We start from the raw sequence: 144179 nt of genomic DNA, 5'->3' as shown, positions 1-144179 counted from the left end.
TTTTTTCCATTAAACTGTTATATTTCCAGTCTTGTTGACCCCATTATGTTCTTTTTCTTTTTCTTTTAGTTTCTTTAATCCTACAAGTACCAAAAGAAAACACAGCAATACCAAGAAAGCAAAGTACTCACACCAAGAACACAATCTTTCCGAAATATATTCAAATATATTAACAGACACAACACATATATTTCATCAAAATATATTAAGAAGCACGAAAGCCAAACACATCTCAAGATATACACAAACAACCGAATATAAATGGAAAAGAAACAAAAATAGGTCACAAGATCACAGATCGAAAAAATCTTTTGTGGCTCTGATACCACTTATTATAGATTTATATTACCGAACCCCAAGATAATCTGATCCGAACAATATAAACGTGAAAAATAAGAAAAAAATATAACAACACGATATACTTGGTTCGGATCTCGTAAACGAAATCCTACATCCAAGGCAGAGGTGTTTCTTTAGTCAAATCCACTAATATCAAGTTCAATTACAATATACACACACACGAATCTCAATCTTTGTACATCAAAACAATATACAAAGCAAGTACACGACAATACAAAGTCAAAGAGAACCTGACTTCACCGTAGAGACACTGCCAACTGAACTCAGAGAGCAAACTCAGCCACACAGCAGCCATAAGACACACAAAACAGAGAAAGAAATATACAGCAGTCTCACGCCTCCCTTTCTCTCTTCTCTTCTAGTAGTCGGCCAAAAATAATGCTTATTTACTTAGGTCAACACAAGTGAACACCCAGCAAAATTACCACACTGCCCTCACTTACTAAATGAAAAGACCCATGCATCCTTAGCTCTAATTACACTACTGCCCTTATAGTTTTTAAACAAATATTACACAGTCACAATACCATAAGAGGATGAAGTGCTTGGTCAAGAAGGAAAAGGATTTGGGTAAGAAAAAATAGTAATGTTCTCAAGGGAGTTAAATGATGTCGTTTTAGGCCTTCTTGGAGGATCAAAGGGATTGGTAGTGGTGGAGGGTGATTGTTGATAGTAACCTTAGCTTGAAAAGCAAGGGTTATGATAAGGGCCTGTTTTGGTTGTTCCATATACAAGTAAATCCTCAAACTAGTAATGACAAAGTTGTTGGAGCAGTGATTTGTACATTGTTTTCTTTGTTGATGTCACCTGAACTAGAAAACACTCGGAAATTAGAGAAACATGAAGAAAAAAAGACACAAATGTTTAAGAGTTGGAGAGAGGAAAGAGAAGAATAACAAATGAAATTGTTCAATTCATAACATTGTCATTGGATTTTTAGGTGTTTTTTGTATTGTATTGTATTGTGTTTGTGTGATTATATCTCACAATTTTCAATCGAGAGAGACTTAACCAAAGTGGCCAAAACTAGGTGCAATCATTTCAACCGTTGTCAATTTCTAACAAGTCTTTTCTTCATGGAGGCAACTGCCATTTAACTTAATTCATTAATAAGGTGACTTTAAAATGTGTCAACGTAAGGTTGGTTTTGCAAGTAATGACATAGTTGTTCTATTTTTATAGGGAAGTGGTTTTGTCGTACTATTAATGGGCAGGTTTGGATGGATTTAAAGGGGTACACTACAACAAATATTCAACTTAGGGATGATTTTAATTTCGTCCCTAAATATTACATTTAAGGCTGAAATCTTAATTTCATCTCAAAATTATACTTTTAGAAGACAAAATCTTAATTTTGTCTCAAAATTTTAGGAACGATTTTATTTATTTCCCCATAATGATAACTTTAGGGAACGAAATCTTAATTTTGTCCTAATAAACGTAAGATTTATTTTTAGGGACAATTTTAATTTTTATCCCAAAATGTCACTTTTAAGGATGATAGCATCTCTGCACCAAAATGATAATTTTAGGAGGTTGAAGTTTTAATTTCGTCCCTAAAAACATAGGATTATTTTTAGAGACGATTTTATTTTCGTCCTAAAATATTACTTCTAAGAATGAAATCTTAATTTTATCTTTAAAAATATAAAATTCATTTGTAAGGACGATTTTCATTTCTTCTTATAATATTACTTTTAAGAGTCTAAGTCAAAATAATAACATTAAAAATCTAGTGACCACACTTGATGCTCTAATTCGGTCTCTCTCCACTCAGTCTCACTATCCATCTCTTCTTCCTTTCTAGTCTCACTCAGTCCTCTCTAGTCTCATCAGTCTTACTCAGTCAACCAGCTTGAATGCACTTATTTCAGTAATTATTATTTTTTTCTTTATATAATATCTTAGTTATTATTTATTTTCTATTTTATTATTCTCGCCTGTTGATTCAATTTCCATTATTAACTTTCTCGTATTTTCATTTCACTTTACGTTTTCTTTTGTGTTGTTTTTATGTTTAATTTTCTGGTATCTTCTCTCTTCAGATCCTAATCGGTAAGTTTTTTTAACCTTTGTTGTTACTGTCTTAGGAATTTATTAATGTTTTAGAAATAATAAGCTTGATGAATCTCCTTTGCTCTATACTTAATTTGTGGACTAAGTCAACTACTTTATGGACTTGAAACAACCCATATTGTGTACTACTTAATTTGTGGAGCAGTGTGTCTTAAAGAACTTATCGATTGCCTACTTTTTGCTTTGCTCTCTTGTTTTTGCTTCTTGCTAACCTTGGACTTACTTTCTTTGCTCTTATCTTTCTTTCTTTTACTTTTCTACTATCGCTTGATGTAGAATGGGATGTGCATGTTTGAATCGAAACTGAAGTTCATATCATTGATTTTTCAAATCTCAGTTACTTTAACTTTTGTTGAATTCATAATTATGATTATGATTATTTATTTTTAGTAACAACCTTACGTACATATTTCAAGTCCAATGGGTAGTCGACTACCTTATGGTCTACCTTAACCACATTCATTATTGGAAACCTATTTGGGTCCTTAGTCTACACCATGAATGAATATATCTTCTGTCAAGGAGCCATTAAGAAAATAAACCTATTTGCACCATGTGCCTGTCAAGTCTATAAGGAATATCTAATACTGGAAGGTTGGGACAAGTTAAGGTTGATGCTGCTTGAAGTAGTAAATTTTCTTAACTAATCTTGTTTACTTCTTCTATTCATTTGACTGTCTTGTGACATGAAGGGCATTATTACTGTTATTTCCTGATGTATTTATGATGTCTTTCTGTAGTTCAATCAGAAATCTTATTTTTATCCCCTGACAAATTTAAAACAGTTTTTGATGCAACCATTGACTCTGAAGGATGTTATAATTCATGCAGAAAAGGGTCACTATTCTTGTTTCGCTAATGTTTTGGACAACTTTTCTTATTTTCGATCAAGGATGGACAGATTCATTCAGAGGCCAAAACTCAGTGAAGTTTTATTCATTTTTGCAGAAAGTTCAAGCTAACCTTCTTTTAATTTACAAGCTGAAAGGAAATAGTGTTATTGTTTTCCACAAAAAGAATAAAATTTGATAAAAAATGTTTTATATGAATGGTTGGATTTCGAGAATCAATATAACTATCAATTTTAATTTATGATCGAAATTTTCATATCAAATTCACCATATAAACAAGAACAAAAATTTGTGTTCCTAATCACCATATAATCAAAGACAAAATTTTGTGCAACTGATTCACAACACTATCAAACACATAAAAAATTGTCTCTAATTCACTAAATAATTAAGGACAAAAAATTTTGTCTCCAATTTATACAATTAGGGGTGTTTGGTTTTAGTTTTTTAAGATTACCTTAGTAATTTATATTTTATTTCTTGTTTGGTTTGTTAGTAATAAAAAATTACATAATCCTCTATTACCAATACCGATGTGATAGGTAATATAGATGGTAATCTGATTACCACGTTCACCTTAGGTATTTAAAGATTAACAAAGTAATTTTGATTTTATTATAATTATATTATTATTTATTAATTTTTTGAAACAAAAATAAATTTATTTTTAATTAATATGAGAAATAATATAAAAAATATTTAAAAATAATTATATTCAACGATATTTAAGTAAAATAATTTACTAGTAATGTTTTATTGTTTTTAACCAAACACAATAATTATTTATACCTACCAAATTTTATCAAACATAATAATCATTTATACCCAGTAATGTTCTAAGTAATTTATCTTCAAGGTAGTCTTTTTATTTTGATAATAAAATATTACTCAAACTAAATATCTCCTTAAAGTATCCTTAATTTATCACATAATTAAGGACAAACAATTTTGTCCCAAATTTATTATACAATCAAAGAGGAAATTTTTTTTTGTAATTTATTGCATAATCAAGGACAAAAAAATTTGTCTCCAATTTAATATACAATTTTGCCCTATATTCACTACAGTATTAAGGACGAAAATTTTTATCCTTTATTCACTACACAATTAAAGGTGAAAAAAATTGTTCCTAATTCATTAAACGATTGAGGATAAAAAAATTTGCCTTTAATTCACTATACAATTAATGATGAAAAATTGTCCTTAAATATGCTTTTTTTGTGACGAAATATAGTTATTTGGGATGAAATCTAATTTATTTATGAATAAATATTTTATCCCAAAATATGTATTATTTTATGACAAAACACTATTTTGTCCATAATAACCAATTGCTAACGTGCCTTTTTTGATGATTTGATCTTTCATGCCTATTGACTTTTTAAGGCGAAATTTTGACTTTATGGGATGAAAATTTTCGTCTCTAAATTAAATATTTGTTGTAGTGGTAGGCTATGTGTAATTAACACACTCAACACAATTTAGATTATTAGGTTTTTGGTATCAATAAAACTATGTATACTCACTTTGAATATATAAATGGGTGTATTTTTTATATATATCATCATGTGATTGTGTGATTTTGAATTAAAAATAAAATAACAGAACTAAACCTTAGGTGGGAAGTAGTTTTTTGGCCTGTGGACAAATATACCAATTTAAGAGATACAAAATAGTTAAGTATTAAAGTGGTGGGGGCATTTCAAATTTGCTTTCAAACTAAAGGGACATTTGATTTGAATAATATTTTATTACCAAAATAGAGAAATTATCTTGAAGATGATTACTTAAAAAATTACTAGATATAAAAAATTACTATATTTAATAAAATTTGACATGTATAAATAATTATTGTGTTTAGTTAAAAGTAATAAAAGAATACTAATAAATTATTTTATTTAAATGTCTTTAAATATAATTATTTTAAAATATTTTTATATTATGTATTATATTAATTAAAAATAAATTTATTTTTATCTCAAAAAATTAATAAATAATAATATAATTATAATAAAATCAAGATTACTTTGGTAATTTTTTAATACCTAAAGTGAAAGTGGTAATCAGATTATCAACTATATTACCTGTCACATCAGTATTGATAATATAATATTACTATAATATTTTATTAATGATAAATCAAATAAGATAATAAAAAATAAATTACCAAGATAATCTTTAAATCCTGAAACCAAATGGCCTCTATCAGAAGATGTTAACAGAATTACATAATGGGCGGGTTCTTAACTTTTCCAAAGTTGATTGTGGGATGTTATTTCACTAAACCTTGGATGGGAAACAATCTTTTGGCCTGTGAACAAATTTGCCAATTAAGGGACACCAAATCGTAGATCTTAAAGTAGTGGGGCCACTTCAACATTTGTACGATGAAAATGATGATATCACGGTGCTGTAAACGCCTAACCAAGTAAACTAACTTGAGCTCATCTTTAGACCAGCCGCAAAGTCCAAAAATGGCTGCTTCATCGTTTCTGCTCTCGAATCACCTTTTGACCAACAGAATTCCATCGACAGAGCCCTGAAATTCGGGCAATTCGGTCCCCCAGGAGGAGTAATGAGGTTGAAGAAGGAGAATTATGGGAGGGTTGGTTACCGAAGCTTTGGATGCGGAGGTTCTAGCTCTGTTGTTTGCAAGGCGGTGTCTGTGCAGCCGAAGACAGAGATTGAAGGGCTCAACATTGCTGAGGATGTTACTCAGGTGAGTAAAGTTTTGATTTTTTTTTTTTTGGAATCGGGAAGTGGGTGTGGTTGTTCTTGTTGAAGAGTTTCGAGTTTTTTTTTTTTTGGATATGATTGTTGGAGTTCGAATAACTTTGATTATTAATCTCAGAGTTCTTAGGAAAATTGTGAATTGGGGTGTTTTGTTATTTTTGAAAAGTTTGGAGTTTTGGTGACTGGTGGGCATTTTAATGTTGATGAGATTGTTTGGTTACGTGTTTCAAGGTGGGAACTGGAATTTGATTTATAGAGTTAGTGAGAAAATTATAGATTGGGCTGTTTTGTTTTGTAAAATATATGATTTAGGAGAAAATCTTTGAGGATGTTTCTTTGATGACAAAGTTGAATGATGTTTAGGTTGTTTCATGGGAAATTAAGTTTTTCAGTTTAAGCATAGAGAAATTTTGACTTTCTTGGTTTATAGAAGGGTTGTTTGTATTTGTAAGAATGTGGTTTCGGTGAGTAAATTGATTAATGTTTTAATTATCGGTCTGGGCCTTTACCTAGCAGTCAAACTGAGAAAACAATGTCGTTTAAATATATAAATATTTATAATATATCACAAATGAAACTTGTGGGCTGATGGTGCTGCCCATGCCCAACAAATTCTGGGACTTAGTTTAAGTCCAAGCATTTGCAAAATATTTTGGTTGAACCGCGGTTACCAGCTGGTCTGGTCTGGTTTTCATTATCATGGAATTGAGTTTATTTTTGACAACGTGAAGGGATTCTAGAGGTGGTTGCTTATGTTAATGGGAAATGGGTTTCTAATAATTTTGTGCCATGCTATTGTAAGTTTTGATCCACTGTACTGATGCTTAGGTATACGTAACTTTCAAAGTCATTTATTTGTTTTTTTCATACCATGGATCAATGAGTTTCTGATATAGTATGCCTTTGATCACTGATCTGTTGTATTGATTGTTTTGTGTCATAGCTTATTGGGAAGACACCAATGGTGTACCTTAATAAAATTGTAAAGGGTTGTGTTGCAAACATTGCAGCCAAGCTTGAAATCATGGAACCGTGTTGTAGTGTCAAGGACAGGTGAGGAAGGTAAAATTGTTGTGGGTAGTTAAAACTTTCATTATCATCTTGTGGTTTTTACACATTGGTCGCTAGATTAGTGATTGGACTAATAATTCAATGTTTCACAAATATCATATTAATGGGAAAATTTGGCTTTTGGTTCTTTTGGATGACATTGAACCTTCAGATTATTGTCATGCATATCCCAAAGTGAGTTGTTGCCTAAAATTCATGCCTTTGGTGGTTTGTGTCTTAACTGTGAGTCCTAAAAACAGTGTTAGTCTGATATCATTTCTTTTTGAGTCCTAAAGCTATTTAGTATTTTAACAACCCAAAAATTTCACCTTCTTCTAGTAGATGGAAAAGAACTTTCCTAGTTCTAGAAAATCTCCTTATAATTGAACTAAATAGCTAAACATTATTTCAAGTAAGCATTTAGAATTAACAAGCTTGTTTGGCCACTCCAAATGCCATTCCAAGTGGGCAGTTGGAATCTCTTACATTTACACTAAACAATTACAATTTGTATCCTCTAAATGTCTTCTATTTTTGAATTCAGGATAGGTTATAGTATGATAAATGATGCTGAGCAAAGAGGAGTTATCACGCCAGGAAAGGTACGAGATTGTAGCTACAACTCTTCTAGCTGCATGAATATGTTTTAAGAACTGCATATTGTCATTTTTTGTTTCTGCTTCCTGGCAATTGGCTAAAATAATAACCTTTTCTGGCATTAGTTAGACCTTCTCTTAATTGGCCACTTCCACTAAAATTACACTTAAAAGTTCATTTAACCACTACTATTGAAGTAAATTTTTATTTAAGAACATTTCAACCAATGTAGTTACTAATGGTTCTGTGACCTAGAAGCACATTGGTTATGTTTCTGTTTTTGATCATGTATACATATATTCATTAAGGAGCGCTTGAGACGGATGGCAAAAGAATATGTGTTTAGTTTGTGCCTTGCTTTTGATTATTTCAACATTGGATGTGTTCTTTCATATTTATGCTTTTTATTTATTTATTTTTGTCCAGAGCATTCTTGTTGAACCCACCAGTGGAAACACTGGCATTGGCCTTGCTTTCATAGCTGCTTCAAGAGGATATAGGCTCATTCTGACTATGCCAGCTTCAATGAGCATGGAAAGAAGGGTTCTTCTAAAGGCATTTGGAGCTGAGGTTGTATTAACAGATCCAGCAAAGGGCATGAAGGGGGCAGTTCAGAAAGCTGAAGAAATTTTGAACAGCACAGCCAATGCTTACATGCTTCAACAATTTGACAATCCCGCAAATCCTAAGGTTTGTGTTCATCTGTTCATGGCTCCCTACTGTATGTTGTTGGCTTATAGTTTAACTTAGGAGATAGTTCTATGTTTGTAAATTTTGTTTCTGTTGCTATAAAATGCTTACATGCTTCAACAATTCTTTGTTTATTTCTCTTTTAGATGTTCATAATAATTTTTTTCTCATAAGATCTTCTGCTAGGTTATAAAACTATGGCATTAGGTGTACTGACATTTACCAGTTCTGGATTTGAACTTGTACATCTATATTCAGATACACTATGAGACAACTGGTCCCGAAATTTGGGAGGATACTAGAGGCAAAGTGGATATGTTTGTTGCAGGGATTGGAACTGGCGGAACTATATCTGGTGTTGGTCGATATCTTAAAGAGAAAAATCCTAAGATAAAGGTAATCTTTTTGCATCATCTGTTTTTAAATCATGTATGGGAATATGCTGACAACAGTTGCTAACTCACTTGCTATAATACTTATTACTCATTTTCACTTGTAGTGAATTGATGTCATACATTGAGTGTTCTTTTAATAAGCGTTCTAAAGAGTGAATTAACAATTTTTGCTAGCAATTCTCATCATGTATGACGTTTATCCCTCCATGCACAAGTCCTTTTTGTGATCTGCCAATCTGAAAGAGGTCCTTTAGTATTGGTAGCATGGGGGAAAAACGAATATCAAGTGACAAGACTTATCCCAATCCGCTAATCTTTTAACATCCTAATACTCTTATAGGACTTAGAAGGGTTGAGACGCATCCTGTTAAACTTTTCTTTAAAAAATATTCTACAACACATATTTAACACTTATTACAATATCCTGTATAGGCTTCCAGCTTTACCATATTTACACACCAAAAATAACATTTTGATTTCATTTCAAAAAATCTTAAGAATAAGTTTCTAATTAGGCCTCTGACCTTTCATCATTTACATAAAGTTTCTTAAAAAGAAAATCCATATAGACATATGCAAAATGAAACACCTACTAGGGATGCTACTTCGTCGTAAAACTTTGAGTAGAACACTATTTGACATGGTCTTAAAGGGGAAAATTTTATAAAGGTGAGCTGAACAGGTTCAATGAGTGGACAAATTTACAAATCCTTTTGAAAGTATTGAATACATGTCAATATAGAATTAATGTAATATTCCATAACATATTAATTATGCAAAGATGTTAAATTCTAAAGAAAGATTGAAGGCATTCAGATTGTAAGCTATACTCAACCAGCAAAAGTTAATTATGTTTAAAACCACAAACCCCGTCATATTAATGTGAATGTGCTCTAAAAAAATTCTCTTATTCAAGTTCAAACATTTAACAAGAAAAAAAAAAAAAACAAATTAGAAGCATTAACGCCCCTTTCTCAATTGTGCTGGACAAGAAACTTTCGCATCCATCATATTGCACTACTTGAGTAAAATTCAACAATACTAACCTTATCTTATATATATTTCTCATTCATTCATAAAAATTTCACATTTAAATCAGTAGTCGTTGTGATATGTAATAAATCAATTGATATAGTCTCTATGAATACCAAAATTTTGAAAAAATTAATGAGACCGGTGTCACATGGCTACAAATATACGTAGGAAATATCATATTAAGCAAAAGATTTGATGTTCATAAACTTATAATTTATTTATTTTTATTTTTTATATATATATTTTTAAACATCTCACCAAACAATTACTTGAACTATCCACCACTTCTAATATTCTCAAGAGAAATCTGTCATACCTAGTGGGCATCCCCACTAAGGCAAAGTAAGGGAGAATTGTCATACTTGACATCCTATAGTCTCACTTGGATAGAACACTTAAATTTATCATACCTAACATAAAATACCTCGTAGGTAGAATACTTAAATTTGTCATACCTGATATGAGATATTTTACAAGTAGAACACCTAAATCTGTCATACTTGACATACAATATTATTCAGACAGAGCACTAATCACATGATAGACATTAGCGAATAATATCTGAATGATCGCATCTCTTAATGCCATATTCATAATACAATAACTCAATATCATCATTTTGGAAAATGATCATCAAGCAACTACCATAGCTACACCATACTAAATTAATTACATGTAACTTTACAATCACCTACAACACCAAACTAGACAATAATCGGCACTATACTCGTACCTATCACTGAATTTAGATTTCTTTTAGCTTTACAGTTACACACCACGTCAATTAAATTTATATTAAGCAATTTCAATCATACACAGAATTAAATTGAACAATCTCCAACTTTACTGCAACACAGAACATCAATTAAATTAATTTCCACAGCTTTCAATTAGTTATCAAACTGAATTAAACAATTGCAATTCATAGCTACATACAACATAAATTTAATTAAACATTCCGAATTAACTATAATACACATTATTGAAAGTGATTTTTACTTTACAGCTACTCACAATTAAAATCTAGAACATGCATAAAAAAACTATTGATTTTCTTTGTGAGGGATTTCCACCAAAAATCTATATTATCATTTTCAAAGATTCAAAATAAATACTATAAAATTTGCATAAATAAACTATAGGTAAAAATTTTGTTCCCACTCACTGATTTGAGTAGACCCAAAGTTGGTGTTGGAATCCTATACTAATCTTCCTCCTTTCTCACTTAATCAAACCAATTTGAAGCAACATAGTTAGAATTTTGTTGACTTAAATAATATGAGAATTTTAGCACAATCTTTGTTAACCGTTCTGTTTTGTCAGTAACAGTTCGTCTTCACCAATCTTTGTCCAACAAAATAATATGAGTCACATTATGTAATCACCAACCACCACAAATTGGTTTATATTCATGTTTCTTTTTCAATTTAAATGCTGAATAAATTTTGTGATGTTAATTTAAATTTTATTCATATAGATGTAGCTTTGTAAATTATTATTGAAAGAAGTGGAAAAAGTATGCAGTTGTTATTGTTTTTTTTAAATACATGTATTTTTTATTAAAAAAGTTGGTATTTATTTAAAAAAAAACCCTATATTTTTAATATTTATACGTTTCCCTACGTTTCCGTTTCTTATATTTTTAAGAAAATGCGTTTCAACATTTCCGTGTTACCGAGGTCATGACTAATGAGCAAATGTTTCTTATTGCTAATTGTGTCACAACACTTATTGATTTTGTTATCCATCAGGTTATTGGTATAGAGCCTGTAGAAAGCCATGTACTTTCAGGTGGAAAGCCTGGTAAGATGAGAATTCAGTTTCCCTAGTCAGAAGCCATTTTTGCTTGACTTTTCTATGAAGCTCTTGTAATATGTAATAGTCTGTGTGGCATGTAACTTCTGCCAGTAAAAATGCAGGTCCTCACAAGATTCAAGGGATCGGAGCAGGTTTTGTACCTGGGATTTTGGATGAGGGTGTGATTGATGAAATCATACAGGTTCAAATCATTTTTTCCCTCTCTATATTCTGTTTATTTTTTTTTTTTAACCAGATATTTGGAATCTTATTTTATTTCTGACCTTCCTGGTCCTCTTGACAATCTCATGTGGCTTGGTTATAGCAACTCAGAATTTTTCAGAGCATCTATGTGCAATTATCACAGTGAATCCTTGTGGACTTTTGTTAGTAAAAGTAGTTTTATTAGATTCAGATTTTGACTACAGGATTTGTATTTTGCTGGTCGAAAGCTGGGTGTAGTGAGGGGTTTGGTTGGAATACATTTTGTGATGTCTTAGGCAAATATTGTTTCTGATCCTAGAAATGCCCTGAGTTCACCTGTTTTGTGAATCTTGTTTGATGCTGGAAACTACCCCGTGATTCTTTTGCACCCTTAAAACTTATCTATTTTGTTGCAAGAGTTAGATCTTTAGGCTTTACTTTCAAAATAGGTTGGAATTTTCTCAAGATGTATACAACCAACTTCAATATTGTTTGACATATTGAACCTGTGGCAACATAAGTGATTCTTATTCTAATTTCTCTTTGTGCCATCCTTGTTGTTTTTTGTTGTATGCTTAAGTTTCATGTACAGCTGTTAAATGTAACATTTATGATATCTTACTTCTCGTTCATTGTGTATTTGCAGATATCCAGCGATGAAGCTGTTGAAACTGCAAAGCAAGTGGCACTCCAGGAAGGCTTGTTGGTTAGTGCTTATCATTAGTTTACTTTCAAACCTTTATTTCTTGAAATCAAAGAAAATTGAATCTGGATCATAGAGTAGTTCCCAGATGGACAAAATTAAGAGAAATATGTTTGTTTCTTTGATTATGGGTTTGTCAAATGATACTCCTTCACACCCATAAGGGGTTAGTCAAGCAGTCAGTCTTGTGGTTTGTGTATGGAAGGTCTTGGATTCAAGTTTTTCATAGGCACCCACTCAGCCAAGGATCATTGTTTCTTACTTCCGAAAGATTGTATGGTTTGACGAGCGTTGAACCATGCCAGAAGTTTGTGTCCATAATTTGGCAGCTAGGCTTTTGAAGGGTGATAAACATCAATACTCAAATCAATACCTAGAAAGATAAATAAACATTATTGTTTGTTTTGATTGATTTTTTCTAACTAGGCGGGGTTACGATTGTAAACATACTGTGAACCACGTGCTCCGTCTGCTTCGATTGAAAATAAATAATAATGATTCGTTCTGAGTCAACTGTGTACTAAATATCAGGTTGGCATATCTTCTGGTGCGGCTGCAGCTGCTGCAATGAAGGTTGGAAAGAGACCTGAAAATGCTGGGAAGCTCATTGCAGTAAGTCATTTTTGTAAAATCTATCTTCTAATGATTTCCCTGCCTGCTTTCTTATCTATCTTACGAGTCCTAACATCGTTCTGGTGTCAAAATTTATCTTTATTTCTACTTTCTCGTATTCCCAGATACGAAAATCATAATTCATTATCCATGAATGCTGAGAAAAAAAAACTTTGTATAGCAGTGAAGATTTTAATCAAAATATGAAATTGTATTCTATTTTTTTCAAGTAATTAGATCTTGCATCAATAAGAAACTAAGTCGGTTGCTCGATTTCAGGTTGTGTTTCCTAGCTTTGGAGAACGATATCTCTCAACTGTGCTTTTCCAGTCAATCCGAGAAGAATGCGAGAAAATGCAGCCTGAAGCATAAAATTTGTCTATCTTGTTATATCATGTTGAGGATTTTTTATTCAAAACTCCATTCACGACTGGCTTTGCCTTGTCTAATAAGGAAAAATCCTGTAACTGTAATCCTGCTTTACGGAGTCTGTGGTTGCATTATTGAGAATGAATAGTGTCGTAGCCTTTGGCCAAGTACACTCAATCATTTTCAGAAAACATTTGATTGAGTTTGAAACTATTCATCAAAACCCACCTTTTTCAGTTTTCAGAAATCATCTATAAACAGTTAATTTTCTAGCAAATAGCTTTCCTTCCCAGATTACCCCTCTTGTAGAAGGGTTTAAACATGTTAGTAAGGTGGATTCCAACTGAACTAAACCTCAAAAAGGGTTAATTAACTCATTTCAAATCTAGAATGGTAAGTTTAAGTTTGGCTTAAATCCTTGAAACAGTGTGCTAAGCCAATTTGAATGGTGAACAATAACACTAGAGAAAACTATAGTTGATGGAGAAAGTGAAAAAAAGAATCATTGGAGAAAGAAGAATCATAAGAGAAGAACCACTAAAAGAGGAGCTTTGGTAAAGAATTGTCGGTGAGCCTTCAAACTCGAGTACAGCTAAGGCTTTAGCTTATTGAAATCCGATATGGATTTGACTCAAGTAGGTTTAATTTGAATTCACCCTTATGCATTGGTGTAAGTTCATTGCTCAAGTTTGCGATTTAAATTTATAGATTGAGTTTACGATTTATTGATCAAATAATGTTATTTTACTCAATAATGGGTAAAATGATGTCATTTGACAATTATTTTATGTGACTCAAATGAAGTTGTGAACCAAATTCAAATTAAATCATATCATCTACCTGACTTTTGAACAAATCAAACCAAATTCTTTTTAACTTAAGTTTGATTCAGTTTCAAAAATAAATCAATTCTCCTGACTCGAATTTGATCTAAACAAATTCAAATCAAATTGAGCTAATTTTTTAGGCTGAATTAACTCTATTCAAGTTTGACCCTAGATTAGCATATGATATGATGGAATTCGTAACCTCTTTATTTATATGGATTACAAGTCATAACATGCACGGTCTACAACCTAATCAATGGATAGGGCCTCCACTCCCCGGTGGGCCTAGGTAGTGTTTCTTGTAAATGTTATCAAAAGATCTATTATAAATTATACGCTTATTTTTCAGTATACTTATTTCTGTGAGGTTGAAACTATTTATTATCAGGTCAAAACACTTGTTACCACCTAAGGTTTGGTGCAAACCCAACTCACACCCTCTAACTTTTAAAAACCCAAAATCTCACTTATAAGCAAAAATTTATTAAAATTCTCAATTAAATTTTTATCACATTTTCCTTTCTCAATTTGAAAATCTAACAATTTTCCCTACCTAAATTTTGAAAAATAGTCATTTCCCCTCTAAAGTTTCCATTTTTTTCAATTCCTTTGGCCATTAGAGTTGGTCTTCCCACCTATCTTCCATTAGTAGCCAAATAAGAAGGAAGGTCGACAAATTCATAGATCTTGTTAGCGACCCATCATCATCCACATATCTCGACGACCAAATCGAATAAGGAGAGTCGTGCAACGATCTTCCATTAATCTCATCATCCCATTGCACAACAAAATGTCTCCCAAGAGTTGTCTGAGTCCCGAGTGCCTCTCGTCATTATCCGAGCATGACAAAGTGAAACGTTGATGGAAGCGAGTGCGACAAAGCTTTGTCATTTTCATCAATGCTTCCTCTTCTTCAAGTGAAAACCTAGGGGAACAGACTAAACGGTAGTTGATCTTCCCATCTAGGGGAATGCTTCATCATCTTCTAATCTTCGACGATGAGAATGGTGGTTGTCGAAGAAAAGGATGAAAACCCTAGGGTAAAAACTGTCACTTTTCAAACTTTGAAAAATTTAGATGGGGAAATTTATTAAATTTGTAAACTTATGGGGGAAATGTGATAAATTTTTAATTTTTTAAATATTTTAAACTAAATGACATTTTTATTCTTAACTATAACAATTAATTTTAACAGAATAGTAGATATTTAAGTTTTTAAAAGTTAATGGGTATAAGTTTAGAATTTTACCAAATCTAGGGTAAGAATAAGTCTTTTGGCCTTGATTACCATATCTATTTGATGCTAATTAGGAATTTCAGTAGTATCACGTGACCTCCATTGAGTATACTTTGGCCAGGTACCTAGTGGTGACCAAATAATTGTCAATGGTATCCTTATGTTAAGTTTATGTCATAGATGGTGTATTTTCATCGCTATATTTTGTAAGATGATAAGAAAATGTATTTAATTCGTCGAATTAGACTTGAAATTGATTGATGAATTTTTTTCTTCAATGATTTTTCATCTACTTTTAACAATCCCTTTCATTCTCTAATGTTATTATTCACCATCTTAATTATGTTGGAGTTAGAGTTAATTATTTTAAATTCAAATATAATTTTAACTAATTTTTATTTAAATTTGACTTAAATCAAATCTAATTTAATAGCCAAAAAGACAGAGGGTTGATATTTTCACAGAAAAGCCGAATTAGCTTAACCAGACTTGGCCCAATCCAGCCCATATTCAAAGTTGAAACCCAAGTATTCAATTTCTCTTTCTCTGTACTTCCGGTTCCGGGTTTTGAGAGTTCTAAGAAACTTATTCTCTTCTTCGCTTCCACAGCACGAGGTTCTTTTCTACTCTCTTTTATTGATTTTAATTTATAATACCTTGTATGTATGTGTTTGCATATTTTTGGTTCATTATTTTTGTTTTTATTCAGTTTTATAGTTAATTATTTCAATTTTTTTTCTTTTCTTGGGTTCCGTTTTTCACTGTTATTTCATCTTTTCTAGATACCGTTTTGGGATGTTTTTTGGTTTTGGTTAAGACTTCATAAGGGATTTAAAGGTTCCATTTTTGTATATATGTACTTTTATATATTATGGGTTAGAATAAATTATGATGTGTGTCTTATTATGTAATCCAAAAGATTTACTTGTTAGATTCTTGTGTTGGAATTGGCTACCACTCCATCTATAAGTGGTTATTTTGATGCATACATGTTTTGCTGCCCAGTCAATCCACGGAGGCCCCGCTCCTTGTGGGTGGGCGGGGGTGCAAGTGGCAGCACCACGGAGCCTGTAAATGGTTTGAGAATAGGAATCCTAATAGAGGTTCTCTTACTAATAAGAATGAGTTTGTCTTAGGGATAAAAATCTAGGTTATAAACACGTTATTCTCTTGTATATTAATTCCACATGCCGCTAATTTGGTCATCTTGAACTTACTTGCTGAATCTCCATTTATATGCAGTATATATCTTTGTTATAGAAAAAGGATGAATTTAATGGACTAAAACATTAGCTTTTTGAGATAGTTTCTAGTAACAGTTGCGGGAAAGGAATTTTCTGTGCACACCCTTGTTGAGGAGTAGATTTTTTTGCAGTACAATTTAAGATTGAAAGTTAGAAAGTGGAAACTGTTTCATTTTTTTCACTTTGGAGTCAATCTGCAGTCATGAGGAAGGATATGATTGTAATGTTAGAGATATTGTTCTAGGTATAGGCAATAATAAGCAGCAGATAGTTATATAAGCTTGCATCAAGCATTGCTGTTGGAGGAGAGCTTTTTCATGATTTTTTTTTTTCTGGTAACTGTTTGAAGAAAACAGTTTTTATGGCTGTACTTGAGAGACATTCAAAATGCTTGAGAAACACTATAGAGTAACAGATTTTATGGCTGACATTGTTCAGTACATTCTTTGCTGTTTTTCTTATTGAATGATGGCAGATATTTATGCCTTTATCATTGATGCTATGAATAAGGGGAAGCATTCAAACTGGTTGATCTGTCGATGATTTCGAATTTTATTCACCATTAATTAATATGTTTCCGACTGATGCTGTAGCTGGAAATCATGATTTTTTTGTTTTGTTTTGCATATGTTGAAGAGAAACATTTCTCTGACTCATTCTTATTTGCAGAACTATTGGTGGTGTTATAATCGTTTTGCAGTGAAGTATTTATTTTGGTATGGCTGGGTTTTTGGGATACAGCAGCCTTGCGCCTAAGACCAAGAATGTGCTTGTTGCTGGAGGCTTGACTGCTTTTGTATTTGGGGTGTATTTCTACACCATGAGAGCTGTTGGAGGTACAGATGAACTTCAGACTGCCATCGATAAGTTTGAAGCGCAGAAAAACAAGCAAGAGGCTTGAATTAGTCAAGCCATCAGAGGCTTTTTCTTATTCCCTTGCTTGAAAATGTAATAAGTTGATCATGTTGAAGATAAGCCACTAAGGGGCTCATACCCCCACTCTACATATTAGTTTCCTGTAAAATTTTCACATTTTTTCTCCAATTCTGAACTTTGGGAATCTTATGACCTATAAATAACTTTAGCTTGGAAAATTCATAATTTCGAAGGATTTGTTCATCTATATTAGGGCTACATTCAATATGAGTTGCTCGATATCGAATTCGAGTAAAGGGTTGGACTTGTTTTCATATAACTAATCAAGTTTGAGCAATTCGAGTTCGAGCCCTCAGTATGTCGATCTCGAGTCAAACTCATATTGACTCTATTAGATTCAAGAAGATCTCGAATTGATTTTTGATTTTTGTTCAAGTTTGATCTGCATTGAATCCAATCCGAATCTATATAAATAAAGTTCTATATGTAGACACCTATGAGATTTAATTATGATCAACCTGCATCATCATCTCCTTTGACAATAAACAAAGAAATTGATATTAATTACATCCAAATTCTATATACCACATTAATTTTCAGAATTAAAATTCATATGAAAATACATAAAATTGCCTTCTCTGCATTCAGACTAGCTACAAATCAACTTATAAACATGTCTTCCATGTCCAAACTGGAGGAGCTCAGTGAGATTTTCTCTAAGTTTCATCACAAGTCTGTCATGGAGGCCTCTATCGACTCTCCTTGTTTCTCTCAATGCTGTTTGCATCACGTAGTTTCCGCAACTGTGATTAGCAACTTCCACAGTTCGGTTGCTTCCGAGAAACTCTTCAACTGCATAATACATAAACTCCTGAAACTTGAGGCATTTTTCCACCACATGACTCCCCCCTTTCATCATCGAAAGATTGATCACATGGCCTCGCAGCATCAGGCAAATTTTCTCAATCAATGCTGGATCCTCAAGGTCTAGAACATGCTTTAGAACATAGTTACCGAACGGATTCTTCGCCAGGCACACTGCATTCATTGAAATCAACTGAAGAATTTGTTTTCTGCGTGAACCTTTCATCTCATCGATGAAATTGTTCATCGAGATACATCCTTGTTCATGATTCGCCAAGGAGAGACAGTGTTCTAAAGCTGCTTGGTATACAAAATCATTATTCCGGATATAACAGTTGTCTAGACTCAGCAAAATTATGGAGGATCCGGTTCTATTAACCATCAGATACCCGAAAAATCTTCCCAGAGTGGACATAATTTGCGCCAGGAAGTTCGTTTTGGATCTACCGAGCACTCGGATCAGTTTCTTGATACAGGATGAGCCGTTTATATCAATGGATGCATTGAGAAATAAGTCAACTTCCGAAACAATCTTGAAGGTAATCGCTCGGAGGTGGTCTTCGTCACAGGATTCAATCAATTTTCCGAATACAAAACGTCCATGTTTGCTAGTCATCAATTCCAGGGTAAATTCCAGGGCCATCTCAAACACCCTGGAAACAATCCTGGAGTACACTGGAAAAGATAAACCTTCCTGGAGAAACTTCGAGCCCTCTTCATCTTTAGCCATCAGAAGAATTTCATGAACTCCCATATCTAGAACCTTATTACTCCGCAAGGAAGATGTCAGGATCAACGGTGGTTCGGAGAAAGAACAGCTTGTAGATGGGAAGTTATTGATTGAAGAGGAAGAAGAAGAAGAAGAAGTACCCCCAGGTTTGAAATTGTAGCCATATCCGCCATTGCAGAAACTATCAACAGCCCAGATGCTTTCCGAATACGGACCTCGAGCTGGAATTGAGATACGTTTAGCTAAAGGAAAACCTGAAGGTCTCTGAACTGAATTATTATCCACCTGAAGGTTTGCAAAATCTTGACAGAGTCTATCAGCACTTGAGTTCGAAGATTCAGAATCAGAATCAGAAGAAGTTGAGGGGTTCATAATGAGAATTACAGAGATTTGCTGTGAGAAAGGTTTTTTTTTTTTTTTGCTGGAAATATATAACAATTAGAGGAGTCCGAATTGAGAGGAGAAATCATTCTTAAAAGATGAAACTTTGATCTTTTTCTAATATAATCTTAAGTTCTGTTAGGATTAGGAAAACTAGTCCTAAGAGGCTTTTGATGTCGATAACAACTGGGATTGGATTTATTATGATTAAGTTGTTCAGCAATAATGCCGTTGGTGGGGGTAGTTTGTCAGTTGTTCAAGTTTTAGGGGGTGCAATGTAGAAATCCTTCACAACTTTGTAACCCCACCCAAATACTTGGTTACGGATAGCACATGTGCACCATAAACTCTAAATCTTAAGTCCTAATTAAGGGATTTAAAATTATTCAATCATCGAACCAAGCTGATTTTTAAATTAATGACTAAACAAATAATTTAGAAAAACAAAAAGTAATTTATTTAGAAAATTGATTCAATGATATAACATAATCAATTTTTTAATTCAATTACTAGTTTGTTTGTTTTTTTAAAGCTAATGAATTAAAATGAACCGATTAAAAAAATGAATAAAAAGTAGTCAAATATCAAATATTTGATAAAATTAAACAAGAAAAATAACTAAATACCCTCTAAAATTCGATTAAAAACTAATTAACTGAAAATTCGTTTAAATTAATTTGTATTTTTGGTTCAATTTAAAACTAGTTAATTACTAAACTAGTTTAGTTTTGATTTATGATTTTAAAAAATTTGATTAAGTTAAAATTAATATCAAATTAGTTTAGTTAATAGGTTTTAAATACCTAATACAAACAAGAACCAACATGTATAAACAAATTAAAATGTTATCGTTTAATTAGAAATCAAATTATTTACTTATCTTAAATTTAAAAACACTTAACCGCATAATGAGATGTTAATTTATATACACATGCAATGAAACTATATATACAAACTTTTGATATACAATTTAGATACAGAAATAATATAATTGGATAATTTAAATTTAAAAAAAAAGTAATACCTAATTATATGATGACATATCATTTGTGTATCTAAATTATATATTAAAAATATGTACACATAATATTATTCATACACATATTAGAATCCAACCATTTGTACATAAAATATTATTGTTAGTTTACTTAAAAATATGATTTTACCTTATTGTTTGTGAATAACGTGCTTATATATTTATAAAAAAGGAATGTTATATATATTTATTTTAAATATATAAATAAATATATATTTAATATGTATCATCATGTAATTAGATACTATTTTATTTTTAATTTAAATTTATCAATTATTTAATAATACATATTAATTATTTAATTTGGTAAGGAATGTAAACCACAAACTAGAGATCACAATTTCATTTGATAAACTATTGTTTTAATGTTTATTTAATTTGTCATCAATCTGACCATCGGTCGAACCAATTAAGATCCAAATCATAAGAAAATAGACTAGATCACCCCACAATTGAACCAAATATATTGCTGCGGGTTGCGATTCAAATCGTTATTTGAGATATAGAACATTGTTTTTAATAAAATTTTGTAATTACTGAAACTCAAACTCGAACCCTACCTATGTCACAAGACCAAAAAATTTTGCAATCACTAAGGCTTAAACCAATTCCATCTGATAAGGAATATAAACCACAAACTAGAAACCAAAATTTTATTTGACAAATATTTTTCTAATGTTTATTTAATTTGTCACCAATTTGATTGTCGGTCGATCTAGTCAAGATCCAAATCAGTCCTTGCCCGAGCAAATGCCCAGTCTTAGGTATGAAAGCATTGGGGATAAAAAAAATCCTTTTAATATTGGTTGTCTAAATGGAAATCCATTTTTTACAAACAATGTCAAAAAACAGAAGGCAAATGGATGCATCTACATAAGCAAAGCTATAATAGGCAATATTCATTGTCTAAAACTCTTCTGGACTTTGAATCCGGCCACCATTTCCAACCAGAAGGACTCACCATCCAAGAACAAGAAATATTGATTACAAAGACAAAGAGAACATGACTAAAAAATTACAGATACTTTCTCGCAAGTGCACGAACTTTTGTATCAAAATGAGAAGATGTAATGCGGGAACCAGGCAAGTATAATGGATTAAGAAGTATCTGCAAGATTTTAGAAATCACATTAATCAACAAACAGTTGCTTCCGAGATAAAGAAAAGGATCAAAGGCAGATATTCTGTCGAAGTTATTTTTCAAGCACCATAGAAGTAAAACCATTACAGTCTGTAAATAACCAATATGATTCAACATAATGCTAAACCATATAAATGAGAAAATACAAAGGCAGAGCAAGGAAATCAGAAATTATACCTTAATGTAAAGCTCATGAACCTCCTGGAAAAAACTCTTTATTCCATCGTCATTGCGGGAGTCGTGAAGTAGCATCAATCTTGTATGTGTGGAAAGTCAAAGAAAATATCAACTCAAAACAAGTTTGCTAACACCTAAAATACCTTTAAAAAAACAATGTTATGTATACATACTTTTGAGTATATAATTGAGTACATAATTGATGTGTCATCATGTAATTAGTTGTTGTATTTTTAATGTTGATTCATAATTAAAGATGTACAGCAACTGGGACAGAAAAAAGAAAATTAAAGCTATACGTCCATATTTTTAAGTAAAGTTTTTTGACAATTATGTAGTACTCATACATTTTTAACTATTAATCAATTTTGAGTAACTTGATGTTACCACAAACAATCTTTTAAAAGAAAAGTAAGAATTAACATTAGAAATTTCATGTTATCTGTAAAACTTAGTCCAAATATATGAAAGGATATGACCAGCTGTAACATAGACCGAAACCATCAAATCATTAAATCTGTCGACTGCCTTCAAGAACCTGAGAGAAAAGTGAGACACTAGAAATAATGAGATCCAGGTATGAAAAAAGATAAGGTGCTGGAAGACATTTGTGATGGTATTTAGATGGATATTTACAGAGAACTAGAACTCACATGGCACTTGTTGTCCATGCAAGGTCCTGAACAATATCCAGAGCTGCATGTAATATGAACTGGTGCAGCTGTGCAGCGTCTTCTCTCTGCCATGAAGTTACTGGGATAAGGATAAGAGGCTTGGAACAACTCACAAACACAGAAAGAAGGTACTACTAGATATACATAGGAAACAACGTAAAACCTTGTTCTCAGATGACAAGAATCTTGGTACAGAAATTTAGTATAGTACAACTACATTGTGACATAAAAATAATCAATAAAACCATAGTTTTCTCTGAGAAATATAAATTATTACGATATTCTAAAATGTAATCCGGTAAATATTCATATAACATCCAATAACAAGCAAATGTTCAATGGAACCGTAAGGGAAGAATTGAATTGAATTACCCTTGAATTCTAATCAAGAGTTACGAATTTCAAACATCCTCCTGGTGACACCTTCCTAGGATATTACATCCCACCAATTTCCTAACTACCAAAGTTATGGGTCCAATAGTAGTCAACAGTTTCAAACCTGGCATGCGTCTCTCAGTTACCAAAAATTTGAACCAAAAAAAGACAAGGTGCTTTCTTCAGATGTAATCAGCATACCAATTACATGGAACATAAAACTAAATTTTTAAAAGAACAAACTAACCAATACAATTCTCTAATATCTAAACCTATATATCAACAATTTTAAAAATGAGAAACATACAAAAGTAAGGGAGATCTTCTTACTTTAACAGCAGATCCAAGTTCAGCTTCATATATAGGAATCTCATTCCTGCTCACGATAATAAAACAAGCCGTAGTCGCCATCCCCACTTTTTCACAAAACCTATGCTTGATAAAGCCAGATTTCAAATACAATATAAGAACATAATCAAGACCTGTGATGCACAACTGAATAGCCTATCGATCCCAATGAGAACAGTGCAACACACCCTGATGTAACTTGTTTTTGTTTCACCACAAAATAGATTGGCCTACGACGGGGTAATCCATGTTCATCAAAATTCATTTTACATCAGAATAATGACCCTATCAACAAAATGCAACTTTTCCCCATTTCATCACAAGAAATTTGGCTCACAATAAAGTTATTCATGCTCATCAAACTTCCTTTTTACACGCATTTCTCCATCTTAAAGCAAACCCGAAAAACTCCAGATTTAGAAACCATTATTAATTAAAAAATAAAGTAGCAAAAAGTTATCATTATCATAGAAACATTCAAATCATCAAATCCCTAACAAAACAAAGCCAAAAAAGAATCATGAAAAAGCAAGTGAAAGAGAGTAAACTCTAGCCATCAAATGCTAAAATTGATCAAAACCCATCAGAAGAAAGCACTGAATTAATCGAAGCTTGAACTCACCGAACAGAAGGTGAAGAAAATCAGCGAAGCAAATCAAATGTCGTGAGTATGCTGTCGAGGTGTAAATCCGAATCAGCTTAACAGAAAGAAACCGGCATGTTCTTTTGGAAAAGTCCCTTGAACCCCTATGGTTTTGGACACATTATACCCCTGTTAGTTTTTATAATTAATAATATATCCTTAATTCAAAATCATTTAATCAAATGGTGACACATTATCGTTATTATCCAAATTAGTACTCATTATAAGTGTACATAGCTTTATTAATATGAATAATGTTATGCATTCAAAATAATATCGCAAAATTTACATATTTTTTCTACTAAGGGGGCGTTTAGTTTAGATAGTATTTTATTATTAAAATTGAAGGCTTACTTTAAAGATATAGTATCTTGAAGATTATTAAATATAAATTATTATTGTTATATTTGATAAAATTTAATAAGCTAGATAGATATAAATAATTATTGTATTTGATTAGCGATAATAAAAGAATATTAGTATATAGGGATGACAATTTGGACCCGACTTTAAGGGCCTCGACCCTCACCGACCCTAACGGAGAGGGGATTCTCCGATAAAAATGGGGAAAGGAACAGGGATGGGGACGAAAAAAATCCCAGTAATCGGAGACGGGGATACATATGTCCCTGCCCCGTCCCTCCCCACTCCGCCCCCTAAATATAATATATTAATATAATAATTTATAAACTATTAAGTTCTAAAATTTTTTACATTATGATTTATTAAAACTAAAACTTTAATTTTACTAATTTTTGAATTATCAATTATCAGTTTTTACTAATTTCTGAACTATTAATCTAATATATTAAAAAAACCTCATAATCTTATTATCATAAAATGCAAATATACCAAATTAATTTTATTTCAACTTCAAAACTTAATCAATCAAACCACCAAGTTTTACAAAAAAAAAAAAAACAAATTATAAACTTGATATAATCAATTGAAGTAAATGAAAAGTGTTAAATTTAATGTTATTACAAAATTACCTAAATCACATACATGAAGAACTACTAATGAAGAAATTGATTATTGCATATTATTAGATTTTGTAAAAACTTTGTATTTGATCTAAAATAACAATGAATATTTTGTAGCTCTTGTAGCAAGTGATATTTTGGGAAAATATGATTTATTTTATTTATTAAAATACATAAATGAATTAAAATTTATATTTACGGGTATAGAAAGGGGATTTTTCCCTGCGGGGACGGGGCGAGGATGGGGAGGAGATTTTTCTCTGCGGGGACGGGAAAGAGATAGGGAGGGGATTTTTTTTCGCGGGGAGGGGACGGAGATTCTTTGTTATCCCCGTAACGGAGACGGGGCGAAGACGGGGATTGATATCCCCTACGGGGACGGGGATGGGGATGGGGATGGGGATTGATATCCCCTCCCCGTTGCTATCCCTATTAGAATATTATTTTACTTAAATATGTGTGCGTATAATTATTCTAAAATATTTTTTTATGTTTTTTATTATATTAACTGAAAATGAGATTATTTTTCCCTTAAAAAATTAATAAATAATGATATAGTTATAATAAAAGAAATATTACTTTGAGAATCTTTTAATTTTATAGAAGAAATGATAATCAGATTATCTCTTATGTTACTTATCATATCACCATTGATAATGAAATATTACTGAAATTTTTTATTATTTATAAATAAAATAAAATAAAATAATATAAATAATAAAAGATAGATTATCAAAATAATATTTAATGCCCCTGACCAAATGCCTCTTTAGAGTGGATAATATACCTTTCCTTATTATTACTGGTGGATGAGGCTTGAAACGCTACTTACTTTGAGTCCAGAGCTTATTTTGTTAATAATTTTTCTTTTTCTTTTTTAGTGATTTTGCAATCAATTTTTCTTATTTATTCTCGACGATTCTTCTTCTCTAAGGTTATTGTTCATTAATTAAGCTAAGATCAATATCAAGCTAGTCGTTTTAGCTTCGAACAGATTTTATTTTAGGCTAATTGTTTTTTGGAATCAGTTTGACTTAAATCCCTTGTTTCTTGCAATCAATTTCCTTTTATTCTTATATATTAAAATAATTTTAAATATTATAAAAAAATTAGCATCCTATTTATATTTAACCATCAAATTATTAATTAATATATTGATGCATACAAGATGTCTTCATGCTATACCATAAAAATATGTCAATAAACATTCATAACTTTGAAATGGCCATTTTGTCCTTTTTAAGTGAAACCTAAACTTCACTACTTTGAAAACTAGCTCTTTGATCCCTTTTCAACCCAAAAATGCAACATCTAATCTGTTGACGCAATGCTTCCTACATCTTTTGTCCAATGGCTGAACAGTGTGAAGGCTTGACTTGAGTCTGGATAACATTTTATTATCCAAAATAAAATATTATTACCAAAATAAATTATCTAAAAAATTATTATTATATTTAATTTAATATAATAAAAAATATTAAGATATTATTTTAATTAAATATTGTGAGTATAATTATTTTAAAATATTTGATATAATTACTTAAATATTTTATTACTTGACAAAACAAACAAAATATAGAGTGTTAGAATAATCTTTATATACTCTAATCAAACATTCCCAAATATGGGTTCAAGTTTCTTTCGACAACATATCAAAATCAAACTCTTAACTTACTTAATTCAGTAGTTGTGGGATCGATTATTGAATCTAAAATTTCACTTCCTCGATATAATTGTTAGATCCCAAAAGAAAAATTCAATTCAGATGGAGTTTCTTATTTAAAAAAAAAAAAAGCTAAAAGACTTGTTTCCACCAAAGGTTTGATGCAATTCTAAACTTTTATCTGTGAACTTTTAAAAACCCAAAGTTAAAATTTTAAGTTAGATATAAGGGTAAAATCATCATTTTAATAATAATATTTAAAAATATATAATTTTATCTTATTTTTTTCTCAAAATTTGAAAGTTAACAACTTCACTCTTACCTAAACATTTCTAATTTTGAAAAGTGATTATTTTCCTCCGCACCTAGGATTTTGTTCTCCCTACTCTTGCCACTTGTAACATTCCACCTCAAAGGTTATGTCCATTGAAGGAAATGTCATTTGAACTTGAGAGAAAAATTAAATCAAAAGCATCACTTGCTCGAAATTCAAAAATTATTGAAACTCATCAATAATTCATGCGGAAATCAAACAAATAAATCAAGTGTTAGCTGAAAACCAACAACAGAACAACATAAAACCATATTGAAATTCAAAACAGACAAATAAATAATGTGTTCAAGTTTCACATGTCAAACCCGAGATAATTTTTTAAATAACATAAAAGAGATTTCAACTTCCTATACCTCCACCACTAATTAGTTGTCTTATAGTCTACCACAACCTCATTTCAGACCTATAAAACCAAATATAAAACGAGTGAGTGACAATAACTTAGTAAGTAAAATTTTTTATTATATTTTGTTATTCATTCTTTCTTAATTTTCACTTATCTCGTATTTAATCTTTTAAAATTCTTATTCATCCAAGAATAATTCCCATTCCATTTTATTTCATTTCTTAATGTCGATCGGTCTAGGCTGTATCAGAGATTTGACACCTTGGTCATGCGACTTCTCTCTTATGGCTATTGCAATCTATGGTACATATAAATCAATCTCTATCATATCATCTTCCAATAGGTGTCCCTCTATATGAGTGCATACTATGGACAACATGTCATCTCTATGCCCTAACACCTCTCAATGGTGCATAGCCTATGTTACGAATACCCCTTCATTACAATCCTCAATCTTGAATAAGTGTATGACACAAGTGATAATTTGTTTTCCTTAATCTCAGGTCCTTGTCTTATCACCCTAATCAGGTGTCACACAAATATTCTATGTCTAATCTTGAGTTTAATCACATTTATATAAAAAGTTTGATTTAATAGTCATAATATTCATTTAAGTAAGAACTCCTAATGGACACTTAATTAAATAAATCGAATGGATGTATAATTGTACACATTTCTATGCACTAGTATGCATAAATCATCTTCTTGTATAAACAGTCCATCATAAATGGCATAATCATGCATTCATTCAAAATCGAGCCGCTATAATTCCATTTTTGGGCTCTAAAGATATATTCTAATCTAAGGGTACATACATCATTTCAATTGCACGAATAATTACACGCAATATGATCTAGTAATCTTCAAACCTTTGATTTATCATAGTCAAATTAATCATTTGAAATCTCATCACAAAAATCATGGCAGAATTGTAGTATTATTTACAAAAGAGGATGCATGAGCATCACACGTACGCCCAAAGTGATACAAGTAGAAGTACGACATAGAACACGTCTCAGTGTATAGTAGACTATAACTGAAAGCAAAATACAACACTGAGGCCTTATTGTGTTTTTGCATGACATGACAATTAATCTTTTTAAAGAAAACACAACATATTAAATGTGATTCAGCCATCATTTTCATTCACTAACTTTCCAAATATTTACCTCATGCATTCTGTAACATTGTAACCAACAAAACAATGTCATATTTCATACTTTTTTTGTTGGGAATAATTAAAAATGCCAAGATCAAATTCTGTGAATTATATAAATAAAGATTTTATATATCCATTTCGATTTTCGATGAAGCTTTTTCGAATTTTATGTGAGGTGTTGACGTTAGTCTATTTCCACGATACCATTTGCCCATGTATTGCTTTTCATCTTGAGAGACAGGATCTGTGTATGTGTTGGGTGGAAAATTCTTCCCTTTTCATAAAATGGCGTATCATGTTTTGGGAGGCAGTTAGGACTATATATAAGAGTCCAACTGCCAATTATTAACTATCAGTAATTGCCCTTTGACAGTTAACAAAATCGGGTCAGGTCGACCCGTTATGGGTAGACCTAGATCTAATGTTTCATACTTGCAAATGTGTCATGCGACCTCGCGAGCAACCTGCACTTGGGAGCTAAATACTATGCATCTGTTAGGAATAACATAGTCGCTTCAATCTGAATAAAACAAAAATAAAGCATTAGACTCGCAATACCCTAGACTTACTCGATAACACTAGCTTCCTTTAATCTCTCATTTATCATTGTGTTATTTTCCTATGTATCCTAATCAAGTCAAATCTCTATATGAGTGACATGATCGGCTGACTAATGGACACACGTAATATATAAGTCTTCCTCTTCTACTCGAAATTCTCAATTTAAATTTAGCTGCTTTTCTAGTCATGTTCCATAGACCGAATCATGCGTGGTTATAGGTTCCAAGCTAATATAACAACACTAAGAGTAAATATCAAACAACAATAAAGAGTCAAAGGGTATCAACATGAAGTAATCCTAATAAAGTCTCACACAGTGAGGGAGTAGGGATTCATCTTCTCACTATTTTAACTAGTGGTCTTACTTATGCACACATGGTATGAATCATGTGTTATAGTGTGTATTTTCTCAAATGTCATGCATAACACTATACAGATCTTAGTTCAGTTGCTACACCCAAGGCCTAACCTGAGTTCTTAATCATCTTCACACTTGCAGGTATTTATTCATATTAAGAACTCACATTTGACATTCACAAGTTATTTGGATGTGGGGTATCCAAATCGATCATTTTCAAATGTATCTATTCATGACCTCATCTTGATCAATCATCAATGTGCCATTTTTATTTTAATAAATCTTTTCCTAAGAAATTTGTCTCCCATTAGTATGCTCTCTCAGCATCATATTTCTCAAGAATAAAGTCTCATCTTTGCTCGCTCTCTTAGTAGTAAAGGCAATTGCTTGTGTGAGTGAGTCAATCTCTAACTTGTGTGACATTATAATCTTGTTGAGTTAAAAACGATGTGTATGTAGTGAAAACCCAAAAATTTCGAGACATAAGTTCAAAACATAAAATGAACTTAAATTCATGGTTTTCGATGTTGTGTCATCAATACAATATATGTGCTCAATATTTATCAATCATAGTCTACGCAATCCAAGAAATTTAACATGTGCAAGAAATATATTTTTTTCTTAGAAGAATCTCAGTCAAAGGATCAATAACCATATAATGCGTAAAATTATATTGTACATTCATTTTCCTCTTGGAAATAGAGTCTCTTATTACGTTATGTCTAGTGTCGATACGTTTGGTTATCTTAAAAAGATTCAGGATTTTTTATTTCAATAGACAACTATTGCTCCAACAATATCGTCTTGTTTATTCAGATTCACAAAGAATCTTCTTAACTAAACAATTTCTTGCACATTTATTGAACATGCTATATACTAGGCTTCCGATGTGGATACAACTACGTATCTCTGTTTCTTATCGCTTCAAGATATGGATTTTTTCGGAGTAAGAAAACTTAGCGGTAATTTAATTTGCATTGGTTTAAAAACACTTTCCCAACTGACATCTCAATAGCCAATCAAAGCAAATTCAATCCTTAATCACATAATCAATCATCCATAGAGCCTTTTAAAATAACAAAATTCTACATATAGCATTTCAGTGCTCTTTTCAATATTTACTTATATCGACTAACCAGTCAAATAACAAAAATAAATATCTGGGCATGTATACACTATAACATACATAATACATTTGATGATATCTGAATAGATAACCTTTGATATTTCTCTGCTTCTATCTTAAGTTTTTGGGACCTATCTCTTTTAGCTCAATAATTTGTCATTTGACACAGGAATATCAACGGATTCATAGTATACTATATTAGATTGTTCTAGAACCTTTTGAATATTACGCTTTTATGACAGAGTCAAAAGTTTCTTTGAACAATTCCTTTAAATATAAATTCACAATATATAATCTGTTTTCCCACATCTTGCAAGTCAAAAGTACGGACAACCATACTTTGATCATTTTTACTTACTTCAAATCATTTCTAGCTCTCTATGTATTATCACACACATTGATAGAATTACAAATTTATCATCAAACTTTATCACATAGACATGATGGTCTTGATTAATCATTTCAAAGTTGTAAAGTATTAACACTTATGAAATTATTTCAAATTTCAAGTACCAGTATCTAGATGACAGTTTTAGGTCATTCAACGTCTTTGAAGCTCACACACTCTGCACTTCAGACCTATAATAACAAGATCTATATCTCATTTCATACAAATTTCTTTGTCATGTTTTCCACTAAGGAAAATTGTCTTGACATTCATCTGGTGTAATTTTAAATTCAAGTGTGTTATTATAGCTAGAATCAAACACACTGAAGTAAATCTTATAAATGGCAAAAATATCCTTCTACATAATTTATACCTTCTCATTGGGTATCGTTTTTTGCTATTAAGTGAAATTATATCTATTTATTGAGTCAGCCACCTTACGACTAATTTAGGAAACCTATTCATTCCCAATGAATTTTTGATCTGGCGATAAGTCAACCAAAACCTAGAATTGGTTTGTTTTTTTTGTATTTCATTTTTTTTTCCAATGCATTTCAAAATTTTCCTATCAAGAGATAAGATAATTATTTTAGATTCTTCATCATCTTAGGGAGTGGTTATAAAAACCTATTTTTTACTTTAAAACGTCACTTAAAGACTTTTGGACGTCCACTCTAATACAATTAAGAATTAATACTCTCACTATCCGAAATAGATTAAAAGCTTAATCTCAATGCTCCCACTAGATTAAGACGAATAAAGCAAGCAATTGAGGATCATTACTCCCACTAGCCAAAATAGGTTGGAGCTCAATTGTATTTGCTTACATTATTTAGAACAAAAATAGGTCTTATATCTTAAGACTCAATTAATGGTCATTAAAATATACCCATCCTTATTCTTTTCTCATCTCATTCAGATGAAACCTTTTATCAATATCATCTCTATTAAGAAAAATATCCTTTATGAATGTAATATCTCTAATACAAGTTCAGTTAATATTCTAACAAACTCCTTCCTAATGAACATATACCCTTTGGAGTGCTCAGCGTATTTGATAAAGAGCTCAGCGTATTTGATAAAGATACATTCATTTCTCCTTAGTCCTAATTGTTCAAACTTATAGGAAAAGCTATGGATAGATATTGCTAACTACTAAGGGTACAATCAATTAACTCAGGTTTTCCACTTAACCATAACTCATAGGGAGTAGAAGATTTGGATTAGTAGGCAATCAGTTAAGTACACAAGTAGCAATAAACATCATATCATCACAAAGTGACTTGACGTTTTGCTTGCACCTTCATTGACTTAACCATTTCCAATAGAGTTCAATTACTCTTCTTCGTTACATTGGTTGTTGCGAAGTTTTGGAATTACTATTTATCATACTATTTCTTTTTCATTACTTAGTTTCTTAAACTTTTGAAACAAATGCTCAAGACCTCAGTGAATTCATAAAACTCTTATTTATTTTGTCTAATTGATTCTCAACCTCAGTTATATATAGTGTCTAAAGTAGTCTACTACTTCTGACTTATGAGAGATTAAGTAGACAAGATCGAATCGAACATTGTTATCATCACTAGTAATAAAATATGAAATACATTCTCAAACTTTACATTCATAGGAAAACATATACCTAAGTATATAGATTGCAAAGGAAGTCAAATTCTTATAGCTTCATTGAATGGTTTTTTAGAAGTTTTTCCAACAAGACTGCTCACATGTGGACAATTCTATTTATATAAAAGTTCCTAATAAACTTTCATAGGCCAATTCTTTCAACCTATCTTGGCCAACTTGCCCTAATGTAGTATGTCATATATTTGCATTTATATTCATACATATAGGAGAAACAAATAATGAAAAACTTAACATTATAAAAAATGTAAGGTGACAAATACCATATAACCATTCAACCAGCAAACCAAATCTGTAGAGATCAATTCTATCACATTTCAATAAAACACCCAGAGAAATTCAAACTATATCCTAGTTTAAGAAGAACAAGTACTTCGACCAAGATTTGTTAAATATTTGGAGCATTTTGGATTTCGTGTAGGTATAGGATTTGACCAACTTGCAAAACTCATTTACCCGTGTTTATTCCTCTTATTACAACCTTTGTATTGTTGTCTATATATATCCAATTCACTTTATTCATAATTTGATAGAAATCTATTAAAAATTTTCTATTATGAGCTACTTAGTCGGTGGTTTCTGAGTTCATAATCCATGTAAGATAATATTCAGTTAATATCATAGTACTAAAAAATAAAGTTTTATCACTTTATGTTGAACAAGATTATCATTTTCAGCTCTATTCATTCACAGGTAATATAATTCTTATTGCTTCTATTGCAACTACTTATCTTGTTTCTGCCTTTTCTTTTAGTATTTTTGCCACTATTCACATTTTGATTTCTTTTTCTTTTTCTTTTTCTTTTTCTTTTTCTTTTTCTTTGAGCATTAAACGATCTCTTTTCTATATTAGGACTTGAGACACTCACTTTTAAAAGTTGATTCTGTAACGTATGCATGAGTACTAAATTTAGCTGCCTCAAGGGCATTTGTCCTCCAATTTTATGTGGTTATTATAATTAACAAAAGTCTTTCTTTCCTCACTGTGGGTCATATGTACCTTTATACTCTCCCACTATCGAGAAGAGATCGGTTTTCTAAATGAACCTATTATTCATGTATCAGGTTATGCGTAGTTGACTTTAGTTTCATAATCAGATTAGACATTCAATCAAATTCAATAATCAATTGTTTTTATTTGGGGACTGTAGTTCCTTCGAACTTTTTAACTAAAACCATATTTATGACATATACAGTTGAACATTAATGCTACTCACATACCAGATCGATCATCATGAAACTAATCAAGATATCACACGAAGTGAGTTTTGCTTCTTACATGCGTGATGTGCGTCCACAACACGTTTGTGTAAGACACTGATTGGGTTTCTATCCCTTAGTCAGCTACAACTCTATCTTAATCTGATCCACGACCTCCAAAGTCTTTTGCTCATCTAGGATATTGTGTATTTTAAATGCCACATATTGTAATTCTCTCTATTCAATATCATTCTCATTCAAATTAGCCATCATTTTCTAAAATGTTATGGTCAACTAGATCACAAAGACTATCTATTAGACACAACGTTATCAATACAATCAAATATACATCAATTGTCGCAATTACGCATTAAAATTTTAAAATACCTTACATAAGGCACATAATCGAAAGTTCACTATGTTCTTAATTATCTTCCATGACATAAATGTTTGACATTTTAAACTTTAATCTAATTGCGCCAATATTAATTATGGATGAGAATTTCATTAAATTCTACTAATCTCAAAATTCCCACATTTAACTAATATATATGATATAACAAATGCATCATCTATCTTGACTATGACCATTTCATCAACCCGTATTGATCTTTGAGTTACTTTATTAATGATAAAGTCTCTATTACATTTGCATTAGGTCAAATACCTCACATTACATTAATTTGGGAATAACGTGAAAGTAGTGGATATACTTTTGTACATTACAAAGTGTCGCTCTATAACAAGTTATAATGAATCCACTCAGTCCCAAAAAGTTTCAAATTACGTCTCGAATAAGATCATTGATTACGGGGCTCATATTTATGCATGGATATCATCTCTTTTCTAATTAAGAGAATTCAATAGAGTATTCATAGTTTCGACATGCAATGTGATGGTCTCTAGTCAACAACCCTGCATGAAGTAGAAACATGTATTTCAAAACACCAATATGTGTTTTTAGGAGTCGAAATAAGATATTACATGTCATTATATGTCGTAAGACCGATGAAACACATCTCATATACAGATCCGAGTACTATACAACATCTAAGGATCAGAAAACAGGTTTCACGTGCCAAGACACGCTGGAAATGGATGTTCACATGCCAAGATGCGTTGGAAATGGATGTTCATGTGCTATCATGCGCCACAATAAGCTCATACGCCCCTTCACGCATCGAGTCGACATCGCACGTGACTACATGCTCTATAAAGGGTCTGCAACAAGCTTCAATGCGCTAGGAATGACTCGAATGCGTCGTCATGCATCGGTTATTGGACGTCACGTGCTTCCACGCACTGGATTAAGCTGTCATGCACTCACACGCGTTAGTCAACATTACAGTCAATAATTTGACTGTTAATCGGTCAACAAACCTGATAGATCATTGGCTGGTTTAGGTTGAATCCAGTTGAGCCAATAGGTTGACCCGTTAACTGATGGATCTTAACCAACCCGTTGACCAAAGGATCGGGTAATCGAATTTTCCCAACTTGATTTCAATCCAAAATCATGCGATGAACTCTAGAATTTTGTCCTTCTAATTGGTCGATTTTCGATGATTTTACAGAGACACAACCATAGGGCTTTTCTAGCCCAATTGACGCTGAGTCTAATCATTCTAAGTTTCGGTGTCGATGGTGTCGGAATCAATTGAAACGATGACAAAGAAAAAGACGCCTATAGTCTCGATTTTGGGTCAATTTTCATCGATTTTGGTGTTAATTCGAGTTGTTTTTCAATTCAAAACATGCAATACCATTCCAATCATTTATCTAACATGTTTCCCAACACCATTTTCATGCAATTTTGGTCGAATTAAATTCCTGCCCAAAAACAAAATTTTAAATAAAATTCAATATACAGATTCTAATTTGCATAATATACACAATACGATTCATAGAAAACATAACAAATATGTATCCTAGGCTTTGATACCAATGTTGGGAATAATTAAACATGCTAAGATCAAATTCTGTGAATTATATAAATAAAGATTTTGCGTACCCGTTTCAATTTTCGATGAAACTTCTTCGAATTCTATGCGAGGTGTTGACATTAGTCTATTTTCATGACACCATTTGCCCACGTATTGCTTTTCATCTTGGGAGATAGGATCTGTGTATGTGTTGGGTGGAGAATTTTTCCCTTTTCATAAAATGACGTATCATGTTTTGGGAGGCAATTAGGACTATATATAAGGGTCCAACTGCCAATTATTAACCACCAGTAACTGCCCTTTGGCAGTTAACAAAATTGGGTCAGGTCGACCCGAATCCAATATTTTTCACATCAATTTTCAATAATTTATTAATCAACTAAATTTTGCATAAAAATTTCCCCCCACATCACACCAATTCCTCATAGTTTAATCACATGCATTCCAACACAATAATTTATATTATATTATTCCCTCACAACCAAGGATTTAAAAACCAGATCAGACTAGACAGTCAGATCGGTTAAACTGTAAACCAGTATTATAGCTGAATACTGTTGAAGACAGAATTGTTGTGAGGTTAAAATCAGGTTGGACCAAGGTCGAACCATCGGTTTACACATGAATCGAGGTCCAACCCAATCTAGGGGGTTCCTAGTTCAAGGCTGCGTATAAAATAACACTTTTATTTTTTTCCTATTCCTTGTAGTGCACATAGATGCAAAACATCAGTTATTACAGCCGCCAAATTTCTCCGACTTCATATGCTTGGGTACATCATTTATTACAAAATGACAAAGAAAATGGTAAAACTAATGCAAATACTGAGCCTGGTAAGGAGGTTGAGAATTTGAAGGATGAAGCTGACGCATATACCAAAGAGCTAGCTAATATGGAACATACTGGGGCAAAACACAGGGGTGACATAGCTATTAATGAAAAAAGAGAGAGAGAGAGGTAGAGACAGGGAAGAAAGAGGATGTTGATAAGGAATTACTACTGGTATTTTCCTGAGAACTTTTAGATTTGATCCTTTTGTCCTCTGTGCTAGTAACTAAACATGTAAGTAGGGTATTTTTTTCCTTGCTTATCAACTCTTCTGATGTGTTGCAGGCTTAGTCAGTCACATAAGGGTGAGGAAAATCTTTTGCTTTTGTTGAGTTAAATCCTATAAAAGAGTTGTAACGTGTATTGGTTGGCTTTTCAGGTTGAAGACATGAGGTTAATTATTTATAACTTGGGAAAATAACTTTCCCACAAGGATGTCAAGGTGAGAATTTGAATTTTATGTCTTCTTGTGGGACTTAAATTTCTTTTTTAAATATAGATTTAAGAGCAATACTTTGTATACCTAGTTTTGAATACCTAATTGGATATTCAGATGATGTATCTGAATGTTATTTATGTGATCATGATACCCAATTTTGGATATTCAAAACTCTATATATATATATACACACACACATACTGTGTAAAACATATGTAATTACTAATTAGATATAATTTTTTTTGGTTTTTACATAAAACTATAATTCCGGTCCAACCAACCGGTCTGACCGAAACCAGTATCTAAAATGATTTTTATCCCGATCTGATTTTGAAAAGCTTGCTCACAACAATGACTTCAATTTTATAGTCAAATGGCCAAACTTATTCATTTCGTGCTTAATCATCCAAAGCATAAATTTATTCTAGAGATTTTTGCTCATGCTCTAACATCTTATAAAACCTAGATCACATAATAGCATTTACTTCAATCATAAATTAAAATCCTCTCTAAATCTAGTAATTATCATTACTCTACACAAATAATTCCATGTAAATGACCTTGCAATATTTACTAAAATGGTAGATTCCACCTTTTTTTTTCAACAAAAAGATTTGATATAGGCTTGATCTTCCAAAAATTCTTCAAAAATCACTCTCTGCTCCATAATATGTTTATCTCTTTTTCTAAAAATTCTCTCTCTAAATAGATAAAAACCATGCTTAACATAATCTCAACAATTTACGTTTAAATAAAATTATTGACAAATGCTTATTCAGAATGTAGCTTTCTCATCCTTATCCATTTTTTTAAAATAAATATATAAAATAACATAATTTTGCTTTAGATCATACTTGAGATACTACACCACTACTCCGTCTTTGACGGCTTTCTCTTCCTACCTTTTTTCCTCCATTCAGCCAATCATCTCTCATTGTTGGAATTACTCAGTCAACTCCCAGTGCGATGAAGAGACTAAGATCTCTTCGTTCGACGGAGAGATGAAGATGTCATCTATGTCTTTTCCTTGATGAAGAGTTTGTCTCTTTATTAAACAAAAGGATCTTTATCTCTTCATCGTAAGGAGAATCGGCCAAGTAATTTTGACAGTAAGAGAAGACCAACTGAATGGTGGAAAAAGCGATGGAAGAGGAGGTCCTCGGAGACGGAGTGGTGGCTAGACAGGAGAAAAAAAAACTAGGTGTGAGGGAAAAATAATCACTTATCAAAATTAGAAATGTTTAGAAAGTAATGAAGTTGTTAGTTTTCAAAATTTTTAAAATAAAATAAAATAATATATTTTTTAATAATATTATTAAAATAACAATTTTATTCTTATATATAACTGAGAATTACAATAAAAGTTTATTTATAAGTGAAATTTTAGATTTTTTGAAAGATGACAACTACGAGTTTAGAATTACACTAATACTTGGGCAGGAACAAGTCTTTGGGGCCCAAAAAAAAAAAAAAACACACTCCTAGAGGTATTCCTAGCCACAGTTCATGTATCAACGATTTCGGTTTGGAACCATCGGTTCACTATTCAAAAAAACAAGAATCCTAAACTGAAACCATTACAGGACGATCGTAACAGGTTCGAAACTAACAATTCTGGTTCATAACCCCGGTTTGAAATCGACATTGAATCGTCAATTTTAATACATGGCCTCGATTTTTTTTTTTAACTAATAATTATAATAATTAAAAATAAAGAAATAAAAAAAAGGCTTGGACTTAATTTTTCAATTAAATTTCCTACGTATCTTCTTGGGTTTTAGAAGAATGAAAGCCTACGTAGTTCTTTTGACTTTGCGTATCCGATAGCTGACGGTACCCCTTTACCTTATCATTCACTTCCACTATCTTGACTACTAGCTCCCATCATCAAACTATCCATTGTTAAATCAAGAGGTTCTTCATTGAAGTCCACTGTTATATCTTCTTGGTGTAATTTGGCTCTTGTCCAATCGTCCACGCATACTTGAGCTTCAGCAGATTCGAGAGCTAAACTTGATTACCTTTGGTCCAATATATTACTTCTTTGACTAAAAGTTTGTTCTACTGCAATAATTGATACTGGTGCTGCTAGGACTTGTTTAGTAATAGCTGCTAATATTGGAAGAGTTGATGCATGTTGACTCCACAATTCTAAAACTAGAAAGTCTTTACCTATATTGCTGTCACCAAACTCAAAAGTGGTGATTAGATAAATATCAAGCTCCAAGGTGGAGTATGATGTTCCTCTTGGCCTTTTTCCCCTTTGCATCATAATATGATCACTATAACTAATATTTTGGGTTAATGATGAGATAATAGGTGGTAGAAAGAAAGAAGAACTATCTTGGTTACTATAAACTAATGAATATTCAGTATAAACTTATTTAATTAAATTCATAATAGTAGTTATAGCTAATGAAATATTAACTTCACAATCTAATTGCATGCATTCATAATATAATGTTAAATAATCCACAACACCATCTAATTTAAACATATGATCAAATAAACAAGCAACAAGATAAATTTCTAGAATTTCTTTTATAGTAAGTTAACAATTTTATTTTTATTAAAAAAATAGCTTATTTTAAAATAACATCTTGTTCGACTTCTTGTAAAGTCTTAATAATATTAAAGGCTTCATTTAAAAACAAATGAGAAGTGAGATAATAAACCCTACTTAAAGTATAAGTTACATTATTAAAATTTCTTAATACGTTTAAAATTCTCTTATAAATATCCCAATGTTTGAGATATAATATAACTTGTGACACATTTTATGAAATAAATGTACACAATAATTCCATATAATTAAAAGACTCATTGAACAATTCATATGTTGAATTCCAACGAGTCGACACATCTTTAGGAAAATCTTTTTAGTATTTTATTATGTAGTTTACAAAATTTACCCTATTCTTTTATAGTTTAAGAATGTATCCATAAAAATAAAATTGCTGTTATTGGATTAATATAATTATTAAGACATTTTAAACCATCTTGTACACATAAATTTAATACATGACATGCTCATCTAATATAAAAAAATCTACCACCTAAATTGGGCTTGCAAATTTTGGTTAAATTAGTAATTGAAGTCGTATTTGCAGCCACATTATCAAATGAAATTGAAAAAATTTTAAAAACTAATCTATATTCTTCTAATATTATTTTAATTACTCTATAAATATTATCGGTTGTATGTCGGTCATCAAACACCTTAAATGCTAAAATTCTTTTTTATAATTAAAATTTATCATCTATCCAATGACAAGTTATACCCATATAATAGCGAATTTGTCAATAGTTACTCCAAATATTACTACATACAGATACACGTCTGTCAAAATTTGAAAATAATTTAATTAATTCTTTTTTTTTGTTTTTTATATAAACCTAATAATAATCTTTTTAATGTGTCTCTTGGAATGGTTTTATATGTATGATTTAATGCAGTTTTCCAATAATTATTAAAACCTAAATTTTCATCAAAATTAAACGCTAAGTGATCTATTGCTACTATTTTTGTAAATTATTCTTTACTTTTATTATCACTATAAATAAATAGAGATTTATGTAGAGAACCATACTCGGTTATTTGTGTTTGATCTCTATTTTGTCCAATTTTTTTCTGGATGCTTTGTAACACCCCAGGTCCAATAGCCCGGCCCACTGTTAAGATATTGTCCACTTTGGACACACAGTCCATCATGGGTTTGCTTCTGGGCTTTGCAACCCAAAACGCGTCTTAACAGTTAAGGAGCTCACAGGCTATTTAACCAATTCAATTCTCCCACCACTAACCAATGTGGGATCCAAAGACAGAGCACACACAGACCCAGCATCTCCCCCGTGTTTTGTCGATGTGGGATTTGCCTAAGGGTATCACATACACCCCCCTTTACGGGACTCAGCGTCCTCGCTGAGGTTTGCCCCACCATCGTTCAAGAGGACACGCGGAGTTGCTCTGATACCATTTGTAACACCCCAGGTCCAATAGCCCGGCCCACTGTTAAGATATTGTCCACTTTGGACACACAGTCCATCATGGGTTTGCTTCTGGGCTTTGCAACCCAAAACGCGTCTTAACAGTTAAGGAGCTCACAGGCTATTTAACCAATTCAATTCTCCCACCACTAACCAATGTCGGATCCAAAGACAGAGCACACACAGACCCAGCATCTCTCCCGTGCTTTGTCGATGTGGGATTCGCCTAAGGGTATCACATGCTTTGACTTCAAGTGCCTCTTGAACGTTCCATATCCACCTCTTTGCTTGAATTTATAAATTTGTTTATAATAATTGCAAGCAACTTCAAAATTATCATCTTCTTTTTGTATTTTCTTGAAATGAATCTTGAAAATATCAAAGGTAAGAATTTTTTGGGATTGTTGTTCCATCTCCACTTGTTAATGTTATTGTTGTTGTTCCACCTTTACATATTGACTTTTACTTTTTTGTGTTGAAAAATCTTTCATAAATTGATTTTCATTCATATTTGATATATATGAATATTGACCAAATTTTCTATTATCTGAAGAATTTTCATTATTTTCTATTTTTGATAATAAATAAAATTAATTATATAAATAAATTATATGATTAATTATGAAAGATAATGAAAAAATAATAATAAATAATAAATAAAATTAATTATAGGAATAAATTCTACAATTAATTATGAATTGTATAATAAAAACAGAAATTACAATTAATAAAAAATAAAAAAAAATTAATTGAATTTGAGAGAATTTGATTGAAAGATTGAGAGAATATTAAGAATTAAAAGAATGAGAAATGAAAATAAATGAAAGTGTTTGAAAGATTGAGTGGGAGAGTTAAAAGATTGAATGAATATATACATGAAAAATTTTTAAAAAGGGGGTGAAAACAGATTTTTGAAATTTTGGTCCCCTGCAAAATTTCAGAAATATGCAGGGGACCGTTGGTGCCCCTTTGTAAAATTTAAAAAATAAATAAATTCAAAAAAAATGTAAAAGTTCCGATTAATAAGATTTGAACTGTCGTTTAGCTGTCAATTCATGAACCGGATATGAACTAACGGTTCTATAGTTCTAAACTAAATAAATCGGAATTAAACTGTTAAAATCCGGTTTCGGTTTCAATTTAGGCCGGTTCTGATTTTACCTATTCCGGTTTTGCTTTTATCCAGACCAGTTTCGATCTGGTTCATGGGTCAAACCGGCTCAAGCCAGGTCTGCCCAGAGGTCACTGGAGGCCTTCGTAATGGTCATGAAAAGCATGAAGCCTTGGAGAACCTGGAAAGAGGCGTGATGGCCTTCAGTCGACGCCGATGGAGGCTAGAAAAGGTCTGACTGTGAATTTTCTAGCCTCTAGGCATAGAAAAGGTGCGCTCGAGCCTTTTTGACTCTGAGAGGCCAAATTTCACCACCCATTTACGTAATCTACTCAAACGACCTAAAATCGCGTTCACGTTCTCACCTACCACCAATCCATCCCATTGTGTTCAAACTCCCATCCTGTCAAAATAATTGAATCATAAACTCCCATTGTGTACAGACCATTAGCATCTCTATCCCAACTGCTACAGTTGATCTGAACATCTTTCCTGAAAATTGAAATGAAAAACAAAGAAAACAAAAGCAACAATATAACATGCCAGAACTTACCGGCGTTTCTCTCTTCATTCGTTGACACTTTCGTGGATTTCACAGTAACCGACGGCCTTTTTCTCCCGAACCCACTTCCCCAAAACGTCCCTGAAACGCCACCACCAATGGCTGCCCACTACCCATCTCCGGATCGTCTGATTGCCATCGGTGATCTCCACGGAGACCTGGAAAAATCAAGGCAAGCTTTTAGATTGGCCGGTTTGATCGACGGCTCTGATTGCTGGACAGGTGGGTCCACGACGTTGGTTCAGGTGGGTGATGTGCTCGACAGAGGGGGTGAAGAGATAAAGATACTTTATTTGTTGGAGAAGCTGAAGAGGGAAGCTGAGAAAAATGGAGGTAAAATTTTGACCTTGAATGGAAATCATGAGATTATGAATGTTGAATTTGATTTTAGTTATGTGACTGAGAAGGGTCTGAAAGAATTTGAGAATTGGGGGTTTTGGTATGGTGCTGGTAACAAAATGAAGTCTTTGTGCGTTGGTTTGGAGAAGCCCAGGGATTTGTTTGATGGGGTGCCTTCAGCTTTTAGGGGTGTGGATGAAAAGTATTGGAATGGAATTAGGAGTAGGATAGCAGCATTGAGACCGAGTGGACCGATTGCCAGGCGGTTTTTGAGTAAGAATGTGACAGTCTTGGTGGTTGGGGAGTCCGTTTTGGTCCATGGCGGGTTGTTGAAGGAGCATGTGGAGTATGGGTTGGAGAGGATTAATGAAGAGGTAAGGGACTGGATTAATGGATTGAGTGGGAGGCATGCACCGGGGCATTGTCAAGGGATGAATGCTGTAGTGTGGTTGAGGAAGTTTTCAGCTAATTATGCTAAGTGTGACTGTTCGTTACTTGAACATGCTCTTGCGACGATCCCTGGTGTGAAGAGGATGATTATGGGGCATACAATTCAGGATTCTGGGATTAATGATGCATGTGATGGTAGAGCTATTAGGATTGATGTGGGTATGTCCAAGGGATGCGGTGATGGATTGCCTGAGGTTTTGGAGATTTTTGGGAATAAGGGGTTGCGAGTCCTGACATCGAATCCATTGCATCAAAACAAGAACAAAGCTTATTTGGATGCTTATAGCAACAAGGGGCTTGGTTTGCCAAAAACAGAACAGGGACTGAGACAAGTTGAGGTTAAGGCTTAGGTTATTGTTATACACTATCTTGAACATAAATATATATTCCATTTGTGGTCTGGTAAGAACAATATTGTTCTATGGGCATTGCACTTTAGAATTCTGAAATGTTGATGTAGGTCATTAATTCAATGTGAAGATGAAAGAGGCCTGAACACTTTTTCTAGTGTTGGCTTCTTGAATTGAGTGTTTGTTGTTTAAGTTGTAATTCATTGCGTCTTCTTTATTGCCCGTTGAAGGAACTTGCATATTCTAATTCTTCCAAGATTCTATAAAGTGTAGCAATAATAATGATAATAATTATAACAATCCGAAGAATTTTAATGTTGACTGCCAGATTTTAGAGGGAAGTTTCAAAATCTTCAGCTATCAAGAACTTGATTAACATTGATTGTTGAAGTACTAAATTCTGCATATAGTTGCTTATGATTGATCCCTAATAATTCATCACTTATAATTAGTCCATTAGTTAAGTTTTGTAGTTTGCCTTTTGGTTTTATGAAGAAATACAGTTTTGATAGAATCCCAGATTCAAACTTGAGATCACCAAGTGTTTCTTTTTTTTTTGCAAAAAGATATATCTGATCATTCAAGTATATGAAATTGAGTTTTTGTTATTGTTCATGTTTGATTTGCAAGGTTTTTCAGAGAATCAACTACTTGAAGCCAATTTTTTTGAACTCAGATTGCACATTGATGTGTTGAAAGGCTAGGTCCGGGTCTTGGCTAGCCCGTTGACAGTTAGATCAGTTAATTATTTAAATATTATTAGAATAATATTCACTCAAACAAAATTATGGTCTGATTATATATTTGTATATATTTCTAATCTTATAGACTTGTCTCGAACCAATTTAACCAATTGACCTGGGTTTTAAAACAATGTTTGAACTAAAGTTCTTGTTATTGTGAATAACACACGGTTGTACTTAGAATGCCTTACTCTTTTTCAAAACAAATCATATAATTATGAAAATAAATAAATAAAATAAAAAATAATTATAAGTTATTAATAAAACTATATACTCTTAGTTTTGAATTGATTATAAGTTATTAATATTCATATACAAATTTAATTCAATAATCATAATATTTATTTAACTAAGAACTCCTAATTGAGACTTAATTAATAAAATCGAATAGATGTATAATCATATGTATTTGTACGCACTAATATGCATAAATAATCTTCTTATACATAGCCATGCATTCATTCAAAATCAAGTTATTATAATTTTATTTTTGGGTTGTAAAGGCGTATTCTAATCTAAAGGTATATACATCATTTCAATTACACGAATAATTACACGCAATATGACCCAGTAATCTTCAGACCTTTAATTTATCATAGTCAAATTAATCATTCGAAGTTATGACAGAATTGTAGTATTATTCAGAAAAGATGACGCATGAGCATCACATCTATGTCCAAGTCACGTAGCAAAAGTATGACGTAGAATGCATCGAGGTGTACAATAGACTATAATTAGAAGCAAAATACAACACTTTGGCCTTCTTGTGTTTTTGCAGAACAAGACAAATAATCTTTCTAAAGAAAACACAACATGTTAAATGAGGTTCAACTGTGACTTTCATTCATTGACCTTCTAAATATTACCTCATGCATTTCGTAACATTGTAATGAGCGAAACAATGTCTAATTTTGTACTTTTTTACATCAGTTCTCAATAATTTATCAATCAACTAAATTTTGCCTGAAAATTCTACCACATCACACCAATTCCCCATAATTTAGTCACATTCATTGCCAAAATCAGAGAGAGCAGAGTTGGTTCAATCCAATTAACCAAAGAAGCTCAAGAGAGAGAGTGTAGAAAATACAATTATTTTCTATTTCTTGTGTTTACAACTTTTACATATAATGAATATATATAGTAAATTCTAATCTAAGTTTGGTAACACAATAAGAATTGCACAAAAAAAATTATGTTTTGAATGGAAGGGAATAATATGTTAATCAATGTGGAATATGATTTCCAAGGATATAATCTCTAATAATGTGAGATATGATTTCCAATACTCCCCCTCAAGCTTGTGGTTTGTAGATGTCATAAACCCCAAGTTTGTGTAAAAGGTAAAAATGTTGTTTGGATCCCAGAGGTTTAGTGACGATATTAGCTAGTTGCTTTGATGATCGAATATGGTAAGGCTTTATTATTCTTTCCTGTATCTTGTCTCTCACAAAATGACAATCGATCTCTATATGTTTAATTTTTTCATGAAAGACTAGATTGGTAGAGATGTCTTTTGTTGCTTTTTTATCATAATAAAGGCTGATCGATTCTGAGATTTTTACACCTAGGTCCTCTAACAAACTACGAATCCATATTATTTCACAAGTAGTTGTTGTCATTGCTCGATATTCAACTTCAACTGAAGAGAGAGAAATAGTGGATTATTTCTTTGTTTTCCATGAGATAAGTGAATCCCCAAGTTTTACACAGAAGTTCGTCAATGATTTCCTTGTCATAGGACATATACCCCAGTATGAGTCATAATAAGCTGTCACTCTCAGGTTCTTATCTTGAGGAAATAATAACCCTAGACTCTGACATCCTTTCAGGTATTTAATTACCTTTAAGGTTGCATTCATATGGGATTGCTTGGGTGCATGCATGAATTGACTAAGAATCTAAACAACATAACTAATGTCTGGTCTGGTCATTGTGAGATAAATTAATCATCCCACTAGTCGTTGATACTCAAGATGATTTTGCAGTGGTGGATCTTCTGCTGTCTTGCTGTTGTGATCATACTCTTAACTAGTGAGTTTGATATTTTGCTCTACTGTGACGATGCTTAGTTCACGAGTAGATAATCCAATATCTGCTATTAGTTCCAAAGCATACTTCCTTTGGCTGAGGACAATTCCATCTACAGATTAGACAATTTCAATTCCCAGAAAATATTTTGGAGATCCTAAATCTTTTATCCTAAATGATTTGTGGAGATGATTCTTTAGCTTCTCTATGGCTATTATGTCATTACTAGTTATAAAGATATCATCCACATAAACCATAAGACATATGAACTAATTTTTTTGTCTTCTTGTGAACAAGACATAATTATGTCTTGACTGTTTAAAACCTAGATTGATTAATGCCTCTATAATTTTGGTGTTCCATTATCGAGATGTTTGTTTCAGACCATAGAAAGACTTTCACAATCGATATGCAAAATCCTCCCCCTGTCTATGAATTCCCGATAGAACCTCCATATATATTTCTTCATCTAAGTCCCCATGAAGAAAAGCATTGTAAACATCCATCTGATGATGAGACCAATCATGAGAAGCTCCACTAGTAAGAAGTGTAAGAACAGTAACATGTTTAATGACAGGTGAAAATGTCTCTTGGTAATCAAGTCCTCCCTATTGAGTGAACCCTTTTGTAACTAATCGAGCTTTATAACGTTTAATGGAACCATCAGCCCAATGTTTTATCTTGAAGACCCATTTGCAACCTATGGGTTTCTTATGAGATGATTGTGGCACTAAATCCTAGGTCTTATTGAGGTACAAAGCTTCTAGCTCATCTACCATCGCTTGACACCAATAAAGTGATTGAACTACTTCTAAATATGAGTTAGGTTCACGATGTTCATAAATGTGACTGATGTAGGCTCTGTGCTCTAGAGATAACCTATTATAATTGATGTATTGAGAAATAACATATAGTTCAGATAAAGCAACACAAACATAGTCAGTGCTCCAAATGAGGGGTTTTATGGTTCGTGATAAATGTCTCAAAGGGACATGTGTAGGAACATCAGAAGTAACAAGAACATCCATAGATGATGAAGAAGTTAGATCTAGGATAGGTAAGGATGAATTAGCTCCTTGTGTAGAGTCAGAACCTATTGATACATCGCCAGTGTTACAAGAAGATGGAACTACATCATACTCTTATTCAAAGAATTCAATGTGAGTCATTGGTGGTGAGCTGGTAGATGTTGTGTCTATAATTTCATCAGCAAAAGCAAAAAGTCTTCATGAAATGTGACATCTCTACTGATGAAGAATTTGTCTATAGCCATATCATACAGATGATATCCTTTTTGTAGTGAAGGATATCTTATGAATACACATCGAATTGCTCGGGGTGTCAAATTTGTCAACATGCTGAAGCTTGGTGGAGTAGCAAAAACACCTAAATACTCTTAAGTTCCTGATGTTTGGTTTCTTGTCAAAGAGAAGTTCATAAGGTGATTGGCTACCCAAAACCTTGGTTGGCATTCTATTGATTAGATAGGCTGTTGTGACCACATAATCTCCCCATAACTTAGGTGGAATTTTGGATTGGTGTTTGAGGGCACAAGTTACTTCCAATAGATGTCTGTGTTTTCGTTCCACGATACCATTCTATTATGGTATGTAAGGGTAGAAGCTTTCATGCAGAATTCCTTGAGAATCAAGGTAGGCAGTGGTGGTGTAGTTAAAAAAATCTTTTTCATGTCTATTCAAATTCGTTGGATTTTTGTGTGGAATTGAGTTTGGACCATGGACATAAATTTCAGAAAAAAAGAATGTGTTTAGGCCTTTGAATTCATAAGGTACAACCATGTGGCACTTGAAAAGTCATCTACTATGATAAGGAAATACTTAAATCCATTATAATTAGGTGTACTATAAGGTCCCCAAATGTCCAAATGTATCAATTAGAATGGTTTTGTGGTTATAAAAGTGCTCGTGGGAAAGGTAGTGCGAGTTTGCTTAGTTAGAGAGCAAATGAGACACTTTGGATATGAGATAGTACTCGAATGCCCTAATCTTTGATTGAAAATAAATAACATTTTATTTATTTGATTTGTATTACAATAAGGAGAAGTAATACAATTTTTATTTAATAAAAGAAATGTCTTAGGGTTCGGTGTCCAATAGTATAGTCTATGTTGTACTTTACCCAAGCCTATTAGATGGCCAATTGAATGGTCCTTAAATGTGCATACAGTAGGCAAGAAGGTTATAGCACATTTGTTGTTTGCACATATCTTAGATACTGAGATGAGGTTAAAGCGGAATGAGGGTATATATAAGACATTTTTTAGTATGAGTTTATCTAATTGAACACCTCTTATTTGTGTGGCTTGAGTTGTGATCCCATTAGGTAATTTGGCAGGTGTTGGAGGAGACAAATATTTTATGTTAGTGCGGAGTTCTAGGGGACATATTATATGATCACTAGCCCTTAAATCTATTATCCATACATCTAGAGAAATAAAAGTATTTAAGCACGAAATTGTACCTACTTAAGAGGTTGAAACGTCATTACCCTTTGGTAACTGATTTAGAAGCTGAATCAGTTGACCATATTGTTCAAATGACAGTCCTTTTGTTGATCCTAGACTGGTTGAAATAGCTTGATTTGTTGTGGACCCTTTTGTTTTTGTTTTATTGGATCCAAAACTACCATACAACTTCCAACAAGTATCTTTGGTATGATTTCATCGTTTGTAATAGTCACAATATAATTTTCCTTTTTGTTTGGGAGGTTAACTATGATTATTAAAACTATTTGGTGCTAAACAAAAATTATTAAAAGACTGGGTTCCAATTTGATTTTGTGTTATGGGTGCATATGGGCCATTGGATCATTTGGCTTCATCCTGTCTGTTCATTCTCCCATATAAATTAAATGTTTTAGATGACCTTAATTCATTCTTTTCTTCTCTAGCTGCCTACATCTTTTGATAAACATTAAGGGCAACAATTTTTTTTTTCATCATGCCCAATGTTCTTCTGACTTTCATCTTGAACAGCGAGGTGAGATTTTTGTCGTAGCGATGACACCTCTGCAAAGGTAAGTATATGGGTTCTAAAGGCAATGAAGCCCTCGTTCAACCCCATTAGAAAGCGAGTCAGCCTTTCTCGTTCCTTTGCACGTTAGATTTGTCTGAGAACTTCTGTTGGTGCAACTATTAACTCTTCGACGATGTCTAATTCGTTTCACGCAGCGGAGAGTCTATTGAAAAAGTTTGTGACACTTTGATTTTCTTATCGGATTTCAACAAGAGTTTGTCAAACACTATAGATCTTTGCAAGATCTAGGGCCCTATACATATCTTTAATGAATCCCCATAACTCGCCAACGTCTTTAATATCTATTGTGAACTAGCATTTGGTTCAGAACCTTGGTTCACCATAGATGCTTCAGTAGTTGATTCTGGTGACATGGGATCGACAGATGTTGGTTTAATTAGCTTCATCTAATTCAGATATCGAATCGTAAAAAAAACTAACGGCGAAATTGCTTTCCTTTGTGCAGGTTAATGGAACACAAGTGAGATTGTCTGGGATTGGAGTTGGAATAGAAGATTAAAAGGAGAGCGAGATTGTCTGGGATTGGAGTTGGAATAGAAGATTAAAAGGAGAGCAATTCAGAACCTTACTCTGATATCATGCCGAAATCAGAGAGAGTAGAGTTGGTTCAATCTAATGAACCATAGAAGCTTAAGAGAGAGAGTGTAGAAAATACAATTATTTTATATTTCTTGTGTTTACAACTTTTACATATAATGAATATATACTGTAAATTCTAATCTAAGTTTGGCAACACAATAAGAATTGTACAAAAAAAAGTTATGTTTTGAATGGAAAGGAATAATTTGTTAATCAATATGGAATATGATTTCCAAGGATATGATCTCTAATAATATGAGATATGATTTTCAATATTCATTCCAACACAATAATTTATATTATATTTTTCCCCTTACAACAATGACTTATTTTCATAGCCAAATGGTCGAACTTATTCATTTCGTGCTTAATCATGCAAAGCATAAATTTATTTTAAGGATTTGCTTATGCTCTAGTATTTTATAAAACCCAGATCACGTAACGACATTTATTTTAATTATAAATTAAAATCCTCACTAAATCCAGTAATCATTATTAATCTACATCAATAATTCAACATAAATGGCACTGCAACATTTACTAAAAGGGCATATTCCACTTACCTTTCTTCCAACAAAAAGATTTGATGCAGGCTTGATCTCTAAAAAATCCTTCAAAAATCGCTCTCTGTTTCCTAATACATTTCTTTTTTTATCTAAAAATTCTCTCTTTAAACAGAAAAAAACCACACTTAAAAGAAAATTGTTATAACCTCAGTAATTTGCGTTTAAATAAAATTATTGGCAATTGCTTGTTCAAAACATGGCTTTCCCATCCTTATCCATTTATATATATATATACACACACACACACACACATACGTACATACATACATACATACGCACAAATATATAATATCATAATTGCATTTTATATCATACCTGAGATATTACAATTCTCCCCTCCTTAATTGGAATTTCGTCCTTGAAATTCACTTGAATAATTTAGGAAATTTTTGTCTCATATCTAGCTCAATTTCCCACGTGACTTCTTCAATTTGATGATTTATCTAAAGAACTTTGATAAGAGGAATTTGTTTATTTCTGATTATCCTTACTTTTCTACCCAGAATCCAAACAGGTAACTCTTCATATGACAAATCCTCATATAGATCAACATTTTTTAGCTTTCAATACATGAGTAGGGTCCTCAATGTACTTATGAAACAGTGAAACATGGAACACATTGTGAATATGATCTATACTCTCTGACAACGAAAGACAAAAAGCTCTCTTACCAATCCTTTTTAAAATCTCAAAAGGATCGATAAATCTAGACTCTAGTTTTCTTTTTCTCCCAAATCGAACCACATTTTTAAAAGAGGCAACCTTCAGAAATATTTTGTCACCCATAAAAATTCTAAATCTTTCTTTTGATTATTTGCATAACTTTTCTAATGATTTTGGGCCTACTTCATTCTCTGTCTTATCTATCAATTAAACATTTTCAATCGTCCTTTTTATCATTTCAGGCCTTAATGACTACTCAAGTGACTTTCTTTCACTTAGATCATCCTAATATGAAGGAGATCAACACTTTCTTCTATAGAGAGCTTCACATGGGGGTCATCCCTATAGTCGACTGATAATTATTGTTACAAATAAATTCCATCAAAGGAATAATATTAGCCTAATTCACTTTGTGATCTAAATAGCAAGCCCAAAGCATATCCTCAATAATCCAATTTGTTCGTTCAGTTTGTCCATTTAATTGAGGATGATATGTCGTACTAAAAGCCAATTTAGTACCTATGAAGACTATTCCAAAAAGCTGATGCAAACCTTGTATCACGACTTGTCACTATGGTTTTAGGCACTCTATGTGATCTCACTATTTCTTTAACATAAATTGCTCTTAACTAATCGACTGATGTAAAATCCTTAATTGACACAAAATGAGCTAATTTTGTGAGTCGATCCATTATGACCCACAAGGCATTAAATCTTCTTTGAAGTCGAGGAAGTCATATTATGAAATCCAAGGAAATATCCTTCCATTTCCATTTAGGCACACTCAAAGATTGAAGTAACCTTGATAGTCTTTGATTTTCTACCTTGATTTGGTGACATGTGAGACACCTTAACACAAACTCACCCATCTCTTTCTTCATACCAGGCCACCATAAATTTTGTCTCAAGTCTTGATACATCTTTACACTCATAGGATGAGCAGTTTAAAAAGAATCATAAGCTTCAGTCAAAATTCTTTGTCTTAATTTGACTATCTAGGAAACATATACCTAATGCTTGAATTTTAATACCCTATTTATCAATCAAAAATCACCTTTAAGTCCTTCCGATAATTTTTTCTCAGTCTATTGGCATAACTCATCATTTTTTTGACCACTTTTTTATTTCATCAAGTAAAGTCGACCTGATCTCCATTCGAGCCAAAGCATATATTACCACTTCAATTTGTTCCTTAAGAATCTTTTGTCGTAATTCTTTTTGTACAATGATATGGCTCATAAAGGCTTTTTGACTTAAGGCATCGACTACCACATTGACCTTCCTTGGGTGATATTTAATTTCATAGTCATAGTCCTTAATTGATTCCAACCACCGTCTTTTTCTCATATTAAGCTTCTTTTGAGTGAAGAAGCATTTAAGACTCTTGTGCCTCCAAATTTTCAAAGTAAAAACAACAGCAACCAATTTAAGATCATGAGTCGGGTACTTGCATTTAAAATCCTTTAACTCCTTAGACGCACAAGCAATAACCTTACCCTTTTGTATTAAAATTGCTCTAATCCCCTTGTGCAATACATTAGCAAAAACATAGAATTCTACACCATATTCAAGTAGGGCTAAAATTGAAGCGGTAGTTAATTTTCTCTTTAATTCTTGAAAACTCTTCTCGGATTCCTCAGTCCACACAAAAAGGGTGTCCTTCTTAGTTAGAGTTGTAAGTGGCCTTGCAAACCTTGAAAACCATCAACAGACCTTTGATAGTACCTAAATAGGCCTAAAAAACTTCTAACCTCCTTGAGTGTCTTTGGTTTTTGTTAATCTAAAATAGCCTCAATTTTACTTAGGTCTATAGTAGTTCCATCAACAATCACCACATAACCTAAACATACTACTCAGTCAAGCCAAAATTCATATTTATTGAATTTAGCATATAATTGTTTTTTCTTTAGTCTTTGCAATACAATCCTTAGATGTTTCTCATGTTTTTCGTGACTTCTCAAATAAATTAGAATATCATCAATTAATACAACAATAAACTTATCCAAATACTCTTGGAAAGTCGAATTCATTATATCCATAAAAATATTTGGCATATTGGTTAACCCAAATGACATGACTACAAATTTATAATGACCATACCACATTCTAAAGGTTGTCTTGGGAATATCCTTCTCAACAACCCTCACTTAGTGGTATTTAGACCTCAGATCAATTTATGAGAAAACCAAAGCTCCCCTTAATTGATCAAACAAATCATCTATTTAGGGTAAGGTGTACTTATTCTTTACTATCACTTTTTTCAATTTCTTGTAATCGATGCACATTCTCATATATCTATATTTCTTTTTCACAAACAAAATATGGGCTCCCCAAGGTTAGAGACTCGACCTAATGAACCTATTATCCAACAACTCCTGAAGTTGTTTCTTCAATTCCTATAGCTCAGTTGGTGTTATTCGTTATAAAGCTTTAGAGATTGGTATAGTACTCAATGCAAACTTAATACAAAATTCTACTTTCCTCTTAGATGCCAACCCTAGTAAATCTTCTAGAAATACCTCAAAAAACTCTTGAACTACAAGTACATCCTTTAAGCTTAGACCTTTACCATTATCCTTAGTCACCACATAAGCTAGGTACCTGGAACATCCCTTACTTAGCATTTTCCTCCCCTTGACACAATTTTTACTCATGTTTTTCAAATGTCCCTCTCCAAAGCTAAGTTTTTCACTATTATCCAAAGTAAACTTGACCTTTTTTCTTTGACAATTTATTTCAGCTCTATATCGCTTAAGAAAATCCATTTCTAGAATTAAGTCAAAGTCTAGCATATTAAAAACTATTAGATCCACTATCATTTCTTGCTCTTTGATGAAAATTAACTCCTCAATCAGAACCAGATCACTACATAGTCACAATCTGATAGTTTTATCTTGAATTTATGGGTTATTCTAGCTAGTTTCAAACCTAATCTATCCATAATACCTCATGCAATAAAGTAATGAGAAGCACCAAAATCAATTAGTATATAAAAATGAGAGTCTTGAAAAAATAATTGACTAATAAACGCAAATAGAATTACCTCTATTGAACCTTGAGTGATATTGTAAACTCTAGCATTTTACCTCTAATTGTTTGTTTTTAATCAACTTGAGCAAGTGTAACTATGTAGTTTCTTGTCATATTCCCATACTACCTACATCTAAAACATATTCCTATTAAACATTCACCCATATGTTGCTTTTCATATTTTGGACAAGCAGAAGGATTAATCTTTTCTTTTGTTTCTTATGACCCTTCTATTTTTTCTTATCTTTCAATTGGAAAGGTCTTTTTCCTTTGTTTGATTTATCTATTGAAGTATGCTCTGGACCTTTCTGATTGTTGGCATCAATATAAAGAAATGTAACTTCTTTTGCCATCTTTTAAACACACACCTCAGCTCTCAAGGTCGACTTAGCTCAGCTCAGCTCAATGCCTTGTCATAGGTCTAAGGTGGGAATGACCCTACCATCATATTCTATAAATGGTTGGATTCAAACCATGAATGAATTTGTCAATTCTTCTTTGTTCTATGCTTGCCAATCCTTATACATACCTCGCCATAACATTGAATCTGAAAGTATAATCTTTAACAGAATATATCTCTTCAGATATATTAATGAATTCTTAAACCGTCATGCAAGTCATCTCAAAGGTTTGATACTCCCTCTTGAATAGTTTCCTAAAATATGCCCAGATAACCTTTGACACCTTCAATGATTCCTTTGTCAAATTCCACCACACATGAGCATCTGCCTTAAATAAGTAAGTGGTTTATCCAACTTTCTCGACATTTGTCATATCAAACAATGACATGGCACTTTCCACAAATTCTAACCATTCATCTGTAACTAAAAGGTCTTTAGTGCCTAAGAATTTCTACAATTGATGTATAACTAGCAATGAGTAGATTGAATGTAACTGTGCCCTTAGAGCTGTTTGTGGCTTAGAAGAGGTCGTCTCTACTTATGCATGAGTCAGTGGAGATGAAGCCTAAACTAACTTGCTGACTTACATTTGAACATTGTTGCACTCTTTCTCCTTGAATGCTTCCTTAATCATTTCTTGGACATCCACAACATTTAATCCTGGTTGAACTGTCAAGGTTGACATCCTCAAACTTTGTACCTCAAGAGGATTCGCTGCGAGTGGCTTTTCTAGTCCTCTTCATTTCCCTAAAAACCTTATAATTAATAACTTAAAAATTCAATTAAAGGAATATAAAATCTTACTTGCAGTGGCTAATATACGAAGACGATTAGTATAGCACAAGGAATCTATTTTTATCAAAAACACATATCAATCAAACAATTGGCTTTCCCAAAATTGTTGTTGTGATACCAATTGTAACATCCCACCTTAAAAGTCATGTCCTTTGAAGGAAATGTTATTTGAAATTGTGAGAAAAATTAAATCAAAAACATTATTTATTTGAAATTCATAAATAATTTAAAGTCATCAATAATTCATGCAAAAATCAAATAAACAAACCCATTGTTAACTGAATACTAATAAAATAACAACATAAAACCATGTTGAAATTCAAAAACAACAAATAAATAGTGTATTTAAGTTTCACATATCAAACACGAGATAATTTATTACATAACATAAAAGAGATTTCAACTTCCTATGCCTCTACCACTAATCAATTGCTCCATAGTCCACCACAAGTGCATTTTATACCTACAAGATTGAATACAAAATGAGTAAGTGACAAATCACTCAGTAAGTAAAAATCTTTATCCTATTTTATTATTCAGTCTTTCTGAATTTTCATTTATCTCGTATTCAGTCTTTCAGAATTCTTATTCTTCTAAAAATAATTCTTATTTCAATTTATTTCATTTCTTAATGTTGATTGGTCTAGGCTGTATTAAGGATTCGACACCCTAGTCATGTGACTTCTCTCTTATGATTATTGCAATCCATGGTACGCATAAATCAATCTCTATCATATCACCTTCCAATAGTGTCCCTTTATATGGATGCATACTATAGACTACGTGTCATCCCTATGCCTTAACACCTCTCAATGGTGTATAACCTATGTCACAGATGCCCCTTCATTACAACCCTCAATCTTAAATAAGTGTATGACATGAGTGATAATTTTTTCTCCTTAATCTCAAGACTTTTTGTCCTATCACCCTAATAAGGTGTTATACAAATATTCTATATCTAATCTTGAGTTTGATCATATTCATAAAAAAATTTGATTCAATAGTCATAATATTCATTTAAGAACTTCTAATCGAGACTTAATTAAATAAATCGAATGGATGTATAATCATACACATTTCTATGCACTAGTATGCATAAATAATCCTCTGGTATAAATAGTCCATCATAAATGGCATAACCATCCATTCATTCAAAATCGAGCCGTTATAATTCCACTTTTGGGTTCTAAAGATATATTCTAATCTAAGGGTATATACATCATTTCAATTGCAAGAATAATTACATGCAATATAACCCAATAATCTTCAGATCTTTAGTTTAATCATAGTCAAATTAATCATTTGAAATCTGGTCGCAAAATCATGGCAGAATTGCAGTGTTATTTAGGCCAAAGGACTATTTCCCACCCAAGCTATGCTGCAATATCAAGTGTCCTCTTTTATCTATGATAATACCAAATAACCATCCATTAGCAGTTAAAATTAATGGAACTCTAACCCCTTAAAATTTTATCTTATTTTGCCCCTCTAAACTTTAAAAACTAAAAATTTTCCCCAGCTTATGTTTTAAAAAATGGCAGTTTCACCCTAGGGTTTCGTTTTGAAATCTTCAGCTCTATTGCCGGTGGTCTCTCCCTCCCGAAGTATCCTCTCCCTCCAGCGGTCTCTTTTCCTCCCATTAGATGTCCGATCGACATCAAAAGAGTGGTGGAAGACGAAAATCTTCGTCGGAAAAGACAAAGTTCTTCGTCCTCCCAGACGAAGATGAAGTTGTCGTCTTCGTCTGGGAAGATGATCGTCTTCCTAGACGAAGACGACAACTTTGTCTTCGTCTGAGAAGATAAAGAGCTTCGTCTTAGAAAGAGGCCGTTGGAGGGAGAGGATGCTTCGAGAGGGAGAGGCCATCGGCAATGGAGCCAAAGATGACGTCGAAGATTTCAAAATGAAACTCTAGAGTGAAATTGCCATTTTTTAAAACTTAGGTCGGGGGAAGCTTTTAGTTTTTAAAGTTTAGGGGGGTAAAAAGAGATTATATTTTAGTTTATTTTTAATAATATAGAAAAAATGACAATTTTACTCTTATTGCCATTAATTTTAACTACTGATAGGTGGACATTTGGTGTTATTATAGATAAGGGGGGGACACTTGACAATGCAACATACCTTGGGTGGGAAATAGTCCTTTGGCCTATTACTTATAAATGAGGATGCACGAGCATCACACGTACGTCCAAGTGGTACAACTAGAAGTACGACGTAGAACACGTCTCAGTGTACAGTAGACTATGACTGAAAGCAAAATACAACACTGTGGCCTTCTTGTGTTTTTGCAGAACATGACAATTAATCTTTTTAAAGAAAACAAAACATATTAAATGAGATTAAACCATCATTTTCATTCACTAACCTTCCAAATATTTACCTCATGCAGGCTTGATCTCCCAAAAATCCCTCTTTGCTCTCTCATACGTTTCTCTCTCTCTAAAAATCCTTTCTCTAAACAGATAAAAACTATGCTTAAAAGAAAATCGTCATAATCTCAATAATTTATGTTTAAATAAAATTATTCAGAATTTCCTGTTTAGAACATGGCTTTCCCATCCTTATCTTTTTTTTTAAATAAATATATATAAAATACTATACTTTTGATTTATATCATACCTTAGATATTACACCACTACTCCATCTCTGATGACTTTCTCTTCTCATTTTTTTCCTATGTTCGGTTGATTGTCTCTCATTATTTGAATTGCTTGACCGGCTTTTCTTGTGACGAAGCGATGAAGATCTCTTCATTCGACAAAGAGATGTCATCTCCATCTTTTCATCGAACAAAAAGACCTTTGTCTCTTTGTCACAAGGAGAGTCGACCAAGTGATTTTGATGGTGAGAGACAACTGATCAAATGGAGGAAAAAGGGAGGGAAGAGGAAGTTGCTGGAGATGGAGCAGTGGTTGGAGAGGGGAGAAAAAAAAATCTAGATATAAAGGAAAATTAGTCACTTTTCAAAAGTGAAAATGTTTAAGAAATGATGAAATTGTTAGTTTTTAAAATATACGAGAAAAACAAAATAAAATTATATATTTTTAATAATATTATTAAAATAATAATTTTATTCTTATATATAATTAAAAATTTTAATAAAAATTGATTTATAAATAAAATTTTAAATTTTTAAAAGTTGATAGATTAGAGTTTATAATTACATCTACCTTGAGTGAGAACATGTCTTCTGGCCCAAAAAAAGAAAAACCACACACACTCTCACTGGAGGCTTTCGTTATGGTCACGAAAAGCATGAAGCGTTGGGACAACCTGGAAAGAGGCTTGATGGCCTTCAGTCGATGTCGATAGAGGCTAGAGAAGGTCTAACTGAGAACTTTCTAACCTCTAGGCATAGAAAAGCCTTTCTGATGCTGAGAGGCCAAATTTCACTACCCATTTACGTAATCTACTCAAATGACAAAAAATCGCATTCACGGTCTCACCTTACCACTATCCATTCCATTGTGTTCAAACTCCCGTCCTGCCAACATAATTGAATCATAATCACCATCTTTCTTCTTCACTACAGACCGTTAACATCTCTATCCCAACTGCTACAGTTGACCTGAACATCTTTTCTGAAAACTGAAATGAAAAACGACGAAAACAAAAGCAACAGTATAACATGCGAGAACTTACCGGCGTTTCTCTCTTCATTCGTTGACACTTTCGTGGATTTCACAGTAACCGACGGCCTTTTTCTCCCGAATTCACTTCCCCAAAACCTCCCTGAAACGCCACCACCAATGGCTGCCCGATACCCATCTCCGGATCGTCTGATTGCCATCGGTGATCTCCACGGAGACCTGGAAAAATCAAGGCAAGCTTTCAGATTGGCCGGTTTGATCGACGGCTCTGATCGCTGGACAGGTGGGTCCACGACGGTGGTTCAGGTGGGTGATGTGCTCGACAGAGGGGGTGAAGAGATAAAGATACTTTATTTGTTGGAGAAGCTGAAGAGGGAAGCTGAGAAAAATGGAGGTAAATTTTTGACCTTGAATGGAAATCATGAGATTATGAATGTTGAATTTGATTTTAGGTATGTGACTGAGAAGGGTCTGAGAGAATTTGAGAATTGGGGGTTTTGGTATGGTGCTGGTAACAAAATGAAGTCTTTGTGTGTTGGTCTGGAGATGCCCAGGGATTTGTTTGATGGGGTGCCTTTAGCTTTTAGGGGTGTGGATGAAAAGTATTGGAATGGAATTAAGAGTAGGATAGCAGCGTTGAGACCGAGTGGACCAATTGCCAGGCGGTTTTTGAGTAAGAATATGACAGTCTTGGTGGTTGGGGAGTCAGTTTTTGTCCATGGCGGGTTGTTGAAGGAGCATGTGGAGTATGGGTTGGAGAGGATTAATGAAGAAGTAAGGGACTGGATTAATGGATTGAGTGGGAGGCGTGCACCGGGGCATTGTAAAGGGAAGAATGCTGTAGTGTGGTTGAGGAAGTTTTCAGCTGATTATGCTAAGTGTGATTGTTCATTGCTTGAACATGTTCTTGCGACGATCCCTGGTGCGAAGAGGATGATTATGGGGCATACAATTCAGCATTCTGGGATTAATGATGCATGTGATGGTAGAGCTATTAGGATTGATGTGGGTATGTCCAAGGGATGTGGTGATGGATTGCCTGAGGTTTTGGAGATTTTTGGGAATAAGGGGTTGCGAATCCTGACATCGAATCCATTGCATCAAAACAAGAACAAAGCTTATTTGGATGCTTATAGCAACAAGGGGCTTGGTTTGCAAAAAACAGAACAGGGACTGAGACAAGTTGAGTTTAAGGCTTAGGTTATTGTTATACACTATCTTGAACATTAATATATATTCCATTTCTGGTCTGGTAAGAACAATATTGTTCTATGGGCAATGCACTTTAGAATTCTGAAATGTTGATGTAGGTCATTAATTCAATGCGAAGATGAAAGAGGCCTGAACACATTTTCAAGTGTTGACTTCTTGAATTGAGGGTTTGTTGTTTAAGTTGTAATTCATTACTTCTTCTTTATTGCCTGTTGAAGGAACATGAATATTCTAATTCTTCCAAGATTCTATAAAGTTTAGCAATAATAATGATAATAATTATAACAATCCGAAGATAACTCATCACAAAGTTCTTTACTTCTTCATTCTGCCATATTCTATGTTTGTACATGCTCTTAATGCTGTGTCTTAAGATCATCTTTATGTATATATTGTCCCTGTTATGCATTTAGTACAGTTGTTTTGTTCTTTGAGCACTTGCATATTGATAAACCTGTCAATGTTTATACTAAAAGTAAGGAAGGGACACATAAGGGAGCCAATTGGTGGATTGGGAAAATGGTTATAGAGGTGCAACGCGGCAGGTAGAGGTTAAAGGAGAGAGTGGAGAGATTTGGCAGTGTAGAAGGAGCTAGGAAGGTTGTTAGAGGGGAGGGGAAAAAAAGAGAATTCTGGGTAGCTTAGGCTAGGGAGGTTACCGACACCTCGAATGGCTGCAGTTTGGTTTGAAGGAGATATGCAAGGGTGTGTTGGTGGACTTGATTTTAATTGAGTGAGGGTGACTTATTTCTAGCTTGAAGAGATAAACAACACTTAGTTTTCTCCTTGAATTGTTTGTATTTTGTGAATTCGGTTGTAGATTTGCTTTTGTTTGCTGTTGTGTTTGGAGAGTTTTGCAGATTTACCACAGGACTCTATCACATACGAACCATATAACTAGTTGTTGTGTTCATTGCACTTTGATATCTTTTTCTTTTTCTTTGACATTAGGTATGATCTCATGATTTGAACTTTTCATAATTGAAAGCCCAGAAAAGTCTTTTCTTGTTGATTGTAAGCAGAATGCTTTTTATCGAGGCTTTGTAGTGTGAAATGTGTTTTGCAGTGGTGTAGCAAATCCAAAACAGTTCAAATTGAGCGCACCAATTGTTTCTAGGAAGTTTTGAGTACACTCTTTCAGGTTCGAGTATTGCAGAAAGCAAGATCAACAATATTGGTACGCTCGATTTCAACTGTTCAGGAATCATGCTTGTTTTTTAAGGTTTTCGTTACCTGGAACAGAAAACACTGATGGCGATAGAATTTTGATGTTGACTGCCACATTTTAGAGGAAAGTTTCAAAATCTTCAGCTATCAAGAACTTGATTAACATTGATTATTGAAGTACTAAATTCTGCATATAGTTGCTTAAAATTGATCCCTTATAATTCATCATTTGTAATTAGTCGAGTAGTTAAGTTTTGTCGTTCGCCTTTTCTGTTTTATGAAGAAACACAGTTTTGATAGAATCCCAGTTTCAAACCTGAGATCACCAAGTGTTTTTTTTTGCAAAAAGATATACCTGACCGTTCAATTATATGATATTGAGTTCTTGTTATTGTGCATGTTTGAATTGCAAGTTTTTCACAGGATCAACTACTTGAAGCCAATTTTTTTGAACTCAGATTGCACATTGATATGGTGAGGGGCTAGATCCTGGGTCTTCGCTAGCCCGATGTCGGTCCGATCAGTTAATTATTTAAGTGACATCATAATAATAACAAATCGAACAAAATTGTGGTTCGATGGTATGCTATGTATATTTTTAATTTTATGGACTTGTCTTGATCGAACCGGTTCAATCAATTGACTTGGTTTTTAAACGATGCTTGAACTAAAGTTCTTGCTATTGTGAATAACACACCGTCATAGCTAGAACGCTTTGCTTTTTTTATACAAATCAAATAATTATAAAAATAAATGTAAAATAAAAAAATGATTGAAAGTTATGAATAATAATATATGTGTACAGTTTTAAATATACAATTAAGTATATAAATGAAATGTTATGATAAAATAAAGTTATTTTAAATAAAAAATTAAATAATATTCAAAATTAAATAAATTTAAATTAATGATAAAATAATATTCAAATTGTATTTATCTAATATAACTTGTAAATTATATTACAACTTATGAACAATTATGATAAATACTAATTTAGATAATAATAAGTGTGAAAATATTTTTTTTATATATTATAATGATATATTTTTATATATTAAATTTATTTTATAAAATTATTTTTGAATCTAGAATCAAAAGAAACCCTAAATTTAGAATTTAATTACTTATTTTCTAGTTAATCTAAATCAAATTGTGATATCTTTAAATTACAAAAATCATAAAATACTTTAAAATATATTAAAAAATAAAATTCACAAAAAAAAATCATATACAAAATAAATAAATAAATAAATAAAATTGGGCTTAAAATAGCATAATCAAGGCCCGATCGCAAGGGTATTATTGTCAATTAACATGTCCTAGGGTTTCTCTTCATCTTCTATATAAACCCCCAGTCAGTCTCTCCATTAGCTGAGCCGTTCAAGCTTTCATCTTTTTCTGTGTGTCAACAATTAGGGTTTGGTATTTATGTAACTAAAGATCTGTTGAATTAAAAGCCAATTCGCAGAGCAAGGGCGTCAGATTAAACTATGGCGTGATTTGCCTTGAAGGTTGGCAATATCAATCAGCGATTCTCCGTGCCTATCAAATTTAGCCTCTGTTTTGATTATGGCCTCGAACAAGTCGCTACATTTTATTTTATTTTCTCGATTCACAATCTGTTTGTTTCCTGGGAAGATAAAACTCTTAATCTTTTAATTTTTTTCCAGATTATTCGAAAAAATCCATATGGATATTTATAAAATATGTGTTTTTCCAGATTATTCGAAAGAAAAAACCATATGGATATTCATAAAACATATGTTGGTTAACTTTAAATACAAATTCTGAACCAAATAATTATTTTTGACATTGAATTAATTATCCTGAATAGAATTTTTTATATATAATTTTTTTGATCGTGATATGGGTTAAAGAACATTTAAAAATTACTCAAAATAGTATAAATATATTATTTCTAACATTTTCCAAGAATTTTCAAAATTAAATTAAAAATACTTTCTTATAAATCCTGGTTCTCTTCTCTTCCCTTCTAAGCCCAGGCCTCTGAAAACTTCGGAATTGACTCTGTTATGAGTATGAATGAATTTCTCCTTACTAGGCTGAATATGATCCAAATTGATTCAGTCTGGAAAGTTGATTTGATTTGATTAAGTTTAACTTAAATTTATTTAATTTGAATTTAAATTAGATTTGAATTAGAATATTTGATTCAATTTTTGAATCAAACTGAACTAAAGTAGTGTTTTGTTAGGTTTGATTTGTGTTCTTTGCTTAAATCAATCATTTAAATTCGTGTCTCAGTTTAGCTTGAATGAGCATGAATTTATAATTTAAATTAACAATTCAAATTTGTAACTCGGTTTGATTTAAATTAATAGTTAGAATAAAAATTTTTGAATATTATTTGAGTAAAATAATATCATTTTGTTAATAAATTATAAACTGAATTAATTCTAATTGAACCAAATTACGAATTTAAATTATTGATTCGAATTATAAAATCAAGTTAAACTCAAATCGAATCAAAATGAGTTATTTTTCATTTAAATTAAACTCGAATAAACTTAATTTTGGTTGGGTAAATTCAAATTGAATTTAAATTAAATTATATTTTATTCTATTTAAATTCAAACTAAATAAACCTTGCTCCTTCCTAACGCACCTTTGAATAAGTAAAAACCTATTTAGTCTAAGTCTTTCTATACTATTTTTAATATTTTTCAAGAAGTTGCGAAATTAAATTTAAAAAAAAAAATATTTCCTTAACTGTGATTCTCTTTATGAATTTATAATATCTACAATTGGGAGCAAGGGACAACCCCACCCTCAAAATTAAAAAAAAAAAAGGATAAAGAGACCCACCCATAAGTTTTTTTAAAATATTGTTATAATCCAAACATTTCCAAAAATTCTTATTCCCTCTAATACTTAAATAACTTCTTCTCGCTAAATTTAAAATCTTGTTTATTAAAACCTATTTTCAAAATGAAAACTGTTAAACTCGTGTTGTTTTATTATTTTATTTCACAAATATTATTTTAATAATAAAATTTATACAACAAAATCTTAAATTAGTGAATAATTTATACATAATTTTTTAATGTCTTTATCTTTTTATTGAATGTTATGCATGTTTTAATTTATTAATTGTCAAATTTATGTAAGATGTTTGCCGTTATGTGTTATGTTTTATAGTTAATTATCTTCTTTATCCCTTTAAATTATCTAAATTATATTTAAACTAATAATTAAAATTTTGAATACATGTCTTCATATGAAAAAAGTATATAAGATTTTGACAAAGTATCCAAATTATATTTAAAATAAAAAATAATATTTTGCATATACTAAATTACTCAAGTTTTTACACAATTCACAATAAAAATATCATTACATATTTTTAAAATATATTAAATTAAAAAATTGTGCTATATTGAAAACTACAAATGTATCATTATAATTTATTTTTAATTTTAAATAATCGATATTTAAATTTTCAAATTTTCAAAAAAAATACTGATATTTAATTTAGATAATTAAGTTTTGATTTTTTTAATTAGATTTATAATTATATAATTTAATATTTGTGGATATATTTTTTTTTTTGTAGTTTGTGATTATTGTAAATATTTTGCTTATATTAAATTTAAATAGATATTTTTTTGGATAAGTGTGGATTTTCCTTTTTTGAAAAAACATCGAAATGCTCCACAATGAAAGTCCTGGTCGGCCACTGCTGGGGAGTAGCCTTTATCTAGACTGTATCATGAAATTAATTATATTTTATTGTTAATATAATTTAAATTATATATTTATTAATAAATTATATAAAAAATATCGTAAAAAATATTATTTTTCAATTTTAATACAAACATATATACATATTTATAAAATTTTAAAAATTTAAATATTTATTTATAAATTAATTATTGTTAAAAATTTTTAGTAAAAGTAAAATTTTTTATTAAATTTTGATATTTACAATTAAATTTATAATTACATAACTTAATGTTTACCAATATTTTTTGTATGAAGTATGATTACTGTAAATATTATTAATTATATTAAATTTAAATTGACTTTTTTGGTAAGTGTGCATTTTCATTTTTTTAAAGAAAACGAGACACTCCACAATGACTATGCTGGTCGGCCACTGCTGGGGAGCGGCCTTTATCTAGAATATATCATGAAATTAATCATATTTTAATGTTAATATAATTTAAATTATATATTTAATAATAAATTATATAAAAAATATCATAAAAATGATTTCAATTATTGTTGTACTCACTTATTATTTTCTTTATTATATTACCTCTTTAAAAATAATATTATAAATATTTATTTTTAGATATACAAATAAATATATATAATATATTATTATATAATTATATATTATTTTTTATTTAATTTAAACATATTTAATTACTTAATAATATATATTAAATATATATTAATTTATATAAAATTTTATTATATCTTTTAACTTTAATAATCAGCTCGCCCAAAAACATAATTAAATTTCCGAAATGGGATTTCGTTTTCATTTTGAAATATCTATTTTACCCTCTTCTTCTCCATTATTTCTCTATCCATGTCCAAATAATTTTTATCGTTTCACCTTGCCAGTCTGGTTTTCCTACTTTCGTGGTTAAAAATGTTGGAATCTGATTCTTCATCCGCTCTCCAATCCTGCACTGATTTGATCGGAAATCCGTTTAGTTCTTTGCACAATTACAAGACCAACTTTGAGAATCTCAAGGCGCAAGTGGAGAAGCATAACCTTGTCAAACAGCGTGTGCTTCATAAGATTGAGGTTGCTAGAAGAAATGGAGAAGAGATAGATCAGGAAGTTCAAGACTGGATGATTAATGTGAACAAGCTCATTGATGAGGCAAATAAGATTATTCCAGATGAAGGGAAAGGAAAGAAGAGATGTTTCGGGGGGCTATGCCCTAATTTGGGTATCCGCCATCAGCTTAGTAAGAAAGCAGAAAACAAAGTTAAGGCTATGGTTTTACTGCTGTCTCAAGGAGAAAAATTCCATGAAATCTCCCCCCTTAGCATTCCAGAGGAGATTTCCAGCTTGGTTACTTCGAGCCAAAATCCGTTTATTTCTCTGCGGAACTACAAGAGATACTATGAGAAACTCGTTGCTGAAGTTGAGAAGCTGAGGGATGACAGAGACCGTGTCAAGCGTATGATGGAGGTTTCTAGAAGAAATGGAGAAGCGATCTATGAAGATGTTTTGAAGTGGGTGAGGAGTGTTGAGGAGCTTGTTGATGATACAGGAAGGACTTTTGAAGACTTTGACCAGAAAGCAAATGGACGATGTTTCATTGGCTTGTGTCCTGATCTGAAAACACGTTATAATCTCAGCAACAAAGTAGTGAGGCAACTGAAGGCTGTTGCTGAACTCCAGGGAGAAGGAGGGTTCGATAGAGTTTCTTACACTATTATTCCACCCAACATATGGCTTACATCAACCAGAGGTTATGAGAATTTTGAATCAAGAATGACCATTTTTCGGGGTTTGTACAACACATTAAATGATCCTAATATCAACATGGTTGGGGTGTACGGAATGGGTGGCATTGGCAAGACTGTGTTAGTGAAGCAAGTTGCTGCTGAAGTGGAGGCAATGAAGCTCTTTGATGCTGTGGTCTTTTCTGAGGTAACCCCGACTCAAGACATAAGAAAGATTCAAGGAGACATTGCAGATCATCTAGGTTTGATGTTCCGTCAGGAGGATGAATGGGGAAGAGCAATCAAGCTATTTGATCGATTGAAGAAAGAGAAGAGCGTCCTTGTAATATTAGATAATATCTGGACAAGTCTTGATTTGAGGAGAGTTGGAATTCCTGTGGGAGATGATCATAAGGGATGTAAAGTATTGCTAACATCGAGAGATTGTGATTTATTAAGCCGGATGGATTGTCAACATAATTTTGCTGTTGGTGTTTTAGATAAAGAAGAAGGTTTTGGTCTGTTTAAGAAAAAGGCAGGTGATTCTGCTGAAAACCAGGAGTTGCAGCCCTTAGCAATTGACATAGCCAAGGCATCTGGAGGCTTGCCTCTTGCTGTTGCTTCAATTGCAATTGCATTGAGAGGCAAGGGTATAGATACATGGCGCAATGCATTGCAAAGTTTGGGTAGGCCTTTATCGAATAATTTCAGTGGAATACTTGCGGAGGTTTATTCAAGTATAGAGTTGAGTTACAATCTTTTGAAAGGTGAGGAACTCAAGTTAACTTTTTTGCTTTGTAGTCTAATGAAATATATGGGTGATTTTTCCAGTATGGAGTTTTTAAGATATGGAATGGGTTTGGGCTTATTCAAAGAAATCAGTAGTGTGGAAGAAGCACGAAATAAAGTATATACATTAATTCATGAACTCAAATGCTGTTGTTTGTTACTAGATGGTCATCCCAATGAATGGTTTTCTATTCATGATATTGTTCTTCTTGTTGCCATATCAATTGCATCTAGAGATCAACATGCATTTACGCTGAGAAATGAGGCTATTGATCGGCTAGATAAGAATGCGCTTAGAAGATGCCAGACAATCTTCATACGTGACAATAATAACAGAGAGCTTCCAGAAGGTTTGGAATGTCCACATCTCAAATTTTTCAATCTTCTAGCTCAAAATTTGATTATGAAAATTCCAGACAGTTTTTTCACTGGAATGACCCAACTCACTGTTCTAAAATTGACCAAAATGCACTTATCACCGTTACCTTTCTCACTTTGTCTCTTAGTAAACCTTCGGACATTGTGTTTGGACCAGTGCATATTGGGAAACATAGCTGGTATTGGAGACTTGAAGAACCTAGAAATCCTTAGCTTATCACATTCAGATATTAAGTTATTGCCTAAAAATATAGGTCAATTAACTCGGCTGAGGATGTTAGATATGAATGATTGTTCCAAACTGGAACTTATTTCACCAAATGTTATATCGAACTTATCTTGCTTAGAGGAACTGTATATGAGTAATAGCTTTCTTAAATGGGAAGCTGAAGAGCTCTGCTTTGAAGGAAGAAATGCTAGCATTAATGAGTTGAAGCACTTGTCTGAATTGACATCCTTAGAAATATGTATTACAGATGCCAATATTCTACCGAGAGTTCTTGTTTCTAAGTTGATAAGATATAGGATATTCATAGGTGATGGGTGGGACTGGTTCACTGAGTATGGTACTTTAAGAACATTGAAACTCAAAGGCAATACTAGCAAGCGTGGGATTACGAGGCAGCTGAATGGAATCGAAGAACTATATTTAGATGAATTGTCGGGTGTTGATAATGTTCTTTATCAGTTAAATCTCACGGGTTTTTCACAATTGAAGCATCTCCACATTGAGAATAATTCCTCCTTGCAATTTATTGTTGACCCGACAGACAGGGAGCCTGGTCTTGCCTTTCCCCATCTGGAGTCATTGGTTCTTCATAATTTAATGAACTTGGAGATGATATTTAAAGGCCGATTCACTGAAGAGTCATTTTGCAATTTAAAGATCATGAAGGTGGAAAAGTGTGATAGGTTGAAAAATGTCTTCTCATTTTCTTATGATAGACGACTTCAACGATTTCAAGCACTTGAACCTGGTCAAGCTTTTCCATACTTGGAATCACTGTATCTTCACAATTTGATTAACTTGGAGATGATATTTAAAGGTCAATTCACTGAAAAGTCATTTTGCAATTTAAAAATGATAAAGGTGGAAAAGTGTGATAAGTTAAAAAATGTCTTCTCATTTTCTATTGCTAGAGGGCTTCCAAGACTTCAAACACTTGAATTCAATGAATGCAGTAATATGGAACATATATTTTTTCAAGAAACATTTGCGGATATTTATGTTGATGACAGTGAAGAAGACATTAACTACAATGAAGTGGTGAATAAGATTGAATTTGGTCATATACGCTCCTTGACTTTGAAATCACTTCCAAAACTCAGAAGCTGTTGCTTGAAAGTAACATTGTTTGATGAAGTCGTTTTGGAGGATGTGGTTGACTTAGACATACCACTTTTCAGTGAAACGGTAAGTTAATCCAACCCCTCTCATTATTCTACTCAAATATGGAAAAAAAATAAGTTGTTTATGAAAAAGGAACAGAAAGGTAAGCCTTAGGGATGTCATATGATCATGATAAGAAGTTATTACATTTTAGATTCATACAAAAGTATTGAAACAAACATCTTTCTGCAGGTTTTGTTTCCCATGCTGCGGGTACTGGAACTGGCTGAAATTAATATTCAGAGGATTTGGCACAATCAACATCTATCAAAGTCTTCTTCCATTCAAAATATAACACATTTAGTCTTGCGAGGATGTGGTAAATTAAACTATATTTTTTCGTCTTCTATATTACAGAGCTTTGTGAGACTCCAACGCCTTGAAATATGCCATTGTGAAATTCTGGAAGAGGTAATCTTCATGGAAGAGTTCAGTGAAGAAGTAAGGAAGGGAAGAATCTTCCCTTGTTTAGAGCATCTGGTCATAAAAGATCTTGAAAAACTAACAAGATTTTGCTCTGAAATTTACATTGAATTTGCATCCTTGAAACACTTGGAGATAGAGCAATGCCCCCAGTTCAAGTCATTCATCTTGACGAATATGGGCACAGGCTCTGAGGAGACTCAACCTTTCTTCAATGAAAAGGTACAAGATATTAAATTGTCCTCAACTTGTCATTGTACTGGTCTTACGATCTTCTAGATATTAATTCGTCTGCATAGAAGTTTTTTCAATTACTTCTGTAGATATTAAATAATCTGTGGTGCGATCCCTACAGGTTGCATTACCTAGCTTAGAGAAAATGGTAATCTCTGGCATGGATAACTTGGAAGTGATATGGAACTATCAACTCTTTGGGCATTCTTTTCAAAAACTAAAATTAATGGAAATTAAGAACTGTGATAAGCTATTGAATATTTTTCCTTCAGATATGTCTGGAAGGTTCTGGCAGTTAGAAGAATTGTATATCCATGATCTACCAAAAGTGAGGCATATATGGAAAACAGAGCCCCAAGTAAAGCTTTCCTTTCCAAAGCTTCGCTTAGTGAAAGTTTTTGGATGTCAGAATCTAGAAAATCTTTTCACAGCCTCCATTGCCAGGAGCCTTTTTGAACTTGAAGAGCTTGAGATGGTTGATTGTGGAGTGAAGGAGATTGTTTCAGAAGAAGAAAGGGCAGAATCAACCTTTAGGTTTTCCTTTCCACGAATAACAATCCTCAAATTCTCGATGCTGCCACGACTTAGATGTTTCTATCTTGGAACACATACTTCAGAATGGATGGCATTAAAAAAGTTGGAGGTGTGTGATTGTGACAATGTAGAGATATTCACTTCAAATTTTCCCGACAACCAACTTAAGGTACCAGCAAAACAGCCCCTCTTCCTGGGTGAAAAGGTATTAGCCCATTTTCTTTTTCTCCTTTATATTGATGTAAGGTGGAAGCCTCTATCTCTATCAAAAGAATGACTTTCTTTTAATTGCCAGAGTAAGTCATCTAAAAATATAGTATATCAAGTTCAATCAGTCAGCAGCTTGAAATCATGTTAATCATTAGGTTGACAGGATTAACTTCAACTGCCTCTTGTTTCTTTGTTACTAGGTCTTCCCAAATTTGGAGGAACTGAAATTAAGTGGAAAGGCCATTGAAAAGATACGGCAAGGGGCATTTCCAGAACACCTGTTTCGCAGAGTTGAAGTTCTTATCATTGTTAGAGATGAATCAGCTGTTTTTCCATTTCATGCCTTTCAAAGATTTCACAATCTGGAAAAGATCATCCTGAGGCGTGGTTCATACAAAGAGTTATTCTCACATGAAGATGTAGACAGACAAGATGGACAAGCCAATCTATTGACACAGATTAAAGAATTAAAGTTGGATGAACTTTCTAATCTGGAGTACTTGTGGAAACAAGAGTCAAAACAGAGCACATTACTTCAGAATCTTGTTATTCTTGATGTATGGTGGTGTTGTAATTTGATTTATTTAGTGCCATCCTCGGCATCTTTCCACAATCTAACAGTTTTAGAAGTGTGGTTTTGCAAAAAATTGAAGAGCTTGGTAGCACCCTTGACAGCCAAAACCCTGGTGCAACTCAAAGAAATGAAGATTGGTGGATGTGAAATGATGGTAGAAGTAGTAGCAAATGAGGGATATGCAATAGAAGAAGTTGAGATTAACTTTTGCAAATTGAAGAGCTTAACACTTTTTGATTTAGAAAGTCTTGGAAGCTTCTGCTCTGGGAATTATACTTTCATCTTTCCATTATTAGAAGAGTTATTTGTAATAGAATGTCCAAATATAACTTTTTTCTCAAGCAAAGATTTAAGCACGCCAAACCTACTAGCAGTACAACAGAGCTGGGCAGCGGATGTATGGCATTGGGACAGTGATCTTAATACAACCATACAACATTTGCATAAGAAAAGGGTATGTATTGATTTGCTGAGCTAACTCACTTGTTTTTATTTCATTTATTTTTGGACTTTGAAGACACTTCAACAGTATCTAGTTTAATTTACCTGTTGTTTATTCCTGGTTTCATCTTAAATTGCTATGGTGACAGAATGTCTTCTAAAGATTGAGTTCATCTTCCATGTAGTAAGAATTATGATTTGCGTTTCTTTTGAAATTAGAGTGGTAAAATTCCTTGACAAATAATTTCTCTGGACATACTATAATTCATCCTTATTGAAGATATTGGTGAATATTCTTAGTCTAAGTCTTTCTTCATACAATTGTTAATATTTTCTAGGAAATTGTTGGCTTGGTGCTTTATTTTTGCTGGATTCCAAGACTTTGGACTTGATACAAGTGAATTGCGTTAAAATTATCAATTGATATACAGATTTTAAGGAATGGGGTAATATTAGTAAATTTTAGAATTAATGGAGTAAAATTATCTTTGATTTTGGTTAGTGTTTAGGCTTAGAGCAACATATTGGTTTCAGACTAATAGATTCATTCCAAATTTTCAAGTCATATATAAATAGAGGGTACAGATGTAATTTCCTTTAACACTATTATTGAGGAGACATGTCAAAAGACTTGACTCCAAGTAAATATTCTACAGAAAGGTTTTGCTTAGTGCTCAAGGGCTTCTATCATTTTTAGCCGGAGGAAATCTTGAAGAAATTAATGCACAAAGCAAGCAGTTGATTGGTTGACATTTGGATGTGTCTGCAATGTAAATGATGCCAGCTAAGTGGAAAACAACACAAATGAGAAAAAATGAGTTAGATGGAGTTGCCAATGTTGCCTCTTTGATGTTGGGAGTGTTAAGACTTAGAAATAAGTACTGAATCAAAATGTGTTCAGTTTTTGTGTATAATGTCTAACATATTAGTCTGTATATAATTTTTAAGGTCTTGGTTTTAGCTAGGAGTGGATTTGAATTGAGCTAATTTGAGGCTTGAATTCATGTTAAACTCGAACAAATCGAACTCGTGCTAGAGTTGGAGAGTTCGCTGCTTAATTTACTTTTTGACATCACTGTTCATTTCTTTGGCGTTACTGTTCACCGATCTGGATGTACTCAGGCTCAAGCTGAACCTTCTGGATTCGAGCCAAGCTGGATGTTTTATTAATACAATCTATTATTTGAATCTATGAGATAATAATTTAAATTATTAGGATACAGTTTTTAAGAACAGGATTTCGTATTTCCACAATACTACCTACTAGATGCAGGCAAATGTGTCTATGTCCTATGTTTATTTGAAAATACTTATTAGTTAGAAGGGCATGGTCTTCATCTATGGTTGAATGGGAATAGGCGTCTTATTCTGATGTGCAGAATTTAATGGCAAGTACATTGTTTACTCTGGTACTTGATGTTTGATGTTTAGCCTACTCCATTATTATACTAATAATGTGTTAAATTACAAATTGTCTTCTCTCTCTTTCACTGTTACCTTTTTTTGTCTTATGCTTTTGATTGATTGGCTAATATATTGCCCCTTCAGTTCTGCTCCTGAATTAGTTAGTTTGCTGTCAGAGTTGAACAACGCACTTGCACAACTTGATAAGAAAGTTAATCCACTTTTAAGCAAGGTATTATTCTTTGACTGTTCAATTATTAGTTTCAACGGTTATGTCAATATGATGTTATGTAGACTTAGAATCTCAAATACCGGGACTTGGGATATTAATCTCTGTATTTTGAACCTTCTTACTAGGAAAAGTTTCTACCATATTGAGTTTTTAATATCTTGTTTGTCTGTGCATATATTGCACTATTGTTTTTACATTATGTCACTCTTTGATGTTTCAATTCTTTTGACTTGATCAAATTATTATAATCATGCAATTTATACATGGTCTGGTTTCTCGTTACATTGATGCCTTTGTATTCAACATGATAATTTCTTTTGTGCTTTGATGCCTTTGTCTAGTTTATCATATACCCTAGCGCCAAACCCACTGGCTAAAGCACACTGACGAGCTCAACGACGAATGAGAGGGAGCAACTGCACTAGTAAAGCTCACACTGCGGTGACCAAGCCCGGAAGATAAGCAAAGTTTTCGAATTTTGATTTAATTAATTTGGTATTGAAAAAATTAAGGAATTGCCTTCTTGTTGTTTAAGCTAATTTGGAATTATGAGTAAGAGAGGGAGGAGTGAGAAGGGGAACCGGAGTTCAAAGAGAAGACCGTGTGATGAAGATCTTGATCTGGAAGAGATGGATGATGAAATTGATGCCCGTAAATTTCATATTAAATCAATTCTTTTAGTTTTTTATATAATGCAATTTGGGTAAAAAGAAGAAAAGCCATTGTTGTTTGAGAAAATAAGAGGTGGGATTTGTTTTATTTTGTTTTTGTAGTTCACAAGCAAAGGGATGTTATTCCTTTGGATATGTACGGCGATGTTGGGGATTCTGATGAAGACAATGAACATCCTGTCTCTGATGTAGAGGTAGTCATTTAGATTATCTGCATTTGGACCGAAAATTTTGACATTTAGTAATATCTTAAATTTTTATTTAAAATCTTTTTTCCATAGCAAATTTCTTCACCTTAGTGAGTTCCATCATGTTTTTTGATTTTAGGGTACTGATGATGATGATGATGATAATGAGGATGATCAAGGGTGGAGGAAAGGGGGGTAATGTGGGCTACCCGCCTTGACTTTTTCAAAAAACCCATTTTGCCCCTCATATGTATTGTGTATATATAATATTATATTATAAAATGTATATTTAATCTTTGAACAAATAAAAAAGTAGGATTATATTGATTCCAAGTGTTAGTAAAATCGGTGGAACATTAGAAGTTTCAAGATAAAAATATGGGTTTGAGTTTTTGCCACATTTATGAAATTTTGATTTACCTGATGCAATAATTGTAAGTTCAGTTATTATATTTTGAGTTTACCTGTTTAATAAATATGGGTGAGATGTCTGGTTATCCAAAAAAAAGTATGATTAGATTCAAATCGAGTTTGTTCAAACTTGAAATAAGTTCGATTAGAACAAGCCTAACATGAATTTGATTTAAATGAATTCGAGTTTCAGCTCAAATTTGAGAGTTAAGAATTTTTTGGTTTGAGGAGTGTTTGACTTATTAAGTTCATAAACTTGAAAATTTTTTATACGAATCAATTAGAACGATATCATTTTAACTAATCGCATCAAAAGAACGTTATTTTAATTATTTTTTTGTTGCTTAGTTATGATATCAAGTTGAGTTTAAAGCTCGATTCGATTTAAACTCGAGCTCGAATGCCTTCAAGTAGTCGAGCTTAAACAATTGAAGGTAAGCCTGACAACAAACGCAAGCTCAAGTTTGACCCCTCTCAAATTAATTCGAGTTTGAGCTTAAACAAGTTTGAGTTTGGTTTGATTCGAATTCAACTCTATAAATAAGCAATAGAGGTAGACGAAGTGAGAGAGTCTCATTCGTATTTCTCACTTGCTCATTCTTTTCTCCCTAACATTGTTTACATTTCTCCATCTTTATTTCAATTTGTTGTTCGGTTATTCTTTTAGATATCAAAACATTGTCAACATTTTTTTCACTACATTTTCAACTTGATATTTATATTTTAAATATATGTTTTAATCACCAATTTATAGGATTGAATGAGCTTAGAGATTTTGTAAAAGTGATGGTTGAAACTAAGAAGGATAAAAAATTTTCATTAGCTTATTTATTTATGAAATTAACATTAATTTTCCTGGGTGTCACTACTACTTGTTCTTTGATTCGTCTTCTGGGCTGAGGACCTTGTTCACTTGTAGTTTGAATCAGGATATAAACCTTCTATCCAAAATTCACTATATTTGCCTTAATGATCTGGCCTTTATATTGGTTGTTTCATATCATAACTATCTAAAATGTTTCACAACTGAAACCTGTGGTCAGTGATAAGAAATAAGTTGATGATAGAGGACTCAGTGCCTAGGTTATTAGAGCTGCTGAATTGTAGCTTTGACTTAAGAATGCCCTTAATGGTCCCTTTAGAAAGGCTTCTGTAAGACAGCCCTGCAAAATTATGAAACAAGTTTCTGTGCTGATCAGGCTTCCAAATGTGTCTAAATTGTGTTCCATGGTCAGAACTAATTTTCTTCACTTCCACTTGTAATAGTTGGGTGCAGCTCCATCCAATTTCTGCAAGAACATTTCTTCTTCCCATTCATGTGGGTTCTTATCATTGTTTGGAGAGCGCACCAGGCTAAAAGATATTTTTCACTCTATTACTTACTGCAACTTCTGTTATCCACAGTTGCAAGGCAACAAAAATTTTTGCGGGCAAAATTTGGTGAAGTTGACGATGAAATGCATGATGATGAGGATAATGAAGATAAGAAGGCTTTCTTATCATATTAAACCCTAGCGCCAAACCCACTGGCTAAAGCACACTGAGGAGCTCAACGACGAATGAGAGGGAGCAACTGCACTAGTAAAGCTCACACTGCGGTGACCAGGCCTGGAAGATAAGCGAATTTTCCGAATTTTGGTGTAATTAATTTGGTATTGAAAAAATTAAGGAATTGCCGCCTTGTAGTTTAAGCTAATTTGGAATTATGGGTAAGAGAGGGAGGAGTGAGAAGGGGAACCGGAGTTCAAAGAGAAGACCACGTGTTGAAGATCTTAATCCAGAAGAGATGGATGATGAAATGGATGCCTGTAAATTTCATATTAAATCAATTCTTTTAGTTTTTTATATAATCCAATTTGGGTAAAAAGAAAAAAACCATTGTTGTTTGAGAAAATAAGAGGTGGGATTTGTTTTATTTTGTTTTTGTAATTCACAAGCAAAGGGATGTTATTCCTTTGGATATAAATAGTGATGTTGGGGATTCTCATGAAGAAAATGAACATCCTGTCTTTGATGTAAGGTAGTCATCTAGATTATCTGCATTTGGACTGAAAATTTGGACATTTAGTAATCTCATTCATGAATTTTTATTTAAAATATTTTTTCCATAACAAATTTCATCACTTCAGTGAATTCCGTCATGTTTTTTGATTTAGGGTGATGATGAAGATGAGGATGATCTGGGCAGAGGGAAGTGGGGTACCCAACTTGACTTTTTCAAAAAACCCATTTTGTCCCTCATATATATATATATGTATTTGTCTTTGAACAAATGAACAAGTAGGATTAGATTGATCTTGAGAGTTAGTAAAATTGATAGAGTATTAAAACTTTTAAGGTAAAGATCTATATTTTAGTCTGTCATATTTGTAAAATTTTGACTGATCCGATATAATAGTTATATATTCGATTATTGTGTTTTGAGTTTATCCATACAAAAAATATGGATGAGATCCTCAATTATCTAAAAAAAGTATGATTAAATTCAAATCGAGTTTATTTAAACTCGAAACAAATTTGATTAGAACAAATCAAAATAAATTTGATTCAAATAAATTCGAGTTTGAGCTCAAATTTGAGACTAAAAAATTATTTGGTTTAAGTTCAAGCTTGAGGAGTGTTTGACCCACCAAGCTCACAAACTTGAAAATTTTTTATACGAATTAATTAAAATGATGTTATTTTGACTGATTGCATCAGAACAATGTTATTTTAGTTTTTTTTTGTTGTTTAGTTATGATATCAAACTGAGTTTAAAGCTCAATTTGATTTAAACTCGAGCTTGAATACCTTCAAGTAGTTGAGCTTGAACAGCTTGAGGGAAGTTTGACAAACTCAAACTCAAATTTGACTTCCCTCAAATCAATTCGAGCTCGAGTTTAAACAAACTCGAGTTTAGTTTGACTTGAATCCAACTTTATAAATAAGTGATAGAGACAGACTAAGTGAGAGAATCTCATTTGTATTTCTCATTTGCTCATTCTTTTCTCCATAACATTATTTACATTTCTCCATCTTCATTTCATTTTGTTGTTCAGTTATTCCTTTCCATATCAAAATATTGTCAACATTTTCTTTATTATATTTTCAACTTGATATTTACATTTTAAATATACATTTTAATCACCAATTTATGGAATCGAATGAGACTGGAAATCTTGTAAAAGTGATTGTTAAAACAAAGAAGAATAAAAAATTTTCATTAGTTTGTTTGTTTATGAAATTAACATTAATTTTACTGGTCATCACTACTAGTGTAGAAAAAGCATTTTCAACAATGAATTTTGTGAAGAATAGTTTACGAAATAGAATAAATGATTAATAGTTGAATGATAGTTTAATTGTATATATAAAGACAAATTTGTTTGATAATACTGAAAATGAAGTTATTATACAATATTTTAAAAAATGAAATTATGTCAAGGGCAATTATAGACATATTAGTTAATGAATGTTTTATTAATATAAAAATTGTGTAAATTTCAATTTAAAATATAGTTATATTATGAGCTGTGCTATGCGTATTCATTGTGATTATACAAATAGATATACATTTGATATGCTCATTACATGATTAGATATTATTTTACTCTTAATTTAAAATCATCAATCACTTTATAAGACGTATAAAATGTGTACCTATTTGTATAATCAAAGTGGATATACATAATTTTATTGATATATTATTATAACTTTGATCTCTCTAAATTTTATTTCTAGGTTCGCCACTGAAGAAGATGATATTCAAGACATGGGAATGGATGACAAAAGTAAGGAAGATGTTTTGAAATATGTTTCATTATGTAGTACTTAAATACTGTGGTAAAAATAAAACTTCATGTTGTTTCTAGTTTTCTTGATATTAATGTGATTGAACTATTGATACAAAGATGCTTCCATGGTTGTGTTTAATGTATCATTTCATCTAACGAGATGAGTATATTTTAGCACAAAAATTGGTTTTTTGTTTACACAGGACCACACGTGGGTAGATTCATAGCGTCGGATATGATTTAATGATTCACACATTTGGGACATGAATAATGTTGTTGGATAGTACTTAAAGATGTATTGACTAACACAAACATAATTTGCGGCTTGTTTTTTGTTTTTTTTCTAATGTGCTAAATTGAACTGGCTTGTAGTTTACTATTTGTGTAAAGCTAATGAGCCAAGATATCTGGCTACCATAGAATTCTGCTGTGTTGGCCGTCCGGTCCTATGCCTCCTGCCTTATTCTTTGATTCGTCTTATGGGCTGAGGACCTTGTTCACCTGTAGTCTGGAGCAGGATATAAACCTTCTATCCAAAATTCACTATATTTGCCTTAATGATCTGGCCTTTATATTGGTTGTTTCATATCATAACTATCTAAAAAGTTTCAAAACTGAAACCTGTGGTCAATGATAAGAAGTAACTTGATGATAGAGGACTTAGTGTCTAGGTTATTGGAGCTGCTGAATTGTAGCTTTGACTTAAGAATACCCTTAATGGTCCCTTTAGAAAGGCTTCTGTAAGACAGCCCTGCAAAATTATGAAACAAGTTTCTGTGCTAATCAGGCTTCCAAATGTGTCTAAATTGTGTTCCATGATCAGAACTGGTTTTCTTCACTTCCACTAGTGATAGTTCGTTGCAACTCCATCCATTTTCTGCTAGAACATTTCTTCTTCCCATTCATGTGGGTTCTTATAATTGTTTGGAGAGCGCACCAGGCTAAAAGATTTTATTTTCACTCTATTACTTACAGAAACTTCTGTTATCCACAGTTCCAAGGCAACAAAAATTTTTGCGGCCAAAATTTGGTGAAGTTGAAGATGAAATGCATGATGATGAGGATAAGGAAGATAAGAAGGCTTTATTCACTAGGGTAAGAAGGCTTTATAACTATCCTTTCACCCCTACTGCCTTGTCTTGATGTACCCAATTAGTACATGGATAGCAAATTAATCTACATAGCATTATAACTTCATAGTTTTATGTTCTTTTATGCTATGAAGTTGTCTTTAACCTGATTTTAATTTTTCCAGTAATTTTATAGTTGCAATCAAGTGATGATGAATCACCTCTAGAAGAGGAGGCGGAGGTGGTAAGAATGCTGAAAGAGAGAAAAATCTTTAGAAATGGAAGACTTTGGCCTACAAGATGCTACTGATAGTGGAGATGAGAGTGATAGTGAATTACCCTTGGATGTGGGTTTCCACATTATTTTCTTCCTTTGAGTTTGCAATTGTCTCCTTAAGACTTAAGTGAAAGGAATTCAATACTAAAAATGATCTTTGCTCAAAGTGGGAGTAGTATGTTAAATTCTAGTAAGTAACATGTTACCATAAAATTTTGTTATATAGGAAATCTCGGTTAAAGGAAAAGGCAATGCAGTGTCTGCAACAAACAAAGAAGCTGTGGATGATGTTGGTACAACTTAATGAGGAGGTAAAGAAAGATGTGAATGCTTTGTCTAAGGAGGAGCAAATGGATGTAGTATGCAGGTAACTTTGAAAAAACTGCAAAATGGTCTGTGTATTGTTTGATACTGGTGGTAGAATTAATAATGAAGTCATGATAGATAACTCTCTTTAACTAAGCCTTCCATTGTAAATTGTGTTTGCCACTTCAATCTCATTCTGTTTCATAAATTGTGCTTTGTTTTGTTAATATAATTTTTCAGTTTCTTATAGAAAAAAACTATGTTCTTTGTCTATTATTTGAATCTATGAGATTGTAGCGTAAATTATTAAAATACAGTTTTGAAGAACAGGATTTCATCTTTCCACAATACTACCTACTAAATGGAAGCTTCTGACAAGCGTATTCCTTCAACATAGTATGCTGTAAAACATTAAATATAATGCAAATTGTGTTAAGTTTATTGTCATATTCTAAGGAGATTTGTCTATGTTCTTTGTTTTACTTGAAAGTATTTAATAGTTAGAAGGGCATGTTTTTCATCTATGGTTGAATGGGAATTGGCTTCTTATTCTGGTATGTAGAATTTAATGGCAAGTACACTGTTTTCTCTGGTACTTGTCTATGTTTGATGCTTAGGCAATTCCATTATATACTAATAATGTGTTAAATTACAAATTGTTTTCTCTGTCTGTCTTTGACTGTTACCTTTGTATGTCTTATGCTTTTGATTGGTTGGCTAATATATTGCCCCTTCCAATTCTGCTCCTGAATTAGTGGGTTTGCTGTCAGTGTTGAACGATGCACTTGCACAACTTGATAATTAAGTTAATCCACTTCTTAGCAAGGTATTATTCTTTGACTGTTTAATTATTAGATTGAATGGTTATGTCAATATGATGTTCCGTAGACTTAGAATGTCAAATACCAGGTCTTTAGATGTCTATCTGTATTTTGAATCTTCTTACCAGGAAATTTTTCTATCATATTGAGTTTTCAGTATCTTGTTTGTCTGTGCATATATTGCAATACTATTATACATTATATCTATAACACTCCTAAATAAATCTCATATCGGTAAAGTATTGGAGAGACGCTGGATAATAATCTATGAACTCTTTAAACTGTCAAAATGTATTTTAGATTGTAAAACCCTAAAACAAAGTCAGGATAGGCTATGTGTCCAAGTGGACAATATCTTGAAAGTGTAGTTGTTTCAATTCTTTTGACTCAATCAAATTATTATAATCATACTATTTATGCAGTTCTGGTTTCACATCATTACTGTGATGGTTTACTTAGGGGCAAGTAATTTTGCATTACATTGATGCCTTTGTATTCAACATGATAATTTCTTTGGTGCTATGGAAAGATTAAAGAGAAGAAGATCAAGTTGGAAGATGGGATGCATTATCTGAAGATGAAGCAACTTCTTCTACTGGCCTACTGCCAAGCCATAACATTTTATTCTCTTCTATGTCTGAAGGGCAGCCGGTTCGCGATCATCCCATCATAGCTCACCTTGTTGAGATCAAGGGTTTGCTAGATAAGGTCTTCTGCTCTCCTTAAAAAGCCTTAAATTAATCTCTGTGATCTTGTTTTTAAATTATTTTCCCCCCCACAGCATGGCAAAATTTTTGACAATATTCTACACTACTGGATAAGTTTGATCCAGCAAGCCTTGGATCGTGGTAAATGGAATTATGAAAAAGGCTATGTACCCTCAGCAAGGCCTAAAGTTTTGTCATTTGCTTGTTCATTTTCATATTTATCTTTAATTTAAGATAGTTCTACAAATTTTCATGTTAATATAAATCAGATTTTGTTGATGTGGAAGTTTGCACCAACAAGAAGTATACCAAATCTTAGTGAACTCAGGTGCAAAAATATGAAAAGACATAATGAAGTAAATGGTTGATAGTCGGTTTTTACGTGGTTCGTCTGGAAAGATCAATAGTCTATGTCTATAGTATTATTATTATCTCAGAAATACAAAGTTACAAAGTGAGCAAAGTAAATATTGTATGCCTAATTTAACAGTGTAATTAGATGTACTACTCAATGTTCTCTTTAAGTCTCTATCAGTCGTGTCATCCATTTTTTCACTATTTTGCATTTATAGCAATAAGAGTTAAAGTTATATAAGTTTATGATAGAACAATAATTAATGACTTAATGAATGTCGTTATGCTCTTAATATAGTAAAAGAATAGTTACGCTTTATTTATGATTGCTGAAATTGAGGATAATGATTTATTGACAATAGAAAACAGTTATTTAATGTTAGATGATTGTTGTGATCGTGGTGGATTTAGTCCCCTGTTTTATGTTTCGTGGTTTCTAGAAGAATAGATATTCAAGTCGAGACTTATCTTGCGAATTGCAAGTTAGAATAATGTTTGTTAATTGGAGGTTCATAACATATTTATTATTCTCCAATCAATTTGTTTGATTGATGTTCCTTGACCATCTTTTTATCAAGTTGACCGGAAAATATGTGGATTTTTCACTAAAGTTTTCTTTTTGTCTTTGGTGCTTTTGCCCTACATGGTGATTGACTGACATGAACTCCTCTGCTTGTTCATCATAGGGGTTTTAAGTTACTTTCTCTTTTAAGCTTGATAGTTTCTAATTCAGGTTCCACTTAATAGACAATATTAAATTACCAATCACACAAAAGAGGCGATACTTAGGGTGGCTTGGCTCAATGTGATCCACCTACATCTACGAATGAGAAAGGAATATTACAATGATACATTATGATACCCCGAGTATGCAACTTCTCAAATTATATTCTCTTGTATAATATCTTAAAAGAATTCATCTCTTGGATTATAATTTGGCATTAGGTTGGGATTTAATCTGAACCAAACTTGAGGTCTATTTGAGTTTAAATTAATTAGATCTATAATACTCAATATAAGCTCGAACTCGTTTGAGTATACATATATTATCATTTGAGAGTGATTGATATGATAAATAATGTGATAAGATAAACAAATAAGTTAATTTTAAATAAAATTATTGAATTAGAATTTTAATTTAAAATTAATTTATTCAAATGGAGTAAACTGGCCAAAACTAGTGATTCGTGTTTGACTATATTCAAGTGAGAGAGATGGCACCGTAATTATGTGATCAGTCAGATCGTTTGTTGCCTCTTCAAAACTTATAAATGATTAATAATTCACATCCAAAGAGCAAAACTAAAATTTCAAGTCTTTCCAATGTGATTTATTTATAAAAAAATAAACATTGAAATATAATTAAATTATGTATATGTATAGTACAAAATTAGATATCAATGATGATGTATTAATTTATAATTAAATAATTTTAAATTAAATATAAAATAATACTCAATTACAAAGTTATACACTATCGTTAGTTTTCAAATTAGTATATAACAATACTTATTAAAATGAGCTCATAATATTTTAAAAAGCTAAATAATTATTTTCTATCTAAGGTTTGATAAATGACAATTCCTACTTTTTAAGTTTAAAAAAGGCCAAAGGACTGTTTTCCACCCAAAGTATGTTTATTTCCCCAGTTTTCTCTTGTTAACTTTGAAAATCTCATTTACCCACTCATAGATCGTTAAAATTAACTAAGTTTATTAGTTATATCATTCCCCCCCCCCCCTCAAACCCTCAAAACTAACAATTTTTCCCCAACCCAAGTTTTCAAAAGCTGCATTTTCCGCTTAGGGTTTCCAAACTTTCAGATTCATTTTTTTGACGAAGACTGACGATCTCCAAGCAGTTACTCTTCCTCTCTGGTGCCTCCCCTTTCTGACCGTGCATCTTCAGATGTTGTGTGACATCATCATTGACAAAGACGAATCGTTTTCGTTGAGAGATGAAGATGTCTCATTTTCATCGATGACGACATCACATGGCGTAGGAAGATGGACGGTTGGAAAAGAGAGGCATCGGAGAGGAAGAGTAGGTGCCTGGAGATCGTTGGTTGTCGTCAAAAAATTGGATCTGAAATTTGGAAACCCTAGGGGCAAAATACAGTTTTTGAAAACTTGGGTTGGTGGAAAATTATTAGTTTTTAGGGTTTTGGAGGAAAATAAAATAAAATTTAAGTTTATTTTTAATATTTCAAATAAAATGATGATTTTTCCTTTGAAACTATTAAATTTAACAGTTCATAGGTGGGTAAATGAGATTTTCAAAGTTAACGAAGGAAAACTTGGGAAATGAGCATACTTTGGGTGGGAAATAGTCTTTTGGCCTTTAAAAAAATCAATACTCCACCTATTTGTTAAAGTTTACTATAAGTTTTAACAGTTAAAGGGTATTTATGTCATTTTATTTAAATATCATAATATAAAGCATAAGTGGGGGTGTAAGTGTTATTTTTCAAAACTTACTAGGATAAATGAACATGTCTCCTATTATGTTCAAGAAATTATCATATTCACATCATATATTTTAAAATTATATTTATAATTCTAATAGTTTTAATGTAACATTTACGTCACTAATTTATTACATTTTATTTATTTCTCTAAGGGTGTAATTATACTTTTTGAAACTATTGAAAACATATTAAAATTTAAAATTTTCAAAAATACTCTCAAACTTTTTTAGAATTTATAAAAAGGTTCTAAAAAATTTTATTATCACTTCTAAAACTTTAAAAATTACTATTTATCCAAAATATCTGATGTAATTGATATCTGTATTTGTATTTGTATTAATAATTTTTCATTTTAATTGAAATTAATATAATTTAGAGATATAAAAATTATTTAATATACTTTTGGAGAGATAATATTATTTAGTTAGAAGGTTTTCTAGTCCTTTCAATATTTTTATAAAAAAAAAAATTAATAGATTTTTTTAATAGATTCAACAAATGGGCCAGACATGGGCTCTTTAAAACTCAAAGGGTCGGACTGTCATTTCGCCAAACCTGGGTTGGGACAAATGATTTAGCCTTTAAAAAATTTTGTATTCAAAATGAAAAAAATAAAACTACAAATATTTTTTTTTATCACTAATTTATCCAAACAACATGTGCGATGAAGTATACAATCTCTATGATGAAGAGTTAAATTACATTTTTTACCCTCATACCAAAAACCCAAAACCCATTACTCTGTATCTTCGCCTCCCTGCCGCCATTTTAACTTCTTCAAAGCGAGCAAAATCTAGCGGCTTTACGGTCAGTTCTTCTCCACAAAATTAAATCTCCTTACCTAGGATTTCATTCTATTTCTGGGTTTTTTTTTTCAATTCACAATAACAAGCTTATTAAGACCCGAAAGTTTTCTCTCTTTTGTTTTTTAATCTCTTGTAGAGAAAGCCCTTTTATTTTTGTGATAATTGATGCGTTTACTCTTGTTCTGGTTAGCTTTGATTGTTTAGATTTGACCCACTTTTAAAATTTTTTTTTTATGATAACTTCGTGATTCCCATATGAAAATTGAAACTATTTGAAAAGGTTAACCTTGCATAGTTAAAAACTTTGTTTTTTTATTTTCTTTTTATAGAGTTAATGATTGATTGCTATCTCAATTCTGATGAAATTTGAGCTTGCCCTAGTTGTTTATTTGGTTGCTCAGAGACAAATTTTAGGTATACATGGCTAGAAAATGAGTAGTTCTTTCAATATTAATTTAGGGTAAACATATGACATTGAGTTCATTTTCATACACGAATCGTGTTCATTAGTTCAATGAATAATGATTTTTAACAGTTTTCTATGCAAATTCGAAATCACCATATTTTTGCAGCACAGATGGCCCTGAGAGGTGTATGGCAGCTTCAAAAGCTGATTGTGAGCTATTGTGATTGGGGTGGCAGTAGCAGGGGCATCAGGTATGCTATGACCTTACATAAATGACGATTTTATTGGCATAACTTATTTACCAAAGAAGTGAAAACCGACAATTAGAAATTCTTGAATGAATATCTAAGCTTGCATATATGTTGAATTCCTCATTGATCTTTAGGGAAAGAAGCCATAAGAAGGTTTTGTTGCAATCTTTAGTTCATTCATCTTGATGCTTGACTCTATTGAGTTGGATTTATACATTTGTAGTGTCTGATTGAATCCATTAATTTTTGCAAGCATTACACTCTGTCACAATAGTGAAGGATATAATTTAAACTGCAAGAAATTATTTTGGATTTTCTTTGTTAGTTTGTAGGTTTATTAGTGTACATCAGTTGGAATCGAGAAAAAGTTAGTGGTGAAGTGTTTGTGTGATTTATATTAGATGTATAAATGAAAGTTAAAAGAGGTGTGCTGTATTGTTTTAATGGTCTCTTGGTTGCAAGTTTAATTTTATCTTCAAAGAAACTTGCATCATAACAATAGATTAGTACAACGATATATATTTTACATCTGATATCTTTTTTGCATTTATAAGTATTCTAAGTCGATTCATCATAGACCTCGGTCCTTTTAGCGGCATAAATGATTTTCTGCACTATCTGTTGTTCGACTCTTGTCCAGGAACCTAATTGAAGTATTTTATTAACTATATTTCATTTGGCTGTGAATCGAATGTGATGGAAATTGTCGCCTCTAACGTGCTGTTCTGTTGTTCTCACACTATGGGGCTGAGCTAATCTCTGTAATTTCAAGACCATGACTTGAATGTTTATTTCTAATTAATGGTAGGGCGTTTATGGAGTCAAAGTTGCCAGCATTTAAAGAGAGCAACCCTCAGCTGGAGGTGGTTACAGAACTTATTCGTGGTCAGCATCCACATTTAAAGGCCTTGTACAGTAAGTTTTCTCTCTCTCCCTTCTCCCAGCCTCCTTTGCTGGTGTTTAAGTGTGCTCGTACATGCACATGCATTTAATCTCTCAAGAACTGCTGCTATTTTCTGAGTTTCATGAATGTTTACATTGCTGCATTTTCAGGGAACCATAACAATCGTGTTGTATGTGTGAGGAATATGACTCCAGAGGAGATACTTCTGCATGCAACCCGACTAAGGAATGCATTGGGAAGAAAGGTGGTGAAACTAAGGACAAGACATGTAACCAAATGCCCCAGTGTTCAAGGTACATGGACAACTGATTTGAAGTTCTGAGCGGCAAGCAAAATTAACACCATAGAAAACTTCTGGGTAATGTTTTATGATTTGAAGATGTTTTCTTTCAAAACTGGATCTGCTTTTTTTATCGCACATGTTTTGGTATTTTCTAGTGTCATGAAACATCTGCTGGGTCAAATGAAGCCATATGTACAAGTTGAGATTTATTTTATGGATGTAAATGTGGCGTTGCAGATTGAGACCTAGAAATGTAGTTTACTGTTACATACTGGAGAAGCTTTCTATGAGGACTAGATGTTATTTTCTTTCTTTCGTTATTTCCAGTACGAAATATGGATTTTCATTTCCTCTTGGTTGATCCTGCAACAGACTCGCTGTATCCTAATTGGTCGATTACAAGTGGGGGTGGATAATAACCGAGCCAAGCATAATGTCTCCTAGCTTTAGCTCAGCTTGAATGAAAAATGGGATGGTTTAAGCTCACTTCGAGTTTGTTGGGTCAAAGTTAAAAGTGACTTAAGTTTGACTCAGTTTTAAAATTTAAAGTTTGAAACTCAATTTAAGTTCATAGTTTGCATTCGTGTCTCAGATTTGGGATTTGGATTCTTGATTATAGTTTGTGATTGATTGATAAAACAATATTGTTTTGACAATTGTTTGATAAGACTCGAACTAAATCAATCATCCATCTTGGCTTACTAACCCAATTGAGTTGAACTTAATTTTAACTCGAGATAGGTTTAATTTTAAAAATTAGTTGACTCTCTTGAATCAAACTCTGTTTGAGTTAGATTAAATGAATTCGAATTCAATTGAAATGAATCAAACTGGTTTTGAGATCGAACCAGTTCGGTTTGAGTCCACCCTAATACAGGGATGGCAATGGGGAGGGGCGGGAAGGGGATCTCAATCCCCGTCCCCGTCCTCGTAGAGGATATCAATCCCCATTCCGGATCCGTTCCCGTTACAGGAATGAAAATGATTCCCCGTCCCCTCTCCACAAAGAAAAATCCCCTCTCTGTCCCTGTGGGGAAAAATCCCCTCCCCGTACCCGCAAAAACAATATATTCTTTTTACCTTGTAAATAAATATAAATATATTAAATAACAAAATTAAAATTAATTTACTATTTCAAATATCATAAATATAATATATGAACTCCTTTAATATGCACAACAAAAACTTAAATAAATTTGAAAAACATAAATAATTTTAAACTATAAAAATATATTAATATTTTAAATAAATATATTAATATAAAGGGACGGGGATAGGGGCGGGGAGGGGACACATGTATCCCCATCCCCGGCCCATCCTCGATTGTGGGGATTTTTTCCATCCTCATCTCCGTCCCCATCCCCGTTTTTATCGGAGAATCCCCTTCCTGTTAGGGTCGAGACCCTTAAAATCGGGTCTAAATTACCATCCCTACCCTAATATTTTCAAGATCAATGAATGGGGCACTATCTGTTGCTCATGACGGTCTCTATAACATTAGTAGACAATGCCCATATAGTCATCTCCCTCTGGATCAAATATGTGAAGCAAAATCCGAGGTCGAAAGTAAGGAAAAGCATGCAATCAGTCACTTAAAACATTTTAGAACAATTTTCTAAAATATAAATGACCAAGACTCGTCCGTCTCACACATTGTTTTATAACTTAGACTGAAACCTACGGTCGGACTTGCTGATTGAATTGTTTAATCACGACATAGTGTTCAAGCAAATTTGGATCAATATCTAAATATATTTATTTTAGTCATCGGATTAGACTAACCTGAGATTAAATCTAACAAATTGTGTGTAGTCGATCCAACCAAACCATGAAATCAACATATTGTTTTGCAAAATTTGCACCGGTTTGGTTAGTAATTTGGTCAATGGTGTCAAAATCGATGTTTAAATGTATTTTAACCAATAGACTATATTGATTTAGATCCAACTAATAAATTGCATCGGGTCAATTTTATGAAACCCTGACAACGCCCAGTTGTTTTGCAATTGCTACCAAGTTCCAACAATTACAAGGGTTGGCATAGAGTGAAAAATTTTGCATTTGCTTAGACTCAAACTGAAGTCTTATTTGGCAATGAGTATGAACTAGATGCCACTATATCACAGTTCAATTTTACAAAGGGTGTTAGGCCTTCAAGAGGTTATTCTTTAGAGTTAATTGTGGTTTTCTCCTCTTGTTTTGCCTGCTCATTAGATTGTTTTGCCCATTTGCCCTATTTTTGCTTGCTTTGCTGTCCTCCTTTAAGCTTGAGCTTAAATTGTTTCCCATAACCTTATTTGTGTCGTTTTTGCTATACATTTTTTTAATTATCAAAAACAAAATATTCATTTAAGCAATTCACTGACCGCCGGTCAAACGGATTGAGACCGAGATCAATCTCTTAACCAGGTAAGGGCCCAATCCGAGCCCAAAAACATTGAGCCCACATAATGTTTAACTTTCGGAGTGCATCATATATTATAAATGAAAATGTCACGTCTTAACGTACATGACTAAGGTTTCTCAAGATACAAAATCATACAGGCTCATCTAAGCAAAAATCATCTCAAAATTTGCCAGGAAAATCATTAAGAACAAATATTGCACCAACAACATGATACAGGTTAACCGCAGCTTCTTCTCAAGTCCAAAGTTACATGTTATCATGAGGCAAGTATAGCAAATCTTACATTTAATCATGGTCCATTGGCGGCTGAAGCGGCAGCCTCAGCAGCTTTTTTCTCCTTCTGTTTCTCCCTTTTCTTCTTGTTTTTCAGAGCATTTTTGCTCATTTCTCTGAAATCATTGAGACCGAAGGATGAGCAATTTAAGATTGTGACATTGCAAGTTATATATACAGATGGGATCTATCAATATTACTTTAGTTACAAACTAAGGATACTAATAAATACAAACAAATTGACGTATCATTATTTAACTTGATTTTAAATTAAAGATAAGTAAACAATTATATCATTTTATCACACAATGACACGCCAATTTGTTTTTACTGTTTATTATCCACGATTTGTACATGTAATATTACTTGAATATATATGTATACACACATAAAGTAAAAAGTGTCCTTACTGTGTAGGGCTCTCTCCAAGCAGCTGCCATAGAAAAAAACCATTAAAACTATTAGAACCACATAAAAGTAAAAAAATTAAGTGCAAGATAAAAAAGCCGAATCTGTTACGAAGCTATAGTTTGCATATACCTCAGCCTGAATAGCAGCTGCCTGTTTGGTATGTGGTGGGCGATAGGCAGCAGGTTTTGTAGCAGGGGGATTAACAGAAGCAGATTTTTTAGAGGTTGACCCTGGTTCGGAAAATTTGAGTAGGGTTCTTCAGTAGGTCACACAATTGTGTCAAAAATATCAGTAAAAGAAGCTAAAATTCTGAAAGAGAAAACAAGAGACGGAACCTTTTTGTTTGGAGTCTTCAACCTTTAAAGTGCTAATAGACTTGATAAGTTCAGCAATATCACCAAATCTATCTGGTGACTCAGGTTTCCACTCAGCCTGGGAAAATAGAAATTCATATAAAGGACTGCAATGCTAGGCAAATGGAAAAAAATATCATTTCAAACAGTTCAACCATTAACTTGTCAATACTAACCTGGAATAACTTCTCAAATTTCTTCTTGAAGTACAATGATCCATCGTAGTGGAAAATTTTAATCCTTCAACAAACAAAAATTAGTCACAAAATGAGCTGTTGATCTATTGGTATATGATACAAACCTTAGGAGAACTACACCTTAAAAGCTAGCTATTGAGATGGGAGAGCCCAAGGTCATATAAACCCCACATTAGTTGCCCATACTTTCCAATATGGGATCCAAGTCTCATACCTTGCACTTGGGATTCTAACATACCACTATGCTCCGCAGCCCCGACGCCCACGCGGGCTGGCTGTGCGTTAGCTCCTTGTTAGCCCCAGGCGAACACTGCAATGCTAACGTCACCACCCGCGCCGCACGATTGCAACCGAGAGACATGGTGATAGCTCTGATACCAAATGATACGAAACTTAGGAGAACAACACCTCAAAAGCTAGCTATTGAGATGGGAGAGCCCAAGGTCATATAAACCCCACATTAGTTGCCCATACTTTCCAATGTGGGATCCAAATCTCATACCTTGCACTTGGGATCCTAACAGTATATAATCTGACTTTTGGTCACATTATTTCACCAAAACCCTATATATCAGTACACAACATCCATGGAAACAATAATCAACGTGAGGAGACTATACTTGACTTGACAAAATGAACATACTTTTACTCGGTGATTTAAGCAAATTTATAGATTGACCCTACAACTGCTCAATGGTAGGCTTTTAACAAGTTAGAAAGAGTAGAATTTCAACTATAATTGTCTTTCTGCAATCGGTTACATATCTAGGATAGCAAGTACTAGGTATCCATTTATACACCAGGCTTTCCTCATTGATGACCATCCTACGTCATCATAACTTTAGAAAACAAGAAATTTTTACATGGTTTTAATGTTTTAATGAAATGAACCTAGGACATCATGAAATTTCACAACCCAAAAGAAAAAGAGAAAGAAGAAGAGAAAAAGAAATTTCACAATATAACCTAAGATCAACATACCCATTGTCAACTTGTAGTCTAGGAGCTGTTGTGGCCGTCATGAAATAGCATCCATCTGGGGACCATTCACTTGTTACAGATAATTCAGCCCTGGTTGTTCGCAGCTGTTTCTTATCTTCATAGTCCCAGAATGCCTGGAAAAATGGTTTTAGGAAATAAGAGTTCACTAGGCACAGCACAGAATAGCAAACTCCATCAAATTTCCTACAAGTAAAAGGGAGTTGCATTGCCAAACAAAATAGCTTAATCAACCATATAGTGACTATTTGATGTTATCTAAGCACAAACATAACTCTTCTAAAAAAAATCAATGCAGAATCAAAAACTACATAGAGAAAAGCAGAGTGCATGCTACCCCAACATGAAGAAAGCCCATAGCAACAGACGATTAGCAGAGGTCAAGGACAAGATCATTAGCTACAGAGAAGACCATTAAACTAGCATTTCGTGATTAGTTTATTCTATGTAATTAGCATTTCTACCCCTCAAAGGCTTCAAGAAGCAATAAAACTAGGCAACTCCAATATTACTTTACCAGCAAGATATCTTCCAATAACATACCAATTAAAGGAAGAAGGACAAGTTCAAATGACTTCATGAACAAAAGAAATATCAGAATAAAAATCATCATCTATATAAACATACCATATCACCGGGTAAGTTCCCAAAACCGGCCAAACATAAAACTGTAAACCAGAAAATTAAGGCCACAAAACAAATAGGAAAAATTGAAATAACTGAGCTGCTTCAAATTTCTCATACCATATTTACTACAAAAATATAAAGCACATAACTAGTAAAGGATACACTTTCCTTTAGGATTCCATCGGATAGTATTGTAAGGACCACTTCCAAGCTCTAGTAGAGGCCTGCATCTCTTGTCAAACACTGTAGCACTTGCAGGCATAACTATTATAGGTCAAGGACACCATATTCTCAAAAAATGCTGCAGAAAGGATTAAAATTGAATAAGTGTTATGGTCAATGCCGCACCTCCCCCCAAAGAAAAAATGAAGAACAAAATTAATACTTCCATCTAAACCTCAATAGCAGTTTGACCATCGAGACAAGAAATCAAGAAGCTTTTTTCCACATCCAACTCATAAATCACAATACATTAGAAGCAAATAGAATTCATTGAGTAATCTTAAAAGTCAAAGCCAATATTCTAATTCTAATCAACATATTCCTACTAATGTGCACATACTTCTGATTCTAAATATATCCTCCAGATAACCGACTAGAATGGAAGCTAAATCTCTCCAGATTTAATTTTTGTAACAACAAAAGGATACATCCATAAACAACAGCAAACTCTGAACCAGAATGTGACCACTGAACATCATGAACAGGCCCCTCTTTACCTGACAATATATTCATCATGAGTAATATCCAAGAAGCATTAGATTTACATATATAAAGATAGTACATACGAAGGGGCACAAGGCCTTCATGAGTTCCATCTGTTGTAAGGTAGTTTAGCTTTGACTCCCCATAATAACTTTGATTGGTCTTATCAACATCTGACTGCACCACAACTAGAAGCCCAGTTGAACCTCGGTTCCAACTCAGTTGCACCGAGGAACACCTGAAAAAGCTTTTTCGAGCAAGAGGTTGACTTTGCGAATCTTTATCACAACCATATATCTGGACACTGGCAGGGCTCCCCTAAATTTTAATAAGCAATAATTCTATCTGATTGGCTCAAGATTAAATAAACTTTAAAAAGAATTAAATAAAAAGAGACACCACTTACAAAAAATTGAACCATCAATAAAATTTCTATATGCCAACTCTGACGATATGCAAATCCTCCCAGTAACTAGAATGCAGGCTCTATATTGAATTGCTAAACCCCGATATATCACATATATATACTGGTAGCAACATTTCCTTAGTATGGTACAACTCAAATATTATAAAATCTAAAAAACTGTAAATTTCAGATTTTAAATTGATTATCGGACTAAGTCTATCTAATCTATATCTTTGGCAGTTTCAGATTCAAGATTATTAAACGAAATTTAAGCTTTCAAACAACCTCTCTCTTTATCACACAATTCAACTTGATGCTTATCTCAACATTTAAATCTTACATGGTTGCAAGTCAAACTTAGGGAACTTTTATACATCTTTCATAAATAATATAAATCATATAGGGAAATTCTAGTCAGCGACTTAAATGCTCATTATCTAGTTATAATGAATTCTTTTGAACCATATACACTCATGACCTTACTGTAATGCACTATATGAATCTTTCTAAGGTCATACGTCCAGACCTTACTGTAATGCATTAGTCATACAATCTGCTACCATTGAGTACAAACCTTGGATTCTGGAACAAATATTGCTATATGAGATCCAGGTGTCTTCGAAAGCTCAAATGCTGCCACTCCAGGGATTCTCAGCCGATATAACATCCCTTTAGCAAAATCTCTAGCATCAAAAAATTGTATTTCGTTTGTGGCCACCCGACATGCAACAGCTTCATCTGAACTGAATCGGATTGATGGCCTGAAGGAAAAGCATCAAATCTATAAAACATTAAAAAATGTAATAACAAAATACAAGAACATATGTGCGCACACCAAATAGCACAATTTGAGACACTTAATTCTCCATTATGGCATCATGTTCCAACTGGTATGCTCAAATCAGGAAACAGAAAAACTATGAATACCAACAAGACATGATGAATTTGAAAATAAAAATGGTTCATAAATTAAATTTTCCACCAAAACATAATACCTTGCTAATATTTATAATTACCATGTGGCTTTTGTCATGTGCTTCTGAAAAAGATTATATACAGAAACCCCAGTCTCTGTCATCCATAAGATCACATTTTTTTCTTGTGGTGTTGAAGATTTCTGGAATGTCTGAAAATAAGTCCCACGTGGTGACAAGGTGGCAGAAGCAACATCAGGGACTTGAAAAGACTTTATCTCTTTCAAGTTGTGACAGTCATATATACCAATGCCAGATTCAGAAGTCATCACCATGAGCCTGGATCCATCCTCACTGAACTTCACATTGGTGCATGGAACTCTCTCTAGCTTCAGACTGGGTTGACCATTATTGAATGGAGGCCCACCCCAAACATAGAAACCCTCTGGTTCTCGAACTGGAGAGAGTAGAAGAATAATATGAGAGGATAAAAAGAATAGAATGATAACTCTATCTGGAAATGTGATTGAGTACCTAAAATATCCATAGATGCTGCAGCATCAACTGTTGCCATGGAGGGGAACACAAGTATAAGTCAAGGAGAGGCTATCCAATTGTCAATGGTACAACTGCAAAACCCACTGTTAGTACATACTTTATAAAAAGCTTGCCAGAGTAACCACTGAAATTCAAAATACTTCAATCAAAGAAAAACAATGAATAAAAGTAATGAACTTGACTTAAACAACTGATGATTAACAGATAATCTAACTCAATATACTCTGACAACAAAATTCAACCAGTGAGTCCAACTTGAACAAATAACCAAACCATGCTAAATCTAAAATGGATACAATCCAATAAAGATCCAATCCAATAAGCCATACAAACATACACTCTTTCAGTCTCAGAGTCGTTATTCTTATTTATTCATAAAATTTCTAATACAACAAGCATAAATTAAAACTTAAGACCATAAACTACACTCTATACAGAGATAAAAATAAAACTAGAACTTGCATTTAAATATTGAGCTTAGTTTCAAACTGTTAGGATTAAGTGGTACCAATCCATACCACGGCAGAAAACACAAGGCTGGTGTCACAACATAAAAGCAAAGTTGGACCACTTGGAAAAGAGAAGACATGTGGCAGATGCAAATCATGGACATTCTTGGTAACTTAGAGGAGAAAGGGAATAAAAGGGGAATTAGAGGTTGTAAATAAGGAAGGAAAATATTGTTTTGGTTTTGAGAAAGTCTTTGGCTGATTGAGGGACAGAGTCTAGTCTCTCGAATGCTGGACAAGTGGGGGAGATTTTGGGAATTGTTCTTGCTTGCATTTTGTAAATAATTGATACTGCTCATTACCAGTGTAAATATTGATTGAAATCATTACAAACACAGATCATTTGCATTCATTTTTGCTGTTAATCCTAACAACAACAATCTGTTCAATCCATTTGAATCATTTTTCTGTCAACATTTGCATTTACAGTCTGTTCTTGTTTGAATTCATTGTTCTTTCATGCTGAGTTCCTAACACAAACACAAATATTATTACAGAGGCTCATTCCACAATACCTGTCAACAAAATTTCATTCCAATATTGCAAATTTCACGCTTTATGTTACAATTTCTATTGCCAATATGTCAAAATATTCATAGTTGAATTTCCTTTTTCTTTCTCATAATCGGAATCCTAAAAATCTACCAAGTGTCGATACAGAAACTGACAAAGTACAATCATATTCAGCATTAAATGTTAAAATTTCTACTAACAATCACCTTAAATTAACATTTCAAATATTTTTTCGCATTTTTCAGAACTTTCTCTGATTAATCTCCCAGTAATTTGGATTAATATCTTGAACATATTCAAAAGTTGAGTTGAAAACAAAACATTTGAAAATTTCTCGGCAGCCAAAGAGGTACTGAATTTAGAGAGAGGGGAGTACCGGAATCGGAAAATGTAATCGGAAGGGCTATCGTCCCGCAGCTGAGAGTCGGCGGTGTATAGTGGACGGGAAGAATCAGAGTTCTCGTTAACGACGTCGGCTTTAGAAGTATTGGTGACTGATTCTGAAACGCCAAATATTGATTGCCCTACGGGGAATGATATAAATTTGGGTAAATTCTTTCACACCCCGCCCACACCAAAACCACGCCCCCCTTTTATGGTTTTGTCTAATTACTGTCTAGCAAGAAAGTATTAAACTTACAAAAAAAAAGCCATTATAAAGGATAGTTTCGTGATAACAATACTTGGAGATATTAAATTATTAATTTTATTTTAGGCCAACGGATTATTTCCCACCTAAAGTATATTGTTTTCTCATGTTTTTCTTCGTTAATTTTGAAAATTTCATTTACCCACTCATGAGTTGTTAAAATTAACGATTTTAAAGGTAAAATTGTTATTTTGTTTGCATTATTAAAAATAAACTTAAATTTGATTTTTTTTCCCCTTAAACCATAAAAACTAACAATTTTCTCTAACCCAAGTTTTCAAAAATAGCATTTCTCCCCTTAACATTTTCAATTTTTCAATGACATTTCTTCCTCTCCGGCGATGTCCCTTTCTCTTTGGCACGACCTTCTTCCGGTGGTTCTCCTAGGTATTGTCGTCGACAAACACAAGAAGGGACGTCGCCTGGAGGTCGTTGAAGAGAAAGAAATATCATTGAAAAATTGGATCTAAAAAATTGAAAACCCTAAGAGGAAATGCTATTTTTGAAAATTTGGATTAGAAAAAATGGTTAGTTTTTAAGGTTTACATAGAGAAAATGATATAACTAACGGACTCAGTTAATTTTAACAACTCATAGGTGAATAAATAAGATTTTTAAAGTTAACAAAAAAAAATTTAGAAAAACAACATACTTTGAATAGAAAGCAATCCTTTGGCCTTTATTTTATTAAAGGGACTGAACTCTCAAATTTTGTAATCAAAGTATTGAGCTTTCACATTTTCCAATAAAGAAAAATAAACTTAGTATTTTACAATAAAAAATATCAAATAAACATAATTAGGATTGTGATATCTTGATAAAATATAATGAAATTTTAGTTTTTTCAATAAAAAAATATGAGTTTTCTTACTTCAATAATAAAAATTTAAAAGTTCAATAATTCTATTTAAAAAAAAAAAAGATTCGTATTTTCAATATAATAAGTGTGATAGTTAATACAACTCCACGTTGATGTCTCATGAAAACTATAGATTTAGTCAAAATGTTCAAAAAAAAAAAAAAAAAAAAAATTGAGTATTGAGTTAACAAAAAAGTATCCTAATATGCAAAAGAAAAAAATATATCAAGTTAATATTTTGAAATTTTGACATTTTTAATTTCAACTGGACATGATTTGAGTTAACTCAGATTTAGATTACTATTTGACTCAAGATTGAGGTGCCATTGATGTTGTCATATTGGAAATTATCTCATTAAAGATTCTTCTTCTTCTTCAATAATTTTTCTTCTTTATTAATGAATCATTGTTCTCTTCTTCCACTTTTACTATTTTTTAAATGAAAGAGTCAATCTCAAATTAATTCTTATTTAAGCTGACTTGACTTAAATCAATCTCTAATTTTAACGAGTTTGAGAAGAATTTACAATATAAAATTTAGAATTTGAGCTGACAATTACTCAATCAACGATGCTTTGAAAAGTATAGATGAAGTTCAAATTTATAGATCTTATCAAAAGTTGACACTATGTTTGGGATGAGCTTTCAAGTGATTGAGTTGAGCTCGAACAATCAATACTCTGTGGTTGTATCTGAATCGACACCAATAATCACGATGGCTACACTCAATAGTAGACTTAGGAGGGCTCAATGGGGTTTGGTAACCCTCTTAACTTTGGAAAAAATATAGTTTAACATAAGTTAAATATAAAAATAATCTATAAAATTTTAATTTACCTCCCTAAGTTTCATCATTTTTATTGACTCTAATTATATTTTATTTATATTTTTGACTTTATCAAGTTTTTAATTAATGATAATTTAACACCCAATCATATAATGATATATCATTCAAGTATTTAATTGGATATTTAAAACTAGCTACACATAATATTGCTCTTTCTAAATTGTAAAATCAAAACAACTCTATTTCTCATCTCAATTGAATAAAGGGAAATTAAATGAATTGTCAAAACAATAGAGGCCTAAGAAAATTGTCCCAAAAGTTAAAAATTAAGCAAAAATACTCTATTTAGCTATAATGACCAAAATGCCCTATTTAGCTATAATGACCAAAATGCCCTTAGATATAAACAAAAAATAATTCATATTCCTACCCGAATTTCCCCTGAATCATTGTTGAAATTCAAAGAAAATTCACAGGTCTCCCATGGCTTAGCGTTTGTTCATCTTCTTTGGATTTTCATTGATTTTTTCATATTTTCCAATGACAAAAAATGACAAAAAAGGTTAGTATATCATCTTTACTTTTGTCTACATTGATCTCTTTAGGTCGATACACATGATCAACTAATATAAATCATGTCCTTAAAATTTGCCTTAAAGCATGGGCCCTTGCTTGCGTATAATAAGACAGTAATTGATCTCTAAGACATGTATGCTAGTTATCCAAACGACGTAGTTCAAAATTGTCACTTTCTCCCAACCTGTTTGCCCGTGCACATCAATTATATTGCTGATTATGACATTTAACCTTTCATCTGATTGTGTCTAACTTGTGCACTTTAAACTAATATCCTTTTTCAAAAGCATCTTGAGTTACTATATCAATGACATGTTTACAATTTTTGGAGAATCACTCCTTAGTTTATGGATCTGCACCAGAGAGAAATAAGGTTTTTTATGCAACCTTCTCTTTCGCGCCAGTAGCACTGCACTCTCGGATTTCCCGGCTTATGTAACAATGATGCAACTTACCCAATGACACAACAACAACACTCCTCATACACAGAAACAAGGCAGCATGCAACATTGGGACACTGATTATGAAACAGAAACTGATCATGCATGCAATCTCACAGAAGAGTATCACTAAGGCAGAATCAATCAAAACAACATGCAAATGGGTGTGCACTTGACAGAAAGTATGCTACATTATTGTTGAATCATAGAAACAAGGCAACATAAAAAACTTAAAACAGAAACTGATCATAATACTTAAAACAGAAACTGATCATGCTCTAACTCAGACACAGAAACTCATACATAATACTTAAAACAGAAACTGATCATGTCCTAACTCACACACAAAAACTGAAACATAATACTTAAAACAGAAACTGATCATGCCTTAACTCACACACAGAAACTGATACATAATTGTTAAAACAGAAACTGATCATGCCCTAACTCACACACAGAAACTCATACATAATACTTAAAACAGAAACTAATCATGCCCTAACTCAAATTTTGAATTAACTGATACATAATACTTAAAACAGAAACTGATCATACCCTAACTCACACACAGAAACTGCTACATAATACTTAAAACAGAAACTGATACATAATACTTAAAACAGAAACTGATACATAATACTTAAAACAGAAACTGATCATGCCCAAACTCATACACAGAAACTCATACATAATACTCAAACTCACACACAGAAACTGAAAATATAACTCATACACAAAACTCAACGCCACCGAGAGTACTCATACACAAGCCCAACAAAAGCAGTTAATACTCATACACATAACTGAATGCTCACTAAAATAAAACCCAACCCTAAATAATATGTTAACAGTACACATGCAAAACCCCTAAACAATACGTATAATGCATAACCCTAACATTACAAAGACCATTATAGCACCCAAATACCCTAAAAAACCAAAACCTGTTACAAACTTCAACTTCCTAATACTCACACACAGAACTGAAAACTCACAAAAATAGAAGTCATACACAGAAACTTACGTCAACAGTGCACATGCAAAACCCCGACGTAAATTTTTTTTTTCGGCCTTGCCCTAAAATATGCATATAATGCTAACCCTAGCATAACACATACTATAATAGTACCCAAAATATACATATAATGCTAACCCTAACATTACACAGAATACTAGAGTACTCGACAACATCGATAAACAAGACATCCGAAAGAATAAACCTGGACGGCACGAAATATTTTCTAAAGGCCTCAGTTGGAGCAGACTTCATTGTCGTTGCTGTTTAACTCACCATGAAAAGCCACTGCGCTTGTTGTCGGAATTGTTGGTGATCAGAGAAACCGCACCCAACCAAACAGGTTGTATTTTCTCCTCTTCGTTGGTACTAAACTACTTCGTCCACCCTTGGTAACATCGAACGATGTCTTGTCATGGTCGTCTTTGTCGTCGCCGTTAAAGGTTCACCGTTGATCACACTGGAGCACAATGAAACAAGGTAAACGAAAGACTTAACGCGAATGGAATGTCGAACGAAAGAATGAAGGCCAAAGGTTTTGTTCAAATTTGAATTCTGACGTCGCTGGACAGGTGTCGCTCGTTCCTTGGTGAAAGAGAAAAATCATTTTTCAAATTGGAGTGAAATGACACAAAGGCCCCTCACGTGTCGCATGTTTATTCGTTCACTTTCCTTAGACTAATCCCGTGTCGTCGATTTGTGCCCCAAAATTTCCCACCGTTGATTTCAATATAATCGTTCTGCATTTAGTACGGACTGCAGCACATCATTCGAGCGCACAGTATTCGACAACTGATTCATTTTTTGAGCGTCCGATTTTTTGCTTTTTCGACAGGTGTCTTCCTTTCGTACTGCCATGTCAACCACCAAAGATTTGAAAACCCTGAATCGCCAAAAATCGCTGATAAATCGTTCGGCCTTTCAAATAACAATGCCACGCGTCAGCTTTCCATGCGTTGCGTGTGCACGCTTCCCCTGCAGCATTAAATGTTGCAAAATTTTTTTTTTAACTCTTATATTGACTTTAAAATGGAGAACCAGATTTACCATATTACCCTTTTTGCTGACGGAAAGTGTTAAAGTTAACCACTGGTGGGTGAGTTTTTGGTGTTTCCATAGGTAAGGGGTAGATATTTGAGAAAACAGCAAACCTTGGGTGGGAAATAGTCGTTTGGCCTTATTTTAAACTTCTAAGCAATACTACAATATTATATTTTATGTATTCACTTTAAATTATATATAAATAAATACATATTCATAAATATTAACATATAATTTAATATTATTTTATCTTTAATTTAAAATAATTTAATCACATAATAATACATATTAATATATATCTATTTGTGTACTTTGAATAAGTATACATAATTTTATTATAAATATATTTCTTAGCAGTTAAGCATTTAAACGAGTCCGTCTACTGTTGAAGTTTTCTGCTTGTAGTTTTCCCTTCATAGTTACTCCACCCTAGTTGAAAAGGACTGAAATGCTTATATTTCTCTCTTTGTTTCCCTTTCTCCTTGAGTAGCCCTTCGTATGAAAATGAAGAACTCCCCTTTGCTAAGATTGGGACCTCGGTTTGTTACTTATGCATTAATCACTAATTAGTCTCTTAATTGCCCACTAAACAGAGGTTTTGGTAGGTAAGCACTAAGCATCCTTATTTGCAAACCTACTTTGGACTGGATTCTATCTTCAACTTATAACATAAGATAGCTTGTGCTCAGTTTTATTCTTTTTTATATGCAACATGATTAGATCCCAAACGAAGATACTTAAATCATCACGGCACCATTTGATGGATCTACTTACTCAACTCTAGAGATAACAATTCAATCTATAAATGGGATCTTCGGCCTACCCATCCTTCTGAAAGGGAAAAGACTCATCAATAAAGATAAAGACAAAAATAGTTAAAATCTCTTTAATTAAAGACATGACATGAATGAGAATAAATATTTCTTCAGTTTACCTTCTTCTTTACATATTTTATAATTCTTTACATATTAAATTACTTTTGAAAGTTTTGAATGAATACATATATACTCTAATATATAATAAATATTTTATTATTTTCTAACAGAGATGAGGAGAGGAGAGGAGAGCATGAGGAATTTTCCTTGAAGAGAAAGAGACAAAAATTCTCCCTGCAAAAAGGGTATAGGAGTCTTTTGTCATTCCTCTATTGGAGACAGGCTATAATCAGGGACCTAGGTATTCCACCCCTACCTGCCCCGTTCAAGGTTGGACATCAGTTCAGCCATTCAGCTCACCCACTGTTTTATTGACTTGTATCGCTAGGTTTTGAAAATAAGCTTACGGGAGTGTGGCATGTAGCATATGAACATCAATTCACACAGTTCCCATTATGAGTACCTGAAGTCATTAATTGAAAATAACAAAGCAACCACTCATTAGCCTTCTTCAACTACACTCATACACACCAAACAAGCTTAAAACAATGAAAAAATAAAAGTGAAGTGATCAAGCAACCTGCTGAAAGTTCCAGTACCCAACCAGCACCTGTATAATTAATGGAAACAGCAGCCTTTCGTAAAAGGTGCACACATCTGCATACTTTATTTCTAAAAGGTAAAAAGCAACCGCAATTATTTGGTAACAAACGGACAGCTCAATAAAAGAAACATCTCTTCAAACAAAAGCAAAACGTTTTCTTCCTCCTCACTAAGAAAATTACTAAAATGACTCAACATAATAACAACAATTTCGTTGAAAACCTCACAATTGCCTTTGAGAAGGATGGGATAGTAGTTTGCTTTTAGAAGTACAGGAAACAAACATAGCAGAAGAAAATGCCCCCGAAAGTACCTTATTGCCGTCCCCTTCTAACTCCTCTTATTCATTCTTCATCTTCACCTTCTCCTATCACCCACAAGTATTGGCTTGGAGCTAAGAGTAAGAAGATGAATCCTGCAAAGAATCTTATCCCCCTTCTTGTTTTCATCTTAACAGCCCTCTCCCTCAGACTTCTTAAACTTGCCATTTTTACTGCTCCTTCACCACCTTTCTCTTCTTCACCACCACCTCAACAATCTCCTTCACCACCTTTCTCTTCTTCGCCCATGCCTAAACAAAATACATGCTCCTCTCCAGCATGCGGTAATGCTCCATCACACCCAGTGGAAATCTCAATAAGTCCACATAAAACTTCGTCTGTTAATGCAACCATCCTCACAGAAAAAGAATTCAAACTTCTATCAAATCTCATTAAGCGTCGAGCACCCTGCAACCTACTTATTTTTGGGCTGGAACCCCAGTACCGAAAGCTCTCAAAAATCAATGCAAGAGGGACCACCATCTTTCTAGAGGATGACTCAAACAAGATAAGTGCAATCAAAAGTAAGAGCAAGAAAACTGAAATCTACAAGGTTGAATACTCGATACCTGCAAAAGATGCTTACAAGCTGCTTAAGCATGCAAGACAGAACCCAGCTTGTGCACCTGGATCAGGACCCCTTCAAGTGTCAAAATGTAAACTGGCATTGAAAAATTTACCACAAGAAGTTTATAAAAATAAATGGGATGTGGTGGTGGTGGATGGACCGAGTGGAGACGCACCAGAGGCACCTGGCAGAATGTCAACAATCTACACGTCTAGTATCATTGCTAGAGCTGGGAATGCAACAGATGTTATAGTACATGACATAGATCGAACAATTGAAAAATGGTTCTCCTGGGAGTTTCTGTGCGATGATAACTTGGTGTCTGCTAAAGGGAAATTGTGGAATTTTAGGATCACAGATCAATCAAATTCTACAAGGTTTTGTCCTGCCAAAGAAAGCATGATAGAATAACAACTTTCTTTTTGGGGTGAACGCTTTCACACCAGGAAACTAGTTCATCGATTGATGAAAATTCTTTACCATAAAAATTAGTTATTCAGTCTATATACAAGAACGTCTCAACGGACACAGAGTGTTATCATCTATAAAGATAGTAACTATACCATAAACATACAATGCATAAATAATGGAATGAAAATTCTGTCTTAAATCTTAGGAGTTTTAATTATTTTTACAGCAGTCAAGGGTCTAGTTGAATACTATTACCTAGTATTTATGTTTGTCAGATGTAAAACCCTGCAATAAAGTACTAGATGATATGAGACTGCCATAGTGATATTCCTAAATCCTCATTTAACTAAATCTCCAGTACGCATGCTTGGCTCTATAAGAACAAGACAACTCCATCCCGGAAAATGTACGACAATTTGCTACAGCATTATTGACACCTCAATTTTTATAAAAATTTAAAACTATTAAATCAATGCACTTTCAACAATTACACTTTGAGAATGGAACCTGTAAAAACACCATTTGTATTCACCACTTTTATCACCATTAGCATTACATTAGTTAGTTATGCTCACAACACCCCTTTGTTTTACACATGAAACATATCATAGCAAGATGCGTCTGTTGAAACAATTGCTTAACTGCTCCTGTTTCAACCTATAATCAATAACAACTAACCTGACTCTGCCATTCAGCACAATCACTTTAATGTCAAAAGTTTCTTCTGTTGGCAAAACATAAAATGCATCAACCTAGAAATTCATAGCATAAACCCTAAGCACAATTAAAAGTTAAAAGAAATAATCTAAAAGTTGGAGTTCAGTACCACTGTCAACCATTCAATAAAGCTCCAATTAGGCATATATATCTAAACTGCAGGATGTACCCATGTATTCATCAGAATATACATATATGTGCCAGTTCACATGCATCCATTTACAAACACTACCTAAAATTTTAAAGAGAAGCAAGCTCTAAGTTCAACAGAAAACTCAATTACCGTGCAACAAATTTACATATTACAGACTAATTTTATATTTAATGAAAGAGCACATTTCCAGAAATTGGCTGTTTAAGAATTTTTTGGATCTGTTGGGTTCATTAAGTCAAGAGATTGCATCATTGCCCCAAATTCTGATTCTGTGTATGATTTTACGGCTTTCCAATATGCCCCCGTAACCTGTTAGATGTCAAATATTATGATAACTGATTATAATTAAAATGTATGAAAAGTATAAACTGTTACAATTTTAATTACTTGTTTAAAACACTATACATTTGAGTCTCGTTTATACTTTGCTTGCATGTTACATAGAAAATGATGACAACAACATCCATGATGGATATCTGGAAAGACTTCAGCCATTACCGAGTATATAGTATGATATCTATCTGAGATTATTGCCAAATCAGATAGGTTATAGATACATTCTTTAATCCTCCGAAGAAACCAAGACCACGTGTTATGATCTTCTTTTTTACTGACACCGAAACCAATGGGTTGAATTTTGTTTAAAAACATATTATGGAGAAAGTTGTATTGTTGAAAGAAAGCTATTGATGCAATTTGGTTGGCATGAGTTTCTCCAAGTTGAATTGAATAGCTTTAGTTGGATACAAGTAGAAAAATAAAAGCTACCCATTTTTGTTTGTAAGGGGTAAAAAAAAAATCAACCATTCGCTTTAGAGATGAATTGAACTTTCATTTATTCTTTTTATTATGATAAATGTTTGTATTTATGATTTAATTTTGATGGATTTGATTATTCTTTTGATGATTTAGCTATAAAAAAGCATATTAATGAATTTGTATGGGATTGAATCAATTTTTAGGCAAAATGTTGATTGAATAGTTGTAATTGGATTTTGATAATTTGTACATGTTATCCAAGGGTATTGTAATTTTTCATAATTTGTGACGTGAAATGGTGTTTGGATTCTTATTTTTATCCTCACTACATTCGAAACTAAAGCACTAAAAACTTTATACAATATACTACGGAAAGATTGGTTTAGTGTTAAAATTGATGATAGGGAAAAGATTAACTTAGTGTTTTGGGAAAAGGTGGATAATAATGTTAAATTATATTTAATTAAATATATTGTTTAGTTTTTTTAATGGGTGAATGAATACTTATACGTGTTACAACCAAAGAAAATGACCGCCTACGGCTTTGTGCGTCAAGTTTATGTCACCGCTTACGCCTGATTGTGTCAACTGCCAAGGCATCGGTTCGACGGTTAGTAACAGAGAAAAGTTGAATTAGATTAAATTAGAGGAGGGAGTAGAGAAGCCATCTTATTTTTCTAAGCGGGTTTTGCATCTTGGTTTCTGCTACTGCTTTTGGTTGGTAAGTCGTCTAACTTTCTCTGCCTATCTACAGTTATGGAGCAACCTCAAACTGTCAAGGATTGCCTTGGCTGGGCAGCAAGAGACCCCTCTGGACTTCTATCCCCATACAGCTTCGCTCGCAGGTGTGTTTTGTGTTTCTATAGTGTATCGTCACTCTTTGTTTTAACCATTTCTAATCGGAAATTTTAATTTTTCAGGACTCTCGGAAATGATGACATTTCACTAACCATCACCCACTGTGGAGTTTGTTATGCTGATGTTATTTGGTCCAGAAATAAACTTGGAGACACCAAATATCCTTTGGTCCCTGGGTATGTATCAGTATCCTCACACTCGGTTACTCTTTTTTTTTTTTTTTTTTTCTTTCCCACTTCCTCAAACTCATGTTTCCATAATCGTTTCATGTGCATACTAGGCATGAGATTGTTGGAATTGTGAAAGAGGTGGGTTCAGGTGTTAGCCGCTTCAAAGTCGGTGACCATGTTGGTGTGGGTACTTATGTCAATTCCTGCCGAGATTGCGAGAATTGCAACGGTGGCCTTGAAGTTCATTGTGTAAAAGGTGCAGTTTTCACTTTTAATGGCATTGATGCTGATGGTACCGTCACGAAAGGTGGATATTCTAGTTACATCGTTGTCCATGAGAGGCAAGTGTATCATGATGCTTAATTTTTCTTTTCATTTTCCTCGGTTACTTTTCTTTTCTGGAGACTCCCTGGGGAGGCGTTGTTACTGATTTTCACCTCATAGACTTGTGGATAGACATACACTGGCAGGGGAACCATTGTATTTCCTTGATAGGATTTAATGGAAATCAAATTGCAAATGTTGTGTTATTTTAGTTTTGACTCTTTAGTGTCTATTTTGTTTTTGGGAAAACTATGGATTGAATTTGATTGTGTATGACAATTGATGTCAATGTAATGGTTCTAATTCGGTTAATTCTACCCAGCTAATTTAGAAAATATTTGCCGCAATTAATTTGGGCATTGATTGGATTAACAGGTACTGCTTCAGGATACCCAACAACTATCCATTGGCATCAGCAGCACCTTTGCTGTGTGCTGGAATTACTGTTTACACTCCAATGATGCGCCATAACATGAATCAACCGGGAAAGTCCCTCGGAGTTATTGGCCTTGGTGGCCTTGGTCACATGGCAGTGAAGTTTGGGAAGGCTTTTGGACTGAAAGTAACAGTTTTCAGCACAAGTGCTTACAAGAAAGAAGAAGCCCTGAGTCTGCTTGGTGCAGACACATTTGTCCTCTCATCTGATGCAGAGCAGATGAAGGTCAAATATGTTAAGCATTTGAAAAGCTATAGTATAACTGATAACTAATCATAGTGCTTTTCTAAACTGGTTTTATATATGCAGGCCATCAGTAAATCACTTGACTTCATAGTTGATACAGCATCTGGTGATCACCCATTTGATCAATACTTGTCTCTTTTGAAGGCTACTGGTGCTTATGTTCTTGTGGGTTTCCCAGGTGAAATCAAATTCAGTCCTGCAAGCCTCATTATTGGTACTTTTACTTTCCAATTATTTAGACTTGAAATGACTTCATCACTAATCGAAGATTGTTCATCCAAATACTTGCAGTCTTGAAGTTTAATTAAGTGCTTTAATTGACTTTTTGGTAGGTGCAAAAACCTTTTCTGGCAGTGCAACGCAGTGCAACCGGTGGTACAAAGGGGACCCAAGAGATGTTGGACTTCTGTGCAGCGCATAAAATTTACCCACTGATAGAAATAGTTCCAATTCAATATGTGAATGAAGCTCTGGAGAGGTTGATAAAGAAGGATGTGAAGTATCGATTTGTGATTGATATTGCGAACTCCTTGAAATGAGCTCAGGGGGGCTAAGGCTCTAGGGGAGTTACTCTGTTGAATGCAGCCTGTGTTGATAAATAATAATCGAACATATTGGAGATTGAATCATAAACTTGGCAATAATAGCCTCTTTGTTATGTTTGTATCCGGTTATGCTTTTGGAAAATATTATTTTTCTATTTCTAATGACCACTTTGTGTTTTATTTTCAAAACAAGTGATTAGCCTTTAGCATTTTGTTACATGTTGAGAAAACTCTTTTTAGGGGAAGGTGCCAGAATTTCATGGGCTGGTTCTTGTGGCCAGATGTCATTACAATTACATCCTGGTAGGTATAAAACAAAAGAATAATGTTGAGCATGATAGGATATTCAAACTTATGGCAATTGTCAAAATAGATCAAATGCAAGAGTATTTACTTTGCTCTTATGGCTACCTTTGTCAAGTTATTTCAGTGGAAGGAAGGAGTGACAGTTTTCTTTTCTTATTGTTTACTGATTGCCAAACTGAATGGGAACTAGTGTTCAAGTCTTGAATCAGATGCATTAGTAGGCAATTGGTCAGCCGACAGGAAACTTGATAATAAATAAATTTATATTTGATTGCATTCTTTTCACTTGAGACAAGGTCAAGTTTGAGTAGTGGAAATCTCTAAAATTTTACTATTGTGACCAAGTCTCTTCAATCATCCTCCTGTCGAGAAACATTACTATCTGCCATTTTGCCCCATAGTACACAGTAAAGTCCCACAATTATGAGAAATGCTCCCACCAAGCTGTAAACCAATTAAAGAGGTTAAATTTTCCTTTTTCAATTCTCTAGCTTTAGTTGAGTGTTTGTATAGATTACCTGCCCAAGTGAAGTCTCTCTGCAAAAGCAACTGCTGAGAATATTCCCACAATAACTAGAAGTAATGGACTGAACATGGCTGCAAAAACTGGTCCCTTTTTGCTGATGCACCATGTTTGTAGATAGTATACTAACGCTGAGATTATAACTCCCTGAAAACCAAGGCAGCGTTTATTTGTGATTATTCAACTGTGGATCAGGTCATCGATTGTCATTCTTTTGCTGTTAGCATAAACACTTACACAGTAGATGATGGTCAAGAGTTGTACATTCCACTCCAGCTTCCATAGGGCTGGATTTCTTCCAAAGAACAAGGCAAGGCAGGCTGATTGCAGTGACGCGAAGAAGCAAATGAGAGTGTTGAGTGATAGACGAGCTGGGTAGACTTTGAAGACCATAGCCTATGAACATGATAATAGAAACAATTAACGCATTGTTTATCTGAAACCAAATATGCATTCAGATTCAGTACCTGGAGGATTAGCCACCCACTCCAAGCAATGTAACTGATTAGAATAAGGGCTGAACCTTTGATCCAGCTTTCCACGGCAACAGGATGTTTGGAGGAATACATGTTAATGAGGGGCCTGTGCATAAAGCTTTTCAATTGGTAGTCTCCTTTCCAAAAGGTAAAAATTAGTGATCCGCCAATGCAAATAATCGTACCCAACATCTTTGCACTACCTCTAGCAGCTGTAATCTTCACTTTTTCCATCCTGATCAACATCAATTATTAAGAAAACAACAAAGTTAAAGTAACCTTTTTTGAAAGGAAGCACAATTACCCAAGCAGAAACGCCATGAGAAATGTCAAACTGGGGATAACATTACTCAAAGCACTTGCAACTGTGGGAGAAGTGTAGACTAAACCAGCATAATAAACATTAAGATGGATGGTAGTCCCAAGTGAGGCAAGCACAAAAATCTTCACCATCACTGAAAATGAAAGCATGGGGCGCTGTTTCCTGCATATGAGTTCTCATCATCTCTTCTCTTCTCTTCTTTCAAAAGAAACACAAAAGAATTACAATCCAAAAATGAATAGCTCACCTTTCCAACATGTAAGCAAAAGGGCCTAACAAAAACATGGCAACTATATGACGGTAAACCACAAGGACGAACTGATTGAGTCCCCTCTCAAGGGCAATTTTGATGAGGATGTTTGATCCACCATATGCTAATTGTACAAGTACCATGGCAACGTAAGGTCCACATTTTTCCATGGCAGAGGACTTTGGTATTAATGGTGATATCCACGTCCAGTCCACTTCTATCTCTGGCCAATTTACTTATCGCAACCCAAGCTTCAATCAGTTGGGCTAAATGACAAAACACAATTCTGAAAACAAGAAGCATTCATCAACACAGAATAAAAGACAGTTGCAGAGAGTATCTGATTCTGAAAATATTCCCCATTTGTTCGGCAATTATTCAAACAACTTTACCTGACAATTAGCTAGATTTAATTTTTCTTCAAGGTTTTGATGGGTGAGTGAGAACAATCGCAATAAACAAGTAATATATCTTTTGGTGCTTCAAGTTGCGACTAAGCTTACCTCTGCATTTCCCATAACTTATATCTTTCTTCTACTCCTACACTGTCCCATACCTTAAAATCAAAACCTTACTGTAAACTTTAATTGGTTTCATCTCATGTAAACAGAATACCAGGAAACATTTGTGTACGAAACCACTTCTAGGGCTAGCAGCCCAGCTGGAAAAATCTTTAAAATAATAGTAACAACACCGATGTTAATAATAATCTTTCTGTTCGTTCATCTAATTTGCAATACAGCACTGTTTAGTAAGTGATTAGAGTTTGGATATAGAAGCAAGCAGTGCACCCATGGAAAATCGTCAGTCGTGGGAAAATATTCACTGTCGAATCTCGATTTGATCAACCTGTCATTCTTACGCAGGTAGAATAAAAACCAAACTTCCATGAGAAGATTGAATGAATTAAACAAGACAAAATACAAAAACCATACAAGCACAGTGGAGCATTAAAATTTAAAAAATATATATATATAAATCATACTGTAACAAAAGTAATTACTCAAATCTGATGTTTCAACACACAATTTGACAAAATCTATACAAACAAAAATCTAACACCTAGAACAAAAATCTCTCTTTTTTTAAGACCCGGAGTCTTCCTCCTAAAACTAGCAAAGCAAATTACACACTGTCGCCCATTTACTCAACACCCTGGGGCAACACAACCATTCTGGTCCTCTTCCCCCTCTTCATCTTCTATTTTGTACTCACTGAAGTGGTTAACTCTGAACTTCCACTCACCCTTGACGGGGTCATAGGATAGAAACTCAGCACCTTGCTCCTCAGCCTTTCGCTTCAGCATCTCCTTATATTTATCAATTTTTGGCCCTTCAGTGTACTGAATTCCAGTCTTTTTGTCAAAGCATTTTATATTCAGGAGCGTTACTTCTGCAGGCTTATTAAGACCTTGCCCAATTGGAGGTTTCTTGCCATCATCCATGTAGACAATCACCTCACGATTGTTAAACTGGACAAGAGACTCGAGATCAAGCCTTCGCACATCTGTTTCACCCAAGAACTTGATGCTTCCATAGACATGGCGTCCAACTACAAAGTCCTTAACACAGCAACAGTATCCTGGCTCAGCCCCTTCCTTGGCTGCAAGTTCTTGGATTCGAGGTTCTGTGTAGTAGTCAGATCGTCGGAGCTTTGGCATCAGTGCCTCAATGGTCACCCCGTGCTCATAAACAATTGCAGCTTCACCAGCCCTGTGGCCACCAAGTGTCATATGTGGGTCATCTATTTGTACAGAACGATCATTGAGGACTCCATTCAGTTTGTGATAATTTTTGACAGGATATAGTTGCTCCTTCACAGCTCCATTTTCAAGAGGATTTTCTGCAGTCAAACAGTCATTACATATTATGAGTTACCAATCAAACTCACAAATAGTCACTCATAATAGCTAATAAGCCTTTGCCAAACACAAATTTGCACTACCGCACTATCTGTTGATGAAAATTTAGTCATAGAAATGACCTGTTCACGTAAATAAAGTCATAGAACTGATTTTTTGCCAATTTGATTTTACATTCATTGGAATTGGAGCAAGGGACCCAAAAGAGAAGATACGAAATTACATTGGTACAATACATATCAGCTAGAGTCCACATCAGAAACTAAATTGTTACGTACCAAAAAAGCTTCTTTATTTTTGTGTTAATCCAAAAATCCCCCAACCTTGCTTCACAAAGCTGAGTTTGAAACTGGAGTCCCTACCGAACCCTCTAATCCTAGGGAAGCGGGAAACAATGGCCTTTGGCCATGTAGGTGACCACGAGGGAACTCAAACCCTTGAACTTGTGGAAACCAATCACAGGCCCAAATCACTCAAGTATCTTTCATGGGAAAACACAAAGCTAAAACAGCCGATCCAGAAAGTAAAAGACAAAGGATGTGTCCACCAAGAAACATTTCTTCCACTTGTAGCAACCGGATCACAAAAATTGAATACCAAAAAGGACCTCACAACTATATGTTTCCTATAGAGGAATTCCAAGGTTTGGCCAAAAAAAGACACTCCAGTTAATGGAAACCCATGTTACTATTGTAAATTGAAGTGAAGACAAAAGCATGAAACAAGGACCCAAAAGGCTTTTCCGTCAATATATTTAGAACAATATGATATGTACCCACTTTGAATACACAAATGAGTATATACTAATATATATCATCATATAATTATGTGTTATTTTATCATTAATTCAAAATCATTCAATTACATAATGATACACATTAAGCGTATATTCATTTGTATATACAAAATAAGTCTACATAGTTTTATTGATATATTTATCATCCGAGGGCTATGATTTTTTAAATATGGAAAGAAAAAGGATCAGAGCACTTCCATAATAAATGCCAGGTCGCAAGGACAGATAACTATATAAACAAAAACCAAAACTCACTATCTTTATCCTTGAGATTGGAGCCATCTTCTGGGGTTTTACCTGGACAAACATAAAGAGTTCAAATGGTCATGTCAAGAAGTATGAAATGTTACATAAATTTTCTCTCTCATGCACACAAAAACCTCCCAACTGATCTAGAAGTACAATATAGCTATTGGCTCATCTTTTTTCTTTTATGGAATTGGATGGAAATTAATGCTCACAGTTATAAATGGAAAAACAATCCTCTGGTAAATGTTACAGAAACTCACAGACCGACACTGTGCAATAACCTTACCATTTTCGGGTACACAAGACATATCTTTTAATGATGAGGTCTTTGCTACACTAGCACCAAAAGAAAACTGTTCTGTAGGATGTATAACTAGAGCTCTTGGATTCTCCCTAGGAATAAAAAGGGCATCTGCCTTTGGGGTGCTGGGGGCCTCTCCATCATCACTGAAAAAAGGAACCTGCATTCATCAATCAGAAAAGTAACATGTATAACCAATATGGATAATCATTATCAATTAAGTTTTCACAAGTAGCATCCCACCTTCACACCATCATTCTTGGGATTATATTTCCTAGCAGGAAGCCTAATCCGCCTTTGTGACAAATGTTGAGAAGTCAATAAGGATGCTATTCTGACAGGAGCAGATTTTTCAACAACCTGATAGTAACCACAAGTGATTGTAACACAAATATTGAAGAAATAGTTGAAGTCAACCAAAACCCTATAGTAGGCAAGGCAAATTTAAAGAATAATAAATTTTACCGGCATGCTAGAAATTTCATATTGGGTTGAAGGAGAAGTTCCAGTTCGGCCAATTGACATTTAAGGCATTGCAGGGAGTGTCCCAAATGGATTTGTGACCACAATAGGTTGCACAGCAACAGAACTCTGAGTGGCAGACCTGGTCAACAAAGGTATTGCAGTATATGAATTCCCTCTGCTTTATAACAAATTTCAACTAAAGGAAGAGCAAATCAGAAAATCTTTTATTAGGACAACCATCACCAGAAACAATAACCAAGGGAAGGGGATAGGAAAGGAAAAAATAGACAAATAAATGTGTGATAAACTAGTTCTACAAGAGTTTGAGATACCACACTCAATCTAAAAAGAATTGTTTGGATTTACAAGCATATGTTATGCTAAACAAGAGCTTAAGAAGATGAGACATACGATTGTCCAAAGCTATTCTGACCAAGAGTGCCGAACACACCAGTGACGTTACTTGTATTACCTGCTATAATGGCAGATAAGTTAATAAAGTCAGCATTATCAGGCAAAAAGCTTGAGCCCTGTTATACATATCATAAACTAGTATGAAGAGAAAAAAGAAGCTACCTGCATGTGTCTGACCCAGGTTGCTGAATCCAAAAGCACTAGCAGTTTGAGCAGTTTGACCCAGTTGAAATGGAATAGAAACAGAGGGCTAAAGTTGCAAACACAACAAAAATAAAATTTACATAAGATTTTAACAGAAACTTCAAAATCCAAAATCACTGTTGACGAGCAAACTAACAAACAAGAAATTCCAACAGAATAAAATGCTTGCAAGAATTAAGCTGAGACACCTGTGGGCATGTATTCAGAATTTTTAATTCCAAGAATGTTGTTCTACTGAAATTTATATTTTGCCAACACGTAAAGAATGGGCATATTCAATAGTCCATACCACTTGCATATCTGTCATCCACCATGAGACTCAATGTAGATAGACTGAGTGTTATGTAATTAAAATTAGAATGGCAGATTGAAAGAAATGTACAGGACTCCTTCAACATACCAAAGCAGCAGAGAAAAACTTCCCAGTAATTGCCTAAAGAGCAATAAGCTCTAAAACTTTCTTTAAGACAAATTACAAAAAATAAACATCGCACTTTAATAAATATTAATTGGAGAACTATGCTTTAATGTGACAATGAAAGAAATCAATTTTAGTGATTTCAAGAGTCACTTACAGTTTGTTGACCGAACAATGGTGTGCTAGAAGGAGCTAGTGATGGAGTACTTGAGAAAATGCCAGCAGAAAATCCGGTGGAAGGTGTGCTAAATAGATTTGAAGTACCAAACAAAGATGTAGTACTACTATTTCCAAATGAAGAAGTGGCCAGTCCAAAACCAGAACCTGTCTGTCCAGAGGCAGCAGAACTGAACAAAAGAGATGACTGAGTACCAAAATTCATGCTGGAGCCAAAGGATGAAATAGTACCCTGAGCAGCTGTACTATTGAAGAGGGATGGCGATGAACCAAAAGTAGAGGGAGATGAATTGGCACCAAATGCAGAAGTTGATGTTGGCCCATGCCCAAATATGGAAGGAGCTGCAGATGAAGTTGATCCAAACGGATTGGGTGCAGATGATACACCAAAAGGAGAAGTACCAAATGCAGATGAAGTGGTGGCTCCAAAACTTGATCCAGTGAAAGTTGAAGTTTTGGAAGCAAATAGATTTGAAGATGTAGTGCTGGAAAAAGGACTAGCTGATGATGCCCCAAATACTGATGAAGAAGCAAAAGGGCTTGATGGAGCAGCTGATGAACTAAAGCCTATTCCCCCAGCAGATTGACCAGCAGGAAGTGGTCCACCTGAAATTTTGAATTGTAAAGTGGAAAATAAAATGAATAAGCCAATGTCACCACTTACAGCAACAATAATAATTAAGGTTCCAGATTTCATCAACCTACCTTTATCTCCCAATTGATAATCCTCCCATCTCAGCTCCTCATGGCTTTTTTCTTTATAGACAGGCATGGCAGATATTGACTCCAACTTTCCAGCAGGCTGAGTACTACTGCCAGTATCTGCTTCAGTTGTAGGAGTGTAAGCAGCCACTCTACTTCCACCACGTTGGCCCCCAAAATTTGACTGCCCAAAGGGAGTGCTTCCAAATGTTGGTGTTGTTGCTTGGGATCCTGCATGATAGCATACCATAGTAAAAAAAAATTATTTTGCCTACTATTGATGATCATAAAACAAGAAATGAAAGAGAAATAGAACATTGTAGGGTTAATGAGCTTCCCACCGACAGAAATGCTTCTCAGAAGATAAACAATCATATTTATTTAAGAAACTCACCAAATGGTGAACTCTGTGCCCCAAAGGGAGATGTACTGGTTCCAAATGGGCTGCTACCAAAAGCAGAAGTTGACTGGCCAAAAGCAGGAGAGGACCTAAAACTGAAAGATGCAGAACTAGATGCCCCAAAGGCAGGCATACTTGAAGCGCCAAATGCAGGAGTACTCGAAGCCCCGAAAGCAGGAGTGCTTGAAGCCCCAAAAGCAGGAGTGCTAGAGGCTCCAAATGCTGGGGTGCTTGATGACCCAAAAAGAGGAGAGTTTGAAGCCCCAAATGCTCCCCCATAACCAAAAGCTGGGGCACTTGATGCACCAAATGAAGTTCTCGTGCCACCAAAGGCTGGAGTGCTGGTAGCACCAAAGGCTGGGGTACTTGCAGGCCCAAAGGCAGGGGTGCTTGTTGCACCAAAAGCGGGAGTGCTAGTAGCACCAAATGCTGACTGACTTGTAGCACCAAAAGGTGTGGAGGAACCAAATAAACTGCTCCCATATGCAGGCTGTGATTGCTGAGTCGTGCCTCCAAAAGGACTTGATTGAGTAGGAGTGGACCCAAAGCTGAAAGTAGGCTTTGCACCGAAAACAGAAGAACCTATGCAATAGATAAAGGGAGAGAAATCAGTTTTTCAAAGATTAGGAAGATAGCATAAGTCAACAAGATTAACAAGCCTTTCTAAGATAAAGCAATTTAACAGTAAATAAGTTAGTTACATGAGATGTCCCACAAATGCCATTAATTTCAAGATCTGAAACTATTAAAAACCGGTAAGGCTGCCATGTTTAACAAAGTGATCAATAAAGAAACAAAACCAGCCTAAAAAAGAAACACCACTGTGTGGAGAATACAAACCATAATGTAAAGAAAGATGAACCAAGTATCGTAGCTATATGACAGGCTCCATCTTAATATGTATACAGTATGTTTCTCTGTCATATAAAAGATGTTCACACTTAATTACTCGTACAAGAGAATTCTGTCATATTGGTGGGTATAGACACCTATCATTTGTACACCATTAGATAAGGGAAGTTTTGGCGATGGATTAGATAACCCTTGTCTAATTTGCGTACACACATTATATTATTTTATCTGGTGCAGATCCCTCTCTTTGCATCATTAAGCAATCATACACACTCATTAGTTTATGGATGTGGATATGGACAATTGGTCAGAAAATTTAGGTAACCAATAAAATGCATCAATACAAACATTCCCGCCATCAGGACTTATTTGCGAGAAATTTTTGTATCTCTAATATCTTCATTAACATGTGTCTTCTCTTCGAACTCTGGTTCCTTGATGTGAATATCATGCATAACTTTCCCATCAAATTCACTCCAATTTGGAATTTTTTTTCATTGTCATGAACAAATTCTTCTACACTATACAATGCATCAACATAAATATCATTTAAGTATGCAAAGTCTTCCTCAGAAAATTCTTATTTTGCATAGATCTGAATATTTTGAACCCCTCCTAAACCAATCTCATGATCTTATGAATAACTACTCAGTTTACCATCTTGTAAACCCTCATATGCTTGTTGAACCTCATAACTATTATTATTAAATGTAGTTGTTACAAAAAGTAGAACATATTTTTTAAAGAGGTTAGACAGAGCATTAGGAACTTCAACATCTTTATCATTTGAAATTTTAACAGGGATGCCATTGTCAAGATGTCTTGGTCTTATGCTTATCTGAATGTTGTTTATCCTTTGATGTATGTTACACTTTTTGCTCACCATTTGAATTAATTCTTAGAATGTCGTGTGCTCTAAAATTTTAATCAATTTTCTATTACCTCAAATATATTTTATTATATTGTCACCCATTTTTATCTATTCCTCCCGTATCTAATTGAAATATGTCTTGTTATTTGGATTAATCCTATAATAAAATATATAATCAACATAAATAACATGATAAAAAATACTATTTAAAGATTTGTGTTACATTATTTTATTAATAAGTTCTAGTTTCATAATTTTATTTTTATTGTATAGTTACACTTATGTCATAATTTAACTATATATTGTGAATATACTTTGAATAATTTAATACTGATTTTTTAAAATATCACTTTATCCCTATATCACAAAATACATTTTACCCTCAAATATTATCTAATATCTCTAACACCTTTCATTGTAAAATATTATCTAATATCTCTAATACTCTTTATTGTAAAATATTATTTCACCCCTTACTATTATAATTACAAAATACCCCTTATAATTTTTTATCATTTTAATTTTTACACATAACTCTAAGTTATTATATAAGACATCACATAAATTACATTATCAATAAAAGTAATAACGATTGAAGTTATAATATATATAAATACTTCAATATCATGAACTTTTTTCTCTCTTGAAATTATGATAACGAACTTTTTTCCTCTCTCTGAAAATCTCTATCAGATAATAAGTAAAATTATATATGTTAATGGATAAAAAAAAATATATGAGTTATATAAAATAAAGGAAGAATAATTTTGATTTTTTTTTTATATTTAAGATATTTTCTTTTAACTCTTTTAAAATCTGAGTGTTTTTGTTTAAACTACCAAATTATGGATAAATTTGTTTAAAAAATAAATAATTTAATTAATTTTCCTATTAAATTACCAATAAAATATTTTATATTTTTTATATTCATTTTCACGTGAATAATTAATATTTCAAACTTCTGTGGGAGTACAGAAGCAGTAGGTAGCAACTAATAATGCCAACAAAACGTCTATTTAACGGATGGATGGTTTAATCAGTGGTTGGGCCAATTTATTATATAAAATAATATTTAAAATAAATTTAATTTGATCATATATATTTATTTATTTAAAATTGATATGTGGGATTTTGCATTCAAGTTTTCAAAATTAAATTTAAAAAAAAAATCTTTTATATTGATAAGATCAAACTCGTTTTTTTATCCGGTTGAGTCATTTAAAATGTTTAATTTAATTTAATTTGAACTAGTTAAACTTTAAAAGAAGTTTCTAAATGAATATAAACCTTTTTGTTAGTAGGGGATTATCCAAACTGAATTATCTAATTTAGTTTTTAAAACTATGCTATATCTAATTTGGATGAGAATTTTTATTATCTTAAAAAAAAATTCATCTCTTGTTATTGTTATCCTTATTATTTTAAAAATTGGATTAGATTGTCAAATTTAACTATCATTTACCAAGAAAAACAATTAAAATTTATTGAAAAACTGTTTCTAAAGTTAGATGAGGTTGAAATGAAAAGTTCGAATGATTGGATTAAATAAAACCTCGAGTTTAACTTTATCAATAAAAAATATTTTTTAAATTCATTATTAAAATTTAAATTTAAAATATGTATGCTATTAAATTAAATTTATTGTTATATTAAAATAATTTAAATTATATATTTAATAATTAATTATATAAAATTATTTATTGAATCTCAATTTAAGAAAGTTAATTAGTTGGATTATGAGTTAAACAATTCAACTGGAACGGACTACCCTCATTCACCAGATCAACGTCCAACATCCGGATTATAAAACCATTAGCCATCTTTGCATTAGATTTACTGTTTTCACTCATATTATCCAAAGAATCAATTTACAATGCTCCTGAATGACTGACCCAGAGGCAGAGCACTCGAAAAGGGCAAAACTTTCTGGCCCATGGGCACGCCAATCGAAATCTGTTTCATTCCCAAAGCCAACAAGTAAGGTTTATTGCATCCCACTTACCAAGAAAGAATATAATTAAGGAAAATACTGAAAGGTGAAAGGTAGTCCCGCCACGATTCATGAATCGGTAGTTTTGATTTGAAATTATTGATTTATGATTTGAAAAAATAAGAATTCTGAATTGAAACCATAATAGGATGGTTTATAACCGATTTAAAATCAATAATTCCAATTCATAACCCCAGATCGAAACTGATAATTTCGATTCGAAACCAACAATTTTGTTTTGAAATCGACATTGAACCGTCAATTCTAATACATGATCTTGATTTAATTTTTAAATTATTAATTACAATAATTGAAAATCAAAAGAAATATTTGGACTTAATTTTTCAATTAAGCTTCTTACGTATCTTCTTAGGGTTTAGAAGAATCAAAGTTTACGTAATTTTCTTATCTTTGCATATCTAATAGCTGATAGTAACCCCTTACCTTATCATTCACCTCCACTATCTTGACTATTATTTCTTGTCATCGAACTATCCGTAGTTAAATCAAACGATTCTTCATTGAAATTTAATTTTATATCTTGTCGGTGTAATTTGGCTCTTGTCCAATCGTCCACCCATACTTGGGCTTCAATAGATTCGGGAGCCAAATTTGATCACCTCTCATCTAATATATTACTCCCTTGACTAAAAGTTTGTTCTACTGTGACAGTTGATACTAGTGTTGTCAGGACTTGTTTAGCAATAGTTGCTACTGTTGGAAAGGTTTATGCATGTTGACTCTACCATTCTAAAACTGAAAAGTCTTTATCGATATTACTGTCACCAAACTCAAAAATAGTAGTTAAATAAATATCAAGTTTTGAGGTGGAGCCTAATGTTCCTCTTGGTCTTTTGCCCCTTTGCAACATAATATGATCATTATAACTCATATTTTGGATTGATAATGGAGCAATAGGCGGTAGAGAGGAAGAAGAACCACCTTGGGTACCATAAATTAATGAATATTCAACATAAATTTCTTTAATTAAATTCATAATGTTAGTTATAGTTAATGAAATATTAATTTCATTCTCACAATCTAATCGCAAACATTTATAATATAATGTCAAATAATCTGTGACACCATCTAATTTAAATCTAGGATAAAAAAAACAAGCAATAAAAAAAATTTCTAGAATTATTTTATAGTAAGTTAACCATTTTGTTTTCATTAAAAAAATAGCTTCTTGTAGAATAATATCTTGTTCTATTTTTTGTAAAGCTCCAATAATATTAACGGCTTCATTTAAAAACAAATGAGAAGTGGGATAATAAACCCCACTTAAAGTATAAGTTGCATTATTAAAATTTTTTGATATATTTAAACTTGTTTTACAAAAATCCCAATGTTGGGGATATAATGTAACTTGTGACACATTTTATGAAATAAATGAACATAATAAAACCCTATAATGAAAAAACTCGTTGAGTAATTCATATGTTAAATTCCAATGAGTCGACATGTCTTTAGGAAATCTTTTTGGTCTTCTATTATGTTGTTTACAAAATTTATCTCATTCTTTCATAGTTTCGGGATGTATCCATAAAAATGAAATTGTTGTTTTTATTGGACTAATATAATTATTAAGACAATGTAAACCATCATGTACACATAAATTTAATACATGACATGCACATCTAATATGAAAAAATCTACCACCTAAATTAGGTTTGTAAATTTTAATTAACTCATTTATTGAGATAGTATTTGAACGTGCATTATCAAATGAAATTGAAAAAAATTTATAAACTAATTTATATTCTTCTAATATTCCTTTAATTATTCTATAAATATTATCGATCATATGTCGGTTATCAAACACCCTAAATGCTAAAATTTGTTTTTGTAATTGAAAATTGCAATCTATCTAATGACAAGTTATACTCATATAAGAGTGAACTTGCCAATGATCACTTCAAATATCATTACATATAGATACACGCTTATCAAAAATTGTAAAAAATTGAATTAATTCTCTTTTTTGTTTTTTATATAAATTAAATAATGTTCTTTTTAATGTGTTTCTTGGAATAGTTTTATGTGCAAAATTTAATGTAGTTTTACAATAATCATTAAAACCTAAATTTTCATCAAAACTAAATGCTAAATGATCTATTGTTACCATTTTTGTAAATTCTTCTTTACTTTTATTATCATTATACATAAATAAAGATTTGCGTGTAGAACCATACCCAGTTATTTGTGTTTGACCTCCACTTTGTCCCATTTTTTCCAGATGCTTTGACTCCAAATGACTTTTGAACATCGCATATCCACCTCCTTGTTTGAATTTATAAAGTTGCTTACAATAATTGAAAGTAATTTCGAAATTACCATATTCCTTTTATATTTTCTTAAAATGAATCTTGAAAATATCGGATGTAGGAATTTTTTGAGAGTGTTGCTCTATCTCCATCTGTTGTTGATGTTGTTGTTGTTGTTCTACCTCTACATATTGACTTTCACTTTCTTGTGTTGAAAAATAATCTATAAATTGATTTTCATTCACATTTGATATATGTGAATATTGACTAAATCTCCTATTACCAAAAGAATTTCCACTACTTGCCATTTTTTGATAATAAATAAAGTTAATTATATAAAAAAATTATATGATTAATTATGAAAGATAATAAAAAATAATAAATAAAATTAGTTATAGAAATAAATTCTATAACTAATTATGAATTGTATAATAGAAATAGAAATAGAAATTAATAAAAAAATAAAGAAAGAATTTAATTAAATTTGAGAGAATTTGATTGAAAGAATGAGAGAGTATTAAGAATTGAAAGAATGAGAATGAGAGTTTCAAGGATTGAGTGAGAGAGTTGAGAGATTGAAATTTGAATGGGTATATATATAGAAAATTTTTTTTAAAAAAAATTTTTAAAAAATACGGGGTGAAAAGGAAATTAAGTTGGTCCCCTGCAAAATTTCTGCAAAATGTAATATGGTCCCCTGCATAAATTTTCAAAAATTTGGTCCCCTGCATAAATTTTCAAATATTCAGGGGACCAACGATCCCTTGCATAAATTTTCAAATATTCAGGGGACCAACGGTCCGTTGCATAAATTTTCAAATATTTGGTCCCCTGCATAAATTTTCAAATATTCAGGGGACCAACGATCCTCTGCATAAATTTTCAAATATTCAAGGGACCAATGGTCCCCTGCATAAATTTTCAAATATTTGGTCCCATGTATAAATTTTCAAATATTTAGGGGACCAACGATCCCCTGCATGAATTTTCAAATATTTAGGGGACCAACGGTCCCTTGCATGAATTTTCAAATATGCAGGGGACCATTGTCCTTTGCACTTGTAGTGAAGGAACCAACGGTTCCCTGCGCAGGGAACTGTTGGTTCCTTTATAAAATTTAAAAAAATTAAAAAAATATTTAAAATTTCTGGTTCAGCAAAGTAAACCGCCGGTTTACATGTCGGTTCATAAACTGGATGTGAATGAGCGGCTTTACAATTCAAAATTAGGTAAACCAAAATCGAACTACTAAATTTTGATTCAGTTCGGTTTTGGGTTTATCGGTTCCAGTTTCAGTTTCAACTCTCCTTCTCTTGATGTTCGTCAATAAATCCTAAAGATTGAAATTCCAAAGGTTGGCAAAGAAGCTGCATTGAAAGCCATCAAAGAATGGAACCTACCTTTGTCAAGTATCACCCATCTTATCTTCTTTTGTTGGAGAGATGTCTGGTGCCTACCACCAGCTAACCAAGCTCTAGGCCTCCCACCCTTGGTCCAAAGACTCATAATCTATCAAGGCAATTGCTTTGCTGCAGGCCTATTATTATTCTTCCTTGGCTTTCGAATATATATCAAAAATAAAACTTAAGGTATCAATTAGCGATGGCAATGGGGAGGGGCGGGGAGGAGATATCAATCCCCGTCCCCGCAAAGAAAAATCCCCTCCTCATCCCCATGGGGAAAAATCCCTTCCCTATACCCGTAAATATAAATTTTAATTCCTTTATGTATTTCAATAAATAAAATAAATCATATTCTCCCAAAATATCACTTGCTACAAAAGCTACAAAATATTTATTGTTATTTTAGTTCAAATACAAAGTTTTCATAAAGTCTAACAATATGCAATAATCAATCTCTTCATTAGTAGCTCTTCATGTATGTGATTTAGGGTAATTTTATAATAACATTAAATTTAACACTTTTCATTCACTTCAATTGATTTTATCAAGTTTATAATTTTTTTTTTTTGTGTGTAAAACCTGGTGGATTGACTGATTAAGTTTTGAAGTTAAAATAGAATAATTTGGTGCATTTGCATTTTATGATAATGAGATTCTAGGATTTTTTTAATATATTAGATTAATAGTTCAGAAATTAGTAAAAGCTGATAATTGATAATTCAAAAATTAGTAAAATTAAAGTTATAGTTTTAATAAATCATAATGTAAAAATTTCTAGAACTTAATAATTTAGAAATTATTATATTAATATATTAGATTTAAGGGGTAGAGAGGGAATGGGGATGGGGCGGGGTGGGGCAGGGTGGGGACATATGTATCCCCGTCCTCGACCCGTCCCTGATTATGGGGATTTTTTCGTCCTCATCCCCCCCTTTTCTCGTTTTTATCGGAGAATTCCCTCCCCGTTAGGGTTAGGGAGGGTTGGGGCTGCTAAAGTCGGGCCAAATTACCATCCCTGGTATCAATGATGAATAAAAGTAAAATTTAAATGAGATAATAAAAAAAATAATAAAATCTATCACGGTTAAAGTAAAATTTTAAGGAAAATCAAAGCGATATGAAAACTATTGTATATTTAACTTTTTATCCATTTTCATTCAATTTTTCGAATAAATCTTAAAAATCTTGATATTAAAAAAAATATTACTATTTCGTAAGTTATAATCAACTATCCTACAACTTAAAAATGATATTTTAAATGTTACGATTTTCCACCCAATTTTTGATGAAATGATATTTTTCATTCTTTATATTTAAAAATTTTATTTTAATTCGTTTATTAAATTTGCTAATAATATCTATTAATTTTTTTTTGTAAAATTGGTGAAATAAAAAAAAAGTCATTTGCCTCATAAACCCAGTTTTATTTCATGACCACCTTTGTGTCTTTGCAAACCAACCTTGTGTCAATAAATCTACCACTTTTTGATTAAATTTGTATAGAGTGATAATATATAAAATTAACGTTCCATTGTGAGGAAAATTGGTAACTCATCAAAGTTTGGGTGGCATTTGGTTATTTAGCCTTTCTTTAAAATAAAAAGATCAAGCATGAACGTTGCTTGTTGCAGGCATCGCTGTCCGCCTTGCCAAGGACATCACGGAGAACAATGCAGGCGCTCGTGTTCATATTGTAAGCTCTGAAATAATGCTTGGTTGCTTTCACGCACCTTCAGACACCTACTTGGACATTTTTATCGGCACTGCAATCTTCGGAGATGGCGCAACCACCGTGATCATAGACGCTGATCCTAAAACAATCATAGAGTGCCCACTCTTCGAACTCCTCGCAGCCTCTCAAAACCTCATCCCGGACTTATCTGAATCTGTTACATAAAACTAATAGCAATCTTGTAAATTAGGAGCAAAAGTTTGAGCAAAGTTTGGGCTATAGTTATTGTCCAGAGGTAGTTTTGTCTTTGCCTGATTAAGTGTTTTAACTAATGGATATAAACCATTAGTTGGTTTTGAGAAAGAAAAGAGAGAAAGACATTTTACGTTGGTTCTTTCTTTAGAAGAAAAATAGACTGCCTTTGGGTGTGAATATCATTTTCTCTCTGGTTCCTCATATCTTCTCTGCTAGGGTTTATAAGAAATGCATGAATCCACTATATTTTCTTAGATCTATCTATCTAAACACTTGAGTCAGTATATAAAGTTGTTGTGGTGCTCTGGTTTAGGAAGGATTCGAGTAGACAAGGCTGGATTCGTTTTCGTTTATGTCTGTAATCCTAGATTAGCTTTTGAATCTACAAGTTGTATTATTTTTCTTACTAATTAATGGATTTACTAGAGGATTTTTCTGCCTTGGATGTAGGGTTCTAATCTTTTGAACCCGAACTAAGTAAATTTGGTGTGTTGATTTGTGTATGGTCTATTATATGGTTCTTATGCAATTCTTGACTAAAAATCGATCCAAATCTCTGATTAATATTCAAACTCAGTAAAATAAAACATTAACAAGTGGTATTAGAACACTTCTGAGTTGAATATTGCTATTCTTGTTTGAGGAAAATTGTTTGGAGTGTTTCTTGGTTCAAGATTTGTTTATCTTGTTGTTCTTTACATTTTGTTATTGTTGTTTTGAAAGAGTTGAAATTATTTAGCTTGCTATTTGTTCTCTATTTGTCAATTGTGACTATACTGTTCATGTGTTTGATATTTTGTCACCGTGGCTCAAAGAAATTAAAAAAATAAATAAATAAAAATAAATAAATAATTTGCTTTGTTCTATTTCTGTTATTGTGGCTTGTAAAGAACTGGATTAGTAAACACTTGATTAACAATGGCTCAAACAAAAATTGATGTTGAGAGATTTGATAGGAAAGGTGATTTTAACATGTGGAGAAAGAAAATGTATGTTGTTCTTATTCATAAAAAATGTGCTAAGGCATTGGGTGGTGAATCTGCTCTCCCTAAAAATATGGACCCTGATATGAAATCTGAAATTTTAGAAATTGCATATAGTCTTCTTATCTTGTATTTATCTGATAATGTCTTAAGACGGGTTGATAATGAAAACACTACTGCAAAGATTTAGTTGAAATTAGAGTCACTGTATATGACTAAGTCCCTAACTAATAAAATCTACCTGAAGGAATAATAGTTTGGTTTTAAAATGGATTCTAATAAATCTCTTGATGATAATCTAGATGAATTTAATAAAATTGTCATTAGTTTGGCTAATATAGAAGAGAAGATATCTGATGAAAACCAAGCAATAATCATCTTGAACTCCTTACCTGATTCTTTTAAAGATGTTAAAGGTGCAATCAAATATGGTAGGGAGTCTTTGTCTTTAGACGACGTATTGGGTGCCTTAAAATCAAAAGATTTAGAAATTAAAAATTAAATTGGATAGGAAGACAATCAATGAAGGGCTTCAGGTTAGAGATAGGACTAAATAAAGAAATAATAAAAAAAAAAGGAAAACCTCTAGATCCAAATCTAAGAGTAAGAAAACTTATTGGCAGTGTCATAAAGAGGGTCATTTTAAGAAGAATTGTCCAGAGAAAAAGAAATTGTATAATAATAATAACAATTATGAAAACTATGACATAATAAATTTCCTAAAAGGGTATGAGAGTGCTAAGGTTTTTACATTATCAGAGAGAATGTTTAGTGAGGAATGGGTTATGGATTTAGGTTGAACTTTTCACATGACACCTAGGAAAGATTGGCTAACTGACATTAAATACTTGAATGAAGGTAAAGTATTAATGGGAAATGATGAGTCATGTGATGTTATTGCTGTTGGTAGTGTCAAATTTAAAATGCATGATGGTTCTATTAAAATTCTTGAAAATGTGAGGTTGGTGCCTAAACTAAGAAGGAATTTAATCTCTTTAGGTACTTTAGACTCAAATGGGTATGCTTTTAAATCCGAAAATGGTGTTTTTAAGGTAATGAGAGGGTCTTTAGTGGTTATGAAAGGGAAATTGAATCAGAGGTTGTATATCTTGGAAGGTCTTGTTGTGTCAGATTCTATGAATTTAAATCCTAAATATGATGAAACTGTTTTATGACATAAAAGACTTAAACATATAAATGTTACTGGATTGCATAAACTTTGTAAACATAAATTGATTAATCTTGATAAAATTGATAATTTAGATTTATGTGAAAATTGTGTTTTGGGTAAGTCACATAAACTTAGATTTGCCTCTACTGCTCAAAGAACTAAGGATGTTTTAAAGTATATACACTCTGATTTGTGGGGATCTTCATAGTTCCCAAATTCTTTGGCTAATTCTCATTACTTTATAACCTTTATTGATGATTACTCTAGGAGGGTATGGGTGTATTTTTTAAAACATAAGGATCAAACCTTTGATTGTTTTAAGAATAGAAAACACTTGTTGAGAATCAAACTAACAAAAAAATAAAGGTTTTAAGAATAGATAATGGACTAGAATTTTGTAATAAATTTTTTCAGATTTTTGTAAGAAAGTAGGAGTATTTAGGCATAGAACATATACTGAAACACCTTATCAAAATGGGTTAGCTGAAAGAATGAATAGAATCATTATGGATAAAGTTAGGTTTATAATGACAAATTCAGGTTTAAGCAAAAGATTTTAGGCCAAGGCAGTTGCCGTTGCATGTTATTTGATTAATAGATCACCTTCATCTGCATTGGATTTTAAAACACCTATGGAACTTTGGAATAAAAAACCACCATCATTATGCCATTTGAAACCCTTTGGATGTCTTGCATATGTGCACGTAAATCAGGAAAAATTAAAACCTAGGGCTTTAAAAGCTGTTTTTTTTTTTGGGTTATCCTACAGGCACAAAAGACGATAAATTGTGGTTGATTGATGAAAAAAAATGCGTGATAAGTAGGGATGTAGTCTTTAATGAATCAAAATTTTATAAAGACTTGTTTGTTAGTAGTCAATCAGGACAAGTTCAAATTGAGATGGAGACACCATAGTCTAGTTTTCATAGGTAGTCTCAAGAGTCTAGTGGTGGATCTGAATTGGGTTTGGATTCAATTTGTGCTTCAAAGTACAAAATCTCATACTTGAATCAGCAACCACCTCTACCAAGTCAAGATGAAAGTCCTCAATTTGATAGTAGTCTTAATTTGTCCAATTATCAGCTTGCTAGAGATAGGGTTAGAAGGGAAATTAGATTACTTTCTAGGTATGCACATGCAAATCTCATTTCATATGCATTACAATAGGTGATGTGATAGAAATGGATGAACCTATTAATTTCAAGCAAGTGTGTAAAAGTAAATATAATGATGGTTGGATGAAAGCTATGAAGACTGAGATGGCTTCTCTATAGAAAAATCACACATGGTCACTTGTAGATAGACCTAAGGGTAAAAAGGTAATTAGATGTAAATGGGTTTTCAAAAGAAAACCCGATATACCTGGTATTGAACAAGTAAGATTTAAAGCAAGAGTTGTTGCTAAAGACTTTTCACAAAGAGAAGACATTGATTGTAATGAGGTATTCTCTCATGTGGTAAAACATACATTTATTAAACTAATGTTATCTATTGTTGTTCTGTTTGATTCAGAATTAGAACAAATGGATGTTACTATTGCCTTTTTGCATGGAAAATTAGAAGAACAAATATACATGGAACAACCTGAAGGGTTTGTGAAACTTGGTAATGAAAATAAGGTTTGTTTACTTCATAAATCTTTGTATGGTCTTAAACAGTCACTTAAACAATGGTACAAAAGATTTGATGATTTTGTTCTTTCAATTGAATTTTCTAGATGTAGTTATGATCACTGTGTTTATTTTAAGAAAATTGAAAATGACTGTTTTGTATATTTGCTGATTTATGTGGATGACATGCTTATAGCTTTTAAGAATATGAATGTTTTACTTGATTTGAAATGTATGCTAAATTCTGAATTTGAAATGAAGGACTTGGGTTCTACGAAGAGAATACTAGGTATGAATATAAGTAGAAATAGAATGAAACAATGTTTGATTTTGTCTCAATTTGCTTATATTAGAAAAGTACTTGAACTATATCATATGATCAATGCAAAGTGTGTGAATGTTCTTATAGGTGCTCATTTTAAATTAAAATTTGTTGAATTGTTGTCTTCTGATGAATCTGACTTCATGAAGAATATACCATATTCTAATGTGGTAGGAAGTCTAATGTATGCAATGATAGGTACTAGACTTGATATAACATATGCAATTAGTCTTGTTAGCAGATTTATGAGTAATCCAAGTAAAGAACATTGGAATGCAACAAAATGGTTATTAAGGTATTTGAAGGGTACATCTGATTATGACTTGTGTTATACTGCTGATGCTACGAACCTATTTTCTGTGAAAGGATTTTGTGATTTAGATTTTGCAACTGATCTTAATAAAAAGAGATCCCTCACTGGTTATATTTTCACCTTTGGTGGAAATGTTGTAAGCTGGAAGTGTAATTTGCAACACATTGTGGCATTTTCAACAACCAAGGCTGAATGTATAACATTAACTGAAACAGTTAAAGAAACATTGTGGCTAAAGGGAATTATTTTTTAGTTGGGGCTGAATATTGATGCTCCAGAAGTCCTTAGTGATTCATAGAGTGCTATTCACTTGTCTAAAAATTCTGCATTTCATGAGAAGACTAAATACATTGATATAAAGCTGCATTTCATAAGAGATGTGTTGGCTACTGGTAAAGTTAATGTGAAGAAAATATCAACAGATGTCAATCCAGTTGACATCTTAACAAAGCTTGTGCCATTAAGTAAGTTTAAAGATGCCCTAAATTTGCTTAAAATTTGTTCAGTGTAAGTGTATAATGGTCTGCAGAGGAGTCCTTAGATATGTTAGTTTTTTTGTCAGGGTGGAGTTTTGTGAATCTGTGACATAAAACTAATGGCAGTCTTGTAAATTAGGAGCAAAAGTTTAAGCAAAGTTTGGGCTATAGTTATTGTCTAGGGGCAGTTTTGTCTTTGCTTGATTAGTGTTTTAACTAATGGATATAAACCATTAGTTGGGTTTGAGAAAGAAAAGAGAGAAAGGCATTTTACATTGGTTGTTTCTTTAGAAGAAAAATAGGCTGCCTTTGGGTGTGAATATTATTTTCTCTCTGGTTCCTCATATCTTCTCTACTAGGGTTTATAAGAAATTCATGAATCCACTATATTTTCTTAAATCTAGCTGTTTAAACACTTGAGTCAGTGTATAAGGTTGTTGTAGTGCTCGGGTTTAGGAAGGATTCGAGTCGGTAAGGCTGGATTTGTTTCTGTTTGTGTCTGTAATGCTAGATTGGCTTCTAAATTTGTAAGTTGTACTATTTTTCTTACTAATTAGTGGATTTGCTAGAGGATTTCTCTGCCTTGGAAGTAGGGTTCTAATCTTTTGAACCCAAACCAAGTAAATTTGGTGTGTTAATTTGTGTATGGTCTATTATATGGTTCTTATGCAATTCTTGATTGAAAATCGATCCGAATCTCTGATTAATATTCAAACTCGGGAAAATAAAATATTAACAACTCAGAAAATGGAGTCATAGGACATTTTCGAGAGAGGGGTTTGCAATACTTCTTATCCAAAATGGTTACTGAAAAAATGGCCAACAACATTCTGCAATGTTGTGAAGAAACATTTTGTAAACTCAACTTCAATGATAGGAACTCGTTGTTCTATGTTGTTCAATCTAACGACCCTTCGATTTTACGGGTAGTGGAGCAAAAACTAGGGCTAAAGGAAGATAAATTAGGAGCAAGTTGGGGTGTGTTGAGGGAATATGGTAATATATGAAGTCGTAATCTGTTGTTTATTCTTGATGAGATGAAGAAGCGATCTGTGAAGGAAGGTAAAAGCACCACCGACGAAGGGCTGAAGTGTGACGTTTTATTGGCGTTCGGGGGGGGGGGGGGGGGGGGGTAACGATGGAGACGATTGTGCTGCAAAGCTTTGACCTAGAATGATCATCGTCTTCATGCATGATGGAGGGTTTTGTGTGTGGTCAATTACTTGAGAACAAATGGATGATCATGTTGTTTAGTTAAATTAAAAAAATAATTAATATGTTATTATGTTAAGAAATGAATCAAGGAAAAAAATTGAAATTAAAATCGACAAAGTTAATTAACTCGACTAATAATACCTAAGTTCATAGTCATCGTTAATCATTATCTTTCTCATTTTATAAAATATATAACTATTATAGGAGTAATATCACTTATGCTCCTAAAATATGAATAAGTTAACTTTTTCTCAATTTTGAAATTTATAGTTTAAAGTCTATCTTCAATTGAAAAAAAAAATCAAAACCTAATCTTAACTTCAACTAGTTATAAATCTTTAATCACATCAATTATAATTAAATTAGAGTTAGAATCATATTAGAATAGTAAAATTCTATTGAAATCGCATCATATTGGCGCAATTTTTCTTGGATTTACATCATTCTAGTACGATTCTGACTAAAATTGCATGGATATGGTTAATGCGATTTCAATTGAATCACACAATTCCAATAAAAGTTAAACCATTATAATACAACACTTATCACTATTTTAGGTTTTAAATTTTGATTTTTTTTATATAGCTAGGGTGAAAGTGTATTGAATAAAGCTTGAGAGATAAAACGTTATTTTTGTCTTTTTAGTTTGTTTATTCTATAACTTAACTAATTTCACTAACGTTTTACAAAAAAAAAAGGTGGGAAAATGCCATTTTTTTACTTCAATGATGAAAACTTGTCATTATGATATAATTTAGCTGGGACATTGTTGTTCTCCCTTAATAACAAAGTCTAAAAAATAATAATTTTAATCTATAAAAGATATAATTGATGCATTTTTCAAGATATTATTAGATGAATACTAATATCAATGGTTTATACAAGAATAGTAACTTCACTCCAACAATGTGTTATAATGTAAGATACTCCTACGATGTTATATGGTAAAATTTATCCTAGATCAAACTTATAGAAAATGCACATGAGAGGCTACTAGTTAATGACAAGTTATTCAATTAGTAATCAGACATGACACTTAACCATAGATTGATTTAAAATGTAGGTAGAAATCTCATTGCTAAAAAACAATGAGAATAACTCCACTCGACACTATAACTCAACATTTACAAAGACATCTTCTCATTTCATCTTGTCTCTACCAGAGAAAATTATTATCTCCTACCCAATCAAGATCATGTAATTACCCAATCAAGGACTACTATTATTACAAAGACTCCTTACAATGATTAGATTCAATGATTTTTCATACCCAGTAAGTTCTTTTGTTTCTTTTTAGATATATGATACTATATTAAAAACATTCTACTACACATCACAATGGATTGTGCTAGCGCATGGGTTGATACGACTTGAGGCTACAAAAGCCTGACTCAAGAAGGTATGACATACAAAATTGTAGGTCTTCTCAAAACCTATTTTTAAGGTAGGTCAACCCGCATGACGTGATTGGCCCCTTTCATTGTCATTGCGTTTTCAACCATATGTATAATTTCCTAGTATTACTATTAATGGTGAACCTAAGATTTTTGTCAAGGGGGTCTCTATGGTTTTGCTGTTATTTATTAATCAAGTAGAAGCTTAAAAATACCACAAAACCTTATGCACAGGAAATAGTATAAAAAGAAATAATATTTATTGGGCTTGGTCTACCCATGATGGGTTAACCTAACCTATGTCCAATGTTTATGCATATTTACAACACTACCCATGCTAGTTGCAAGAAATTACTCAACTGCCTTTTATAGTTACTGGGAGTTGGAGGTAGTTATCTTTTTATATTAATTTTGAAATTATTGTAAAACATAACTGCTCCCATAATATTTTCATATGCAAACCACGAATCGTTGCCACTCCTCTCTTTCTTTGGAACTTTTTGTTGCATAAAAAAACACAGAAAAATAACATGCAACAAAATAAAACAAATGTTATGGAACAATCATTTGAAGGCATTGATCATCAATTGGCATCATCGTTAAATTAGCAATCGAGTGTGTCAAGTTTTGATCCTATATTAAAAAAATGCTAAGATTGGTATTAGAGCCATGCTTTAATGAATATATATGGGTTGATGATTGATGCTAACTATTTTGAATTCAATTTTATGAATAGTGATCAATTTTTTTGGTTCTCTTTATAAAATTCAAATTGCGTTTTTGATCAACTTGATGCAATTGAGTGAATTTGATGCATAGAATCATGTGAGGATAATTGTTGGATGATTGTTATGTATGTGAGTTGCATGAAGACCCTTTTCTGGTGTGTGAAGCCATGTGAGACTATTTTAATGCACGAAGTCACGTAGGACATTTGTCTTAACATGTGAGAGCATGTGAAACCTCTTTTCTGGTGCATGGCTATATGTACAAGCTCAGATCGATGTGTAAACTTTAATCTAGTGGGTTCTAATACTCGTAAAAGCTTATAGAAGCTGCTTTTTAAAGGTGTTTTTGGGAAGTGTTTCAAATTATACATTGCCAAAAAACATGTGAACATATGTTGTTTGTATTGTTATACATTTGTAATATATTATTGTTTTTTTTTCCATGTATAAGGTGAATATGTCCACCAAATATCATTATCTGAACTATAAAATGAATTTGTTACATAGTCTCTTCAAACACTTTGGTGTCATAGATGGGAGATCTTATGATTTAAATCATAAGGGTATAAAATTAACCAAAAAGGAAAAGATATATGGATTGCTTATGTCTACACCAAATCATTGGGACCTTATAATTTTTAATCTTGTCTAGGACAAGAAAATAAAGACTTATTAGTAATGTGTGGATGAATTACAACTCACTGAAGAGTGGAGAATTGTAATGAAAATAAGAAAATCTATAGCTCTATCCAATTTCCCAAATCAGCAGAGTGTGAGACATGTAGACTATTGCAAATAATATAGTAACTTTGTCATGGATAAAGTAACTCTAAATATTGTTAGGGATAAAGAAGATGTCTTCTCTCAATCGATTGGTGAAGATCAACCTACTATAAAGATGAAGAGTGATTAACAATTAGAATGCCCTGTTTCAATTTATATATGCCTCGAATTAATGATAGTTCAGAAGTTGGCTGTAGTCATTGAAATAGTTTGGGTTTCATGTATATATGCCTCTTTTTTTTTTTAATTAGAAATGTTCTTTGTATTGAACTTTTTTTTTGCATTATATAAATATTGAACCATTTGTTGATTCAATAATTATTTTATTCATTTGTGAGAATTCTGAAATCGGTAGAATTTAATGATTTAATGATTCTCCTTTAGAATTTGTATTGGTGTAATTAGATTAAATTTTAAAATATTGAACATTTGAGTTATAGATAATGAATGAGAATATAGTAATTTTTTTACTCTATGCTTTATGTGAAATATTTTAATTTTAATGCACAATTGTAACAATAAATGTGTATATAGCTTGATTAGTTGATGTTGTGTTTAATAAATCCTTTTGAATGTTTAAAATGAACTTAGAGGGTGGTAGGGGGGAGGGGGGGTTTGAGAGTAAATAGGTTTTAAAAAAAATTTCTATAAATAGAATTTGAACACACAATAGTTTATAACAGAGTAGATAAAAACAGAGTAAGCAAGGATAATAAATACGAAGTAAACAGAAAACAAGCATGATAAATACTAATCAAACATACATTTAATGCAGATAATCAACAACGACCCAACAAGTATTAAAAAGTAGAGTTTAGAAATGCTCAATTTAGAGTGGTTTGGAGCTTTCTCTTGCAAGCCTCATACATCTACTTCTTCAAGCAATTTTCTTTAGAGTTCCACTATCTCTCGAAAGATTTTTACACATAAATTGTTTGGTGATTTCACCTAATACATTAGTTTTCCAGGATTGCACCAATGAGTTTTTTATTAGAAGAATATGTGAGTATGAAATGCCTCTCTAAGGCTAAAAAATATAGGTTGAGTACACTTGGACTCTCGAAGAATAGAGTAAAAGCTTAGTGAGAGTTTTAGAGAAAGAACAGAGAATTCAAAATGTGTTTCATTTTTTTTTTTTTTTCATATAAGTGTCTAACTTTTCCCTCTTTAAATGAAGCTCATTTTATAAAGTTAGGATACAAGGCTGAGTAGGGTTCCATTGGGATTGAGTTGCCATAAAAAAAAACAACTAAAAATTTTAGAGAAGATAACCTCGATCAGAGTTACAACAGATGACTTTAAATGCACTTAGCACAGGTGACAAATTCTTATCATAAGCAACTTACTTCATTCTTTGTTTATTAAAAAATCTAGAAGCTTGAATGGGTGCATGCTGACTTGTGCACTGTTTAAGTATGGTTTGATTTTACAAAAAAATAAAAAAGTGCATGGCTAGAAGAAAGAGTGACATGACTGGACGAGTTTAAAGCTTTTACAAATGGCATGGTTAAGATGCTTTTGCTACTTTAATGGCATAGATGAGAGCCTTTGCAAATTGGCATGACTAGCATGTTTTTTTCTACTTGTTGAGCACGAATGGACCAATGGTATGACACAATTGGATAACGTTTCTAGAATGTTGTACAGTTAAAGCACAACTGGTGCATGGGGATAGACATGACTTTATATCCTTTGCTACAAGATTACTTTACAAATTTCACCCTTTATCCCTCTAGTAATGTTTAATGCATTCTCAAACATGTTAATATTTTAACTTATGTTTTTACCATCACCAAAATGCTAGGGTTCTAACAGTGTTGATATGTCTCTGTAGTTATATAGATAATGACTTCAAAAAATTTATCATGGATTTGAATAAGGAAGAAAGATTAAACGAAGACAATTACAAAATTTGGAGAATGAGAATGCATTATATCTTGGATGCACATAAGACTTTGAAAGTTGTTAATAAGGTAATAGAAGAGTCGCAACTAGAAGAGGGGCAAAATCTTAACAATGCCTAGTACAAGCATGGACACTTATAACACCTAGAAAAAGAAAGATTCAACTACTAGAGGAATCCTTATCAGCTAAGTGAATGATAACATTGTTTATCAGTATAAGTAATGTAAACTGTAAATGCTATGTGGGTGGCATTGATGGAAAAGTTTGGAGGAACCACTGTTGCCAAACTCAGGTAGTTAACTATCAAGTTTGACATGTACACAAAGGTTCCCAATAAGCCAATGAAGCAACAACTAAGGGACATGTCGAACATGATAACAAAGCTATAGAAGGCTAAACATTGCCTGATTGATGAGCAACAAGTACAAGCAATCATATGATCTCTCCTTAATAGTTAGGAGTACATGAAAGTCAATATAACTTACAATGATAATATTAAGACTTTCGATGACATTGCTCACCATTACCTGATTGATGAGCAACAAGTACAAACAATTATATGATCTTTCCTCATACATATGTTGCTGAGTCCAGTTATAAAAAGTTTTCCAACTACAAGCATAAGTCTAGAAAAAAGAAAAAGATCTTCCAAAAACTTGTGAATAAGAACAAATGGTTCAAGCACAAAAGAGATAAGCGTACTAACATGGCATAATTGTGGAAACAAAGGTCATTTCGCCCATGAATGCATGAAACCGAAGAAGGTATTGTCTTATCCTATCACAAATTGTAAGATTTATGTTTTCAATATTGTTCTATTAACTAAATCTCATCGTATGTAGACTGTAGACTTAAAAACTATAGACCATATAGCTTAGGAGACATATTGGATTTATGTAGATAATAATACAAAATTGAAGTAAAAGGAATGGGCACACGCAAATTAGTTTTATATGGTGGTCAGACTTTATATCTACATGAAATCTTGTATGCTTTAGAAATTTGATGAAATTTGGTCTCTATGCTTGTTTTATTAAAGCTATGATATAATTTACTTTTCTCTTGGAGCTTGATTAAAATTTATTATGTTTTGTTATTATGGATATGGATTTCTGTTAGAAGGTTTTATGATGCCAGACACCTTATTATGTAATTATGATAATTCTATTAATTTTTTATTATTTGTAACTCCTAGTAGTATGGATGTAGATACAAATACATGACATGTTAGATTATGACACATTAGCCAAGATAGAATGAATAGATTGACTCTTGAAGGTTTATTAGGACATATCACGAAAGTAAACCTGCCTATTTATGAGTATTGCTTTAAACATTACATAAAAAATAAAGAGAATCAGTTAAACAGAAGGATCAAAGCCTTGAGAACCAATCAAAGCCATGAATATTTAATTATTGTATTCAAGGAATTATGTAGTGAAAAATGAATAATGAGATAACTAACGATTCTAAAAACTCTGTAACAAAATGGTGTAGTGAAGGGAAGAAATCAAACTTTGTTAGAAATGGTTAGGTTTATGATGACACAAGCAAATCTTCCAACTTCTTTTTAAAGAGATGCATTGTTGACTATGACTTATGTACTTAACCGAGTGCCCATTAAGTCAGTTACTTCCACTACCTCTGAGTTATGGACATGTAGAAAATCTAATTTAAATATATTGCAGCCCTAGAGGTTAGCAACATATATCTATGACTTCTCCAATAAATTTGGAAAATTAATATCGAGAGAAAAAAAAATATATCTTTATAAGATACTTTGAACACTCTAAAAGGTACGTGTTCATTGGAAAGGATTCTGAAGGAAAAGTGACCAAAATTGAATCAACCGATGTGACATTCATAGAAGAAGAATTTCCTAATATGAATAATGTTAATAAAAGTCTTCATCTATATGAGATAAAAGAGGAATAAGACCATCAATTAAGTCACAACAGACAATGCCTTTACCTATTCCAAATAATTAGAGTATTGAGATTGAACTTCAATTTATTTCGGATAGTAAGAGTAAAGATCCTCAATTGCATAGGAGCAGACATCCAAGAATCCCCCAACGATGTTTTGAAATTGAAAACTAAGTTTTCATAATCACTCCTAAAAAAGATGAAGAGCCCAAAAATATCAGAGAAGTTCTATCATCCTTTGATAAAGAAATATGACAAAAAGCATTAGAGGAAGAAATGAAATCCATGAAAACTAACCAAGTCTAGAGTTTGGTTGACATACCACTAGATTAGAAACCCATTGGGAATAAATGGATTATCAAAATAAAACATATGCTGGACAACTCAATGATAGATATAAAACTTGTTTTGTGGCAAAAGGCTATACCCAACAAGAAGGTATAGATTTCTAAGAAATTTTTTTATCTATTGTAAGATTTACTTCAATTTGTGTAATTCTAACTATAGTAGCACATTTAGATTTAGAATTGCATCAAATAAACGTCAAGATAACTTCTCTCAATGGAGAACTTGATGAAGAGATCTATATGGATCAACTTGTAGGTTTCATAGTAAAAGGCCAAAAGTAGAAAATTTGCAAGCTCTAGAGATTAATATATAGCCTGAAATAGTCATCGAGACAATGATACTTAAAATTTTATAAGGCTATATTGTCTTCTGATTTTAATATATTAGAATAAAACCATTATGTCTATATAAAAAAGGTCTAATGACAAGTTTAGCAGATGATGTATGAATAGTTACAAGTGATTTAGAGTATGTGATGACCATTATAATTGGTTATTTATTATATTTGGGTATTAAAATCAAAAGAGACCGTTCTAAGAAATTTTTAACTCTGTCATAAGAGCATTATATCCAAAAGATTCTAGAATTATTTAACATGACAAACTGCAAAACCATAGATAATCTATGTATGCATAGTTTTATCTACAATGAAGGTTGAATTTGTAGCCTATTTAGTGGTTGTGTAAGAAAATATTTGGTTAAAAAGATTTTTTTATGAATTTAGGTGTATAAGATGAGGTCATCAGTCCTATAATTGTTCACTATGACAATGAAGCTGTAATAGCTTTCACAAAAGATCCCAAATTTCATAATAGAATCAAACATATCGATATTAGATATAACTTTATCAAAGACAACATTTCAAAGAAGGAAGTGATTGTATAATATATTTTTACGCATAATATGGTTGTTGATCCTTTAACCAAACTGATTCTAAAAAATGTATATCTTGTAGATGTTAAATATCTTGGATTTTGTAAATTATGATAGATAAATTGTTGAGTATATATTGTACTTGTAACACAACATTGAAAACCATGGAATTAAAGTTTGCTTTTGTTTTCATTTGCATGTCTAAAATCATAGTTTTCCACTATATGCACATTATTTTAGAAACTTAACAAGTTAATAATATCACACAAGTTTGAGATTGGCTCACTCACATGAGCAATCACTTTGATGTTAACAGAGCATGCAAAAATAAGACATATTTCTCGAGAATGATAGTGCTGAGAAAACGCACAATAAAGAGAAGAGTTACTCGAGAAATGGATTATCATTAGACATGTTGCCTTGATGATTAATCAAGATGAGGTCATGAATGGATAATATTAACAATGACCAATTTGGATTCCCCATATCTAAATAACTTATAAATGTCAGAAATGAGTTCTTAATAAATAGCAATAATAGCAAGTTTGGAGAGATGGTTAAGAACTCAGGTTAGTCATTGGGTGTAGTGACTAAATTAAGATCTATATAGTGTTGGTGTAATGACATTTATAGAAAATACATATTATAGCATGTGTTTCATACCATGTGTGCATAAGTAAGTCGATCAATTGAAGTAATGAGAAGATAAATCCTTGCTCTTTCACTGTGTGAAAGTTTATGAGGATTATCTCATTTGGTATCCTTAGACTCTTTATTGTTGTTTAATGTTTATTCTTAGTGTTTGTATCTTAGTTTGGTACCTATAGCCACATATGATTCGTTTTATAGAATATGACTAATAAAACAACTAAGTGTAAATTGAGAATTTTAAGTAGAAGAGGAAGACTTATATATATTACATGTGTCTATTGGTCGGCCGATCTTGTCACTTATTTAAGAGAATGGACTTGATCATGGATACATAGGAAAATAACATAGTGATAATTAAGAGATTAAAGAAAGCTAATATTATCGAGTAAGTTTGAGGCACTACGAGACTAACACTTTATTATTTTATTCAGATTGAAACGATTATGTTATTCCTAACAAATCCATAGTAAATTAGTTCCCAAATACAAGTTACTTATAAGGTCGCACGACACATTTGTTAGTATAAAATCTACTATTGTGAGTGATTTTTGTGTATGAATTCTAATACAGATCACCTATCACGTGTGAGTGGGAGGTATTAAGATTGGTCCACCCATGATGGGTTGACCTGACCCATGCCCATTGTTTATGCGTGTTTAAAACACTACCCATGGTAGTTACAAGAAATTACTTATCTACCTTGGCAGTTACTAGGAGTTGGAGGTAGTTATCTTTTTATGTTAATCCCAAAACTACTATAAAACATAACCCCTCTCATAATATTTTCATACGCAAACCATAGAACTCTGCTTCTTCTCTCTTTCTCTCCACTCTGTTGCTATAGAAGAAAACAAAGAAAAATAGCACACAACATAAGCAAACAAGTGTTGTGGAACAATCATTTGAAGGCACTGATCGTCAAGTGGCATCATCATCAAATTATCAGTCGAGTATGTCCAATTTTGGTCTTGTATTAAAAAAAATGCTAACAATACCATAACACAATTAATTTTTTTTACATAGGCAAATCTCTTCAATGTGAAAAGAGAGTAGAAAAGGCACACAATTAAAATAAAAAAATTACCAGATAAGTAGTGAACACCCCTCAGGGGCGGACTTACATTATATTAAGGTTAGGCACAAGACTATCTCAATTTAAAAAAATCAATTATATATATATATATATGTTATTTGCATTTTATGCTTAATATATAATGCAATGCAATTGGTTATTTCAAATCTTCTAAAATTCTTAATTAACTTTTCACCTTCAAATTTTTAATCGTATTTGCTAAAACCTTATTTCAAAATAAAATGTGTTGAACTCACGTTGTTTTACTGTTTTGTTTTACAAACATCTTTTTTAATTTTTCCTTCATTTTCATTGAATGTAATACATGTTTGTTGATTCTGATAATTTAATTTGTATAAGTTGTTTGCATTTGTGTCTCATAATTGATTATTTTATTATTCACTCAAATTACTGTGTTATATTCAAAATAAAAATTAAGATTTTAGATACATAATTTCATATAAAAAAGATATATGAGATTTTGAAAAAAGTAATATTTGAAATAAGAATTAAAATTCTGGATATATTAAGAGTTTGGATATCATTGAAGGATTTCAAAATATATTAAAGTTAGAAATTATGTTAAAATTTGAAAGATCTTTCGGTTTACCATTCTAACTAGCTTTCATTTTTATATAATTGACATTCAAATATTCAGATCTTTTGGTATAACATTTTAATTTGGATTTAGGTGGATTGTTTTTTATTTATTTCACATTAAAAAGGTGCTTCATGTATTATTGCATTATTTCTTTTTAGTTTCTTATATTGTGTTATTTCCTTTGTTCAAAATTAAGTGATTTTTAAAAAGATTTCACTAGTAAATTGGCAAACAATCACTAAGGTTGGATCTAACTTGATTGGTTTAGTCTTGAAAGCTATCTTATCACAGTTTTGCTTGGCTCAAATTTGTTTTGATCAAAGTTAAATCCAACTCGATTAAAATTATGTCAATAAATTGTCAAAATGATGTTATTTTATCAATAAATTACGAACTTAAGTCATGAACTTGAATCACATATTTGAACCATGAACTCAAGCAAAACTCAAGCTAAATTTTTGTTTATTCGAATCGAACTCGAGCTACCTTTAATTTAAATTCAGCTCAATTTATATTTACCTTTAACAATTACAAAGTGACAAAGGCTCCCCCTCAGTAAAAATCCTAGAGGTTCGCCACCGACACCCATAATCTACGAAAAGTATTTCACATAAATTTAGAGCTCAAACAGAACTCTAACACAAGTGAAATACAAAAATTACTATATTAGTAGAAATGTTGGTAGCCTATTAAACTTATGATTAACTCCCAAATACTGTCGGGAGGATTATTGAAAATTGGCCAAACTTTCTGGGTTTAATATTGTTTCCTTGAACTTTGGAGGATAACAAATCTAGATAGTATCGTTGTTTTGAAGACAATTTTGCTTTATTATTATCAATACATTTATAATTAATCAAATTTGATTATACTATAATTGTTTAACAAAATTAAACTTCATTACACTTTATAGGATTAACCTCTTTTCATCTTGTTTTAGGAAATCTAGAGTAGTAAAATTTGTTATTAAATCTATATGTTACTTTTCGTTTTACAACTAAAGTCCAATTCGTAATATGTTTTGTAATAATAAACATAAGGGAGCGTTTGGTTTGAATAATATTTTATTACCAAAATAGAATGATTACCCTGAAGATAGATTACTTAGAAGATTATTGGGTATAAATGATTACTATGTTTAATAAAATTTGGTAGATATAAATAATTATTATATTTGGTTAAAGGTAATAAAAGATTACTAGTAAATTATTTTACTTAAATACCCTTGAATATAATTATTTTTAAATATTTTTTATATTATTTGTCATGTTAATTAAAAATAAATTTATTTTTGTCTCAAAAAATTAATAAATAATTATATAATTATAATAAAATCAAGATTACCTTGATAATCTTTAAATACCTGAGGTGATGGTGGTAATCAGATTACCACCTATATTACCTGCCACGTCAGCATTGGTAATAGAAGATTACTGTAATATTTTTATTACTGACAAACCAAACAAGAAAATAAAAGGTAGATTATCAAGATAATATTTAAAAACTAGAACCAAACGCCCCCTAAGAGTCACATACCATAACATTCAATGGCAACTACATAAAACCATTTGCAATTTAGATCAGTTTGTATATAAGTTTTTGTTAGGTTGGAGCGTATACAAATTTCTCATATGCAAACTATGGAATATTTTGAACATTCAACAAATGTTTTTATAAATGAATATCAACACTAGTCCGCTAATACCTATGCCCAAATAATATTAAAATTAAAGTATAAGATTCTAATTTAGCTCAAATAACTAGAAATATTAATCAAATATTGCAAACTATAATTTTTCTAAATTTTTTACACCTATAATTTATTGGGAAATAAATAAAAGATTGCACATATAATTTATCTCCAAAAATCCAAAATAAATAAATTGATTTATCAATTAAACAAACAAAATTCAAAACAACAAAATATTACAACTTGCAACAGTAAGAAATCCATTAACATAATTTAATAGATTTGAGATCAAAATCTTGGGAGATAATTAAAGAAACACTTGATTAGTACTCCCTAAAATAGATTGATAATCAA

General features: G+C 32.5%; 12 protein-coding genes, 1 non-coding gene and 1 pseudogene across 21 annotated transcripts; 9 read left to right on the top strand and 5 right to left on the bottom strand.

Moving 5' to 3' along the window:
* The first annotated feature begins 5667 nt into the window (after positions 1-5667).
* LOC123196160 (cysteine synthase, chloroplastic/chromoplastic-like) lies at positions 5668-13719 on the top strand. Of its 2 annotated transcripts, none has more exons than XM_044610059.1 (10): positions 5668-6006; positions 6964-7073; positions 7615-7672; positions 8094-8357; positions 8616-8753; positions 11539-11590; positions 11707-11786; positions 12435-12494; positions 13023-13103; positions 13383-13719. In XM_044610059.1, exons 1-10 carry the CDS (start codon positions 5863-5865, stop codon positions 13473-13475), a joined length of 1080 nt encoding a protein of 359 aa, XP_044465994.1. In that variant the 5' UTR covers positions 5668-5862; the 3' UTR covers positions 13476-13719. The 2 variants fall into 2 exon arrangements, with proteins under 2 accessions (XP_044465994.1, XP_044465995.1); XM_044610060.1 differs by lacking the exon at positions 5668-6006 and adding an exon at positions 6694-6848.
* A 2295-nt stretch (positions 13720-16014) lies between these two features.
* Positions 16015-17885, top strand: LOC123196158. Of its 2 annotated transcripts, none has more exons than XR_006497620.1 (2): positions 16015-16151; positions 17450-17885. XR_006497620.1 is itself a non-coding variant. In XM_044610058.1 (2 exons), exon 2 carries the CDS (start codon positions 17499-17501, stop codon positions 17679-17681), a length of 183 nt encoding a protein of 60 aa, XP_044465993.1. In that variant the 5' UTR covers positions 16499-16639; positions 17450-17498; the 3' UTR covers positions 17682-17885. The 2 variants fall into 2 exon arrangements, 1 of the variants encoding a protein (XP_044465993.1); XM_044610058.1 differs by lacking the exon at positions 16015-16151 and adding an exon at positions 16499-16639.
* Positions 17886-18305: 420 nt separating this feature from the next.
* LOC123195684 (pumilio homolog 12-like) lies at positions 18306-19622 on the bottom strand. Its single transcript, XM_044609498.1, has one exon. The coding sequence runs from the start codon at positions 19620-19622 to the stop codon at positions 18306-18308; it is 1317 nt and encodes a 438-aa protein (XP_044465433.1).
* A 1820-nt stretch (positions 19623-21442) lies between these two features.
* Positions 21443-24129, bottom strand: LOC123196157 (trafficking protein particle complex subunit 2-like). The gene is made up of 6 exons (XM_044610057.1): positions 24005-24129; positions 23365-23464; positions 22639-22724; positions 22462-22523; positions 21986-22071; positions 21443-21775 (listed from the first exon to the last, which is right to left on the bottom strand). The coding sequence occupies exons 2-6, from the start codon at positions 23443-23445 to the stop codon at positions 21683-21685; spliced, it is 408 nt and encodes a 135-aa protein (XP_044465992.1). The 5' UTR covers positions 23446-23464; positions 24005-24129; the 3' UTR covers positions 21443-21682.
* An 18159-nt stretch (positions 24130-42288) lies between these two features.
* On the top strand, positions 42289-44018 carry LOC123195420 (shewanella-like protein phosphatase 2). Its single transcript, XM_044609100.1, has one exon. The coding sequence runs from the start codon at positions 42600-42602 to the stop codon at positions 43794-43796; it is 1197 nt and encodes a 398-aa protein (XP_044465035.1). The 5' UTR covers positions 42289-42599; the 3' UTR covers positions 43797-44018.
* A 14890-nt stretch (positions 44019-58908) lies between these two features.
* Positions 58909-60709, top strand: LOC123195406 (shewanella-like protein phosphatase 2). The gene has a single exon (XM_044609087.1). The coding sequence runs from the start codon at positions 59257-59259 to the stop codon at positions 60451-60453; it is 1197 nt and encodes a 398-aa protein (XP_044465022.1). The 5' UTR covers positions 58909-59256; the 3' UTR covers positions 60454-60709.
* Positions 60710-63099: 2390 nt separating this feature from the next.
* LOC123197095 lies at positions 63100-63226 on the top strand. Its single transcript, XR_006497796.1, has one exon. It is a non-coding gene; the product is annotated as a small nucleolar RNA snoR86 (small nucleolar RNA).
* A 2924-nt stretch (positions 63227-66150) lies between these two features.
* LOC123196240 lies at positions 66151-77004 on the top strand. Of its 5 annotated transcripts, XM_044610183.1 has the most exons (8): positions 66152-69643; positions 69812-70264; positions 70398-71015; positions 71221-72048; positions 73584-73671; positions 74013-74322; positions 74445-74536; positions 74670-74928. In XM_044610183.1, exons 1-5 carry the CDS (start codon positions 66254-66256, stop codon positions 73593-73595), a joined length of 5301 nt encoding a protein of 1766 aa, XP_044466118.1. In that variant the 5' UTR covers positions 66152-66253; the 3' UTR covers positions 73596-73671; positions 74013-74322; positions 74445-74536; positions 74670-74928. The 5 variants fall into 5 exon arrangements, with proteins under 5 accessions (XP_044466116.1, XP_044466115.1, XP_044466117.1 ...); XM_044610181.1 differs by lacking the exon at positions 73584-73671 and having other exon boundaries at positions 66151-69643; XM_044610184.1 differs by lacking the exons at positions 74013-74322; positions 74445-74536; positions 74670-74928 and adding an exon at positions 76437-77004.
* An 8366-nt stretch (positions 77005-85370) lies between these two features.
* LOC123195628 (54S ribosomal protein L51, mitochondrial) lies at positions 85371-87678 on the top strand. 2 transcript variants are annotated; one of them, XM_044609444.1, is made up of 4 exons: positions 85371-85523; positions 86100-86179; positions 86988-87094; positions 87233-87678. In XM_044609444.1, the coding sequence occupies exons 1-4, from the start codon at positions 85374-85376 to the stop codon at positions 87403-87405; spliced, it is 510 nt and encodes a 169-aa protein (XP_044465379.1). In that variant the 5' UTR covers positions 85371-85373; the 3' UTR covers positions 87406-87678. The 2 variants fall into 2 exon arrangements, with proteins under 2 accessions (XP_044465379.1, XP_044465380.1); XM_044609445.1 differs by having other exon boundaries at positions 85386-85523; positions 86095-86179.
* Positions 87679-89814: 2136 nt separating this feature from the next.
* LOC123196731 (eukaryotic translation initiation factor 2A) lies at positions 89815-96848 on the bottom strand. 2 transcript variants are annotated; one of them, XM_044610830.1, is made up of 14 exons: positions 96615-96845; positions 95193-95287; positions 94761-95115; positions 94319-94505; positions 93422-93656; positions 93284-93352; positions 92796-92897; positions 92634-92674; positions 91989-92122; positions 90987-91050; positions 90793-90889; positions 90587-90687; positions 90457-90479; positions 89815-90162 (listed from the first exon to the last, which is right to left on the bottom strand). In XM_044610830.1, exons 2-14 carry the CDS (start codon positions 95230-95232, stop codon positions 90063-90065), a joined length of 1548 nt encoding a protein of 515 aa, XP_044466765.1. In that variant the 5' UTR covers positions 95233-95287; positions 96615-96845; the 3' UTR covers positions 89815-90062. The 2 variants fall into 2 exon arrangements, 1 of the variants encoding a protein (XP_044466765.1); XR_006497728.1 differs by lacking the exons at positions 89815-90162; positions 90457-90479; positions 90587-90687 and adding an exon at positions 91222-91378 and having other exon boundaries at positions 90794-90889; positions 96615-96848.
* A 6356-nt stretch (positions 96849-103204) lies between these two features.
* LOC123196992 (glucuronoxylan 4-O-methyltransferase 1-like) lies at positions 103205-104497 on the top strand. Its single transcript, XM_044611167.1, has one exon. It carries the CDS (start codon positions 103381-103383, stop codon positions 104380-104382), a length of 1002 nt encoding a protein of 333 aa, XP_044467102.1. The 5' UTR covers positions 103205-103380; the 3' UTR covers positions 104383-104497.
* Positions 104498-106493: 1996 nt separating this feature from the next.
* On the top strand, positions 106494-108783 carry LOC123196990 (probable cinnamyl alcohol dehydrogenase 1). Its single transcript, XM_044611165.1, is given in 8 exon segments — positions 106494-106622; positions 106767-106857; positions 106933-107046; positions 107151-107381; positions 107740-108025; positions 108110-108260; positions 108379-108407; positions 108409-108783. Coding segments are annotated over 7 exon segments (1077 nt in total). The 5' UTR covers positions 106494-106622; positions 106767-106768; the 3' UTR covers positions 108586-108783.
* A 359-nt stretch (positions 108784-109142) lies between these two features.
* On the bottom strand, positions 109143-110741 carry LOC123196991 (WAT1-related protein At5g07050-like). The gene is made up of 6 exons (XM_044611166.1): positions 110466-110741; positions 110201-110380; positions 109888-110131; positions 109658-109816; positions 109416-109567; positions 109143-109341 (listed from the first exon to the last, which is right to left on the bottom strand). The coding sequence occupies exons 1-6, from the start codon at positions 110636-110638 to the stop codon at positions 109248-109250; spliced, it is 1002 nt and encodes a 333-aa protein (XP_044467101.1). The 5' UTR covers positions 110639-110741; the 3' UTR covers positions 109143-109247.
* A 670-nt stretch (positions 110742-111411) lies between these two features.
* On the bottom strand, positions 111412-119998 carry LOC123195683 (annotated as a pseudogene).
* Positions 119999-144179: the final 24181 nt, after the last annotated feature.

This window comes from Mangifera indica, chromosome 14, assembly GCF_011075055.1.
Source record: "Mangifera indica cultivar Alphonso chromosome 14, CATAS_Mindica_2.1, whole genome shotgun sequence".
Taxonomy (NCBI): domain Eukaryota; kingdom Viridiplantae; phylum Streptophyta; class Magnoliopsida; order Sapindales; family Anacardiaceae; genus Mangifera; species Mangifera indica.
This window is presented reverse-complemented; position numbering and strand designations above follow the sequence as displayed.

Coding starts and splice junctions, on each gene's coding strand:
- LOC123196160 (XM_044610059.1), top strand. CDS start 5,863: ATGAGGTTGAAGAAGGAGAATTATGGGAGGGTTGGTTACCGAAGCTTT. Junction 7,673..8,093: donor GAGTTATCACGCCAGGAAAG/GTACGAGATTGT, acceptor ATTTTTGTCCAG/AGCATTCTTGTTGAACCCAC. Junction 11,787..12,434: donor TGATTGATGAAATCATACAG/GTTCAAATCATT, acceptor GTGTATTTGCAG/ATATCCAGCGATGAAGCTGT.
- LOC123196158 (XM_044610058.1), top strand. CDS start 17,499: ATGGCTGGGTTTTTGGGATACAGCAGCCTTGCGCCTAAGACCAAGAAT.
- LOC123195684 (XM_044609498.1), bottom strand. CDS start 19,622: ATGAACCCCTCAACTTCTTCTGATTCTGATTCTGAATCTTCGAACTCA.
- LOC123196157 (XM_044610057.1), bottom strand. CDS start 23,445: ATGGCGACTACGGCTTGTTTTATTATCGTGAGCAGGAATGAGATTCCT. Junction 22,524..22,638: donor GCATGGACAACAAGTGCCAT/GTGAGTTCTAGT, acceptor CTTTTCTCTCAG/GTTCTTGAAGGCAGTCGACA. Junction 21,776..21,985: donor TTCATGAGCTTTACATTAAG/GTATAATTTCTG, acceptor AAAATCTTGCAG/ATACTTCTTAATCCATTATA.
- LOC123195420 (XM_044609100.1), top strand. CDS start 42,600: ATGAAAAACAAAGAAAACAAAAGCAACAATATAACATGCCAGAACTTA.
- LOC123195406 (XM_044609087.1), top strand. CDS start 59,257: ATGAAAAACGACGAAAACAAAAGCAACAGTATAACATGCGAGAACTTA.
- LOC123196240 (XM_044610180.1), top strand. CDS start 66,254: ATGTTGGAATCTGATTCTTCATCCGCTCTCCAATCCTGCACTGATTTG. Junction 70,265..70,397: donor AACCTTTCTTCAATGAAAAG/GTACAAGATATT, acceptor CGATCCCTACAG/GTTGCATTACCTAGCTTAGA. Junction 71,016..71,220: donor CCCTCTTCCTGGGTGAAAAG/GTATTAGCCCAT, acceptor CTTTGTTACTAG/GTCTTCCCAAATTTGGAGGA.
- LOC123195628 (XM_044609444.1), top strand. CDS start 85,374: ATGTGCGATGAAGTATACAATCTCTATGATGAAGAGTTAAATTACATT. Junction 85,524..86,099: donor CAAAATCTAGCGGCTTTACG/GTCAGTTCTTCT, acceptor TTTGCAGCACAG/ATGGCCCTGAGAGGTGTATG. Junction 87,095..87,232: donor ACATTTAAAGGCCTTGTACA/GTAAGTTTTCTC, acceptor CTGCATTTTCAG/GGAACCATAACAATCGTGTT.
- LOC123196731 (XM_044610830.1), bottom strand. CDS start 95,232: ATGGCAACAGTTGATGCTGCAGCATCTATGGATATTTTAG. Junction 92,898..93,283: donor GTTTGCTGTTGTTTATGGAT/GTATCCTTTTGT, acceptor GACCTATAATAG/TTATGCCTGCAAGTGCTACA. Junction 90,688..90,792: donor TGAAGACTCCAAACAAAAAG/GTTCCGTCTCTT, acceptor TTTCCGAACCAG/GGTCAACCTCTAAAAAATCT.
- LOC123196992 (XM_044611167.1), top strand. CDS start 103,381: ATGCCCCCGAAAGTACCTTATTGCCGTCCCCTTCTAACTCCTCTTATT.
- LOC123196991 (XM_044611166.1), bottom strand. CDS start 110,638: ATGGAAAAATGTGGACCTTACGTTGCCATGGTACTTGTACAATTAGCA. Junction 110,381..110,465: donor TTTGCTTACATGTTGGAAAG/GTGAGCTATTCA, acceptor ACTCATATGCAG/GAAACAGCGCCCCATGCTTT. Junction 110,132..110,200: donor CTCATGGCGTTTCTGCTTGG/GTAATTGTGCTT, acceptor GATGTTGATCAG/GATGGAAAAAGTGAAGATTA.